The sequence below is a fragment of the Pituophis catenifer genome, unplaced genomic scaffold, assembly GCF_029215685.1.
Source record: "Pituophis catenifer annectens isolate HBS135680 unplaced genomic scaffold, rPitCat1.0.hap2 SCAF_15, whole genome shotgun sequence".
Classification (NCBI taxonomy): domain Eukaryota; kingdom Metazoa; phylum Chordata; class Lepidosauria; order Squamata; family Colubridae; genus Pituophis; species Pituophis catenifer.
This window is the reverse complement of record NW_027256895.1, coordinates 19,803-154,387: the sequence shown is the minus strand read 5'-3', so window position 1 is coordinate 154,387 and position 134,585 is coordinate 19,803. Positions and strand designations below refer to the sequence as shown.

Genomic DNA, 134,585 nt, shown 5'->3' with positions numbered 1-134,585 from the left:
TTCGGCCTGAAAGGTGAGAGGGCTGCAGTGGGGAGGGGTTGGCACTTCACTAGCTTTTTGGTTTGCTCTTTGGGGAAAAGGAGATCCTGGGGGAGGGGCAGCCTAGTTGGGCGTCTGACCTCTCAACCTGCACCGCCTGGACAGCAGGAACAGGTGGGCTAGGAGAGCTCCTGTCATTTGCAGATCCTACCTGAAGAGCCAAGGGAAAGCGGGGAGTGTGCCAGGGCAGCATCTGGGGAGGAAGGCCCCGCTCGCCCTCCTGCAGGCCAACTCAGCTCTCCCCAGAGCAACTGCCCATCCCTGGTGGGTCAGGAGGGGGCCTGGCTGTTGGCTCCAGCAGAGCTGAGCACGCTCTCCATCCCCACAGAATGGGGCGTCCCACGAGCCCTGCGGCTGCTGCAGAAGATCCTGAATGACCCCCGGAGCAAGGATGTGGTGCAGATGGCAGATGCCCTTTTTGTGCAGCGTGATCTGCCGCTGGTGCCCACCTTCATGCTGCACTTCCAACGACTTTTTCACCAGATGGTCAAGCAGGTGGACTTCTCGGAGAGCGGCCGGGCACGTGACATTGTCAATGCCTGGGTGAAGCAGCACACCAATGGTGAGCAGCAGCACCCTTGGAAAACCAGTCAAACTCTACCCTGGGTCCCCAGGCTGAAAAAGCTGGGTGGGGTGCTTGATTCAGGCCAGGACTTAAGCCAAAGGGTCTCTAAGCCTGGAAGCAGAGGTTGCCCTGCTGCCCCCTCACCCACCCCCCTTTTGACCACCTCTGCTTTCTCAGGGATGATCCAGGGCTTCCTGCAGGAGGGCACCCTGGATGCCATGACACGCCTGGTTCTGGTGAATGCCATCCACTTCAAAGGCCTCTGGCAGCTTCCCTTTCCGAAGGCTGCCACTCGCCAGCGTATCTTCCACAAGCTGGACGGCAGCACCGTTGTGGTCCCCATGATGGAGCAGATGGCTGAATTCCACTACGGTGAGGAGGCCCCTCTTTGGAGCGATGGGGGCGGGGAGTTTTGGCTCTTGGGCCGGAGGGAGCTTCTCTGAGCATGCGCAGAGCACTTCTGGTCGCCTCAGGGGTAAGGATGCGCAGGGTCTCATCCCCGCTTCTCTTTCAGGCGAATTCTCCACCCCGGAGCAGGGGGACTATGATGTCATCGAATTGCCCTACCAGGGGGAGACGCTGAGCATGCTCATTGCTAGCCCCTTCCAGCGGGACGCCCCCCTCTCGGCCCTGGTGACTGCTATCGACTCCTGCCTCATCGCAGAGTGGAAGAGCAATATGTCTGCCGTGACCCGGCTCCTCGTCTTGCCCAAGTAGGGGTCGCTCGGGACTGCCTCAAGCCACCAACCCCGCATAGGCTTTTGCCCCTCACTGACCCTTCCTTCTCTGCAGGTTTTCTCTGGAGAGCGACGTTGACCTCCGCAGGCCACTGGAGGCCCTGGGCATGACAGACATGTTTGATTGCGAGAAGGCCAACTTCAGCCGCCTCTCAGGTTGGGGTCTCCCCTCTATGCCGCCCTTGGGTCGTCATCCCCCAGGCTGGGCACTGGCTGGCTTGCAGGGAGCCTGGCGGGGCTAAGGCCCAAGCCCAGTGGGAGGAGGAGGAGGAGGAGGAGGAGATCTCTGGGAGTGCGCAGAGTGCTTTCCCTGGAGCCCATCAGCTCTGTGGAGAGGCCTGAACCCCCTGGCCAAAGCAGGCAGGCACTCTGTATCCTGCTGTGGCTTAGCTGGCACCCCTCCCCCCCTGCCGCTGGACCTGCACAAGAGAGAGGTGCTGTCCATTGTTGTGGCCTGTCAGCAAAGGACTTGGGGGGCAATCCTGCTCACCGATCTGTCCTCTCTTTGCAGTGCGGGATGCCCTCTTTGTGTCTCGGGCGCTACAGAAAGTAAAGTTTGATGTGAACGAGAGTGGTACCGAGGCCTCTTCTGCCACAGGTGGGTGCCCTGGGTCACTGCCAGGGGCTCTTCTCTGTCCAGTTCTGTTGGCAGAGAAGAAACTGCTTCTTACCAGCAAACAACCCCCCTACACACACACACACACAGACACACACACACTCTTTGAGGCTTCCTAACATGCACCCGGGTTGGTTTTGCCCCAAGTGGGTCACCCCCATGACTCCTCCTAGGGGCCTCAGGAGGAGGTGAGGAGCCAGGGGCTCCAGGCTGTGCCAGGCAGAAGGCGGCGCTGCTGCTTACTGAACCTACCAGTCAAACGTTAAGCTGTTGAATGAGGCCCCCTCCTCCCTCCCTTCCAGCTGCCATCGTCTATTCCCGGATGGCGCCCTTGGAGATCGTGCTGGACCGGCCTTTCCTTTTTGTTGTGCGGCACAACCCAACTGGTAAGGCCCACCGAGGACCCTTCCTCCCGCCAAAGACTGCTTCTGTCCCAGGGGTTGCAGGAGCCCAGGGAAAAATCAACTCGCTCCCCACTTCCACCAAATAAAGAAGGGCTTCACTTGAACCAGGACTGCCCCCAGCACCAGATGTGGCTTTGCTGCCTGTTCTGGTACAGGCCGAGGGAAACTCCTCCTTGGTTCAGTCCAACAGCCGCATGAGTTTTCCAAAATTAGCTAGAGGTGACTAAATTGGGTGGCTCACTGTTGTGAGACGCGGCTGGTTGTGCCAACTGGTTATTGTGCTAAGCCTTCACAGGATATCTTTGCTTAGCACCACTGTGATGCCAACACAACCTTGGTGTGGGTGACCCAGGTTTAAGGTGGAGCTGCTTTACAACCCAGCCAATCTGAGCCACTGGGAAGACCTTCAGGGCGGGGACCCTGTTTGGGTCTGTTCTGTTCATTCTGGTGAGGGTGGCAGCTCAGAGACGGACCCTGGAAGTAGAGTCCCCTCCCTGCCCCCCCTCCTGCCATATTGGGCCGTATTTCGCCTGGATAGCTAGCTGGAGATCCAATGGATGCGGGCAGCCAGAGTGCTACCTCCTTCCAGCCATGGTCCTGCTTCCGCTGGAGGCTGCTGGTGTGCAGGGAGCATGTTCTGGCACGTGGGGCTGTTTTAGGCCTCTCCCATTTCTGGACCCGCCCCCCCAGTGAAGGAAGAGGGCAGAGGCAGCTGCGCTTTGCCCCACCCGCTGCTGGCCTCCCATAGCATCTCTGTTCCTCCTGCAGGAACCATCCTCTTCATGGGGCAGGTGATGGAGCCCTGAGCGCCCCTCTGCCGCCGGACCTCCCTCTGAAGAGAAGGGGGGCCTTTCTTCGCCCGCCCAGGGAGCCTCCGTGCCAGCGGGATGACCCACCACCAAGCCCTTTGTGGAAGTCGCTTCTGCTGGGCCTTCTCCCTTGCCTGCCCTGCCACTCCTGGCATCGAGGGCACCAGTGCGAGAACCAGGCACCGGCAAACCAAGTTCCAGGCAGGAGCTCTGCCAGCTGCTCTCAAGGAATGAATGCCTGGATGGAGAAGGTGCCACCGTGGATGCCAGCCTTGCCCGGACACTGCCCCTTCACACTGGATCAGGGAGCCGGTCCCTCCTCCCCTTCTGGAACAAGAGCCTCTTGGGGGGAGCTGCCCCCCACCGTCTGAACTAGAGCACTTTGGGACTAAGAAGAGAAACTTAATATATGCAGATATTTTGTCTTATTTTTGCACATAAAAATACACTGCGACGGCAACTGACTCGCGTGCTTTGCAGGCCAAGCGGCCCTTTTGAGCGACGGGGCGGGAAGGCGCCGGCAGGGGGCGGGGGCGAATCCGGGCTCCGCCTCTCCCGGGTTCTTGGGCGGGGCGTCCAGGGGGCTCCCATTGACGTCACGGCAGGGCGTCTCCCGCGTCTCCTGGCAACCGTCCGGGCCCGGAAGTGCGCGCCACGAGCATGCGCGGGCGGAGGCACCTGGGCAGGTTAGGGCGGAGAGGAAGCGGCTGCCGGGCCCGCCTGGGACGCCCCGCCGCCGCCGCCGCCATGGTGAGGAGGGAGGGAGGGCGGGCGGGGGCATCGGGCGCCGCCCGGCGGGCAGGGGCGGCTCGAGGACGCCCGCGTTGGCGGGCGCGGCTCTCCGGGCCCTGCGGGCGGGCGGGCGGGCCAGAGCAAGGCCGAAACAGCGGGGCCTCTGGCGGGCATGATCCCCGGGCCTCCCCGCCCCACCCGCCGCCCCCGGGATCCGCGCCTGGGGTTGGAGCAAGGGACCGCCGAGGCCCTCAGTGGGGGCTTTTGGGGGCGGCGGCGTTTTTGTCTTCTTTCGCGGCCGTCAGGCTCAGTTCCTCCGCGCTCCCCTCCCCCACGGAGCCTCCCCCGCTGCCCGGCCTCTCTGGGCTCGCGAGGGGGAGCAGAGGGGGTTAGGGTTGGGCTCCCCGGGCCCCCCATGCGGCTCCCCCCCCGGGGCTCTCATAACGCCCTCTTTGTGCGCTTCCTGCCACCCCCCGCCCTCCCCCTCCCCCTCCCCCCCCCGCGGACGGGCGACCTTGGAGCCGGGGTGTCCCCTGCGCTGCCCAGGAGGGTTTGGGGGCGCTGACCCCCTGTGTGCCCTGCAGATGCGCTTTATGCTGCTCTTCAGCCGGCAAGGGAAGCTGCGCCTCCAGAAGTGGTACCTGGCCACCTCTGACAAGGACAAGAAGAAGGTGGTCCGGGAGCTGATGCAGGTGGTGCTGGCCCGCAAGCCCAAGATGTGCAGCTTCCTGGAATGGCGGGACCTGAAGGTGGTCTACAAAAGGTGATTCCTTTCCAGGAGGAGGAGGGGCCGGCTGGCCTGCGAGGCATCCTCCTCCTCAGGCCCTTCTCTCTGCATCCACGGGGGACCCTTTGCCGTTTGTGGGGCCTTCTGGGAGATGGTGCGAGAGGGCCTCTCCTTTGCTGCCTCTGCACACCTGGCTTCCTTTCTGCATCTCTTGGGGGGGGGGGGTTAGAGGAACAACTGGTGGAGCCCAGAAGATGGTCTGCTCCTCCAAGGCCTTGCCTGGGCTTTGAGCCAGAAACAGCCTGGTTATTTGGGGAACGGGGCGTCCCCCAGGAAGGCCTTGCTTCCCCCCAGGTGAGAAGAGCCTTGGCCAGAAGGAGCCAAGGGACTTCTACTACAGCCACATTCTGTGCTTTCTTGCTCCTTCCCTTCCCTGCTGGGGGACAGCAGAGGGCCTAGCCCTACCCACTCCTCTTTCGTTGGGGGTCTCGAGGCAGCAAGCGCTCTGTTCTGTTGGCTTGTGCCTCCCATGTCCTCCCACAGACGGCTGGGCTGAATGGGTAAGGTGGCTGCCCTTCCCCAGTCAAGTCTCTCTCTGGTCTTTAAATGCTGCTCTGGACAGACCAGCTTCTTTGCTGAGGAGAGGGTTGCTCCACCCGTTGGAGTGGGTTACATCCCAAAGACGGTAACAGATCTTGAGAGGAACGGGCCGTTGAAGGGCTCTGATTAATAAGAATGCAGGGCTTTCTTGGTGGTCCTCCATTCCCTTCCCTCCCTCCCCCCTCCTGAATGCTGTTTGATACTTCAACAGGAGAGGGAATGCTGTGGGGCAAGGGAGAAACTCACGGTCCCTCCTTCCTCTCTCTGGCCCAGGTATGCCAGCTTGTACTTCTGCTGTGCCATCGAGGGGCAGGACAATGAACTGATCACCCTGGAACTCATCCATCGATACGTGGAGCTGCTAGACAAATATTTTGGCAGTGTGAGTCAAAGGGAGTTGCTGCTTTCCTTTCTTGTGCTGATCTGGCCACTTGCTCTCACCCCCCTTGTGCTCCAGGGCTCCTGCCCCACACCTTCATGACCTCTGGAACTGTGGCTGTTGCTAGGCCTGCTAATGACAGGCTGAGTTTCCTCCAAGCCAGGAATCGGGCTGGCAGCTGGGCGGGGCACTTCTGTTTCCCCACAGATCATGAGCAAAGCCTTCCCTGCCTTCTGCCCCTCCTCCCCAGGTGTGTGAACTGGACATCATTTTCAACTTCGAAAAAGCCTACTTCATCCTGGACGAGTTCCTGATGGGGGGGGAGGTGCAGGACACCTCCAAGAAGAGCGTCTTGAAAGCCATTGAACAGGCAGACCTCTTGCAGGAGGTAGGGGCTGCGTGGAGGGGGGGGGAGGCAGACTGCTCTGCTGCACCGACTGCCAATGGCTGCAGGAGGAGGAGAAAGAGGAGAAAGAGCAGTCCCCACCCCCAGCTCCTTGGCTGCTGCATGCCATGAGTCACCACAGGCAGGCAGGCTCTGTTCTCTCGCTCCCACCATCGCAGTGGGTGTGGGTGACTCGACTGCTGTGAACAGTGGGGAGGAGAGCAGCCATGGCCCCCAGGCTCCTCTGAGACGGTGGGGTGCCTGGCTTCTGGCACCTGGAATGGCTGCCTTGCTGGCAGAAATTTCACTAGCTGGCCGAGCGTGTGCAGAGTGCCCTCTCAGAGCTGTCTTTGGGGAAGAGGGCTTTGTTTGCAGCGTGCGGAGTTCTCTAGCTTGATGCCCCCTCTCCCTTCCATCCTGCAGGAGGACGAGTCTCCTCGGAGCGTGTTGGAGGAGATGGGGCTGGCATAGCTTGGCTCCCTTCAGAATCTCAGGCCGTCTTCCCTGCCACCCTGCCTCTCCCCCCCCCCCCTCCACTGCCCCACAAGCTCTGCGGACATCGACTCGTCAGATTCCGGCAGGTGGGCAGCTGGACTCCGCAGCCCCCGACTCAGAGGCAGGATCCAGGGCAGTTTTCGTCATGGTCCCGGGTGCTGGTGGTGAAAGGCTCTTCTCGCAACCTTCTTCTTCACTCGGTTGTCTGCTCCTGCCCCCTTTCACACCCGCAGCGTCCATCTGCTGCTGCTGACCGGCCTCTGACAGACCCCATGGCGCCCAACTCCTCTCCCCCCCCTCGGGGGAGCCATATTGGGAAGCTACAAGGTCACCATAGAACAGCAGCTTCCTCGAACCCGAAGGCTGCTCTCTGGATGTTTGGGGCTGTGTGTGATTCTCTGCACTCTGCCCCTGTCGGCGCTTCTCTCTGGCGCAAGGAATGGGAGGGGATGGTCTTCCCGGGTTTTCTGGAATAAAATGTGTCTGGAAGAGTCTGGCCTGATGGTGTTTTTATGCCTAGCAGGATCCCAGCAGTAACAGCTGACCTGAAAGATGCAGGTGCTGCACACGCTCCATTCTTGATGTGTGGGGATGGAATGTGGGGGGGCCAGTGGGGAGGCGAGGGTCAGCCAGGGCACCCCTGCTGCTGGCCCTTCCAAGTGGGGAGGGGGGAGGACTGGGGCCAAGCAAGCCCCGACGGCCTGGCAGCTTGATTCCTCTTGCCAAGTGGCATCTTGCCTCGCATCAGGGCACTTGGGGAGCTGGAGGGGTGTTGCGGGCAAGGGAGATGGCAGAGCGGAAGGCTGGAGTTGCAGGGAGGGTGGTGAGGCTTCGGGCTTGGATGCCAGAGCTGCTTGGCTCCTCCAGCCCAGGAGAAGCTGCCCTTGGGCACTTTAAGCCCTTTCCTCTCCCCACAGGTGGCCCAATGTGGTTTTCATCCCTTAGTCAGCCGAGAGGCAGACCGAGAAGGGGGGAACTCTGCAGGTCCTCGCCTAGTGGCCTCCTGCTTCCAGCCGTCAGGGGCGTGAGGGCTGGGTCGGCCTGAGGAGAGGACTCCCCTTCAAACAGGTCCTGCGGTCCCTCTTGCCCTCCCTCGCCTTAACGGGTGCCGTGCGGTGCTGAAAGCCACCATCTTGCCGCTTGATGTGATGGTTACTTCCCAGAGTACCTGAGAAACACACGGAGAAAACAGGCGTGGCAGTTACTACTAGAGTATTTCAGAGTTCCTTAGTGGAACATCGTCATCTCTCTCCAACTTACATGGTGCCCGTACCACAGCTGACTTGGCAGGATATGAAGATTAAAACCCCACATTTTAGAAAGAAAAAGGTAACTCGCCATCCTGATTACAAAAACAGACCTCTGCGGTCAGGCTAGCCTAACCTTAGGGAAGGCTGAAGGGCTGGAATCGTCCAGACCTCCAGGAATGCTGCTCTGCCCCCCCCTCCCCGCGAAGGCAGGGCTCCTGGTGTTTCACGGAGGATCCCCCGGAACACAGCCTCTCTACTAGACCGGGGGAGAGGGGTACCTAGAAGCCTGTGGAAGAGCCAGCCAGCGGTCCAAAAGCTGGTCTCCCAAGATTTTATTATTTATTTATTTATTTAATTTAATTTATATACCGCCCTTCTCCCGAAGGACTCAGGGCGGTGAACAGCCATCATAAAACAATGTACAAAATAGAATTTAAAAGCAGATTAAAATAATTAAATCATAGGCCAAATTTAAAACTCTCATTTTAAAACCCCATTAAAACCAGATTAAAATCATTTATCCCATCAGAGCGGCTTGCTGGAATAACAGAGTCTTCACTGCACGACGGAAGCCACGGAGGTCGGGGATCCTTCGTATGTCCAGGGGTAATTCATTCCAGAGGGCAGGGGCCCCCACCGAGAAGGCTCTCCCCCTGGGGGTCGCCAGTCTACATTGTTTGGCTGACGGCATCCTGAGGAGTCCCTCTCTGTGTGAGCATACCGGTCGGTGGGAGGCAATCGGTGGCAGAATGCGGTCTTGTAGATAGCCAGGTCCCAGAAGACCACCGGGAGCCAGTGCAGCTCGCGCAAGAGGGGGGTTACATGGGAGCGACTCCTGAGCTGGCCAGGGGCAGCTGAACCGGCCTCTTGGCTGCCAACCTTCCTCCAGCCATTTTGAGGGGGGCTGCTTAGCAGCTGCTGAGGCTGAGCCCGTGAGCGGTCACATGGCCATCTCTCTGCGCATCCCTCTTTCATGGCCCTCCCAGTAAGGCCCCTCCTGAGGTTCCCTCCCACTGGTCCAAGTCCCTATGCTAGGGTCTCTCTCCCCACTGAGCCCCTCACCAGGTTGCTTTCTTCCTGGCTTTCTTCCTGGCAGAGCTGCCTCCACTCCCGAGTGAGATCCTGGGCAGCAGGGCAAACTGGAAGCCCCTTCCCAGGACAGCTGCTGGCCTCTCTCGCCTCTCGATGTGGCAAGCGAGGCTTCGTGGCTGGTGCCGCTTCCAGGAACCGCTGTGGAGAGCAGTGGAGGACTTTCTCTGGAAAGTGTCCTGGGCCCCAAGGCCAGCTTCTCCGCCCTGCTTGGATTTCAGGGGCTGTTGGCCAGGTGAGAGTGGGCTGACACTTGCCACTCTGCACATGCTCAGAAGCTACTTTGGGAAACTACTACGTTGCAGCACTTCCCTGAGCTAGTTCTGGTGAGGATTTGAAGTTTTCCGGATCCTGTATTGGAGGCAGAGGCCCATCTGGCCTATAGCCCACCAATTTGCAAATAATGAGAGTAACTCATAATAAAATAGTTGCTTTTATTTCTTAGCAAAACTAGTAATTCGACATGCTATTTACAACAGGGCAAATGTGTTTTATTTCAAGTACAACAAAATGGACCAGACATCAAAACAACTTCTTCTGCTTGTTTGTACAGGACTAGACATCACAAATTGAAGAAACTTGCACACTCTAAGACTGATGTCAGTGGAAAATTCTTACACGCGTGCAAAGTGCCACCTTCGCCACAGCCTCGTCAGCCTCCGGTGCTCACCCAGGTAGATCCCTCCGGCAGGCAGCTTTGGATGGTCATGAATGTTCACAAGCAGGTCTACTGAAACATGCTGAAGCCCAACCTCCCCACCCCTTGGAGGGTCCCTTGGCTCTGGGTGCAGCATACCAGCGTGGTGCTCGCGTGACTCCTCCGTGTCAACCACCTGCCCAGGAGCCGGTGACGACAGCCTGGCATCTCTGTCCCAGATTGCCAGGGGGCGTCCCTGTGAGCAACTGGGCCAGGTGGCAGCCAAAAGGAAAACGGATCACCCGCCCCTCCCCCCTCCCCCGAGCTGCCATCCCAGTTATGGCACAGGCTCTTTTCCATCACCACGATGGGAGGCAGATCCCCTCTAATAAGTGGCCGGCCTGATTCAAGGGCAGAATTGGAGGCGCAATCTCCAAGGAAGCCTCGTCTTGGGCCTCTAATCCACAGAAGGTAATGACATGCAGACCGAATCAGCAGATGCCACGGAGGCCATCTTTACCCAGCCTTATTTCCTGCCCCTCAACCAGTTTGGAAAAAATTGAGTTTCCTTTCTCTTCTAACTGGGAAAAAAGCCGATGTGCATTAGGAGAGAAAGTATAAACCACCCCAAGGACTTGGGTTAGCAGGCTTGGGCTGTGCTCCTAAGGCACTCTCTCATCACCTGGGAGTGTTTGAGGGAAAAGGGCCCCAGCTAGCTCTTTCTAGTTTTTGGGTTGTTTTGAACGTCCCTGTAGCCAATATGGAAAGTCTGCAGCATGAGACTGGCGGGAATTCGCTTCTCCTCACTGATTAGGCTGTGACAAAAAGCAGATTAGAGAAACCAGTTTGGTGTATGGTTAAGGCATCAGGCTAGATACCAGGAGATGGTGAATTCTAGTCCTGCCTTAGGCACAAGACTGCTTGGGTGACCTTGGGCCAGTCACTTTCTTGCAGCCCTAGGAAGGAGGAAATGGCAATCCACTTCTAAAAAATCTTGCCAAGAAAACTGCAGACTGACTCTGAGAATTGGACATTGGATTCTGAATGGAAAGAAAGGGAGGAGGAGGAAGCAGATACTGAGTTCTTGGGTGGCAAGTTGTTCCATCAGAACCCCTGCACCCCAAGTCCAATAATTATATTTTGGGGAAGACTGTGGACCAGAATTTGACCTAACCGGCTGCTCTCTCCTTATCTCTTGAAGACGGAATAGAACCCCGTCCCTCAAAGTTACCGTCTAGAGCTAACTGGAGTTGATCAATGCTTCATTCCACAGTTCAGCATCAGCTCCAAGCCATCCTGGACTATCTTGTAGTTCAGACTGGCTTGTTTTCCAGGGGGGTGGGGTGGGGTGGGGGAAGCAAAGGAGTCTGACTTGAGACAGGGGAGGGCAAGTGAATAGGGATTATTTAGGAGGTGGGTCTTTGTTGCCACACCCAACTCTCCCCTAATTCTTTTCTGCAACTTCTTTCTGCAAATGCTATGAAATGTGGGCTTCTCGGAGTTCTGCCAAACAGGGTGGGAGCGGTAACCAAGAGCTTCCAAGGAGTCACGATGCAACCGGCATTTTCACCTGAAGTGCTACCCTGGGAAGAAAGCGCTTGTGGCTTGTCCTGTTCTGCTCTTGCGAAGGTCTCTTGCTGCAGTTCCTTCGGGGGTCTTAAAGGGTCTGTGGGAATGGGGTCCCAAGTTGCTCAGAGAGGCTCCTTTAGACTGGATGTCGGGAAAAGGAAATTCCCCTTTTCCCCAGTGGAGGGCGGCTGTCTGAAATCAGATGAAAAGGGAGGGCGGCTGGCTGCCCCCAGGCACCGAATCTTGGGACCTTTCACCAGGTGGGGAGATTTGGTTCTCCTGAATCATGCAAGAACCCAGATTTATGTCAGAAACACTGAGTGGCCAAGTTTCTTTGGGTGGGGAAAGGGTGGGAGGAGAAGCGGCTGCCGCCACCTTCACTAGAAAACTTTGGGGTGCTTCATCAGCAGGTTCTCCAGGTAGTTCTCCAGGTCCTCATCATGGGCTTGGATGTCAAAATAGCCATCCCGTGGCACCATGGGGCCCGGCAGGGGGTGATAGTGGTGGTAGACTGGAGTTTGGAAAGTCCGGGGGTCGATGTGGTTGGAGAGCTTGGTGCTTCTGTCCTTGGCCTGGTACCGCTTGGGGACGGGGAATTCATTCCCTTTCAAGACTTCGTTCCAGGCAGCCTCCTCCTGCTTGGGGAGGTGGTGGTATGGCTGAAAGGCTATGGGGTGGGAGGCCTTGGGGATGGGGCGGGCCTCTTGGCGGGCACTGGGGTGAGAAGGGGCCTTCTTGGGTTTGAGGTGGGATGGAGCCACAAACAACTTGCCCTTGCTGCTGGGCTCAGGCTCCTCCTTTTTCTCCACGTGGTTAATTATATCAATGACATCATCAGCAGGCAAGTGCAGCTTGCTGGACAGCTCAATCAGACGGTCAATGGTGTTTGGGTCGATCTCCTCCTCCTCCTCCTCCTCCTCCTCCACCACCTCCGGGGTCTCGTTGGACCGCTTGTCTTCAGCCACGTTGTCTTCCCCATCTCCAAAGAGGAGGGAGGCCACCTTGCTTCCTTCTTCTTTGGACTCCTCCTGGGCAGCGGCCCCTCGCTGCCCTTCGTCGCCATCATCTTCTTCGCCATCCTTCAGCAAGTACTGAAGGAGCAGGTCAGAGGCCATGTCTGCCAGACGCTCTTCCTCGGCGGCAGCCCGGCGGGCCTCCTCTGCCTGCCTCCGGCTCTCGGCCAGCTCCTCATAGCGGCGCTGCAAGAGCTGGTGCTCCAGATGCTGCTGCTGCCTCAGCTTCCGGGCTCCGGTCCAGGACTCCTGGGCGGGGGGTGCCTTGCGCTTAATGTTGAACTTGAGTTGCTGGTACTCTTCCAGTTCCTTGAGCATGTCATCGGGGTGGGGTCCTTGGGGAGACTCGGTAGGGGGCATTTGATGCCTGTAGGAAGGTTCCTCTCGCTTGTCGGTGGGGCTGTAGTGTTGCAGCTCCTTCAACATGGACTTCAGGTTCTCCATCTCCGGCTGGTCAAAGATCCTTTCCTCGGCCTCCTTCCCTTGTGGTGGTTGGTCTCTGTCCTTGTTGGATGGCCAACCTGTCAGGCTCTCTGGCTGTACATCAGAGCTCCTGGCCTCACTCTGGACTCGTTCCTCATTGGCACCGGGCTTGGGGCTTAGGGATGTCTCCTTGGAGTCCTGGGGTGCAATCTGAAGTGCTTGCAGGAGGACGGCAGCAAGGGCCTTGGGATCCATATCTTGGAAGAGTTCCTCTCTGATGCCCTTCTGCTTCCCAACGTCTGGGCCCATCTCTGCCCACTCTTTGTTGGACTCTTCTGGAGCTTCACCCAACTGGCCCTCTAACCCATGAGGAAGGGGAGCAGCCAGCTTGTGATGGCACTGCACCAAGAGGCAGAGAAGAAGGATCCATGTCCCTCTGTGGAGACGCTGGGGCCAAAGCATTCTGATGCACCACTGGATGATCTGTGGGGGGAGGGGGGAGAGACAGACAAGGGGGCAAGGTCAGAGCTCGAGTGTCCCAGGAGCAATAAAAACATGTATGGCCTCCAGAGCTGTTGACAGAAAGAGCTGGCTGGGCTCTTTACTCCTGTCAGAGGTGAGATGAAATTGCCCCCCTCCCATTAGCTGTTTGGTATGGTTGGCTGGAGAAATTTTTGCCAGCTGCACAATTAAGGTGGGATGCCATCTGCACGGCACATGGGTCACAAAGTGACTAAGGGTGGGTGGATCCACTCCCTGCAGATGGGCATGCTGACCAGCACACTCTCTGGGCCCCTTTTGTCCGAAGGTGCACTGGCAAGTGTGCACCGGTGGGCACACTGGCAAGGGCTGCCCATGGCATGGCTGGGGCAGGTGGTCTCTGAGTGGATCCTCAAGAACGATCCTAGAACAGCTGCAGCTGGAGAGAGCCAGTCTTCACCTTCCCTGCGCCATGGAGAGGCATTGCTCCAAGGAAGATGATACCTCCCCCACCCACCGGGAGTCTGCACTCGCACCTCCTGCCTTCTTCTCCACAGAGCATGTTGGCAGGGAGGGGGGGGGGGAACTCCTCATTTGAAATGAATTACTGTTCTTGTTGCTTCTTGCCAACCCGTCCCAGTCACTCACCCGGCCCAATCCTCTGGGAGTGGACTTGCCTCCCCCACATAGAACGAAATCCTCTTTTCTAGAATGGGCTTCTCCTGTGCCTCACCTGGTTCCGGTGTGTGTGTGTGTGAGATGGACTCGACATGTGATGCTTCTGTCTCTGCCCCTTTCCGTGATTTTGGAAGGAGCAGCTCCTGCTTCCCTTGGCCCAATTATCACCTCCCTAGCCATCCAGCCACCCCCCACCCAGTTACTGGTGCAGATGGTCCTCTGGAGGGGGGGAAAGGATCAGCCTCCCCTCAGCAGAGCAGCAGCAGACCGCTCTGCAGTCACCCACCCACCCACCCACCGCCCCTGCTGGCAGGGAGTGCTGGGGAAGCGCAGCCTCCATTCCCTCCCCTTCAGATCCCTTCTGAGGTCCTGCTTCCTTTTGCCCGTCCGCCTCTAGGATCGACTTCGGCCTCTCGACCTCTCAGCCGCGCCCCAGATTCTTTCATGCCGATCGGATTCAGCCTCACTGAGATCTTTTTTGAACAGCCTTGGCGATTTCCGCAGTGTTTACACCAAGCGACGCCTCCCCATTCTCCTTGGAGACCCTCTGGGAGGCGACCCCTTTGCTTCGCCACTCCTCCTTCCTGCTTTTCACAAAACAACAAGGAGCCAGATCTTCCATGGGGTCCGCCTTCCCCCTTCTCCTGTGAGCCCGAGTCAGCCAGGTTTATACATTTGTATCCCTCCCGCTTGAATTCCGGAGTGACGCAAGTTTTTCCCTTGCCCCGGCCGTGTCCACCTCCTGAAGGCTCGGCGATCTGGCTTCGTCGCCAGCAGTCCGGGCTCTCCCACCCAAGGCTCCCCTTCGACGGGGAGCCCTCGCCGACCGGCTTTCTCCTGACACCAGATCGCGTGGCTCGCTCGCCTCTCGTTCCCAGCAAATTCCCCCACCCGTGGATGGGCGAGGTCGGGGGGGGGGAGGCGGTTGTCGTCCTCCCCCTCTTCTTGGGAGAGGGTACTCCCGCCCACCCACCAGCGCTCACCGACGTTTCTCTGTGGTCCGGGAGGGAGGAGCGCGTTAACGGCTCGGGTGTAGCTGCGCCGCCGGGGACTCCACCCTTTCACCGGTCCGCCCGTTCGCCGCCGCCGCCGCTTGTCTTTCTCGGGCGTCGCTCTCTGCCGGATAGCCTTTCAGCACCTTGAACAGCGGCGGGGCTGGGCTGCTGCTTTTGTACTTCCAGCCCAGCCCACGTGGGGGGCTGTATTGACGTCAATGTTCATTCATAAAATTTGAGCAGGATTGGAGAGGAGTTCCGCGCCTGCGCGAAATGGAAATAAGCCTTTCGAGTGAACGGGTGAATGGCTGCCTGTGGCTGAATGAATGAGAGCGGAGTGGATGAATGAAGAACTGGAATGGGAGCAGCAGAGAAGGAGAAAGCCGCGGGAAAGGCGAGGCGTGGATTTGGTGAATGAATGAGACACTCGGAGGAAAGGGTGGGAGGGGCACAGACCCGGGGAGGCCCGAGGAATCTCTTTCCAGATCTTTACAGGGGCTTCCCCATCGCCGAGCCAAGAAACGGAGCCGTGGTTTCTTTCCGAATCCCGTCGGCGGTTTGAAGACTGCCTTCTCAGAAAGCTGACGGCGGCCTGGGGGGAATCATCGGCGGTCATGCGCGGGCGGGGCGGAACTGGGGGACGCGCGCTGAGATACCTCTGCGTGCACTCCGTGTTCCGCGTGCCTAGCGCGGTATCGGGTGGCCACCGGAGCGCGCAGGGGATAATATCGGCGCGGTGGGTCTTTAATCTCGGCGCAGCAGTCCTCGGTGCGCCTTTTGCCAGCGCCCGAGCAGAGCCTTCTGCCTTGCCTTGACGCGCCTACCTGCCGCCGCAGAACCCTCCGGCTCACCCGTGCTTACCTTCAGCTCCGTGTCTCGCTCGCTTCACTTCTTCCTGCCCGTTCTCTCTGCCCTGCCCTCTCAGGCGTGACTCCTTTTGGATCCGTACAGGGAGGCCTTTGCGAGGTTTCAGGAGAGGGTGAGTCACCTCCCCTCCCCCTGCAGTCCTGCCGGCTCTCCCCTCCCTCTTGCGTGTCCTTGGGGGTGAAGAAAGCTGCGCTTCTTTCTGCATTTGAACTACGGTGGAGGGGTTAGCAAATCCCAGACTGTGCTCAAAGCAAACACCCGGCCGGGCTCTTTCCCGCTTCTCCCCCTCAGTTATCAGTATAGGGTGTGCTTGCGGGAGTGGGGGGGGGGGAGCCACGATGGGTTGTGTTCCTTTCTCATGGATCTGGCATGTTCCACTTGGAGCAACGTCAGCTCCTGCCAGCTATCTGTGGATATGCCAGGAGCTTCCGTGACTGAGGCTGGACATGGAATACAAAAGGCTTATTGGATGCACCTTTCGAGGGAGGAAGGCTCTCTCTGCAGCACTGGAGGTGAAGGAATCCTCCAAAGAGCCATGGTCTTCTATGGTCTGAAAAGGAAACGCCATATGGCCAGTTGGGATTAGGAAACCAGTGTTTCCAACCACCTGCAGATACAACCCCCTTCTACAGGAAAAGTCCCGCTCATGTAGCCCAATCTTCCCAGCTGGGTGCCCTGCAGCCAGAGGACAAGCTGGCTGAAGGTTATGCGGACAGAAGCCCTTCCCAGCTGGAGGACGGCTTTGAACCTCATGCCTTTAGAAAGTCCAGGAGAGAAATTCAATCACGACTCTCCCCCTTCCTTTGGCCACACAGCACTGTATATTTCCAGCCGACAAGTCCAGGCTTCAAGGAGACCCCAACCTTTAAGAGGAATTCTGACCAACTGTAACAGCTTCGAGGAGGAGGAGGAGGAGGAGGAGGAGGAGGAGGAGGAGGAGGAGGAGGAGGAGGAGGAGGAGGAAGAGGTGGTGGTTTCAGGGGGCTAGAAACAAGATCTTGGGCAGGAAGATGGAAGGAATGGAAAAGTTTTAGCCTTGAGGAAAAATGACTAAGGGGAGATATGATAACAGGCTTCAAGCACTGAAAGAATGTCACCTAGAGAAAAAAGAAGACTAATTCTGATAACTCCAGAATGCAGAACAGAGCCACGATGTAAGTGACAGGAAGGTGGATCCACTGAATCAACCGTAGAGAAAACATCCCAACAGAAAGGGCAAATTGATAGTGGCCACAAAGAAGGAGAGGGGCTGAAAAGGAGGCTTTCAGTTGAAGAGCCCGTTCCGGCTCTCCGATGCCCCACAGTGCTGCTTTCCTTTGTCCCTCTCTCCCTATGGCAGGGAGGGATCCCTGGAGCATCAGCAGAAAACATCCCAGGATTCTGCTGCAAGAACTTCTGAACGGTTTCTGCTGGGCGATCCTGAACTTGCACACACTGCAGGGCCCACCAGAGGACTCTTCCCTACCTCAACTCTGCCACTCTTCTAGAGGTAAACGCTTCTTTTGCTACATCTGGATGTCAAAAGAGCATCCAGCAGCAAGAAAAAGTTCCCAGCCAAGAAGGAACACCAACAGGAAGGTCGTGCTACTTGTGGGAAGCGAAGGAAGCAGGCAGGGGGGCCAAAACCTTCAAGCCACTGAAGGAGTCCTGAGATCTAAGGCAAGCATGGCTCCTCCCTCAAGGCAGCTCTTTTGGCCAACTCGGGTCTTTTGTGTGTCCGGCCACACCCTCCATGGTGGCAGCTCTGTGGGGGCAGTAATCCTCCCTCTTCTTCCTCACCCACCCCTCTCTGCCAGCAGTCAATATGCATGGGAGATGCAGACTAAAAGGATGGGGGACCTGCTTCAGCTCTGTGCCTCAGTCCCCTGTAAGTGCCACACAGGGAAAAAAATTCCTCCTGGTGGCCATTTCCCCATCCTTCCCCAAGTGAATGAGCTGCTCCCTCCCGGGGCTGATGCCGGATTTCCGGCCTGTCAGAGTTTAGATTGATGCCTGGAGAGTGAGTCACTCCTGCAGCAGAAGGCACTGATTGTGTGAATGAATCAAAAGGGCTGGACTCCTGCCTGGCATAAACCAGGAGCTTTTCTGTTGCACTCGAGAAACCCACCAACCCCAATGTGGAGTGAGACCCCAGCCCTGACTAAGAAAGGAGTGTGGGAGAAGGCTGGGAATTCACTGGGGTGGGCAGATGTGGGTGGGTGGGTGGGTGGGTGGTGGACATGATTGGCAGTCCTTGATGACTTGTGGCTTTCTGCTCACCATATTGCCTAATGGCCCTCGATCACCACCATGGATATGGGGAGACAATCAGGAAGGCTTCGGCATTGCTGGTCACGGTGGACCTGCAGCTTCAAACAGAACATTTTCCCAGGTGTGGAACAAGAGTGGCCTTCCCCCCCCACCAGTCTTAAGCAGGGTGGGGTGGGATTGTGAAGCAACTGCATGAAGCTGTGTGCAATTCTCTCCCCACCCCCCATTCCCTTCCTCTTTTAAAACAGGCCCAAGAAAGAGACTGGGCAGCTGAGCATTGCCCAGGACTTGCCACTTCCATTAGACATGGGCCCCATTCTCTCTGCTGCTGCGGCCAGAACTGCCTTCTGGCTCTTGGCATCACTCCTGCTTCCAAAACCAACCTGCCAGCTTGAAGGCCTCCTTTCCCTCCTGTGCCAAAGACCCCTTCCCTGCTCCCTGCTTTCATCTGCCCCCCCCCCCGGTACTTTTCACATCCATTTGTCCCCCTTCCTTCCACCTATCTTCCTCCATGCCCATCTGGCTTTGGGGTTGGGTATACTCCACTTACTGGGCCTGGCTGGGGTGTGGTCCACAAGACCAGCTGAGAAGGGGCCCAGCCTCATTTCCATCCAGTAACTCTCAATAAATAGGGCTGAGAAGGATTTGTGGAGGGCTTCTTTCAACCATCCCCATAGGCTAAATGGAGCTGCCTGAGGGGGCCTTTGTATTGGGTGTCCCTGAAGGAAGACAGGAGTTTGGGATTGGGATAAGATATGGCCCATCCCCAGCATCTGTCAGAACCTGAACAGAGCAGGGTTTGGCCTGTGGGGCTTTCTGGGCCCTTCTGAAGTTATCATCCTGTGAGACCTGCATCCATGTGGACCAGGCTCCTGACCCACAGCAGTTCTTGTGCCCCAAATCCTGGAGCTGCTGGGAGCTGGCAAGGAAGGGCTACAGTTACTTGGCCCCTCCAGATCCCTGGCCCATCTCCCCATCTCTGGCTAAGGGAAGTAATCTAATGTCCCTGGAGGACATCTGGAGGCCTCTGACTAATGACATCCTTGATATGAGCATTCCTAATTGCTGAAGGAGTAGGCAGAAATTTGTGCTGATAGCCCCCTGTCCTTCAGCAGCTGGAGCCTTACTGGGCTTGCCTGTTTCAAGAGGGCTGATGCTCGCCCCACCCCCCTTCCAGCCTGGGCACCAGATGACTGTTGCTGCTGGTGGGCCTGAGCAGTGCTACTGTACGGGGGAGGTGTGACTCACAAGGAGACTGTGGAGGAGCCAAGCAACTGGGGAGATGACAAAGTAGCAATCAGTCTTTCTTCTTAGGAGTGGCTGTGTAGCATGGGGGGGGGGAGCAGGGAAGCCAGGGCAGATGTCCAAGCTCAGGCTGGCTGCAACCATAAGTTTTCTTCCTGGGGAAAGCAGGCAGGAGAACCAATGCTCTGGTCTCCAGAGGCTGCCTTTCTGGGTATGCCTGCTTGTAGGTGTAAGCAGGGAATTGGCCTCTTCTTCCTGGTTATCTCAGGGCCAGGGGTAGCATGTCACAAGGCAGCCTGCGGGGGGGGGTTGATGAATGGCCACTAAAATCAGAAGATGGGCGAGGGAAGGCTCTTTGATAAAGTGAAGGGAATTGAGAACCACTGGAAATAAAGGAGAGGGAGGTGCGACTTGATCCTGAGGTCACCCTGTTAGCTGTAGGCTTCTGTAAGATGGGCTTTCTCTGCAGTGGTCCCTGCTCTGTGGAACATCCTCCCTTTGGAGATTAAAAATGGGGGAGGGTTTCCTGCCTGAGCAGGGGGCTGGACTAGAAGACCTCCAAGGTCCCTTCCAACTCGGTTTTCTGCCCCAACCCTGTTAGCCTTTCATAAGGCCCTAAAGCCTGAGCCTGCCCTGCTGGATGTGTCAAAGGCCCGGTTTCCTTTATTTCTAACTGGCCAAGTACATTGGCTGCTTAGTTATCATTTTGGGGGGTGTTTCCATTGTTTTTTTTTATTGTTTTAAAACGTTTTAGTGTTTTAATTGTAATATATTTCTTAAATTATCAGCTGCCCAGAGTCACTGATTGAGATGGGTGGCTATAGAAATTGAATAAATAAACAAAGACCCCAGCTGGGCTCCAGGACTCCTCAGGCCTTCATGTGCCTGGCACTTATTCAGCCAGTAGGTTTCTGCCCTGCTTTTAATCACCAACAAGAGTGCAGAAGAAGTGGGAGAGGCAGTGGAGGAGAGCCCCTGGCCCAACATCCGCCCCTAGCAAAAGACCCCTCACCCTGTTTGTGCCTGCTTGCTGCTCTCAGCCGTCTGGACTGACAGGATGGTGAGACTGAAGGGGGGGGGATGTGTGGGAAAGTGACCACAGGTGTCCCGTTGATTTTGGCAACTGTGGAGAGTGTGCTCCATCAGGGCTCTATCTCACGCACAACTCACAGCCAGGCCTGCTAGCAGTTCAACACCACTCCACCCTGGTATCTGATGTTGCCAGCACTCTCCCTGCCAAGCTCAGGATCTCACAACGGGGCCACGGGGACAATTTTCATGTCAGAGGAGGAGCTAGTGCATGCTCAGAATGGGGTGCCTTACAACATAGAGAATAATATTGCCGGTGAGGCGCTGGATCTCATCAAGAGCTTCCCAGTCCTAAAATGGCTCTTGTGTTTTCAAGGGGTAGCAAAGTCTCCTGGGCGCCCATAGCCGTTTTAATACCCATCCTTGGTTAAACGGTTCTTCTGCTTTCTGCGCGAAAAGAACGGTCGGGGACTGATTCGGACCCAGTGCCCAGCTGACAGGAACCACCACCCCACTCCTTCCCTTAGCGCGGTGACGCTCTCTCTGGGGTCATTCCCGGGGTTCGGGAACTTCCAGAAACCTACAATCTGAGCCTGCAGAAGGGCGCCCGGCTTGGCGGCTGGAACACGCAGCCGCTCCTCTTTTCAGCACCTCGGAGAGCTCCCATCCCTCCGGCCAAGGAAGGCCCGGCTTTGCTCTTCGCCGGCGGGCAGAGCCCTCAAGAGCCGGGGTCGGAGAGCGCTTTCCCCTGCCCTGGCCTTTTCTTGGGGAGCCACCCGCCTCCCTTAGCTTCTGCGAAGCGGTTTCGCTTTTGTTCATGGCTCCAATATTCCAAGGAGCCACAACCGCCAACCTCGGGAAACGGTGCAACCCAAAGAGAGCCGTAGGGAATTCCTCTAGGCAAGGAGGGGGCCAGGTTTCCCTCGGCTTGTGGAAATAGCCGCTCATTTTCTCTGCCATCGCCTGGAAGCCTTGCTCTGCTCTTCCCCGGGCTCTTCGCTGCCTTTCCATTTAACGCTAACTAAGCCGCTCCTACCTATGTAGCTTCCCAGGGTCGGCCAAGAGAGGCCAAGTGCTGCGAAGCCGAAAATATTAGAGAGGAAAGAAAGCGGCGAGCAGGTAATAGTGGTATATAAAGGTGACATTTAGACCGGATGAAGTGAGAGGGAAAAGTTGGCTCAAACCCGCCCCACCCCCCATTGCACCAGGCAGCTCTTGTTTTCCTCCTCTAGGAAGCGGTGAATCATAAACCCCCACCCCGCCTTGTGCGCCTCAGCTGTTATCCGCCGCCTGTCCTCCCGCCACTCGGGGCGGGAGGGGGAAACAAAACCCACTGCAAGGGGGGCGAGCGGCTCCAATCCCAAGAGCAAGTATGGGGCGCCCTCCCCCCGCAACGCGTTTCCAGCTCACTGCAGGTACTGGGTGGGGGCGGCGGCTGGAAGAGGAAACGGGATGAGTCACGGATAATGAAGGTTCGTAAAGGAGAAGATGTTTTTCCGGTACAGTCTTGGGCGCCTGCCCCCTTGGAGAGCGCGCGCCAGGAGGGGAGTCGTCTCTGAGAAGCGGGCAAAGAGGATCCAAAGTTTCGAAGAGCGCTCAAAAGGCCGAAGCAGGTGCCAAAGTGATGCCTTCGCTTCTCCACCCCTCCGCTGCCTTGGAAGATCATGATCCTCCCCGTACGGGCAGCCCACCCACCCCCCCACCCCCGTCCGTCAGTCCTGAGCCCAGAAATGAACGGAAATGTCGCCTCTGCCAGAAAGGACGCGCTGGGGCTTGGAGGGAGGTGGGGGGACAGTGAAGGAGGGCCGCCTCTCTGCTTTTTGCTCTGGAGGTCACAGGGCGGGTCTGGCCCTTTTCCGCCCCACCCATCCCGGTGTGTGGCTGCGTTGTAGCTGGTGGCCGCCCCCTCTCCGCCGCCGGTCATCGCATCCGTGGTCGCCTCCTCCTCCCCCTCCTCCTCCCGGATCCGCTGACGCAGTAAACGGCTGCAGAGAATGAGTCACGGAGCTCGCAGAGCGCGGCGAAGACCCGCCGTGCTAAATTTAGTGCAACAGACCAGCGGAGAGGGGCTTTAAAGGAGCGTCCAGCATAGAGATACAGCCAAGCAACTGTGGGGCGGTGGGCAGAGGGGCAAGTCCGCAACGCGTCTTCTTCAAAAGGAATCATTGAGCGGGTGGATCCGAAAGATTCTGCCAGGGCTTTGTCAGATGAGGGGGTCACTACGGGGCGACGTCCATTCCTTCGTCTGAACATGATCCTTTGGGGTTTCCAAAACACGTACAGCCAGATCAGTTAAGGGATCTACTCGTACATTGGTTAAACTGGACCAGTTTCGATCCTAGGTCGGTCCGTTGCCTGACTTGGCAGTGGGAATCTAGTTTTGTGTTCTCTGTCTTTTGAGGGGTTAGGCATACGAGCTTATTCTGCCTCCCCCTCCCTTTCCCCAATTCCCCAACATCTTCAGTCATATCAGGAAAAGTAAGGCATCACTGCCACACGTAAGTAGCAGCCTGTTTTACAACCGCATTAGCATTGAGAGCACCGGGAAATCAGCTCCGTTCTTAATACAATTTCCCAGCTCGGGAAACAGGTGGAGGGAGCGAGGAAGAGCGAGCGAGCACTTGTCGTTCTGAGCGAGTTGTCTTAAAGGCCATCCAGGCCACCAGACAGCCAGTTCCATGGTTACAGGTGGTGCAGGGTAAGGAAGAGCTTCTCTTTATTTGCCTTGAATTCCCCCTTATGGAAACAGCTGTGTGTCTATCCCCCCTCTTGGTAAGTAAGCCCTTCCACCCTGACTGGGCAGAATCCCCTCCCAATTGCATCCCTCACAATTCCTTCAAATGGGGGGGGGATGGAGTTCATCCCAGCCCTTCTTGCCCCAAACAGCCTTTCTCCCTCCCACTTCCCCACCCTGTTGACAATCTTTATGGAGGTTCCAGGAGGCATTTATCAGGGGAGGGAGAGGCTTGGGGATCGGGGTTGAGCCAGGAGCTTCTGCAGGGGCCTCCTCCTCCTCCAAGGCTGAGCACTAAGGAGGGAGGTTCACACACTTCAATCACAGGCCCTGCATTCTCCACAGTCTGGAGAGAACTTTGTGGTGGGGGAGCTAATGCAAGGAAGGCCTAAGAACAAACGCCTGAGCCCACCCCTCCCCCTGCCCCAAATTCATGTCATTTTAAAGGGAAGCCACAAAGTTTGGTCTCCTGCTGTCCTCTGGTGAGAGTTTCTGTCCAACTTCTCAAAAGTTCCTCCTGGAAGGTTCTGGAGCTCAGGAGCTACACTGCTGCATCAGCCTGACACCATGTCTTTTCATCATTACTTCTGAGGAGGGGGCAACGAGTGCTGTTAGAGATTTTACTCAATGTGGAATAACTGAGCTGAGCCCCTCCCACAGCCTCAAACGGGGCAGGGAGCAGGGAGGCAAGCTCTGGCAGCCAGTCAAGGGGTTGGTCCCAATCCTGCCAGGGCAGGACTGCCCTTATGGCCGCTGCCTGTCTCACAAGATCACCTGAGCTGTTCCCTTGCGGCATTTAATGTCCTCCCTGCCTTCTTCCCAAAGAGAAACCCAGGGGAAGAAGCCGGGACAGAGAGCTGCACTGCCAGCGAGAATTCTGGGAACAGCAGGGGAGACACCCCCCCCCCCTCTTTGAGCAAAGGAGGTGGCTCCTTCTCCCTTGGCTTGCCTAGGAGCAACACGCTCAGCCCATGAAGCACAAAGGTGATGATGGGGGGAGATCCCAGCCTTGCTCCCAGGGCCTGCAGCAGGGCCTTGTCTGCTGAAGCCCCCCAGTGAAGGCATCTTGCGCTAGTTGCGCCTTTTCTTAGACCAAGATGCCCTTCGCACAGTCACTCATGCCCTGGTTACTTCTCCCTTGGATTACTGCAACTCCCTCTACATGGGGCTGCCCTTGAGGTGCACCCGGAGGCTCCAGCTGGTCCAGAATGCGGCCGCGCGGGTGGTTATGGGAGCTCCCCATTACTCCTATGTAACATCTCTCCTACACGAGCTGTACCAGTTACCAGTGGTCCTCCGGATCCGCTTCAAGGTGCTGGTACTTACCTATAAAGCCCTACATGGCTTAGGTCCGGGGTATTTGCAGGACCATCTCCTACCCGCCTCCCACCGTCCTGTCCGCTCACACAGGGCTGCCCTCCTCAGGGTACCGTCGGCCAGACAATGTCAGCTGGCGACGTCCAGGGGTAGAGTGTTCTCTGTAGGTGCTCCTGTCCTCTTGAATGAGTTACCCACTGAGCTTCGGATGGCGCCTGACCTCCGTTCCTTCCGTCGGGACTTAAAGAGTTGGCTGTTTCAACAAATGGGTTGACCCTGATCCTTGGGTTTTATTATTTTATTGTTGTTGTTTTAACTGGGTTTTAATTACGTTATCTTTTATTATTGTATGTTTTAACCTGTGTTCGCCTCCCTGAGTCCTTAGGGAGAAGAGCGGCATATAAATTTTTGGAAATAAATAAAATAAATAAATCTTGAACAAAGGTTCAGGCTTTCAGGTTCTGCAGCTTCCCACATAAGCCTGGGAGAATTTGGGGTGCAGTGATGAAGGGGTGGAATGTCTGCAATCTCTGTTTTCGGTCAGGGAGCCAAATGTTCTGTGACCATAAAAAAGGGGGCTCTGTTTGGCCCAGCCAAGGCAGCCAGATGAGAAAGTTCAGCTGGTTTCAATGAAGCCTATCTTTGCTATCCCCTGAGTCCCTGAAGGGGCAGAAACAGAGAGCTGGCAGCCACCGTGATGCTAGGCAGCATTTATACAGCATAGCTGCTGGCTGCCTGCTTGTGAAACAAAAGGTTGCCTGCAGCATGGCATTACTCTCCGCAATTTCCTCAAGAGTTTCTTTGAAATGGGGATCAGCACACAATTCCTGTGAAGCATTTATTATGGTGCCAGAGGCAGCAAAAGCCATCCGAGCGAGCACCAGAGGGATGCAGCCGTCTGTACAGAATTATGCAAACTAGAACATCCATGAGCAGAGAGACTGACGGAGTAGGGTGGCATCTCATGGGTATAAAAAGGAGGATCTGAGTTGGGGTGGCATGATTGATTGACTGAGAGAAAAACAAAGAGGCCATTAAAGAGTTCCACTTATGGCCTTACAGTATCTTATCCTGACTCAATCCTCAGTTTTTTTGGCCAGTTATTTCAAACACAATTGGCATTTTAAAATGCTTTCTGGTTGGGATGACAGGTTAGTGCATCTTCTCCAAGCCCTGGAAGGTGATTGGGGAGAGGCTGGAGGGCTTGGCTGGCCCTCCCTCAGTTTCTCACCAGGCTGCTATGGGGAGAAAGGGGGGAGGAGGAGGAGGGTGGGGCTCCTGCAGAAAAAGCAGGTATTTTCTTTCAGGATGACTGGAGCTCAGAGGCCCCTCAGCCCCATCTTCACTTTGGGGTCATGTTGCTTTGGGGTTTATCTGGGAAGAGACCAAAAGTATGTTCAGTGCTAGCTTCCCCATTTCCTCTTCAAAAACTGCCATGGGGGCAAAATGAGGGGGACAACATTCTTAGAGGGGAGCATTTAAACTGCCTGGCTTCCAATTTTTTTGCCAACATTACTAATAAAGGGAGGAGCTTGGCCAATGCTTCGAGGAATTTGGGAAACTCTCCCTCAGTTGGGTCTCATCTTGGCAGGCTAAATTCCTCAGTTCAGGATGGGCCTCTCTTGGTCACGGAATGGTGTGTATCGCCGCTTGTTACCCTCGGTTTAACATTGGGACACAGCACATGGCAACAATAGAAGAAGTTTGAAATGTAAGGGGAAGAATGAAAAGGCCCAGAAGAGCATGGAGTTGGATGCCAATGGGGGCTGCAAGAAGACTGAGGATGAGCAAAAATTCCCCGACCAAAAGGGTTGCTACAGAAAGCAAGGATGAGAGAATGGCCGCCCCCACATGGAGAGGGGGCAGTGGAGGCCGCCAGAAACAGCAAGGAACCTCTGAGGCAGAAAAAGTGGAGGCGGTCAGGAATAAAAGTTGCACCTATTTGGAAGTGAGTGCAGGAGACTGAATAAGTAACCTACAAAACTGAATGAAAATCAAGGTGATGAAATTTGGAATACAACTAAAGTAAGGGAGTACATTGGAAGGAGTATTTCAGAGGTTAGCAAAGGAAAGAGTGGATTAATGTTACTCAAACAAACAAACAAACAGCTGGCATTCAGTATTTTTAATATTATTAATGTTAGCTTCCAGAAAAGGAATAATGAAAACGAAAACCTAAATACTGTGAGAATATTGAGAATGGTTAAGCCTGTGGTGTAACTGGAGAAATAAATGTTAAAATCAGGAGGTGGGTTGCTTATGGCTGCATGATTGTACAGGACATTTCTTGTTCTTTTACCAAAAGCAAAAGGTAACAACAGTGAACGCAAAGGAAACAGCATTTTTGGAACTGACGGAGCATGTCTGAGAATAAGCAGTTCACTAAGCGAATGTTTTGAGAACGGGCAGACAATTAAAGCCAAGGAGAGATTATTTTTCTTCTTAACATCATACATTTGTGATCTCTGTAGAAGGAGTCGCTGTGGAGAGGTTTGGGGTACGTCAATTGGGGATGCAGGTGTGCTGGAAGCATTGTATGCAGGGCGTGGAGCCACAAAAGGGCAGATTGGAACCGGTGGACTGTGGGTCACCCAGCCCAGTTCCTTGCCAGGCAGGAACAGAGGCCACCCCAGCCTCCCTTGAAACTCCCCCAGAAAGGACATCCCTTAATTCTGAGGCAGATGTTCTGCTCCAGATGTTAATGTGTTGTGGGCAGAGAACCTGAATGATCTGCCATGCTGGTTACATTGAAAAATGTGAGGAGGATGTCAGTCTATCAAAGACCAAGGCAGTTGTATTCAAACTGAATAAATAATTGTGAATCATACATAAATGAAAAACTAGCACAAAGAGTACTAGTTGACTTTGGCAGAATGCTCACTAAAGATGTCAAAGGGAAAAAATTTAAGGGTAGCAGTCCCTTTCTTTCAATCCAATCCACTTCACAGGGTCGTTGTTGCTGTGGGGAAAAAGGAGGAGGAGGAAGGAGTACTATGTTTGTTTTCTACTCTGGGCTATTTATAAAAAATAATATAGGCAGGCTACTAATAAATAAATGTAAATCCTGGTGAATAATAATAATAATAATAATAATAATAATAATAATAATTTTAAATTTATATAAATTTAAAAGCTTGCTTCTGCCCACTATTGTTAGGGTGCATCAGGAGAAGCAGGGTGGGTAGGGTAGGGTAGGGAATCCCTCCGGTGAGATCGAAAGGAAGCCGAGAGGATCCCAAAGCAACCAGCCAGAGAAGAAGAAGAGGGAAGCTGCAGCAGGCGGGGAAGCGCCTCAAAAGGAAGTTTCAAGAACAGGACAGAAATTACAAATTGGAGTGTGGATCTGGCAGAAACCAGCAGGGTCCTTGAGGAAAGAACCATCTCAACTAGACTGAGCTATATTTCCCTTTTTTCTTATGCCTTTAATTTGTTCAGGTGTTTCTTATGCCTTTTCTACACAATCCCTCAAAAGTTACTGGCTGTTTATCAAAGAGGCCACAACCCTTTCATGCTGATGAGGCATTTGGGGGTGGAGCTTCCGGCCACTGTAGGACATCCCCCCTTTTGTCCCATTTTCTGTCCTAAGGAAAGCCGAAGGACAAGCAGGCCCCAAAAGGTCTGCAAATCTAGTTCACAGGCACCCCGAGTCTGCTTCCTTTTTGTCCCCAGCCGAACTTCTAGCTCTGCAACCTGGCTGCCCCACCCCATCTCTGGAAGAGAACTGGCCCTATGGGACAGGCCCCAAATATGCCACCCCAGAGAATTAGACAGAGAGGCTGCAGCTGTGCTTGAAGGGAAACTGAATTCGCAGACAGCTCCCCCCCTCCCTTCTAAATGGCCTCTGGCTTGCTCTCCAAAGAATGAACAGGGGGGCTGGTCAGTTATGAGAGAGGGGCATGCCAATGCCCCCTCCACATCCCCAGGGATCAAAATAAGGGGCAAGGATAGGAAGAAGGCTGCTGGGGGTGGGGGGGCAGGCTGAGGCAGGGAGCGGCAAGGCCCAGGTGGGAGCAAAAGAATTTGCATTTAGAGGCTTCTCCTAATGCTGCACAAGGCTCACTTTGAACGTGAGGCTTGAGAAAACTGGGCAGGAGGCCCAGCAATAGGACGTGGCGACCTTGTGCTACCCCCCCTCTCTCTCCCTCCCTCCCTCCCTCCTCATATGGCCACATTGACTGTTGCCAGGAGCACCGACTACGTCAGCCCCGTTGCCAGGCTCCCTCACCGCAGCCATGTGGCTGTTGCCAGGGAGGGCAGCAGAAGCAGCTGTGTCCCTTGGGGGGCAGCAGAAGCAGCTGTGTCCCTTGGGGTTGCACCCTCAACCTGGATGTAGCCTTGGACCCAGATTGCTGCTCTGCTGCCCACTGTGGTGGACAAACAGCTGGCCTTGGGGCGTGCTCCAAAGGTGGGGATGCTGTCCTTTCAAGGCTGAAGATAGAGGTAAGGCTGATGTATCTGGGCCTTGTATGTAACCCAGATCAAAGGGATGACGTGTGTGTGTGTGTGTGACTTTGTGTTAGATTGGGCCATGGTACCACCTGGATGCCTTCCTAGTCCCCTGTACCTAGGGACGAACCTGGCAGTTGAGGACCCGGCCTTTGGTTTTGGGGACAGGTTGGTTTGGATCTACTAGAGCCCAGGAGTTCATGGCTTCTCTCAGGTAATCTCAGTCCTGACACCCATCACCCCCTTTCATTTTGGAGCAATAGTGATCTGGACAAGGAGGGGGTCCATCACCCCTTTCTCAAGGCCAGACTATTCCCTGAGGCTATCCACCTCTGCACAGTTTCACCATTTGGGTGGTGAGCCCCAGATGGCTCAGGATGGCCTCTGAGGGGCGCGTAGGACTTTTTCAATCACCTGGCAGGGAAGACCATCAAGGGCCTTGTCCACCACTGGCCACAAGCAAAGCCTTGGGCCCTTGGCATAACTGATCCTGAATGGTCCCTGGTCAACCCTGGGCATCTCCTTGGTCTCTGCAGGGTCTCCGGAAAAGAAGGCGCAGATGCCACTCCTAGAACAGAAGGGCAAGAGAGGAATGGACTGAGCCAGGTGTGTGCCCAGTTTCAGCCCTGCTGGGTGGCGGTAAGAGAAGCCAAGCACTTTTCCTCCTGGTCCATTGCCTCTGTGGGCTGCTGTCCACTCCAGTGGCCTTTCTTAGGGTGGCTAATTCTATTGCAAGGGCTTCTTGTTGGCGCTGTGACACAATGCTGGGCCAGCAATGTCACTCACTTTCACCCATGTCTTAACTCCACTTGACTCGCCAACAATCAGGGATTCTTCTGGCTGGTTCCCTCTCAGGAAGGGGACAGGGCACTCTCTCAGAGGCCCTCTCTGCCTTGCAGCTGGGGCCCTTGTGGCTTCCTTCCCTCCGTCTGGGAGGCGGTCCATGTCTCTTGGCAGAAGAGCCATTTCTGGTGATCCTGAAGGAGCCTGTGGGGGAGCTCCTCCATCTCCCTGCATCCACTGGTGCTGAGCAGCTGCCCCTCAGCTGCTCTTTCTTACTAGGTTGTTGATTTGGTGGCAAACCACCGTCTTCAGACGAAGCGGAAGGTCTGGAACCTTGTCAGGATTCAGACCTGGACGTGGGATGAAAACAGCTTTGTTTGAACTTCTAGGTAAGATCCCTTCTTGGAATCTGGGAAGAATGCCCCAGTCTGGCTCCTTTCAGGCCTCTCAGGATGGCTTCCAGTGCCATCCATATGGCATCATTAGGGACCTGGTCAGGATTGGAGGTGCCTCACTCAAAGGCTGGTCCCATCAGGGTGACAGGAGGGGGGGTAACTTAAAACCTGTTTGACCTCTGTATGAAGCCACTGAGTGAGGGAGTATTAGGGTAACTTGGGGTTCAACACCATCAGTGTGCTGAGGGTATCCCCAGCTCTGCCTCAGCCTGCACTGGTGGGGCCCATTCCAGAGTCTGGTTGGGAGAGAACTGGAGCAAGGAGGAGCTGCGGTTTGTCCATCGGGATGCCTGGGGGGCCCCAGGAGCAGCTCTTGATGGAGAACCCACGACTGAAGTCCTCCTACTGTGAACCATAGGTGAAAAGCTTGACCAATGCCCAGCTGTGGGCCCCTGTGGGGCAAGAGGGTTAGCCACAGGTACTCTTGGCTCCCAGGACTGTTGAAGGGTCTGCCATTAAGTGTAGGGCAGGAACCTCAGCTGGCCCCACAAGGGCTGCCGATTATCTAGCGCTGACTGATGGGGCCACCTTAACACCCATGGTCTTGGCTCCCAGGGGCAGCTCTGGGGGCTCAGCCCTTTCAGATGCCTTCTGAAGTGCCTTCATCCCCTAGAATCAGCCCTTCTGTTCAGTCTCGCTGGAAGAGCAGCTGTCTTCCACACTTGGAGGAGCACGGAGTGTATGTGTGTGGGTGTGTGTGGGTGGGGTGCAAAGTCACTGCTTTTCCGCACTGGCCCTGCAGAATGGCCTCCCACTGGATTGGGAGCTCTGGCTTCAGCGCCTCCTGGAGTGTGGAGGACAGAGGTACACTTGGGTGTCGAACGGTTTTAACTGGACTAATATTTTCACCGTGTTTGAACTCCTGTCAAGATGCCAAGGGTCCTGTGGGGCAGTGGTGGGGTATAAATGTAATAAATATGAATAGGATATGGCCAACAGCCAGGGTAGTCAGGTGGGAAGCCTCTCCACAGCACTGAGCAGAGGAAGGGAGGGAGGGAGGGAGAGAGGAAGAGAGAGAGAGAAAGAGAGAGAGAGAACATCTAGGCTGATGGGGCTTTAGTGCCCAGCACACAATTTGGGTCCCAGCCCTCTGGAGAGGCCACCCGTCCTCCCCTTCCCACGGGCTGCTCCCTAGGAAAGGGCTGTGGCTATAGGCCCTTGCACCAGAGCCAATGGGGGGGAGTCCCCTTCCTGGGACTGCCTCTCCTCTGCCGGGATGGCCTGTGTGGCCCACCTGAGAGGACAGATTGGGCTTGTCGGAAAGGCAGGGGAGACCTGTGGTGGACAAAGTGGCCTTGGGAAGGGAGGGGGGGCTCTGCCCTTCAGATGTCGGCCTCCAGCAGGTACTGCTCAGTGTAGTCCTTTGCCAGCTCCAGGCCCAGGGTCTCCTGGCAGAAGGTGGCCATCTCCAGCCACAGCTGGGGCTCCAGGAACAGCTGGCACATGACGCCGCCCCGCACGGTGGGCACCTGGAGGCGCAGGTGGTGGATCAGCTGGCTCTTGAGGTGGGCTCCATTGCGGCCAAAGGCATCGATGTTCAGGTAGTGCCAGTCTTTGCCCAGAGGGATGGAGAAGGGCTGGGTGCTCAGGGTGGCCACAGTCGGGTGGGCCTTCTGGTCGACCACCCAGCGGAGGCTCTTTTTCTGCAGGAGGCCAAGGTTGCTCCGGGTGGCCTTGAAGGGCTGCCAGTCCTGGATGATGGTCTGGTTTGGCAGGACTTCGCTCCGAAAAGCCTCCTTCAGAACGACCTCCGGCACCTCGTTCTCCAGGAGCAGCTCCGAAGGCTCGGGGCTGAAGCCCCCATGAGCCAGCATCGCAGCGTCCAAGCGGGAGAGCACCTCCTGGGCCTGGAAGCGCACCAGAAGGATCCCCTGGAAGGGGAGGAGGGTTTTTCAGGGGGGGGAAGAGCCTGGCAGGGCAGCAACCGAGCCATTGACTGCTGGGGGGCATCTCTGGTAGGCGGCCCTTCTCTGCCTGCTGGCATCCTGTCCGAGGAGACCCCTGGGGCTGGCCCTGCTTCCTTTGGCCATAGGAGGGCCTGCAGTGGGTCCCATCTAGTTCAGACACAAGGGGGGAACCCCCTTTCTCCAGGCACTTCTGGTTTGGCCAGATCCCTATTTGTTTCTGTGCCTCCAGGCAGCTTAGATATGGCATGGAGGGCTTAGAAATGGCAGGGTGTGGGGAGGAGGGAGGGGTTTTTCCTGGAAGCCAGGACTGCAGGGAAGGCAACAGGGCGGGTAGGGCTTTCTAGGCAGCCAGTGGATTGGCCCCAAGTGGATCTTGGGGGCCTTTTCCAAGAGGAATGGAAAGAAGGGGGCAACGAGAAATGGGCCGAGCCACAAGGAAGGAGCTGCTGAGGCTTCCTGGCAGGAGGGGTGACTGAGGAGCTGGGCGGCCATGGAGGTGGGCATGGCCAGCAGCTGTGGCATCCCCTCCTGTGTCTGGGAAGGGTCTTGGGCTGAGCAACTGGGCACCTCCCCTCCCTCGGACTCCAGGAGGAATCCTCTACTTCTGGGATGCTGCCAAAAGAATTTTAGGAAAATTGTGCCCATTTTGAGGAAAGTCGAAACAGAACTGTCATTGCTCCTTCAAAAGCGGATGCTGTCCCTCCACCTGATGGCCTCCCTTCCCCGCCCCCCAATGCCGAATGGCTGCCCTTGTTTCGGGATCTGTGGTCCAGAAGGAGCCATGCTGGGAATAATCCACAGTAATTCTGCCAACCTCTCCTTGGGCAGAGGTCCTTCTGCTCCAGGGGTTTCCTCCTCATCTGGGGCCCAACATAGTACCTCCTTCCCAAAGAGCTGAGGGAACCGCAGCATCAGGCGGCAGGTGTGGGTATGCATCCTGTGGGCTGAGGCCTGTGCCTTCTGGCAGTGCCCCTGGCTGGGGCTGAAGGGCTAAGTCCTTGGCCTTAGCTTGCCAGGCTTGCCCAAGATCTTGAGCCCCAGCTCAGGTTTGCGTGCCCAACAGGATGTGGCAATTGGCCTCTCTCCCGTCCGAGTCCTGTGTTCCTGGACTAGGCCTAGCTAGTCCAGGAACACAGCCCCTTAGTATACTTGGTCCTGCCCCCCACCCAGAAGAGACAGGTCGTTCCAGAGCAGGGTTCATTCACCTGTTTTGCAATGATGCGATACTTCCTCAAGTCTTTGGGGCCCAGCTTGTCATCCCGGGTCAGGCGTGACACTTTGACTTCTGGATGCTTCTCCTTCACCATGGCAGAGCAGAATCGCTGCAAGACCCCAGCCACACCTTTGCCACGCTCCCAGGGTGCCACGCGCAGTCCCTCCACTAGGGCGGTCTCACCCGCATCAATGATGTAGACAGACTGGAGCCCTATCTGGGGGCAGATTGGGGGGGGGAGCAAAGAGTTAACTTCCAAGGCGTCCAATAGATGGAGCAAGCACTGGAGGGGTCCTAGCCCCACATGAAATGTGGCCACTGAGGATCCAAACTCTACCAGCCCCTCTGCATTCCTCCAAGGAAGCCCCCCCCCAGGTTCTTTGATGGGGACCAGAGCCCCGCCTGACACCTACAGGAACAATCCAGTGAACATGAAACTACAGTGTGCTCTGAAGGAGAGCGGATGGGGTTTATCTTGAGGGTCCTTCTTCTCCAGCTTATAAAGTGGGGGGCATCCAAGCAATGCCTGGTGAGTCCCTGCCTTGGCCTGAGTATTCCTTCCCAAAGCTTCGGTGGGGGTGGGTCTCAAGTGTGGCTTATTCAGCAAAGTGAAAGATGCTTTGGAAGCATTTTCTGCTTCACAAGTGTCTTCTTCCATTTTGAAGAACACAAAAAGGGACTGCATGGCTAACCCAATCTGGCCTCTAGCCAAATGCTTTTGGGACAATGCATGTTTAGAAACTATTTGTGAAATTCAGGTTGTTCCCTCCACAACCTGACAAAAGTAATTGGACACAATATAGGTGCATAAGAATGGGCAAGGTCCATGTCTCTCCTTTTGCTTGGGGGCTATTTCCCATTTGTCAGTTGCCATTGTAAGCTTGGCTGGACTCTCCACCATGAGGGAGGTGCACCAAGAATTCTGTAAACCCCTCTTAAGAGTAATGGGCAAACCCACAATGCTGCTATAACTCGACCCCTCTTGAAAACAGAAGGATGTAGCAGTGCACCTGCTTGGAATGCTGGGGGTCCCGGGACCATCCCCTTGGAGAGACAATAATTGGGCAGCTAAAGGCCCCATTTCCTCTTTTGGAAAGGGGCCAGGTCCTTTTGTTCCAGTGACCCATGTTGCTCCCCACTAGCCTCTCCCCCACCAACCCCGCCCGTGGCAGAGGGTCTTGCTGCCCGGCTTCAGTTCCACTGGGGAAGGGGTGGGGAAGAGCATCCCAGCGAGCCATCCCAGCTTCGCACGGGCCCTTACCACCACGCCGTTCTTCTTGGCCAGCACAACGGTGCGATTCGGCTCATGGATCCAGGCATGGTAGCGACTTGGGAGGTAGTCGAGGCCTCCATAGATCCCCTTGGAGATGGCCAGGATCTCCTCAAAATCTCTTTCTGTGGCAATGGCGAACTCCAACTGCGAGTCAGCTGCACTTTCCAATTTCATGTCTCGCACAGGCAGCTGCGGCTGCAGGGACACAGACTTCCATAAATGCCCCAGGAAGGGCCATGGATGGCAATCCCCCAGTCCTCCCCGAGCAGCCCAGCCAGCCTCCAGTACGGTGCAGGGCGCATAGGCTCCCTTGGGTGGGATGGAGAATGAGGGTGGACAGGGAGAAGAAGAACTGGGGATGGCCATAAGCCCAGCAAGAGAAGGTGGTTCCATGATCCCTGCGAGTCATTTGGTCATCTCTGTCTAGCTGGTCCTTCCTGCTTCCCGTAGATTTCAGCAGAAGCCCCGCTTGGCACCCTACAACCAGGTGGGGAGGGAGACACGTTGTCACAATACAGGTTGTGCCTTGGGGAAAATGCAGCCTCGGGATCAGGATGAAGCAAGCATATCCATCCTTACATCCAGTCAGATCCAGGGAATTTGTGACAGTCAAAGCTTATTTTTTGTTAACCATGCAGCCACCATCTCAAAGGGAGAGCAAGAACCAATGGCAGGTGGGTGCCTTGTTTTCAGAGAGACCCATGGAAGCCACTGCCTGGAGACGGCTGAGCAAAATGCCAGTGTGGAACCAAGAGGCCCACCTGGTGGGCTGGAAGGAACTGCTTGACCAAAGATTGACGCAACCAAATTCCTCTCTTCCCACCCCAGAGTCAAGCAGACGCTGTCAGCCCAATGCCCTTGATGTGACCTCTGCCCTCCTATTTTGCCACCATTTTCTCCTGGTGGCAGGAGCCCCTCAGTCAAGACCGTCTTAAGACTGGAATGGAAGTTCAGCCTCACCTCCCTCAGTCCAGGTTCGGTTCCCTGGCACGTGAACTGGCCCACAAAGCTCGCCTGACAAAATCACACACACACACACACACACACACACACACACACACACACACACACACACACGGGCCTCCAACAGCCTCGTTCCTGCTGGTGAGGTGATGAGCCCTAGAAACAGAAAAGGCACCAAGGGGGAGCGCAGCTGTCACCCTTCCTTGGGAAAACCTGCAGGGCGGAGCTCGGGACCGAGGAGACCCCCGGACCAGACACGGCTCCAGCCAGCCATCCTTTCTTGGCCAAATCTTCTGCTCGGCCCTTTGCAGGGGAAAGAACCCGTGGGATTGGGGCCGGAGGGAGACGTTCCCTCTCCACGGAAAGGTCCCGGAGAGTGAACGGGAGGCGAGGAGAAAGCCAACTCGCCCCCCACTCCCCGCCGCCGAGGCCTTTCTCAGTTGGAGGAGCTGCCGGCAGCAGCCAACTTCCACTCCGGCTCCGGCGGCAGAAAGAAGGGAGCAGGACGCCAGCGCCTCACGCCAAATCCCCCAAGCAGCCCCGCAACTGTTTCCCCCGACACCCGCCGATGCCGACAGGCCGATGCAGGGAAGTATCGCCAATACCTGCGGAAGCGCAGAAGGGCAGAGAGAGGCTCGAGCCGATGGCGCACCTGCCAGGAACCTCTGGCCGTTGCGGTCTCGCGTCGGTCGGATGGCCGGGCGGTCCCTTTCCGCCTAAAGACCTTCTCGTCTCCCAGTAAGGATGGAGATAAGCTCCCCCCATCCCTCTGCCCCGCCCACGAGCGGCTCGGGAGGGCGCCTATTCCTCCCACTCTCGCGCGCTTTTACGTCAGTGTTGGGGGAGGAGAGGGCACAAGAGAAGAGCGTGGGAGGCCGGACGAGCAGATGCTTCTCTCCCCACCGGCAGGTGCCGGGCACCAGCTGCCTTCAAAACTCCAGAGCGGCGCGGGACCCCGCAACAGGGCAAGGACGCCCACCGCAGGCAGCAGGTCCCCCTCTGGCAGAGCCAGATGGCCCCTGGCTCTAGTGAGCCTAGCTGGGCTAGGGGTCCTGGGCTGTCCTCTCTCCCGGACCTGAAAGAGCCGGAAGTCATCCTAACTGGTGGCCGGGAGCCGGCGCTGGGTGCAAGAATGGAGGAAGCGAGGAGAAGTTGCTTTCTCCTAGCCCTGGAGGAGAGCAAGGGAACCCGAGTTGAGCGCCAGATTAGATAAGGTGCATCTGCACGGAGCACCCAAAGGCACCCATCTCTCTTTAAAGGTTGGGCTGGGTCAGAGCCACCTTCCAGCCCTCTATCTATCTATCTATCTATCTATCTATCTATCTATCTATCTATCTATCTATCTATCTTGCAAGCACAGAAGAGCACGGGGAATAATGGGATTAAAATAAAATATAAAGAAACCAAGGACAACGGACACAAAAACCAAGCTTAGAACTGACAATGGAGTGGTATTAAAAAAGGTGGGATAAAAATCTAGCAATACCATTGAGGGGTCAATCATCCGTAATAAAGGAGCAAGCAATCAAGGCCTCTGCCAGAGGCGGGACTCCGGTAGAGCAGCCCCGAAGGCCTCCTTGGAATGCCCCGGGTGACGTCTGTACCTACAAAGACCAGACCTGCCGAGCCAGCCAGCGACAGTTGGACTTGAAGAAGACTTTGGGCTGGGAGAAGGCCCCTGACAAGGCCGGACAGCCAAGAAAGCCACCGGTGCGTCACCAAAGGAATCAACCCGGAGTTCTCACTCGAAGCATCAACGGTCCCACTTCGAGCACAAAACGCGAAGGCCCAGCTCGAGCTCTGGAGGGGCTCCGATGCTGGGAAAGCGAGGAGGAGGAGAGAGGAAGAGGAGACCCACTTACTGTGGCGATGGGTGGAGCATAAATTGGAAGGGCTGAAAGATCAGGTTACGGACGGAGCGTCATGGAGAAAGTTGGTCCGCGTGCTGCCCAAGAGTCGATAATCACTTGGGGACACAGAAACAGTCAATACCAAAATAGCCACGCCGCGTATCCGAACGGCCCGTTGCAGCAATCCAGCCGGCGTGACCGAGGGAGGCGTGGGGAGGGGTGGCTGGGCGGGACGGTGAGGCGGGCTCCTTTGTGAAGGGCCCCCGGTAGCCTCAGCCTCGCGGTTCGGGGGGACACTGGCCTGATTCTAACCAGCACGGCTGTTTTTGAACTCCTAGATGAGCCATTCTCCTCCCGGGCATAAAGGAGTAAGTGAAAAGCCAGGGACTCCACGGACAAAGAACTCGGACGGAGACCCCGGGAGGGACGGAATCGACCCAGATTCTTTGGGGATTGAACCTGGGTGTTGATGTTCCTTGCACCGGGGAACCCTCCCCTCCCCTATCCAGGCCCAAACCACGGACTCTGCCCCATAGGTCCAAAGCTCCCTTGCAGAGCCCTAAACCACGCTGAAGGGGCAGTCCGCGCCAAGGATGCCCCGGGGTCTCGCCGCCTTCCCCGCCCCGCCGCCTACGGGAAGCCTCCCCTGGCCAAGCTCCCCGCGACTCCCGCGGAGGGCGGCTGCCGAGACCCGTCCCAGCAGCTGCGTCTGCGTCTGCACCTCCCCCGCCCCGGCCCATCTCTGGAGGCGGGGTAAGGGCTGCGGGGTAACCCGCAGTGGCTGGTTGATGTGGGTGGGGGAAGGTGGCGGGCTAGCCCGACTCCCTCCGCTCAAGGCCGGCGCTGCCCGAGCGGGAGTGCCAGGCCCACAGGTGAGGCTGCCGGAGGAGGCTCGCCACCGACCTCGTGGCGCAACGGTAGCGCGTCTGACTCCAGATCAGAAGGCTGCGTGTTCGAATCACGTCGGGGTCAATATTCTTTTACTCCGGGCTGCGCTGACACGCAGGGGCAAGACGGAGCCTCCGGGTCGGGAAATTGGCTCCGCTTGATCATGGATGCACCGCTCCCTTCCCCCAACAGCCCTGAGTTCAGCTCCATCTGGGGATCCACCCCAGGCCAGGTCTACAACACTCGAACCTCCCCACGGCGCCCCCTCCCCAGCCCTCGAAGGGGGTCTCCGCCTCCTCCTGTCCCGCTCCCGTTTTTTGCTCGGTCACTCCGTCTCTTGGTTTTGAAAATTCTGTTCCGGGATTGGTCCGTCGCCGTCCCGTCCAACAACATAACTCCTGCCCGGGTTTTGCGATATGCTTATGCCAGCTTGCACTGAACAGCCAGGCCCGCGCGGATGCTAGCCGGCGGGTGGCGCCGTGGCTTAGTTGGTTAAAGCGCCTGTCTAGTAAACAGGAGATCCTGGGTTCGAATCCCAGCGGTGCCTTTTGCGAGCCTCCCATTTTGCGGGTGGAGGCCGGAGGTGGCCCCAAGCGCCGCGGAAGGCGGCGGCGGCCCTTTCCCTCGCAGCCATCCCTAGAGGGCGGCCCTTCCCCATTGGCATAGATTCAAGCCCTGTAAGGAGACCGGGGGCCGACCAGCGCCAGCCATGAAGAGCAGGGTAGCGGGGCCGGAGGGCCGCCGAGGGCTACCTGAGGCCATTGGAACCTCGCGGTTAGCGGGTCAAAGGGAAAGACCCTCGAGGGTCCCCTCCGGCCGCCCAGGTCAAGGCCGGAAGGGTCTGCCGAGCGCCACCCACCCGCCGCGACTCCCTCCTGGCTCCCCCGAAATGGGGAGGCAACACTTAGAACGTTCAATCCTGGGGCTGGAAGGAACCTTGGAGGTCTTCTAGTCAAACCCCTACTCAGGACAGGATGTGTACCATCCGGTCAAATGGTTGTCCAGTCTATTTTTGAAAACCTCCAGTAATGGAGCACCCACCACTTTTGGAGGAAAGCCGTTCCACTGATTGTTCTGGCAGTCAGATTTTTTTCCCTTCATTCTAGGTTGGATCTCCCTTTCATAAAAAAAATATGTGGCGAGAAAGTCAATCCCTTTTTTGTGATAGCCCGTCAAATCCTGGAAGACAGTAATCCTGTCCTCCCCAATGGTTCTCTTCGATTGACACACCTGATTCCTTCAACCGTTCATCAGGATTCCTCCTCCGGACCCCTTATCATCTTTCCATGGTTTTTCTGCCCTTTTTCTAGAGTCTCAGCATTTTTTAAATATTGTGATGACCAGAACTGTATGCAGTTTTCCAAGCATGGCCTCACCAGTGCAGCAGCAGCAGCAGCAGCAGCAGCAGCAGCACCACTTCTTGGGACCATGATGCTATCCCTGCTCTGTTGATGCAGCCTAGGATTGCCCCGGCCTTTTCACAGCCGTAGCACATTGGTGGCTCCTATTTGTCCACTAGGACTCCTAGATCCCTCTCACAGTTACTGTTGTTGAGCCAGGTACTCTTGTATCTGTGCATTTGGTTTTTCTTGCCCAAGTGTAAAACCTCTTTTCTCAGTGCTGAATTGCATTTTGATAAGGCCCAGTGTTCAGGTCTGTCAAGATCCTTCTCAATCTTGAATCTATGTTTCAAAGAGTTAGTAATCCCCACCAGCTTTGTGTGGTCTACAAATTTAGTGAGTTCCCCTTCTATCCCCTCATCTAAATCATTTATGAATTTGTTGAAGAGAACTGGGCCCAAGATGGAAACTTGGGGTTCCCCGCTGCATGGTCCCTTCCATGTAGATGAGTTCCATTGAGGATTATACGTTGAGTGCATTGGTCAACCAGTTACGAATCCATCTGGTGAGGATCCTGCCTATCTCATATTGTTCTATCTACTTTGTCTAATGACTTACTGAAGTCTACTTGGATGAGGGGTAACATGCAGCTTGCCCACCCCCACCCCCCCAATTGACAAGTGGCCCCCAGTTGCAAAGCCTCCAGCCCACAGGAGGGGCATCTTGTCATTTGTGTTCTTCTTCCATAGCCTCCTTTGGTCTAAGCTCCCTATAGCCACATCTGACAACTCCATGCCCATTCTTTAACAGATTAACAGAGTTGGAAGGGATCTTATAGGTCATCTAGTCCAACCCCCCCACCCCCGCTCAAGCAGGAGTCCCTACACCATTTCTGTCAAATGGCAGTCCAATCTTTTCTTGAAAGTCTCAAGTGATGAAGCTCCCACAACCTCCAAAGGCAAGCTGTTCCATTAGTTGATTGTTCTGTCAGAAAGTTCCTCTTTTCTAGGTTGAATCTCTCCTTGGTCAGTTTCCATCCATTATTTCTTGTCTGGCCTTCAGGTGCTTTGGAAAATGACCCCCTCCTTTCTGTGGCAGCCCCTCAAATATTGGAACACTACTATTATGTCTCCCCTGGTCCTCCTCTTCACTAGACTAGCCATGCTCAGTTCCTGTAACCGTTCATGTTTTAGTCTCCAGTCCCCTAATCATCCTGGTTGCTGTCCTCTGCATTTTTTCTAGTCTCATCTTTTTTATAGTGTGGTGACCAAAACTGGATGCAGTACTCTAGATGTGGTCTTACTAAAGCTTTATAGAGTGGTATTAGTACCTCACTTTATCTTGATTGTATCCCTCTGTTAATGCAATTTAGGATTGCATTGGCTTTTTTGGCTGCCGCTGCACACTGCTGGCTCATATTTAGCTGGTTGTCCACCAAGACTCCAAGATCCCTCTCACAGTCCCTGCTCTTAAGCCTGGTTTCTCCCAGTCTATATGTGTGCTTTTGGTTTTTCTTACCCAAGTGTAGGACTTTACTTTTCTCTACATTGAATTTCATTTTGTTAGATAGGGCCCAGCGTTCAAGTCTGTCAAGATCCATCTGGATCTTGAGCCTATCTTCTAGTGTGTTAGCTATTCCTGCCAGCTTAGTATCATCTGCAAATTTGATAAGTTCACCTTCTATTCCCTAATCTAAGTCGTTTATGAAGATATTGAAGAGTACTGGGCCTAAGACGGAACCTGGTGGCACCCCACTGCTTACTTCTCTCCGTGTAGACTTAGACCCATTAATGACTATTCGTTGAGTACCGTTTCATTTGAGTATAGTTTCATTCAATGCAGAAAGCAGACGTGAGTGCCACAAAATGTAACACTCTTTATTGGGACTGGGGAGCAGAAGAGGGGACCCCTGCCTGAGCCTGCAGCAGAGACAGGCGCCCGGTTCCCTGGCCGGGGAGCGGGTCCCTAGGTGATGAAGAGCTGCTGTGAGGAGGGGAGGCCACAGTTGCCCTTGTGCTCCTCGAAGAGTTGCTGCAGTGCCTGGACATAGAGGGCATGGTAGCGGTCCACCTCCTCTGGTTTGGGGTGTGGACACAAAGGGACGAGGATCGGCTTCCCCACTGCAAATGAGAGAGAAAATATGTGTGTTTGTGTGTCTATGTGGGAGAGAAAGTGCAACAGAAGGCTGATCCTTCCCTTCCAGTGCAGGCTGTCCTCCCACAGCCTGAGGTGGTGGTGGTGGGGCGAGAGAAGATCCCAGGCTCACCCACAACTGTGATGGGGGAGGGCTGGGGCAGGAGCCCCCAGCAGCGGCTGAAAAAGAGGCTGCGCCCCACGAAAAGGCAGGGAGCAAAGCCGGCCAGCTGCTTGAAGTGAAGCTGGAGACGGCGGAGGAGGCTGCCCTCGGGGAACTGAATCTGCCGGAAAATGTCATTCTCTCCGAAGGAGAAAACGGGGACGAGGTCTGCCCTGGAAACAGAAATGGGGAGAGTCTGCACAGGGGACAGAGACGAGAGCCCCCCCCCCCAGCATGGTGTTCTGCACTTTGGGCTCTCTCAGCCTAGAGCTTGAGAAGAGCATTGCTGAAGGCTGCTGAGACCTCTTCCACTGATAGGTGAGGAAGTGGGGACCCCCCCAAAAGTACCCCCATTCGCCCATTCCAGAAGCCCATCCCTTATTCCTGCCATGGCTGTAGGGAGACCCTCACCCGTGCTGCAGTGCAAGCCGCACGAAGCCTCGCCTGCCCGAGAGATGCAGGCGCTGCTCGCCCGGGTTGCAGTCCAGGGACTCTGTGGCTCCGCCCACCACGATGACCACCGCGTGTCCAGGTCCCGCTCGGAGCAGGAAGTCCAGGGACTTCTTGCTGACTGGCACCATCCCTGGAAGGGGACAAGGAAGGTGGGAGCAGAGACCCGAGTTTGGAGTGGGGGGAAAGCCGCTTCATTGTATAACTCTAGTGCGCCTTCGCATGGTGGCTGGATTCGCCACCCTCCCTGGGCCAACCAAGTGCAAGCGGGGCACCTGGAGCCTTCTTTGCCCTCTGCCTCCCAGCTCAGGGAACTGCTGACTCCCCTCCCCTCCAAGGAGATTCCCTTAGTGCTTAGTCGGTCTTCCCAAAGACAGACATCCAAGTCAGAAGCAGAAAGGTCCAAGGTGGAGGATGGATCCTCTCTTAGCTTGAGGCTGTGTCCCAAACACTCTAAAGAGAGGGTCACTGCAGCACTCTCCACCCCCCAAATCTCCCAAGCCTCAGAATGCCAGAACGGTTGGGACCCTGGTCTCGAAGGCTTCAAGGACGTGGGCCCAGAAACCAGACTGAGGTTGCTGGGGCTGGGGAAAGAAAAGGTTTCCCACCTGAGCTCATCAGATACTCGCGATACACAGGCACGTAGAAGAGACCAGCGAGGACGGCCAGGCTGGAGGACAGGCCGGGAAAGGCCCGGGAGAAGCCACATGCCTCCGTGCAAAAGGCAGAAAAGGCTCCCGCACAGATGATGCCATGGGGGTGGGACCCCAGGACGTAATTTCTGGTGGGTGGCAGTTCGGCAGTCTTCACCAGCTGGGGAGAAGAAGCAGGGGGAGAAGAGGACCGGTGGGGCTGCCTTCTCTTTCCCACACTGGTGGCCAGCCGCCCATAGGCAGAACAGGCCTGAATGCAAGTGGCAATGGGTTCCACAGGCTAACCATCCTGCCCAAAGAGAACCTGGGCCCTAATCAGCTCCCCATTTTCCAAGACATTGAGAAGCTGGACCTGTGGCCCTTTCTCCACCCACATCTGTGCTGCTGGCTGGGGCGGGTTTTCAGCTGCGGCCTTTCCTGGTGCTCTCCAGCTCCACCAGAATGACCCTTCTTGGGTTTTTCGACACTGGCCAAGAGTATGCCGGCCCCTTAAACTGGGGCCAGTGGGAAGCAGCCCTTTTGGGGGAGCTGCATGGGGCCGTGTCCCTTCAAAGGAGACCAGCTGCTGCGCCTCCACCCCGGGCTCCTCCTACCTTGATGGGGAAATAGTTCCTGTGCAGCTCCCAGACCTTCCATCGCCTGAACTGCTCGTTACGACGGCCTCCTGGCAGGACAAGCACAACAGCCAAGAGTGGGTGGCTGCTCCTGCAAGGAGAACAGTGGGGCCCGGCTCCCCACAAGGCCTAACTCCCAATGTTGGCCTTCTGAGGGAAGGAGGCGGCTGGGGCTGCTGGATCAGCAGGGTGGGGGAGGTGTTCAGTGGCCAGATCCAGCTTCACCGGGGGGGGGGGGGGAACCTGCATGGCCAAAAATCCACACAGACCGGGCAAGAGGGCAGCGCATTTTAGAAGGCCACTGCCCAAAGACCACGGTTCTTGTCTTCCCTTGGCCCCCATCCCCCGCCCAGCTCCACAACTGCATCCCACAGGAAAGGGGACCTGGTGTCCAAGCCCAACAGCACCCCCTTGGGGAGACACAGCAAGGGCCCCCAGGGTCTTGCTGCAGGAGAATCAGGAAGATGCCTGGCAGCTTGAAGCTCAGGTGGGCAGCCCTGGGTGAGGGAAGAGAGTGGGGATCCCAGGGAAGGAAGGAAGGAAGGAAGGAAGGGGGCAGCTGGGCACCTTGCATGGGGGTGTCCAAGTCCATAATCCACCAGACGAAGTAGAGCACGCTCAGGGACCAGAAGGAGGTGAAGAGCAGGTAGATGAGAAGCAGGGTGAAGAAGAGGCCTGTGGGGAGGGGAGGCCAGGCTTCACATGGTCCCCTGTCCCCCCAGACCCGCCTGTCTCCTTCCCGGAGGCAAAACTGCGCAAGTAGGGGAGGGCTCCTTGGGCAGGCCCACAGGAAGCACAGGAACCCAGGCCCCTTTGCCCTGAGGAGCCGCCCTCTCCCCACAAAAGGAAGGTGGCTGGCCTGTGCCCACAGGCTCCCCCCCACCACGCTCCTACCGAAGAACAGGAAGGTCAGCACCCACTGCAGGACGCTGAGGGCTTCCAGCTGCTTGCGCAGGATCATCTTCTCTGGCTGACCTGTGGCAGGATACAAAATGGCCCACCAGTCCTGGAGCAGCCCCGACTCGCGGGGAGGGGGAGTATCTGAGCCAGGGTCTCAGTTGCTCCCCTGGCCGTCCAGAGTCCACCTGCTCCTTCCACCCAACTGCAGGGGAAGGGGGAGAGGACCTACTCCTGGGGGAGAGAGAGGCACCCGCCCGCCCGTCCATGTGGCTCCACGTCCTCCAGCCAGCTGCAGCTGAACTTTGGCCTCCAAGCAGGCAGGAGAGCAGGTGCTGCCAGCGGATAAGGAGGGAGGCCAAGCCACTACACAAGGCCCGCCTCCCCTACCGCCCGGGCCCTGTGGGGAGCTGGGCTGCCTGCCCCCCACACCCCCACTTGGCTCTGCTTGGACTGCCATTCAAGGAATAGGGATTGCAGCCTGGAGCCCTTCAAGGTGGGCTGGGCTCAGGTGGGGGGGGGTCAAAGGTCAGCTACCAGCAAAGCTCAGGGCTGGGCAGACACAGCTTCGGGCCCAGGTTCCCCACCCCCACCCTGCCTAGGCTGGAGACGAGGCTCCTTGCTTCTCCAATGTGGTCTGAGTTAACGATTCCCCCCCCCCCCCGCCCCATGTCCTCCTCCCATTTAATTTCTAGCACCAGAGACGGCCAAGGGCTTTATGGGGCCAAGCTTGGAGCAGATGCTGCACATGCTCAAAGGCTCCCTTGCCTCCTTTTGCACCCAAGCCAGCCAGTGGAGCCCACCCAGGACCTGAGTTTTGGGGGTCCTGCAGCAGCGGAGAGGAAGCAGCAGCCCCGGCCTTGAAGTGAAGAAGGCGGGCAAATCCCAAGGCCTCCTTCGGCTGGGCCCCTCTACTTGCCCTGCCCTGGGAAGAGAGAGCTAGCCAGCACAAGGGAGACTGCACACACACACACCCGCCTGGCCAAACCCGGTTGCTCTTTTTGCCTCATCTCATCAGACCCCGGCTGACCCTCCCTGCAGTCCCATCTCGACCCAAGGCAGCCCCACAAACGCGACCAAGAGAGAGCCCATCACTGGGAACTTCCATATACACACGCACCCCTTCTCTCTCTTGAAAGGCCCCACAATACAACTCCCCCAGACACAGGGCTCACCTGGCTTCCTTAGACTGGCCAGCCAATCAGATCCCTAGGATTCCGGATCCCAAGGAAATCCATCAGAGGGCTCCCTAGGGAGTAGCTGGGAGTTAAAAAGAAAACCTGGATGGCTGTAATTGGAATCACCGCAGCGAGCCCACCAGCCCAGGCCTGCTGCAGCTGCCCTTATCTCCAAGGACACGCGGGGCTCTGTTGTGCCCCAAAGAGTACCTCCAGCAGCTCTTGCCCTGGGGCTGGGCTGCACCCGGGGCGACACACCCCGGCTTTTGCTTTACAGGCTGGAGAGCCCTTTGCGCTTCCCTCTCTCCGAGACGCCTGGCCAGGGAGAGAGGACTTCCCCAGGGCGAAAGCAGTTGTGAAACCTGGCCAGAGGGAGGAGCGGCAGCTGAGCCCCCTACTCCCCGCCACCGGACTCCGAGGGAGCTGGCCACACTCAGCCTGGCTGTGAGATGACTTGGGGCAGCTGAATGCAGAGCTGAGCAGAACGGTGGCCAAAGCTGCTGAGAGAGACCTCTTCCGAACACCAAGCAGTGGCGGCTGCTGGACGGTGCAGCCCGGGACACCACCAGCATCTCACAAGTCAGCTGCCGCTGTCAAAGTGGGGGGGGGAGGGGGGAGAGGGTGCCACTTTGGATCGAGGCCTGCAGTAGCAGCCCGTTCTTGCTCCCCCCCCCCACTGCTGCACCCCTCCAAGATTGTCTAGGAGGGACAGGAGAGGAAAAGGGGATCCCCACTCTGCATTTGCCACCTTTCCCAGCAAGTTGGCACAGGCCTGCAGTTCTGCCCACCCATTCAGCCCAGCCGAGTGGCTTCCCCCATGGTTGCAAGGCATTCCCCAGTGGGCCAGCAACCTCCCCAGCATCTGGGAAGCCAGGGCCGTAAAGCCCCAGCCCTAAGGCCAGGCAGAAGCATGGCTTCCCCCAAGCCCCATCCACAGTGGACATCCACAGGGGGAAGCACTCCACGCCCCCCCGCCCCATTTAGTCTGGCACCCCAAACAAGCTTCAGGCTGATGTTCCCCCACACCAGACACCCACTTGAAGCCCCACACGGCCAAACACCTGGTCTCTTGGGCTGCCCCCTAAGAAATGGCCTCCTTGCACCCCAACAACCCCCTTGCTTCCTTGCTGGCCAAGGCAGATACCCCCTCCTCCCCCACTCTCTCCTTGCCTCCCAGAACAAGCAGGATCCTTTCTCCTTCAGAGGCCTGTGGGGAGCAAAGGATGTGTGCGTTTGTGTGTGTAGCTGCCATGCCTGCCATCAGAACCTCTCCCTGTGCCCCCAGTGCAGATTCTGTCCTCCCCAGAATTTTCTGCTTCACAGCAGCTTCCCTACCCCCCAGACCTGCCAGTGCCCACAGGTGCCCGTTGCAACTCTACTTTGCCCTCCATTTCTTCCCCACAGCTCGGTGCAGGCTAAGTGCTACTGCACCACCCCGCCCAGGCCTCAGCAGGGCCTCCCATAGAGGTTGCCTGCCCTCTCTGACCAAACGGGAGACGCCCCCCCCCCCTTGACCAAGGAGCCTGACTGGCGCAGCAGACTAATGCTACTGTTAAAGGTAGTATTTAGCTTGCAATTACTGCCTGCAATTACTGTGAGCTCAATTCTCACCAGGCTCAAGGTTGACTCCGCCTTCCATCCTTTCTAAGGTAGGTAAAATGAGGACCCGGTTGTGGGGGAAATAAGCTGACTTTGTATAAAATATACAAAAGTATGAAGGCTATTGCTTAACGCATTGTAAGCCGCCCTGAGTCTCCAGAGAAGGGCGGCATATAAATCAAAAAAAGAAAAGAAAGAAAAAGGGAACTGAGCTCTTTCTTGTGCTCAGCTCTGAGGAGGATTTGATGCTGGTCTCCTCCTCCTGTATTACGGGGAGCCTAGAAACAACTGGTGGTGGGGCAGGCACAGAGTGGTTTGAAGGGAAGGAGATGTCTTTCTGCAGGGCTGGGCTGCTGCCACCAAGCCAGGGTAGCAGGGCCTCCACATGAAGGCATGGAGACTGGCAGTAGATGGCGAGCCCCCCACGATCAGACCCACCGACCCGCCAGAGATGGAGAGGATGGCTAATCCTGGAAGCTGGTCTTGGCCTGGCTGCCGGCTGCCAGAGCATCTTTTACAGACCCTGGCTGCTCCTCTTTCAAAAGCCCCCTCCCCATTTTGCATGGTCTTTTTGGGAAAGCCAAGGCGCTCAGTTCGTAAAGGCAGCCTGGCTGGAAACAGTAGGCAAGAGAGCTCCGGGACTCGTTTGCCTGCCAGGTCCAGGCAACACCCACTGTCTGCATCTCAGGCGCTCCCCCACCCAGCGGGCACTCCTCCGCCTGCCAGATGCCCAAATCTGCCAAGAGCCCAGCAACTTCTGCACTGGCTGAGGGGGGGGGCCCTCCAGCACAGTAACCCTCAGTCACCCCAGCCCCACGCTCTCTTCCCCCTGGCTCTCACATGGCTCTGGATCCCCACTGGCTGCCAAGTTGCAGTTTTTGCTCTCCAGCAGCCCCGAGTGCAGGAGGTAGGAAGGCTGAAGACCTCCAGGGCCCTTGCCCCCTGCCCTGTCCCCCTGGGCTTCCTCTACCCTCCACGGCATTGAGTACTTCACTTTATTTCTTCCAAAGGAAATGTCACAGTTGGGTACCTGGCACACAGGACTGTTTGTGCAGCAGCCCAGGAGTTTGCCCTCCTCCCCACAAGAGTCTGACAGCAAAATTGCTTTTAAGGCGGGCCTTTGGCATCACCAGCCTTTGATGCCAGCTCTGCAGGGTCGAGAGTTCCACTCCCAGCCATTCTCTGGGCACCACTCTGATGCTGCCTGGCAACGAGGGAAGCTTGAACTCAACACTTCCAGAGCATCTTTGATGAAAGCTGCCCTAAAAGACGGTGCCGGCTCCTCCTGCAGCTGCGCAGTCCTTTCGCCCGGCCCAGGTGTGGCTCTGGGTGTCCCAGGCCAGCCCTTCATGCCCAGCTAGGTGAGCGTCAGGTGCTTGTCTTGGGGCAGCCCATACTTGGCCTTGTGCTCCTCAAAAAGCCAAGTCAGCTTCTCCAAGTACGTCTCATGCAGCTCATCAATGGCTTCTCGTGATGGATGGGGCATCTTGGGCACTGTAATCGGAGCTCCCACTAAAAGGTAGGGGGCAGGAAAGACATGAGAAATGGAATAAATAAAATAAACGAATGAGCCATCAGATTGCCCGCAAACAGCTCCCTTTGAGGCACCAGGGAGAAACCCCCTTTAGTAAGAAATGAGGCTGAGGGGGTGGGGGAGACCCTGGACTGCCCCTTCTTGCAGCCAAGTGAAGTCAAGCAGCCCCAATGCTCCATCCTCCCCCACCCAGTAGCCCCCTCCTCCGTCTGAGGCTCTGGGGAGGCCTGAGCTGCAGGAGTACCAGCCTCCCTTGCATAGGGAAGACCTACTGAGCTCGGTCAGCAAGAGGGCTTCAACAGCAGGCTTCATCCCATCAGCAGAACCATTATTGCTGAGAGCCTCAGCCCAGCCAGGCAAGGTCAGGGTCAAGTCCTGGGGGATATTGGAGTGCGCTACATAAGCCTGGAGTGGGCCTCACTCCCCATAGAACTAACTAGAATTAGGGCACAGGGAAGAGTGTCTGCTGGAAACTGCCAGCCGCATCAGCCCTCCCCCTTCATGTGGTCAAGTGTCTGAGCTGCCTTGTCCCACAGCATTGCAACACAGCATCTCCAGCCCCCTCCCCCGCCCCGCCTGCAAGGCCCCAACCAAAGTCCAAGGCTGTTGCCCCACTGAGGGGCTGGCTCAGAGGGGGTTGCAACACAGAGACTGGCAGCTGACTGTTGCATCACCAGAGGGAGGTCACTTTGGCTTGGATAAATGCTGGCATATCTGGGGGAAAGTGCTAGGAGACAGTTGCCCAAGATGGAGGCAGCCCTGCCCAAATGGGGGTCCTGTCATGGGCAGCCATGACCGACAAGATCCAAACGGTTCCCCGGCAACTGACCAGCCTAGCATCCCCTGGGAGCTGCAACAGACACACTCACCAACTGTATAGATGGGTCTCCGGAAGGGCAGCAGGCCGAAGTTGTATTGGAAAACGCCTCGAGCATGGAAGAGAGGCAGGGCCAGCCCCATGACCCTCTGAAGCCGTTCCTGCAGCCTGCGGATGACGGAGCCTTGCGGGTTAGAGACTTGATTGAAGAGCTCGTTCTCCCCGAAGGAGAAGACTGGCACCAGCGCTGCTCTGCAAGGAGGAGGGCAGTGCTCTGGTCAGAGGGAGGATACACCCTGCCGGTTGGAGCCACTCCTGACCATGCCCAGGTCTCCCACTCCTCACCCCAGCCTTGCAGTGCTGTCAGAGACCCCCTGCCCCTCACCCGTGTCGCAGGGCCATCTTGATGAAGCCTTTGCGACTGCGTAGCTGAAGGGTCAGAGCCCCCGGGCGAGCGTCCAGTGACTCCGGCGGGCCCCCCACGGCGATGACAGCCACCTGCCCGCCGCCTTTGTGGCCAAGGAGGTAGGAAGCACTGGTCTTCTCTGAAGAGACCAGTCCTAAAACGAAAAGAGCAGAGGGGCTCAGAGCAAGACTGCCCTGGCCACCGTCGCTGCCTCGCAGTCCCTTCGTGCCTAGATGCCCAAGAGCTCACCCCCACTCATGATGTAGTCACGGAAGAAGGGGACCTTGAACCAAAAGGGCAGCATCAGGAGGTGAGGGGTGAGCCCCGGGAATAGCTGAGAGAACCCCGTGGCTTCAGTGCAGAAGTTCCCAAAGGCACCGGCCACCAGGACGCCGTGGGGGTGGAAGCCGAAGACGTAATTGTGGGAAGGGTCCAGCTCTGCCGTCTTCACCAGCTGCCAGGGGAAAAAAAGTACAGAAAAAGTCAGGTGGAGAGGAGCGCTCAAATTACTGAAGTATAGTGGATCAGGAATGGAGGCAGTGGCCCTTCAGATAACAGACCCTGCAGTTTTCTACCCTGGGATGGCCCCTGGGGAGCTGCCGGGGCTCCCTGCATTTTTCCAAACCAAAAAAGGCTGAAAGGAAAGAGATTCCCCCAAGCAGGGAGGCTGCTAAGACTTTGACCGGGCACAATATCCAGGACTGCTTGCTTCTCCACTCTGCCCAGCTTCCCCCTCAAAGGAAGCCCTGCAGCAGCCTCCTCAGGATGCCATTCAGCTTGGCAGACAGGTGTGTGTGTGTGCGACTGGGGAGCATAGCCAACTGATGAAGCCTGAGATAAACTCTTGCTTTAAGGAAGTCTGGGAGCACAACTTTAAGCCCAATAGCCCTCAAAGAGATGAGGGGTGGACCCCAAATACTTTTGGGGAGCCCAGCTTCAACCAAAAGTTAGTTTCAAGGCTCTGTCTTCTAGGGGGGGGTGTCTCTCTCTAGGAGCGCTTGGAAGGCAACCGAAGTTCACAGAAGTATTAGCAAACTTAGTGAGCTCCGTCTTAGACACTCCCACCCACCACCCACCAAAGAAATGTTCAAAATAATGCTTGCAGTTAAAGAAACAGATCCTGATCTGCCCAAACAAACAGAAGGAAATTTTATGCCAATGAAACATTTGCGGCTAGCACTTTCATGAAGTAGTTACAGATGGTGAGAATCAATGTGAGCAAGCAGGGGATCAAGGAAATTAGTAAATAAATTGATTTAACAATCCAGCAGCACAGCTGCCTGAATTCTGACTGTTAGTTACATCTCAGGGCTACCAATTAAAAATGACACTATTTTAGAATATTTATAAGCAAAACAATATTTACAATGGCATTTACAAACCAAATTGTCACGTTTAACTGGAGACATAAGAGGAAACTTACAGCCAAAGAAAATGCAATAGATCAAAGAACAATGGTCTTCAAGGGTGGCCTAACTGTTTAAGCTACAATCCAAACTGCTTCATGGAATTCAGTAAGATTCCCAAATTATGAAATTAGTGGATCATTTCATATCAGATTTTCACCATCGCAGTCTGCCTATTATACCAAGACGTTTTAAACTCCTTTCCTGGCCAAGCCCCTTCATTGGAGGCTTTTCATGGGGGGGGGAGGGTGGTGGTGGTGCCCCACAGAGGTGGCAAGCACAGAGGCGTGTGGGTGTGATCCATCTTCCCTGCCAGGCACCCCAGCTGGGCCACCCCTGCTCCCCTCCTGTCACACCCCTCCTTCTCCAGGCCCAGCTAAGCTGTCCAGGGACGGAAGCCTCTCCCTACCCAATTGCAACCGAGAGTTTATCACTTTTAATAAAGGATTAGACTAAAAAGGGCCGACGCTTTCTGACGGGGGAGGGGGAAAAGGGATGGCATTTGCGTAAGGGGAGGCTACGGAGCAACACCGGCTTGATAATGGAGGAGAAACCGAGGTTTAGGCAGTGCCGTTAAAAGGAGGGCGACCCCGCGGCGCTTGGCTGGTTTTCCTCAAGAAGTTCCAGCGCCGCTTCGGGCCCTGCGTTCCCCCGGCCCGCAGCACTTTGTGGCCAAGGCAGTGTTGGTGGAGCCGGCGCCCCCCCCCCCCAGGAAGAAAGTGGGTGTCCCGCCAGGCCTGACCCCCACCCCCCCGCTAGTACAGGGAGCCTCCCGGTTCCTCTGCTCACCGTGATGGGGAAATAGTCCCGGAAGTATCGCCAGACAGCCCAACCGCGGACCCAGGAGGAGCGGCGCCCGCCGCGAGACGGCGTCTCCCAGTCCAGGTAGAGCCAGGCGGCGTAGCCGAGGGCCAGCAGCCAGCCGTCCCCGAGCAGCAGCACCAGGTAAAACCCCAGGCAGCACTGGGCTATGAGAGAGGTAGCGGGTGACTATCTCCTCCGCCTCGCCAGCCCCCTGCAGCTGCAGCTGCGGCATTCTGCACGTGCTCAGGAGCCCGCCGCTCCTGCTGCTCCCGCCCGCAGACAGCCCCCGCTGAACGGAAATGGCAGCGCCCTGCAGGACTGGAGCGGTCGGGCTTGGGGAAGGCAGCCCCGCGTGGAGCAAGGCAAGCCGCCGCCCCAGAGCTCGAGTGGCCGGCAAGAGCCGAGCCGGGCGCTGCACCTCCCCGCCCGCCTCGGCTTCCCTTCGCGGCTGCCCTGGTCACGACCGCCGGTCAGCGCTGCCTCTCCTGCTACCTCGGCCGCGGCCGGGACACAACCAACTTTGCCGCCGCCGCCGCCGCCCCTTGCCAAGCTGCCGCCGACGGCACCATCCCGTCCTCACCCAGCGCCAGGAAGGAGAAGACCCACTGGAGGACGGCGGCCGTTTGGAGGCGCCGCCGGAGCGGCAGGCGCAGCGGGGCGAACCGGAGCCACATGGCCAGCGCGACGGGGTCTGACGCCTACAGGTTGCCCCCGAGCGCAGCTGCAGCTTATCACGGAGAGACAAGCTCCTCCTCCGCGAGGCCCCGCCCCGCCCCGCTCGCTCGCCCGCCCGCGAGGTGGGGTGGGGGACGGTCCCCGACGGCGGCTCCGGGCTGCCTTGTCTTAGGCGAATCGCAGCCGCTCAAACGAGGCGGCGCAGGGAAGGGGGTGGGGGTTGCTGGAGTGGCCCCAAACCCACCGGAAGAGCTCCATGGGAGCCGCTGACCTTCGCACAGCCTCCAGCACGCCCCCCCCCTCCCGCACGCATGGTAGAGAGTTGGGTCTGAGCCCAGCCGCTGATATTTCTGGCTTCTCCCACCCCAGGCACGGCTGTCAGTGGCGTTTTCCTCTCCCCCACCCCCCCGGTTTTGGGGTCTTCGCTGGCGGCTCAGGTGGAGAGGCACCGACCCCCTGGCCCTTCGCCTGCAGCTTTTCTGCTGGGCCTTCTCTTCCTCAAGGGAGCTCCCCCCCCCCCCCACCGGGGAGGCCTGGATCTCACTGCTCTACCTGAGGGTGGCACTCTTCGAAGACACAAGCTGAGCTTCACACACACACACACACACACACACACACACACACACACACACATCACAAGGGGAGCAGATGTAGTTTCACCAGTCTGTGAACCACCACCATGTCGAATGTGTGCCCAATGTCTTTCACCCCTAATAGCTTACGTCACCCCTTTCCTTACACCACTCCAAATGAGCTAGCAATCCATGCTGACTGCTGGCCAGCCCAGCCTCTGCTTGGTTCCAGAGGAAAGAGCAGAGACAATCCGAGGTTCCTCTGCAGAGGCTTGTGGCTGAGTTTGAGGGCGCTCAGCTCCCGTGGAAGGAGGGGTCCTTCTTGGCCTGCAGCCAGGAGTCAGCTTTCTCTCTATACTAAATGCTGGCCTCGTTCCCTGGCCTCCCTGGATCTCTCTGCTGACCTTGGGGGCCCCTGGCAAACCCACCCACCCCCTTTGAGAGAGTTTGCTTGTGGCGAATGGGAAGGAGACCCTCTTTACCCCCCCAATAGGGAGCACCTCCAAAGAATTGGACCAGAAGCTGCAGCCCTGTGAATGGGATGGACTTGGGGTGGCGCTCCCTTGAAGGTGTGTGACATATGGACTGCTGTTCTGGGCTGGAGATTTTTCAAGGGGAAGGGGCTCAATGCTAGGCCCCCCTTACAGCATCTGATAGTTCGTGGGAAGCTGGCCAGTTGGGCCATGAGGCCAACCTGTGGCTCTTGGAGCCTGAAGCTGAGTACATCCAGAGGGGGAACTGCACAAGAGGAAGTGGCAAGTAGGCGGGCCCCATGCTTGGCAGAGGGAGGGAAGTGCATTCACCCTTTCTAAACACATAGCTGCTCCCTGCAGTTTGGGGAGAACACCACTCCTCCGCCACCCATCATGGCAGCTGCTCCTGGCTGGAGAGAATCTGCCCCATGGCAAGGGGATACCTTGGCATCTTTGAAAAGCAACAGAAATCATGGTTGCTGGGCAGAATGGCTCTCTGTTCTTTCCAGGATCAATGGCCTTGGGAGGAGTTGCTGTGGAATATGAGCCTTGGGGTAGGAAGAGGACCCAGACGGGCACTTTGGGCAACTTCTGCATTCAGGGCAATGACAGGCTCTTTCTGTATGCTCACGGAATAGTGTCCAAGGCCAGAAAGATGGGCCTGACTCTTTCCTGCCAGAAGTGTTGCAACAGATGACATGAAGATGGCCTCTGCTGTGCCAGCTGGAGCTGGGCAAGGTTTAATGGGCGCTCCCAGCCTAGGAGTGGGACTGGTGAGGGCAGAAAGAGGCCACAGACATCAGAGGGGCCTCCCTGGCTGCTCCTTCTTCACCGGTGCTGCTGCTCTCCCGAGACTCTCCCTTGTTCCTCTCTGGAGAGACTTGAAGCAACAGCAGCAGCAGTACCACGGTAGATGGCGGAAGAAGTCTTTCAGCAAAATCAGCAGAAATTGCTTGCAAAAATGTGTTATTAACTTTATTAAGGATGAACAGAATGTATATATTGATCACACTTCTATACTACAGAATACTACAGAATAGTACAAAATACAATTGTAGAAGGCTGCAGTTTAGAAAAATTATAAAGAGAAATTAATTTTAAACTAGGCCAGCTTTTAAGATCATACTCTGAAAACTTCATATCCAAGTGTCGATTTTTTAAAAATACTAAACATTTGCATTCTTTTTTATGGCAGGAACACTTCTGTGTAACTCAGACTGAACTTGTAAAAAGCTAGATCTTCAGGGAGGCAAGTGCCCCCAAAGTGGGCATTAGGAGGGGGTGTGGGGGGTGGGTGACTAGAGGACAATTGTTTGGTGGCTGCCATGTGTCCTTCTGAATGTGCTTCCTAATAGCAGCCCCCTGCCCTTTCTCTCCTGCCCAACGTTCTGCAAATACTGTAGCCTGAACCATCCATCTGGAAAGAACAGGCAGGGAACCTTTGGAAAAGGGGCAGGGGACCCCAACCTTCTCCTCTAGTCTGCATTGCCTGCCTGTCTGCCTACTGCAGGGAGGGAGAGGGGAAGGGGAAATACATCTTTGGGCAGAATGGGAGTTGCACATGGACTGCACTGTCTTCAGGGACATCCTTGCCTGTTCCCACGCTCACAGAGCCAAGAAGTCAGAGCTGATGCAAAAGGGTGGAAGCCAAAGAGTAGGGTTGGGAGTCACTGGCTGTGGCAACACCTGTGCACCATGCTACCAAAATGCAGGTGGGCTGATGGGTCAGCAGTATCAGAAAATGGCCCTAAAGCCAGCATGGAGATGGTCTTGGGAAGACAAGGACACAATTCTCCTTCTTCACAGGTAGGTGCTTGGGGCTGGATGAAGGTCACGCCCGAACTTTAATTGCTGGGAGAAGGGTTGGAGGGCAGAGTGCCAGGAGGTGAGAAGGAAAGACATGGCCAGAGGTTGCTCCCCTCCCTGGAAAACCAAGTCTGTAGGCAGTCCTGAAGTGTGAGACCAGCTGGCTTCTTCTGCACTGCCTCTGTTTATGGAGGCTCTGCCTTTCTAGAGGATGGCTGTTACTGTCAGTTTAGGCAGCGTAACTAGTATTATGAGATAAACCCAGGAGGAAAACCCAGCACACAGCACACAGAGCCTTTTAGATAAACAACTGGTTTTATCTACAGTTGGAATGTTTACAAACATATACGTGGTTAAATACCTTTGCAGCAGCATTCTGTCCATCAGCCAGACTAATCCACATTTTCCTTGCTGGTTTCAAACCAGAAAACACATGTGGATCATTAACAATATGTTGGCTTGCTCCACTATCCAAGAGCCACATATTCCTGTTGTGTTCAGTTGTTGATGCTACAAGGGAAAACAACGCTGGAGAACTGCTCCACGTTTGCTGATTAATTCTCGCTGCCTCTCTGTTCCTCCTCTGAGGACAGCAACTCTGGAGATGTTCAATAGAACCATGTGTAGCATCTCTTTGCAAAGTTAACTCTTTCAGCTGCTCTGCCAGCATCCTGGACTGTTGCAAATGCTGGTTTGTGTTCTCTTCTCCCTTTTCTCTCCAGCCATTTCTGCTCCTCCTCCAACAAATGACCAATCAAGTACACCATTGTTGCATGGACTCAAGAGTGTTCACAAGAATGTCCCATGAATTATCCAAGGAACTAAGGACCACATACACCTTGTGTGCTTCCATATATTTCATTCCCCTTTCTTCCAACTTGAGGAATGTCCACCTCATGCTCTGCAAATGTGTGGACACACACTCTCCTGGCTTCAGCTGTGTCTTATACAGCCACCTAGTCAGCAAAACTTTACTGCTCGCAGTCTCTCTCACATACATGCTTTGCAACGTCTCCTGGCACTCTTTCGCATACTGGAGACCCCTCACGTGTATTAGCTGACTGTCCTCTAGGGCAAGAATTATGCTGGCTAATGTCTTTTCGTTTCTTCTCTGGTCTCCATCATCCAGGACTGCTGGTGGATTAGTAACAATCGTCCACAACTCCTTCCTCCGTAGGTACATTTCCATGTTCACATTCCAAGAGAGGTAATTTGTCTCATTCAGCCGACTGAGTAAATGTCCTCCCATTACACTGATGGAGGCCATGCTGCCTGCTAACCATGATTTAAACCACTTACTCTGGTGCAAGCTCACACTGGGATTCTCTTCTCTCTAGTTACTCTCTAGTTACTATTCACTCTGCCCCTCTCTCTGGACTGGGCCCATAACCTGACAGAGTTTAGGCAGCGTAACTAGTATTATGAGATAAACCCAGGAGCATAAAACAGCACACAATGCCTTTTAGATAAACAGTGGTTTTACCTACAGTGAAATATTTACAAACATATATGTGGTTAAATACCTTTACAGCAGCATTCTGTCCATCAGCCAGACTAACCCACGTTTTCCTTGCTGGGTTCAAACCAGAAAACATGTATACATTAAATACTGTAACATTAGAGAAGCTGCTGTAAAAGGGGAAGGTAATGTGTATGTACCAGAAATAGACGCTACATTGTACAATGTGTTATATGTACCTGCTTTTGAGCATAATTTATTAAATATATCTATGTTAGACAGGCAGGAGTATGAAATAATATTTGCTGGGGGATTATATACAATTAAGAGAATGATAGACAGGTAAATAAACCAAAGTGAGGAAACTTTGATAAGCAGGCAGATAAACCAAAGTGAGCAAAGGGAAAGAGAAAGCAAAGGTATCCAGCCAAGTGATGGTAAACAGAATGTAATGGAGATTAATGAGAGAGTGTACAGTCAGTAGATAATAACCGTAGGAGCAGGTCCAGCTATAGTAGTAATGATGTGTGTAGCAATGAGAGCAGGAACCGAAGCAGGAGGCACATCCATAATGAAAACAGAGAGCAGCGTGCATATGTTAAAGCATACAGTGCTAGATATGAACCCCAAAGATACCATGAAATGGTGTTATAGAAGAATGTTACTGAATGTAAATGAAAATGAAAACAATGCTGCATGTATAATAATGGTGACAGGAGATCGCATTAGGAATGGAAGGAAACATGTAGACGTTGTAAACCATGTAAAAATAATGTAATGGTAGAAAAACTGTTTTGTTAAAGAGTTTGGAATATCAGCTGTACAGCTTTAACTGGGAAGAGTGTCATGGTATGAAGAGTTAATCGCTGTAAACTGATGAGAAGTTGTAAGCTGATGCAATGGAATGAGGCAGCTGATGCAATGGAATGAGGCAGCAGGGTCACTGCCACTTTAAGAAGCTGGGTCAGAAGCTGCCTATATAAGGGAAGTCATTAGAGGGCGTTTCCTTCTCATGCATTATACTTTTTGTTTTTGTAGGGTGTATCATTGCTCTCCTTTGTATCAGTAGCTGTATAAGGTATTTAACCACGTATGTTTGTAAATATTTCACTGGAGATAAAACCATTGTTATTTATCTAAAAGGCTCTATGCTGTGTTTTGCTCCTGAGTTTATCTCGTAATACTAGTTACGCTAAACTCTGACAGTTACCCACTGCTAAGGCACCACCTCTTCCTCCTCCCTCATGGATGTGCCCAGCTCTTTCCAGACTCGGCAGCCACTCTCATGTTTCCCTCAGAAGTATTTCTAAATAATAAAACTTTGTGTGTATGTGAGGATAGTTTGGAAAAATCCAGTCAAAAGTAGTATGTATATGACCCCTGATCCCCAAATGTTAGCTTCTGTGGGGTCAGGCTCAGGCTCACCTTTTCAGAGTTAGGGCAGGCCAGCTTCATGACCCTTGGCATCTGCATAAGGGGGAGGGGGAACTGGCACAGCAATTGCCAGCTGGAGCTGGGGTCTCATTGCAGAAAGGGAAGAAGAAAGCAGCCAGGAATTGCTTGTGCTCGGTGTAGCGCTCAAGGCAGGTGCAGCAATGAACTGTGTCATGAAAATATTGTTAACCAGACAACACAGCAGATTAGAGGGTGTGCGTTTGGGGGAGGGAATCTCGGTTCCACTCAATCCCAGGTGATTTGAGGTTTTGGAGCGCTGGTGTAAATTAACTTTATTCCTGGCTGAGCCAGTTGAGCACCGAGATTGAACAAAAGTTGGTTTTGCCTTGACAGGAGCCAATGCCAAAGGGCACCCCAAAAAGCAGAGGCCACGGAGGATGCTGGAGCTCAACAGAAGGTGAAAGAACATGGAGATGAGCTCCCCCACCTATGTCCCAGGGAGCACCAACCCCAATTAACCTCCAGTAGGTTAATTTTCCTTCCTAGCCAGACGTTTTTTTGACTCCTGTCCTCGGTTCCCGCTGCGGTTCAGCCTCTGCTCCCCCACCCCGGGGCTCTGGGCTGATGCACCCGGAGCGATTCTCCGACAGCTACGCGGCCAACCTCTCAGTCCGACGTGATGAAGCATGGTGGTGGTGGGGGGCGGCGGCGGCGGCAGCCAGTAGGGTCTTTCCGGAAGGGAGGGGTGCCTCGAAGTCGTCTGGGGTGGTGTTTCAAGAGGCTCCGCCTGCAGGGCCCCAAAACCCGGGAGGAATCGGGCCTTCCTTCTTCCCTGTCTGGGATTTACCGTGGGACTCTTCCAGGGGTCCCACTCCAGCGGCCCTAGTCCGGCGGGTGGGCCGGCTTCCTCGCCTCCCCCTCGCCCTGTGAGTTGATGCGGCCTCACAATGCCTCCCCCCCCCCCCCGTCGCGCTCCAGCCTCACTAGATAGCGGGCATCGGCAATCATGTCCTGGCAGCCGAGCCTGTGCCAGGAGGTGGGCGACGTGGTGGCTCGGCTCTTGGGCGGCGCGGTGCTGCTCTGCGTGGTCAGCAACGCCATCTTTCTGGTGAGGAAGGGGCACGGCCGGCCGGGTAGCGAGGGGCCCCTCCCGCTCGCCTTACTGCCTTCGCCCGCAAGAGAGAGGGGCCCAAGGAGCCTCCTTCCAACGGGGAAGGCCGCTCCCGTCTCAGCGCGCGTGCGGACAGACCCCGACTCGCCGCTCGCTCTCTTTCCAGTTCTACCTGCCCTCCAGGCGCGGTCGGGGTTCGGACGGCCGGTGCCAGGCGCAAAGGAGCGAGAGTCGCCAGTGCGCCGATAGCCGAGGTTTGGGAGCCGGGCCTTTGTAAAGGGTAACCATGCGGCTCGGGGGACGGCGGGGAGAAAAGCGGGAGGCGGGAGCTGCAGCCTTGCCGGTGGAGAGAAAGCCGCCGACAGACAGAGCCGGCAGGAGGGGCGCACTGAGCCCGCCGGCACCCTGGCCTCTCTCCCTCTCCAGAAAGCGGTCAGGCCGGCCAGCGGGCCTCGCCTGCGGAGCAGCGGAGCGAGGCCCCCTCGACGGACCGCAGGCGATCGACGGCGGGTCAGAGAAGCGGCAGCGGCCCCAACGGCTGGTTAGGCCCCGCAGCCGCCCGGCTGGAGCAGAGAAGGAAGCCGATGGTTCTCTTCGTCCCCGAACAGCAGCTTCCCAGTCGCGCTTCCCAGGCAGGGGGCAGCCTCTGGCCTTCCGCCCCCGATAAGCCGGCCCAAGCGATCGCTCCCGCCCGCCGGTTGCACAAGGCAGGCCTTGGGAAAAGCGGGTCGTTTCCGAGGCAGCGAGAGCTTACCGCTGGGCTCCCCCACGGGCAGTAAAGGCGCTACCAGCAAAGGCCGCAGTGGAACGCGTCCTTCTGTCAGCAGCGCGGGGGGGGGGGGCAGGGACGACGCGACCCCGAGACTTAACTTCCTGTCTCCCCACCAGCGCAATTTCCACCCCCCCCCCCAGAGCCAAGGCTGGGAGATTGGTTAGCGGGGAGCTTGGGTTCCTAGCCCCCAGGCAAAGACTCTGCCCCCCTCCCAACAAGTGAAAAGGTTGGCGCTTGGTCTTTAACAGCAGCAACTTGATCCTGACTAGGAGGGGGGAGACAGCTTGGCCTGGCCCCTCCCTGCAAGCCTGAAGCTAGCCTTGTACTGAAACTTGCCTTGACCTCCTGGATTGTATCTGGGGCAAAGAGCACCTCAGTGCTGGGCGCCTGGAACCCTCTCTCGCCACTCAGGTCATGCAACCTGCTAGTCCCCGAGCAAGCCCCCCCCCCCCCCCAAAGCTGTTGAACAGACATGTTTATTAGGCACTGGAAAGTATTTACAGCAAACGTGTTTTGTCGAAGGCAGCGGAAGGACCACCCTTGCTACTCCTGCAACAAGGAAACCCATCGCCCCCTTTCTCTCCAATTTCACACAGGTGGGCAGGACGAAGGGTCAGTCCTGGGTGCAGGGCAACCTTGGCCCACAGAGGTGTTCTCCTACAGGATTGAGAGGCTGGGTCGCAGGAATAGAGCCCTGGACTATTCCCTGCCACCCATAGATGGCAGGTGGTAAATTCTAGAGGGGGGGCTGTGGAGACTCAGGCACCAAGCCTTGGCCCCCATTGGTGGCTTTGGTGAGGAAAGCAGTGGCACTGGTGGTAGTGCTGGCACTACCTGGCAGCTGGGGGCTGTTGCTGCGTTCCTGTTTGAGGGGTCCGCTGGCGAGTCCCAGGCTGGGCGGAGCAGAGGACGAGGGGGAGAGCTGGGAGGCCCCCCCTTTGCCCTCTGTGGTGGGTGGTAGAGAAACCACAATGTACTTCTGGACGCTGCCTGAGATGGGGGGACTGGGGGCTGCCTGCCCACCAGAAACCAACTTCACAAGGGGTTGTGTGCTGGGCACGGTGCTGGTGACGGGCGAAGTGGAGGTGCTGGCTGGGCCACCGCTGAGAGTGAACACCTGTGAGAGCATGAAGGTCATAAAAGAGCATGTCTGTCTGTCTGCCTGCCCCCCCCACTGCCCCCGCCCTCCCCAACATACCTGCTGGGAAGTGGAGGTGCCAGAGGCGGAAGACATGACAATGAACTTGGTGGGAGGAGGCGAGGGCTGTGTTGGGGTGGCCGGCCGGGTTGAGACGAGAGTCTGCACAGGGAGGGTGATGGAGCCGGGCACCTTGATGATGCTGGGTGCCCGGGTGGCACTGCTGCCTCCCTGGGCTGCCTGGGAGAGGGTCAGTGTCGGGCGGGGCTGTGCAGGAGAGAGGAGAGGAGCCGATGATTAGCTCTGCCTCTTGCCAGGCTCACTTAGGAAAACCAGGGCAGAGGAGCAACGGGCAATCTACCTGGGTGATGGTCAGAGTGGTGCGGTTCACCTGCTGAGCCTGCACAGCTGCCTGGGCCCGTGCCTTCACCACATTGGTGCACAGCAGGGGGCCCAAGGCGCCATACTCGGCTCGGTAGGCCTCCTGGTTATCCGGAGGGGGACGCAGCTTGGCTAAGACAGGAGCACAGTGCTTCTGTGGGGTGGGAGCGAGAAAGGAAAAGATATGCAGCAAAACTCCCAAAGAAAGACCACCACCCACCCAGGCGCACATAAGTGCATCCTCTTCTCCAGAGGGCAAGCAGGCCCCCTCCAGATGAGACAACTCGGCCTCTTCCTATGGACTGCTTGTGGGAGGGTCGCCTTCCCTTACCAGAAGGAGACTCTGGACATGGTCAGCCCCAATCTTGTCAATATTGCTGACCACAGGACCTTCCAGGATGCTGCGGACACGCTCCCCCTCCACCTGCAGCCGCGGCAGGATGAGTGTCTTGATCACCTGGAGAGAAGATCAGAAGCAGAGTCTGGGCCTCTGGACAAGCTGGCCCAAGGGGACCCGCTCCTGGCTCCACCCAGGCGTCCACTCACATCAGGTCCCAGCTCCGCCAGGCCAGCGATAGATCCATACCGCGTGGTCCAGGGCGTCTTCTCGTCCACCCAGCTCTGGTGAGCAAAGGAAGGGGAAGAGGCGTGAGGAGCAGAAGGAAAGCCAGGGCTGCCAAGTGCCCTGAACCTCCCCATGCCCTCACCTTGGTGAAGGTTTTGGTGATGCGTGACTGGATGTTGTTAGTGGTGGTGCTGAAATTCTTGCAGATTTGGGCGATGAGCCGAGCGGCAAAGTCTCGCAAGGCCCAGTGGTTGTCAACATCTGGCCTGAGGCAGAGCTGGCGGCTGACGATGCAGGTCATGACTGCTGGGATGATCTCATGCAGCTGCAGCAACAAATAGGAATGCAGAGGCCCATCAATGCCAGTTTCCCTCTCCCCCCCCCCCCCCCCCCGCCCAGTGCTAGGGAAGTCTCTGCTGCTCACATATTTCTCCAAATATAGGGTTGGGTTGTCCATCAGTGCCTTGACCATTCGCATGAGGTAGATCAGAAGAGCCAGATTGTTCTGCACCACATTGACCCGCACCTGGAGGGGCAGGAAGGTGGTCACAAGGTCAGTTTCCTGGCAGATACTGCTCCATGTCCACTTTCCCCAAGCAAAGGTCTTTCATCTGGTGAAAGCCTGGCCGAGGAGCTGGCCAGGCTCAGTCTAGGGCAGTTCCAAGGTGCCATCCGGCACTGGTGGATAATCCTCCTTATGTGGTCTAAGCTGTCTGGATGCTCGATGCTGGATCGGACAGGAGATTGTGATGAATTCTGAATATGAACAGGCCTACATGTGGAAAACTCTTAAAAATATCACCAGTTACAGCAAACCACCTTCCCAGGCTGAAGAAAATCAACAACTGCCAGATGACCTGAACGTGTTTTACTGCAGGTTTGAAAGGAAACTACAGCCACCTATCTCCACAATCCCCATCCCAAACAGACCAACAACAGCCAAGCCTCCTGCAACTGATCCCATCCCATTGGGTTCACAACCCCTGGTGATCACAGAAAAAGAAGCGCAAGATCTATTTCACAGACAAAAGCCAGGAAAAGAACCAGGCCCAGACAAGATAACTCCTTCTTGCTTAAAAGTCTGTGCTGACCAATTGGCCCCCATTTTCACCCATATCTTCAATAAATCACTAGAGATGTGCCATGTTCCTTCTTGCTTCAAACGCTCCACTATCATTCCAGTGCCGAAGAAGCCCACCATCAAGGAACTGAATGACTACAGACCAGTTGCTCTAACATCTGTAGTTATGAAAACCTTTGAAAGGTTAGTCATGTCCCATCTGAAAACCATCACAGATTCGCTGTTAGACCCCCTGCAATTTGCATACCGAGCAAATAGATCGATAGATGATGCTCTTAATATGGCTCTGCACTACATCCTACAACATCTTGAACCTCCAAAGACTTATGCAAGGGTTTAATTTATTTATTTATTTATTGGTTTGATTTATATGCCGCCCTTCTCTGGAGACTCAGGGCGGCTTACAATGCATTAAGCAATAGCCTTCATACTTTTGTATATACCTGCTTAATAGGGCTTTCGCGCCCCCCCCCCCAGTGGTGTCCTTTTTTATACAAAGTCAGCTTATTGCACACGCAATCCAGGTCCTCATTTTACCTACCTCGAAAGGATGGAAGGCTGAGTCAACCTTGAGCCTGGTGAGATTTGAACTTGCAGTAATTGCAGGCAGCTGGTGCTACTTAACAGCACTTTAGTCTGCTGCACCACCAAGGCTCTTTGTAGACTTTAATTCAGCATTCAATACCATCATACCGGACATTCTTCTAATTAAATTAAATCAGCTAGCCCCCCCCCCCCCCAAGGATGTGTGCTTTCTCCACTTTTCTCTCTCTATACCAATGACTGCATCTCAAATGATCCATCTGTTAAACTACTGAAGTTTGCAGATGATACATTGATTGGTCTCATTTGAGACAACGATGAATCCGCATACAGACGGGAGATTGAACAACTAACCTTGTGGTGCAACCGGAACAATCTGGAACTGAACACACTCAAAACCATAGAAATGGTGGTAGACTTTAGGAGAAACCCTCCCATACTACCACCTCTTACAATACTAGACAACAGAGTATCAACAGTAGAGACCTTCAAATTTCTAGGTTCTATTATATCTCAAGACCTAAAATGGACACCTAACATCAAAAACGTCATCAAAAAAGCACAACAAAGAATGTTCTTTCTGTGCCAACCCGGGAAGCTCAAACTGCCCAAGGAGCTGCTGATACAGTCCCACAGAGGAATTATTGAGTCTGTCATCTGCACCTCTATAACTCTCTGGTTTGGTTCTGCAACCCAACAAGACCGACAGAGACTTCAGAGGATAATTAGAACTGCAGAAAAAATAAATTACTATCAACCTGCCTTCCGTTGAGGACCTGTATACTGCACGAGTCAAAAGGAGGGCTGTGAAAATATTTACAGACCTCTCTCATCCTGAACATAAAGTGTTTCAACTCCTACCCTCAAAACAACTCTATAGAGCACTGTGCACCAAGACAAATAGATACAAGAACAGTTTTTCCCCAAACGCCATCACTCTGCTAAACAAATTCCCTCAACACTGTCAAACTATTCACATTAGGCTGCATTACTACTGGTCTTCTCATAGTTCCTGTCGCCCATCTCCTCCCACTTGTGACTGTATGGCTGTAACTTTGTTGCTTGTATCCTTGCAATTTATATTGATATTGTTTCCTAGTATGATTTGCTTATTGTATGACTGTCACTGGGTGTGACCGTATGACTGTCACTGGGTGATGTGCCTTGTGATTCTTGATGAGTGTATCTTGTCTTTTTATGTACACTGAGAGCATATGCACCAAAGACAAAATCTTGTGTGTCCAATCACAGAATTCCCTTCCCTTCAAATATAAATTGACCCATCTTTGCTACGGTGGCTTCCCAACTAGGAGGCTCTCCACATCTGAGCCAAGGAATGTATAACCAAGCTACATCTCAGAGCCAGAATGCTGGCCCAGAGGGTGCACAGAGGGTGCCAGGCAGCACTCTTCCCAATTGCAGAGACCTCCTCGCTCTCCAACGCTTGGGGCAACGCTGTGAAGAAGAAAAACAGCTTTTTCTGCCTTGGCCAAGAATCAGCTCAGATCAGGGATTCTGCTCCAGGGTTGCTGGCTTCCGAGCATCTTCAAGCAGCCAGTTGGCAACCTTGGAATCCCCAGGTATTCAGGATCCTCCAAGAATCCACAGGAGGAAGGGGTGGTTTATTACTAAGAGCTTTACATCAGACAGAACTGTTTCCTCCTCCCGAAGTCACTCATAAGTAAGCTGGCTCTGTGCAACTCTTCTTGCCTCCAAGAAATTGGGACAGCCGCCACCCCTTAAAGCAGCTGAAGGCACAGAAGACCACAGGCAGCAAGGACACAGGACTGCCTCATCCCTCAACCACCACCTGTGGCTTGGCGCCACAGCAAAGATCTGGCAAAGGGAGCAGGAGCCCCCACCCTTTCTGCTTACCCCTTCAGAAATGAATGTGCTGAATCGGGGTAACATCTGGTACAGGCCGGGGTCTGTGGCAATGCTTTGAAGGGCTTCCTAGAGAGAGAAAAGGGGGGAGGAGGGAAGGGAGATAAGAGCCGAAGGAGGGTATTGTGGAAAAGGACATATGTGGACACCCCCCCCGCCCCAAGAGACCATTGGCAAGAAGCCTGGCCAGTTCCAGGGGAGATGATCAAATGCCACTTTTCGGGCAGACGAGGGAGATTCCACCCATGCCTATTAAAGGCCAAGGGATAGGAAGCTGGACTTGGCAGAGGGTGGTATCTGGAACCTGGCCTGGAGATGCTCTGCAGGCTGCCTCGCCTTGCAGAGGTAAACAAACAGCTGTTTTCTCCAGCATGTGAGCTACCCGAGGGTGAGGGGAGGGAGCAGCATTGCCTGCAGATGGAGTGGTCCTGGCTGCTCACCGCTCGCTTTGCTTCACAAGATCCCACACAGGCTTCGGTGATCTCCTTGTAGTACAGCTGTTGTTCCACAGAGAGCTCGTGGATGCTGCGTGGCTTCAACTTCAGGGGGGCTCCTTCCAGAAGGGGCCCCTTCTTCTCTTTGCCTGTGCAGATGGAGAGAAGGCAAAGATGGGCCCTAAATGTGCATTATTCTCGTCTCCCCTTCCTATTAGGAGGGACCGGCCAGGGGCCACTGAGAAGACGCACAGCCTTAGCCCATGAAGCATAGCCACAGGAAGCCAATGGTGCATGGCACATTATCAAGCAAAAAGCACAGTGCCTAATTGCCACCATGATAGACAAAGGTTCCTCCAGGGAGGGGAGGGGAGTGGAGGTGGAAGAAGGCTGCTGCTGACCTGTGGGAGATGCCCGCATAGAGATGCCCATCTCTATGAAAGGCTTCCTGATCAGCACTTGCCTGCCACTCCTCCACGAAGCCCCCCACCTGACACAGAAGTTTGGATGCCTGGCAAAGCCAGATTCTTTGTCAATAGTTTGCAGGCCCTGGCTGGAATGGTCAAAGGTGACCACTGGTATTTTCCTGAAGATCCAGGGAGGAAAAAAAGTACCTCACTCTGGGATGGCCAGTTCTCTGTGGGTGCCAAGCAAGGGGGCTTAATCTTTGCCCCTTACTCCCCATCCTGCCTCAGCCATGCTCAGACTGACCTTTACTATCGGCTGGGGTGGCGCTCTGTCCTTTGCCCTTGAGAGCACCCTCCTCCTCCTGGCCCGGCTTGGCTGCCTTCAAAGGCTCAGTGGCCTCAGCTTTCTGCTGCTCCTTGGGTGCTGTAAAGAGAAGAGATGGACTGGGTGTCAAGGTCAAGCAGCAATGGTTGCCAAGCCAGTTCTTTTGCTTGAGGCAGGAAGGTGCCTGCCCTGCTTTGGTTTGTCACTCACCCGGGGGTGGATTTTCTGGGATCGCCGGTTGAACTCCCTCAATGCTCAGCCAGTGTGCTATTAGAAAAAAGGGAGAAGCTTCAAAGAGAGGGAGATCTCTGCAACGCTGCCAAGAAGAGACCAAGCCAGGATTTTGCAAGCCCCTATCCTGGCTTGGTCTCTTCTTGGCAGCGTTACAGATTCAAATTGGAAGACAGGTCAGGGAAGACAAAAGTTAACAGCTTATAAACAAACGTAAAGCAGCACAAACTCCAGGATGCTTCAGTGCCTTCCGGTTTGGATGCTTCTGCATTGGCAGCTGCTCTGCTCAACAGCGTAATACAGCTGGATGCTGCATGTGCAACAGGTCCTCTGGCTGTCACCTGCCCTCTTGCTGTGGCCAAAAGAAAGGTGGGGAGGAGGAACCTCCAAGAGAGCAGAGGAGCCTGCTGCACGCCATGCTCTGACTACAGTACACCCATTGGGGCACCCTCCCCAAACGCATCCATACAGGTTGCAAGAGTGGGTGTCTGCCAGCCCATTTCCTCAAACAGGGACTTTCCCAAGAAGGCAAACAGACTGTGGCCTGTTTCCAGCTGGTTCCCTACAGGGCCGCTATGGACTCCCCCTGGGGAAAGAGAATACACAGCATACAAGTAGGCTGGCTCCCGAGGAGGGACGCTGCGCCCCATCCCCTGGCATGGGGCACCCCTCCCAAGAGACAGGCATCTCTATGCCCCCATTTGAGCTTCACGTGGCTGTTAGAAGCAAAGCAAAGCCCCTAATCAAGACTGGAAATCGGGAGACTTTCAGATCTGGGGGAGCAGGGCTGGGGGGAAACGTCTGCAGCAACCAAACCCTTGTGGCATCATGCGATGCATCAATTTGCACATGCCCCAAAGGCACTTGGTGGCTGGAGTGGGTGTTGGGGTGGTGCCGTGGGAGCCCCGAGCGCCCCCTCACCCTTGAGGCAAACGTCGAGGGGGACGCGGGGGAGGGGCGTGTTGATGATGTCGCTCAGGTCCATCTCCTTCTCTTCGTAGAAGTAGAGCTCGCGGCCTCCCCCGCTGGCGTAGCGGAACGGGATGAACTCCTGCGTGTGGAACCCGTAGAGCGGCTGGAGGAGGAGGAGGAGGAGGAAGAGCAGAGCCGGGTGAGCGAGGCGGCCCCGCGGTCGCCCTCCCCCCGCCCGACCCGCTCCCCCCCTCCCAGGGCACCTCCACGTTCTTCAGCTTCAGGGCCAGGTCGACGTCGCCCATGGTCAGCAGCTGCCGCTTGCCCATCCGCATGAACTTCAGCGCGTCCTGCGGAGAAGGAGCCGGTGGGCGCCGCACGGCGGGGGGTGGGAGCCCCGCGGAGGTGGACCCCCCGCCCCCCCTCTGCCTACCTGCGCGATCTCCTTGATGCGGTAGCTGACCTCGTCCGCCAGCAGCTGGCAGGTCTCCTCGGGCACCTGCCCGATGCCCACCGACTCGGCCACCACCTTCATCGACTCGGTGGGCAGCTGAGCGCTGCCCACCTTCGGCTTCTTCTCCTCCGCCATGGCCCGCGCCGCCACCCGCGAGCGAGGCCGGGCATTGGTCAGCCGAACGCGGCGCCCGGGTGACGTCATTAGGCGCCGCCGCCGGGCTCGGGCGGGGCATGCGCGGTGGGTCTCGGGCGGTCCGGCCTCCCCTGCGGGTCCCCCGCGAAGTCCGGCGGCGGCGGCGGCTCCATGGCGAGGCGGCGGCCGGCCCCGCTGGCCCTGCCCGGCTGCCCGTACTCGGTGTCGGTGGTGCAGGAAGGCTACTGCCGGGCGCAGGCGGACGGCTCCACCCTGGCGGACGGGACGGTGACGCTGGTGCTGGGCCCCCGCCTGACCCTGGTGGACACGGGCGGGCCGTGGGCCCGTGAGCGGCTGCTGGCCGGCCTGGCGGAGCGGGGCGTGTCCCCGGGCGACGTGGCCCACGTGGTGTGCACCCACGGCCACTCGGACCACGCTGGCAACCTCAACCTCTTCCCGCGGGCCGAGCTGATCGTGGGCACGGACGTCTGCCAGCCGGGGGGCCGCTACCTGCCGACAGGGCTACGCCAGGGCGCCCGCTACCCGATCCATGCGGGGCACCTGGAGGTGCTGCCCACTCCCGGCCACACGGGCAGCGACGTCAGCCTCTTGGTGCTGGGCACTTCCCTGGGCAGCGTGGTGGTGGCCGGAGACCTTTTCGAGCACCAGGACGACGACGGGGAGTGGGCGGCCCTGAGCGAAGACCCCGCCCGACAGGCCGAGAGTAGGGCCCGCGTCCTGGGCATCGCTGACGTCATTGTGCCCGGCCACGGGCCCCCGTTCCAGGTGTTGAGGGAGGGAGCCGGTGGCGCGAGCTGACGGCGGCGCTCAATAAAGGGTTGAATCGAGGCGAGTGGTGGATCTTTCCTGGCTAAGTGGCTGGTCCCCTGGTGGAGCCCTCCCGCCTGGCGCATTCATTGACCCCAAAAGCAGCTGGGTTTGGAGACTTCCATCAGGACAGTCACTGACGGGCACTGTACCTTTTCTGGGGCTTTTTCAGGCAGGTTCCATAGCAGGAACCAGCAACCAATAAAGCTTGGCTTGGGGCCCAGTTGAGGGGAATGAAGTTGTCTGCTGGCTCCTTGAAATGATGGTCGGGTCCAAAATGACAAGGTATGACCAGCTAAATAAAGAGTTGCAGCTTTTGGCCAGACTCGGGTTTGGATGGATAGATAGATAGATAGATAGATAGATAGATAGATAGATAGATGATAGATAGATAGATAGATAGATAGATAGATGATAGATAGATGATAGATAGATAGATAGATAGATAGATAGATGATAGATAGATAGATGATAGATAGATATTAATTAATTAATTAATTAATTAATTAATTAATTAATTAATTATATTTCTATACCGCCTTTCTCCCGTAGGACTCAAGGTGGTGTACAGTCAAGAAAAAATATAGACACACAAACATCATAAAATTGCTAATTAAAATTATTATTTAGTTTGGTCAATTAAATAAAACCCAGAATTAGATAACATTTAAAAAATCATTCACATGTTCGTACGTTTAGCCCCGCCTGTTGGAACATCAGGGTCTTGGCACGGCGGAAAGCACGGAGATCAGGGATATTCCGTATCTCCGGGGGCAGTTCATTCCAAAGGGCTGGAGCCCCCACAGAGAAGGCCCTCCCCCTGGGAGTCGCCAGTCAACATAATTTGACTGACGGTACCCTGAGTAGTCCCTCCCTGTGAGAACGAACTGGTCACATCTTCTGTTGGGGGATTGCTTCCAGGCAAATCTGGGATCCCTTTGGATAAGGTTGCATGCAGCTTGGCCAAGCGCAAAAGGATTTAAGGATAGAAGTGGCATGCAGGGAACGATCGGGAGAATAAGTTTAGCCTTAGCTCATCCATGGAGACCCTCTAGACGTGCTCTTGGAGGACAATGTCCTATTTGGTGATCTGGATGGGGCAGAGAATGCTGCCGCCGCCTCCTCCCACTAGTATATAAAATGGGAGCAAACCCCACTCCCTACTGGCAATGGTAATGAAACAACTGCAAGAAAACAGCCAAGTTCAAAGAACCCTAAGGAGCCTGCAGTGACAGTCTCTGCTGTGCCTCCAAGCTCACTGGACTCCTACTGTGGCAGAGACAGTAAGAAGAGAGCAGCGTCTCCATTGAGAACCCCCCTCCCCCAACTGATCTTCCCAGGGCAGCTGTGTTTCTCAGGGAGGTGTGCCTGGAAGTGGAGGAAGAATAGAGCTGGAAGGGACCTTGGCAGTCTTATACTCCTGCTCTTGCTCAAGCAGGAGATCTTGTACCATTTCAGACAAGTGACTGTCCAGTCTCTTCTGAAAAACCTCCAGTGATGAAGCACCCACAACTTCTGAAGGCGAGCTGTTCCTATGATTAATTGTCCTGTTGGAAATTTCTCCTTAATTCTGAGTTGCTTTTTTCCATGAGTAGTTTCCATCCATTGTTTCTTGTCCTGCTCTCTGGTACTTTGGAAAATAAATTGACCTCTTCTTTATAGCAGCTTCTCGAATACTGCTATCATGTCCCCCCTAGGCCTCCTTTTCTCTAGACTGGCCATTATCCAATTCCTGAAACCATTCTTCATATGTTTTAATCTCCAGGCCTTTAATCATCTTGGTTGCTCTTCTTTCCACTTTTCTTAAAGTCTCAACATCTTTTCTGTAATGTGACCAAAACTGGATGCAGTATTCTAGGTGCGGCCTTGCTAAGGCTTTATAAAGCGGTACTATAATACTTGATGTGATTTTGATTATATGCCTGTTCATACAACCAAGGATTGTATTAGCTTTTTTGGCTGCTGCCACACATGGCTGGCTCATGTTTAAGTGATTGTTCACTAGGACACCAAGGTCCCTCTCACAGTTACTGTTTTGAGCCAGGTTTCACTTAATCTGTACTTGCACCTTTGGTTTTTCCTGCCCAGGTGTAAAACCTTGCTTTTCTCCACATTAAATTTCATTTTGTTGGATAGGGCCCATTGTTCAAATTTGTCAAGATCTTTCTGGATCCTGAGCTTGTCTTCTGGGGTGTTGGCTATTCCTGCCAGCTTAGTGTCATCTGCAAATTTGATGAGTTCCTCTTATAGTCCCACATCTAAGTCAGATATTGAAGAATACTGGGGCTACGATGGAACCTTGTGGTACCATACTGCTTCCCTTCATGTAGATGTAGTACCATTAAGGACTATTCGTTGGGACTGGTGGATGGGCCACTGAATTCCATCCGAACCCCTCTGCAATGGAAAGTGTCTGTGGGCAACAGAACAGATATCAGACCTGCCTCAAGTTGGGCTTCTAAGTAAAAACCTTAAATCCATTTGTTGAGAAAAGTAGTTTACCCGAAGAGAAGTGAATTGCAGTAGTGTAAAGCCAGAACTGAGAGTTTGCACCAGATTTCTGCCAGTTAACTTCCCTCCCTTGGTCAGTTCCCATTGTTTATCTCTTATTGTCCAATCACATTTAAACCAGTGGTGAAATCCACTTACCTTCGCTACTGGTTTGGGAATGGGAGCACGCACACCTCTTCTGTGCATGCACAGAGGGTCAAAAACAGGATGTAATGATGTCCCGGCAGGTGGGCGGAGCCTCCCACTGCCGGTGCTACTGGTTCACGCGAACCGGATAGATCCAGCTGGATTTCACCACTGATTTAAACAAAATGTTTTGGAAACAGTCACTTTTTTTTTAATAAAAAGTTTTTATTTTTGTTTTTCATAAACATTTACATGTACAGTCATTTCCATCATTTTTCTTTTTTTATTTTATTTTATTTATTTATTATAACACAGTAAAACAATACAAGACATACAACACTTATATAAAAGACTCTTTTTACAGCTTTTTCATAGTGGTCCGTCCTTCTTTACTATTTCCACGAATTTTACTTCATCTTATTTCAAATTACTATCTGTCCCCATCATTTCATTTACAATATTTCAATCACTAAATTATATTTTACCAATTTTTCCCATTGTTTTTGACATTTCTTTAACTTCCCCTTATTTTTCTTCATTTTTCCTTTCCTCCACCCACTTATGCCATCTATACCAAATTTTATAGTATTCTGTATCTTCTTTTTCTTTGAGTTCTTTTGTCAATTTATCCATTCTGTGCATTCCAAATTTTTTTTTATCAACTCCTCCTCTGTTGACGTATTTTCTTTTTTCCAATTTTGGGCATAAACTATGCGGGCAGTTGTTAATATATATATTATTAAATATTTTATTTCCTTTGTATAATTTTCTGTAAAGATCCCTAGTAAAAAATGTCTCTGGTTCTCCTTTTATTGATTGCTGTGTTATTTTCTCTAGCCATTTTTTGACTTTGGGCCAAAATTTCTTTGCTGCTGGACAAGTCCACCAGAGATGGTAATATGTTCCATAATTATTTTTGCATTTCCAGCATACAGGGGATTTGCTCGGAATCATCTTGGCTATTCTGGCCAGTGGTAAATGCCATCTATGGAACATCTTCAACTGGTTTTCCTTGTATGCCATAGATAATGTTAGTTTCATATTCATTTGCCACATCTTTTCCCACTTCCCTAATTCTACTGTGTGATTGAAGTTCCTTGCCCACTTGATCATGGTTTCTTTAATTATTTTCTCTTCCATTTTATACCATAATAAGAATTTGTATATTTTGCTAATTAATTTCTGGTCCATCCCATGTATAATTTTATCCAATTTGTTTTGCTCCAATTGTACCTCATTCGTCTTTGTATTTTCTTTATATTTTGACCAAATTTGAATGTCCACCATTCAATATCCTTGTTCAAATCCTGTTCCAATTCTTGCTTTGCTTTTAGTTTTCCCAAATCATTTAAAATATCCCTATATCTAATTATCTTAGTCAAATCTATTATATTTGGATGTGTTAGTGTTTCAGTAGGAGAGATCCAGGTCAGTATCTTCGTATAATGTTTTTTTATTTTAATCCAAATTGATAGCAGTGCATTCCTGAGAATGTACCTTCTGAAGTATCCATGTATTTTATATTTCTCATCCCACAGGAATGCATGCCACCCTACCTGTAGATCATGACCTTCAATTTTTAATATTCTTTTACTTCTCGGCTCCATCCATTCTTTCAACCACATTAGGCATGCTGCTTGATAGTATATCTCCCATTCCGGGAGCGGTACTCCTTCTCTTTCTCTGGTATCTTGCAGAACTTTTAATCTAATTCTGGGTTTTTTCCCTTGCCATATAAATTTTGAGATCAATTTATGTAATGAATTGAAAAATATTTTGTCTAATTTTATTGGTATAAACTGGAAGAGGAATAAAATTATGGGCAAGGTATTCATTTTAATTGCTGCGACTCTTCCCATTAATGAAATTTGTAAGTTCTTCCAATTATCCAAATCTTTATTAATTTGCTGTATTAATTTATCGTAATTATCTTGTTTAATTGAAGAACCTCTGCAGTGAGCCAGATCCGTAGATATTTTATTCTTTTAGTTGTTTGAATCTTCGAATTACCTTCTAATTCTTCCTCTTGTTATTTTGTGAAGTTTTTAGTTAATAATTTGGATTTACTTTTATTTATTTTTAGTCCAGCCACTGTGCCAAATTCCTCTATTTTTTCAATTAATTTTGGGCCTGATTTTAGGGGTTCCTCCACAATGAAGACCAAGTCATCAGCAAAGGCTTGCAATTTATACTCTTCATTTTTTATCTTCAATCCTTTTATCTTTCGGTCTTCTCTAATTTTGTTTAAAAGCGGTTCCAATGATAATATGAAGAGAAGTGGGAAAGTGGGCATCCTTGTCTCACACCTTTTGTTATCTCAAATTTGTCGGTCATATCTTGTGTTTTGTATATATTTTCTCGATCATTTTTTCAAATTTAGTGCCGAATTCCATACTTTTCAATTCTTGTACCATAAATTTATTTATTTATTTATTGGTTTGATTTATATGCCGCCCTTTTCCGGAGACTCAGGGCGGCTTACAATGCGTTAAGCAATAGCCTTCATACTTTTTTATATACCTGCTTAGTAGGGTTTTCGGGGCCCCCTAAGCGGTGTTCTTTTTTATACAAAGTCAGCTTATTGCCCCCATAAACCGGGTCCTCATTTTACCTATCTCGAAAGGATGGAAGGCTGAGTCAACCTTGAGCCTGGTGAGATTTGAACTTGCAGTAATTGCAGGCAGCTGGTGTTACTTAATAGTACTTAACTTTGCTTCCAATCCAAATTATCAAAAGCTTTTTGGGCGTCAAGGAAAACCAGTGAGACTGCTCTTTTACCCTTTACCTTTACTCCAACCTTTCTTCTTCTTCTCCCCTTCTCTTCCTTCCTGTTTCTCCTCTTATTTCCTTTGTTCTTCCTCTCCTCTTTCCTACTTTCCCTTCTCTTCCCCCACTCCTCTCTTCTTCCCCTCTTCTAGCCTTCTCCTCTACTCCTCTTTCCCCTCCCTTTTCTTCCTCTCTTTTTCCTTTTCTTCTTTCTCTTCTCTCTTCTCCCTTCTCTCTCTACTCCTTCCCCTCTCTCCTTTTGTTTCCCTTTTCAGTTCAATCTAAAATGGTATTCGAGCAGCCCCAATTTCCTAATTATCTTTATTCTCATTTTAATTTTTTATTCAATTATTATTTTTATTTCATCATTTGCGTACATTTTTATATCTCACTTTTTTCCCTTTTACACCCCCCCCTTTTCTCCTTTTACTTGACATCATCTGGGTATCTATTTTTCTAATTCTTTTCTCCCATCTATTCTCTATCTATTTTATCTCTATGTTCTTATTCATTTTTCTTTTCTAACCAGTCATAAAATTTATCCCATCTCTTGAAATACATCAACTCCTCTTTATCTTTTATTCTCAATGTTAATCTATTCATTTTTGCACATTCTAAAATTTTCTTTATAATTTCTCCTTCCAACAGGATTTTATCTGCTTTCCAATTTTGTGCAAATACAATTCTAGCCACTGTTTTTATATGAATAATCAAATATGTATCTTCTTTACTATAATTCTCTGGTAAAATTCCCAATAAGAATATCTCTGGTTTTAACTCTATATGTTGCTGCAACATTCCCTCTAACCATATTTGTATTTTCACCCAATATTGTTTTGCTTCTTTACACAACCACCACATGTGATAGTATGATCCCGGCAACTGGTGACATTTCCAACAGTTAGCTGATTTATCTTTAAACATCTTAGCTAATCTTTCTGGTGGCATATGACATCTATAAAACATCTTATACAGGTTTTCTTTATAGGCTGTTTCCATTGTTAATTTATAATTTCTTTCCCAAAGTTGTCTTATCCAATTCTATGGTGTATCTAAAATTCTTTGCCCATGCTATCATTGTTTCTTTTACTTCTTCATTTTCTAGTCTAATATACAATAAATAATTATATAATTTCTTAATAATTTTCTCATCTGTTCCTGTCAATATTTCATCCAGTTCTGATTTCTCCAAGTTAAAGCCATATTGTCTACAATCTGCTTCATATCTTGATTGTATTGGCAGTCTTATGTACCAATCTATCTCAATCCTTTGACTCTCTAGTTTTTGTTTCAGCTCTCCCCGATCTGTCAAAATTTCTTTATATCTAACAATATTCCCCGTGTTCACAATATTTGGGTATGTCACCGCTTCTATTGTAGAAGGCCACATTGGAATATTCAAATAATGTTTTTCTTTCACTCTCTCCCCCACTGATAACAAACCATTTCTTATATATATAAGCTGCCCATCGCCCGGTACATTCTCCCAGGGAGGGCCTGCTCCGGGCGCCGTCAGCTAGACAATGTCGGCTGGTGACCCCCAGGGGTAGAGCTTTCTCTGTGGGCGCGCCCACCCTTTGGAATCAACCTCTCCTGGGGCTCCGGTTAGCTCCTGACCTTCGCACCTTCCGCCGCGAATTAAAAACATGGTTGTTTACATCGCCCAGCCTGGACTGAGAGGGCTTTTAGATTTGGGGTTTTTAATATAAATTATATATTATGTATTTTATATTTTTAACTGGTTGTTTTATTGTGAGCCGCCCTGAGTCCTCGGAGATAGGGCATATAAATTTTATTAAATAAAATAAATAAATAAAATAAATAATGTCTTTGGAAATATCCATGTATCCTTTTATTATTATTATTTTTTATTTATTAGATTTTTATACCGCCCCCTCTCCCGAAGGACTCGGGGCGGTGCACAGCCAAAATTAAAAAACATACAATATAAACATTAAAATACGTTTAAAACAGAATTAAATCCAAAATGGCTCCCCAATTTAAAACGCCTTACCCATGATCCTATAAATAAGATGAATTTAAAATTTAAAATTTCCACATTTAAAAAGGGGGAAGATTTAGGCCAGGCCAGCTTGATAAAATAGATAAGTCTTAAGCGCGCGGCGGAAGGTGCGCAGATCCGGGATCCTACGTATCTCCGGGCGGAGCTCGTTCCAAATCGTAGGTGCCCCCACAGAGAAGGCTCTCCCCCTAGGGGCCGACAGCTGACATTGTTTGGCCGACGGCACCTGGAGGAGCCCCTCTCTATGGGAGCGTACTGGCCGGTGGGAGGCTATTGGTGGTAGCAGACGGTCCCGTAAATAACCAGGTCCTAAGCCATGGAGCGCTTTAAAGGTGATAACCAAAACCTTGAAGCGCACTCGGAAGACCACCGGGAGCCAGTGCAGCTCGCGCAGGAGAGGTGTTACATGGGAACTCCATGTCGCTCCCATCACCACCCACGCGGCCGCACTCTGCGCCAGTTGGAGCCTCCGAGTGCACCTCAAGGGGAGCCCCATGTAGAGAGCGTTGCAGTAGTCCAGACGAGAGGTGATGAGGGCATGAGTGACTGTGCGTAACGAGTCCCGATCTAGAAAGGGACGCAACTGGCGGATCAGGCGAACCTGATGAAAAATCCTCCCGGTCACGGCCGTCACATGCTCTTCTAAAGACAGCCGTGAATCCAGGAGGACACCCAAGTTGCGAGCCCTATCCGTGGGGGCCAATGATTCGCCCCCAATAGTCAGCGATGGCACTAGCTGACTATATCGGGACGTCGGAAACCACAGCCACTCGGTCTTGGATGGGTTGAGCCTGAGCCTGTTCCTCCCCATCCAGATCCGTACGGCCTCCAGGCACTGGGACATCACTTCAAGGGCATCGTTGGGGTGGTCCGGGGTGGAGATGTACAGCTGGGTGTCATCCGCGTACTGATGGTACTTCACCCCAAAACCATGGATGATCTCGCCCAGCGGCTTTACATAAATGTTGAACAAAAGGGGCGAGAGGACCGATCCCTGCGGCACCCCACATATGAGGGGCCTCGGGGTCGACCTCTGCCCCCCTGTCAACACAGACTGCGACCGGTCAGAGAAAAAGGAGGAGAACCACCTTAGTACGGTGCCTCCCACCATACTAAGGTTTCTCGTACCATCAAAAGGCATGCCAACTCAGTTGTAAATCATGACTCTCCAATGTCAATAGTCTTGTATTCCTTAATAAAATCCATTCTTTAATCCGTGTTAAAGCTGCCGCTTGATAATACAGTTCCCAATTCGAAAGGCCAAACCCACCTCTAATTCTTGTATCTTGTAGCATTTTTATGTAAATCCTTGCTCTCTTTCCTTGCCACACACATTTCCACATTATTTTCTTCAACTCTTCAAAATATTTTTTCTCCAGTTTTATTAGTATAGTTTGAAATAAAAATATTTTTGATAATACATTCATTTTTATTAATGCTATTCTTCCCATTAGTGATAATTGCAAGTTTCTCCATTTCCCCAGGTCTATTTCAATTTGTTTTTTCAGTTTATGATAATTGTCTTCTTTGAGTGTTGCACATCTTGATGTCAGTTAGATGCTCAAATATTTCACTTTCTTCACAATTTGAATGTCCAGTTTCTCCAGCATCTTCTTTTGCTTTTCTCTCATATTTTTGACTAATATTTTTGTCTTATCTTTATTTATTTTCAGACTTGCTACTTTCCCATATTCTTCTATTTGTACTAATAGTTTTGGCGCTGTCTCTATTGGGTCTTCCATAATAAACACCAAATCATCCGCAAAGGCTTGTAGTTTGTATTCTTCTTCTTTAATTCTCATTCCTTTTATTTCCTTTTCCTGCCTCACTTTTCTATTTAAAATCTTTAATGTCAATATAAATAATAATGGAGATAAAGGGCATCTTGTCTTGTTCCTTTTCTAATATGTATTTTCTCTGTCATATCACCATTTACCATCACCTTTGCCACTTGGTCTCTACGTGTTGGCATTCTTCTCCTTGGGAGACGACCGTGAAGACTTGGCCAGAAAAATCTTCTCACAGTTCAGTTTCACTTTCCCCTGGGCCCTCTCCCTCCCATCCAGTTTCTCCCCATGGTTCACAGCAAGCTGGCAGCTGACAACAGAGCTTAAAGCTCCCCTTGGTTTCATGGAAGCTGAACCCTATGACAGTACTTTTGAGCATGTCCAGAAGGCTGTTGTAGGAAGGATAGACACAGAACCAAGATGAAACATCAAGTGCCAGAGGGAAGAGGCAAGTGCTGCCAATGGAGCCCTGGTGTTACAGCCCATTTCACAAAAAGCGAAGTCATTCTGCAGCTGCATGAGTCGCTGGTCCACTGTGCTGTGTAACCCAGCAGAAAACAGGTTATGTTTTCAGGTGGACCTTAAACCCAAGCGCCCATTAAATCTCTTTGGACTGCATGCACCTGGGAAGGCAAGGCTGTCTGGTGGGGGAGGGGTGGCTAATCTTTCCTGCTGTTCCAGTATTCTGCCCATCTGATCTTCCGGGCACCCTCTTCCTCCCCTCCCAGGCACGGGAAGCATGCAGAAGTGCTGCCTTCCACTCAACTTCCAAATGTTTGGTCTATTGTAAACTCAGCTTGAGGTTTGGCAGTAATTCACTAGCCTGGTGACTTGTGCAGTGTGCCTCACATAACCTCAGCTTGGCTTATGTGCCACAAAGCCATCCCTTTCCATTAAAGGGACTTTGTGAAGGGTCCTGGGTGGGGAAAGAGCCAGTAAGGGAGGGTGGGGGCCGTCTTCTCAGCAACTCTGCCCTTGCCAGTCAGGAAGGGTGGGGTTGGAGGGGCAGCAGTAGCAGGAAGTGAGGAGTCAGCTGCTCCTTGCGGGCTGGAAAGGAAGAGTGAGGTGGCGTCAGAACAGCTGCTTGTCCATTTTTGTCCTCTCGCTGCTGGGTGAAGTCCCTCTGCTTCAGGTAAAGTCAGGACACCAGGCTCTCAGGGTCCTCCTTCCCCCCAGCGAGGGCTTGGCTCCCATTTGGGCTGCGCTCTGCTGCCTGGATTGAGGTCTGAATTGGCTTGGGGAACAGTGGGGCAGGGGGAGCCTCAGTCCGGCACACCCACCCCCTAATCTACCCTACCCCTTTTCCTCTTTTACCCATCTTTTGGCATGGCTGAGCAAGAGAGGGGCATCTGTGCCTTGAGCAGATAGGCACATGGCCTGGCCTCTGCTGCCTCTGGGATTGGCCATCCTGGGGTGGCCAAAGCCACGTCAAATGCACCCACCTGGGCTGCCCGAGAGCTTGCAAGATGGAGTTGGGGAGGGGAGGAAGAATGCCTCTGGGGTGGGAATGGCTGAAGGCATCCCTGTGCAGAGGACTCTCTTGGCCCCACTGGCTCCCCCATCAGCTTTGCTCAGGGGTGGCAGCTTTGGGTCAGGTCCACTTGGGCAAATTGCGGTGAGAGACCTGGCTGTAGTGACAAAAGAACCCAAACAGTGGGAAAACTTAAATGTAAAATTTATGAGAAAAACTACCAACATAACTAAATGCCTTGGAAAGGAAGGACATCTATAATTCCTGATAGCAGGGGGTGGGGGAGGTCACACTTTATGGCTGGGCTGGGTTGGGTGCTGCAAAAAGGCCCCACCTTCTGGGCCTCCAGGAACTTCTGAGGCCAGTAAGTAACTGAATAGTTGCACAGGGTGGGCCCAGTGGGACACTTACTCCAACTAGTAGCTGGCTTCGACGCCCTTTTCATTAAAGAAAGTGCCTCATAAACTTTATGAGGGCGAAGGACAATCTGATTAATTACCTGGGGGTCCAGTCAGGGGTGAAATCTAAAATTTGTTACTACTGGTTCTGTGGGTGTGGCTTGGGGGGTAATGTGACTGAGTGGGTGTGGCCAACTTTTTTTTTTTTTAAACTTTTACTTTTAAAAGCATTTTTTCTACAACCTTAAGAGGTTGCAGAAAAAAATGCTTTTAGAAGCTTCTGACTATCAGGCAAGTCAGCTGGGATCGCCAGAGGCTTTTAAAGGCATATTTTTTCCTACAACCTCTTCGGCCGAAGGGGTTGCAGAAAAAAATGCAAAATGACGATCCCAGCTGAACCGTGCGATCAGAGGCTTTTTTTTTTTAACTTTTAAAAGCATTTTTTTTGGCCGAAGAGATTGTAGAAAAAATGCTTTTAAAAGTAAAACTACCAGCCTCTTGATGATCGCGTGGCTCACCTGGGCATGGGGGGGGGCAGGGATTTTTGCTACTGGTTCTCTGAACCACCCGCCGCCATTGCTACCGGATCGTGCGGTCTGGCCCAAACCGGGAGCATTTCACCCCTGGGTCCAGTGGGAGCTTTAGATCAGGCAACTCTCCTGCCCCCTCCCCCCCCATGACAGTGCAGAACCATCCAAAGCCAGTCCCTGAGCTCAGCTTCCTACTTTCCAAGCACTACTCCATTTTGCCTTGGTTGTCTCATCCAGGTTGGTAGTTTGGGAGCCTAGCCTGCAGCCCACCCATCAGCTGAGAGGCAAGTGAGGGAAGAGAGGGCCGGGCCTTTCCACCCAGCAATTCATTGCTTCACACACACACACAGCCTTACAAGAGGGAGGAGCCCAACTTTACCCCCCTTGAAGGTTCTGGGCCCTCCCCCGTCAATTGTAATTGCTGAGGGTAGGCCACACCTGGGTCAGCTGGTACTTAAGATGATGTGGGGTGGGCGTGGAAGGCGCCTTCAGTTCTCCCCTCGGCTTCACCAGCAGCTGCCATGGCTGAAGAGTCCCAGCCTGAGAGGCCTCTCCTAAGAGCCACCGAAGAGCCTTCCTCCTCCGTGCACTCCCTCCTGATGGGTAGGCTGCTCTTTCTCTCCATGCCTTGATTTTGCTGGTACTCCCCCATCTCTAGAGTGCCTAATCTCTTCCTCCTCCTCCAGTTCTAGGAAAAGTTCTCTTTGCTGCGTTGCCTGTGGCAGGAATCACCATTGGTGAGTGAAACCCTCACCCTGTCCCTGCCTTCCCACAGCCCCTTTGGCTGGCCTGTTGCCCTGTTCCAGTGGTGCCGAGTCCTTTGCTGGGCCCACTCTGAACTGGTCAGCTCCTGCAGGGGCTGGATAACCTGCTGCCTACAATTTGTGAAGCTATCAGTCCTAGTTTGCTGAGAAAACTGGCTGGTGCAACCCAAACTCTGGCTTACAAAGCACCACTGGTTTGTGCCTGGATGTGCTCCGTGAACCAGGCCCACAAGTTGTGGTGCTCAGAAGGGTCGGCTGGGCTGTCCTTCCCAAGGTGCCAGGCATGGCCCTCAGGCATTTGCCTTGGCTGGGAGTCCCTTCATCCCCTCCCTCTTAGGCCTGGAGCTCCTGGCCAGGCATAGAAGCAGCTTTGCAGGCCGTCCTTTTGCTGTTGGGCTGTGGAAATGGGTTAACTGTGAATTGGCCAATGGGGACTGTGCTGGGCTGGGCTGCTTTTTCTCCTCCTTCCACCTATACCTGCACATTGCATGTCTTCCTGGGTTGGGGTAGAGATACCTGTTGGAGCCAGGCCAGCTTGGAGTCTATATCTGGGAGGTGACTAAGGCTCCCAAGCTCTCTCTCAAATTTCAGGAAAGGGTCTTTTTTCTTCTTCTGCTTAACCCACCTGGGCTCCTCTTGACATAAGGAAGTACTGATGGCCGAGGCCAGTAGGAGGGATCTGCATTCTGGGGTATGTCATATTGAAGGAAGGTCTGAGAATCTAAGATGCTAATCTGTTGCTCCTCCATCCCCAGGAGCAGTCTATCTTGGTCAGTGTCCCCGGCAGCCTCTCCTTCCCATTTACTTGCTCATCCTGAGTGCTGTTACACTCCTGCTCCTGTTCCTTAGCTGTGTTCCCTGCGGGGATGGCACCAACCGACCAAGCACACTACTCAACTGCTTGCGGGGAGCGGGGTTCCTCTTCCTCTGCGCCTGGTTCATTGCAGGTAGGGGGAGAGGCTCCTGGAGGTGCTAGCTGGAGGTCCTAGCCCTTCCATGGTGGGGCACAGAATTGGCAGAGCTGCCTGGCTGGAGAGCTTTTTCTAGAGGTCTTGGCAGTATGTTGCACTGAAGGCTGCTCACTGGGTTCGGGCCACCTTTGATGCCACTTCTGGGGCTGACCGGAGGCAGCCTCCCCTGCCCACAGCAATAGCACCCTAGGAACAGCCGTTTGCCTCCCTCCCAGCCGTTTCTGAGCCCCAGACTAAGCAGTGGCCGGACTTTAGAGGCAGTGGACATGGGGCATCAGGGCAGGAGCCGGTAGCCCTTCCTGACCGTGTTTCTCGCTTTCCCCCCAACAGGTAATGTGTGGGTCTATTCTATCTACCCCCCAGACTACGAGGACTTTGGCCAGCCTGACTTTTGCCACCGGACTCTCTTCCTCTTTGCCTTTGGGGTCACCACCGCCATCCACGCGGCCTTGGCCGTGGCCCTGCTGCTGGCTCTCAGCATCCTCGTCGGCATCCTCATCTTGAACGCCGTGGTGTCCGGCCGCAGGCGGGGCTGCAGTGGGGGTCTGTAGCAGCCGAGGGCGGCCTTTGTTCTTAGCAGAGCTTTTTGTTAATAAACCTCGATGTTGCTAAACTGCCGCCTCCTCTATCCGCACCTGGGCCGGAGGGGTCTCGGGGGTGGGGGTGGGGGTGGGGTGTCTCGGGACAAGGCTGAACTCCACCGGCTTGCCTGGCTCGGCAGGACCGATCCTCCCTCTGGCCGACGGAGCTCTTCGCTGAGCCGGGGTGTGTGGGTGGGTGTGCGGGGGGGGGGGGGAGCGCCCCAGGGATTCGCAGCTCCCCTGCACCGCGCTTCCCCAACGGAGAAGGCTCCATCGAGCCGCCGCTCAAGCTCCCTCGGACATTAACAGCCTCCGCAATCCGAACGACCAGGCCGAGGCACGAGCAGCGCCCCCGTCAGGCGTTGGCCGGCAGGGCGCGGAAGCCGAAGGGGACCGGAAGGAGGATAAGGTGGGGCCGCCCCGCCCGCTCCCGTCGGCGTCGCGGGAATAGGCGGAGTTATCAGTGGAAAGCACCGCCCGCCCGATCTCGCGCGAATCCCGAGCTGAAGCCTCTTCGGCCAGACCTCTTTCACCGGAAGCGGGCGCCCGTGTGGCCCCTTCCGTTTCCGCAGGGGTCAGTGGGCGGCGTCGCGGCTCCGTTTCCGCCTGCGTCTGTTGTCGGCTCCGGCCGGGCATGGTGAGCTTCGGAGGGGGAGAGGGGGAGGGGAGGGGGAGGGGCGGCGGCCAGGCTGACCGAACGCTGCTTTCCCGGCAGGCGGCGGCGGCGGCGGCTGCAGCGGCGGCCCTCACACAGGGCCTGGAGCGCATCCCGGACCAGACCGGCTACCTGGTCATCTGCGACGGCGCCGTCCTGGCGGTGAGGAGCCGCGGGGGCCGGGGTGGGGCCGGGGCCGGGGCCGGGGCCGGGGCCGGGGCCGGCGGGCGCTGACCTCCCTCTCCCCGCAGTCGGCCGGCGACCTGGAGAATGACGAGCGCACGGCGGGCGCGATGGCGGAGCTGGTGAGCACGGCCTGCGCCTTCCGGCTGCCGCGCGGCCCGGAGCTGCCCTTCCGCCGCGTCTCGGGTGAGCGTCCCGGAGGGGAGGCGGGGGGGACGGGCGGGGGCGCCGTGGCTTCCACTGACCGGCGCCGTTCTCCCTCTTCCTCCCCCCCGCAGTGGTCTTTGGGGAACACTCCCTGCTGGCGACCGTCTCCGGCCAGAAGCTCTTCGTGGTGAAGCGGCTCAACAGCGTCCCGGAGCCCGTGGTCGTCTGAGCGGCGGGGAGGAGGGCGCCGTCTGCTGCTTCGCCCCCTCCCTCCCTCCCACCCACCCGTGAAGCCTGAGGCGGAGCGGGACCCCCCTCTTCCCCCCAACAAAAGCCGGAAGGAGACCTTCCCCTCACCTGCCGCCTTTCCTTCGGGCGGTTCCCTCCTGGGCCACCTCTGCCGTTTCTGTCCCTGCTTGGGGTGTGGTTCCCATCCTCCACAAATGCCTGGCATTTGGTCGAAAGATGCCAAAGCATTTCCCTGCCTGATCATCCCGGGGAGATGCTGCTTTGGTGGGGGTTGGCCTGTGGAGAAGCATCCACCGAGCTTTTTATATGCCGTTCGCTGTTCCGAGGGGGAGCAAAGCAAACTAGTTTCCACATTGTATGCTTGCTAGCTGCTTTCAGCTGCCTGAAACCAGCGAAAGATCTAGGCGACCGGTGGAGATCCAGCAGTGATTGTTAAATCCGACCACGCCTTGAGATCAGGTGAATTCATTGGAAGTAGAGGAAGAAAGAGGGATGGTGCCAGAGGACAAACCATTAAGCGTATTATTTGCCGGCCAGCCAGTGCAGTTTATTTGTAAGCACATACAGAGTTGGAGTTGCTTCTGAATGAATAAAAAATATAAATAACAAAAATTAAATAAAGTGCAACAGAAAGTGATCTTGGCCTGGGAGGATGAGGTAGGGAGAGGGCTAGAGACTGGTCCTCTCCCATTTAGGAATGCAGCAGATACTGGGAGAGATACTGGGAGCCTTCCAAGTCACATCCCATGGCCTAATCCAGGGCGAAAAAGAAAAATCGATTTGGGGAATGTCCAGTTGTTAAAAGTACCTTCTACCTGCAGGGGCTGGAGTCACTTTGCCTTTTAATGGTGACACCTACTGCTGTCCGTACCTTGCTTGGGGAGAGGGGGCGATGTAGCTGCTCCTTCCTCTTGGCTTTCAGACAAGTTCCCCCCCCTCCAGAGTGAAAACACTCCTTGCTGCTGCTCAGCTGAAGGAACATGGGGTGGGGGGGGGCAGCAGTCCCTGGAAGGCTGAACTGTGGCACAGCCAGGAAATGCTACCAGCCAGGGGTGTGGCTGGAGTCCTGTTAGGACATAAGGGGTTGAATGGACGAGGAGGGAGGGGTGTCATCCTGTGAAGTTCAGGTGTCTGGAGCAGATGCGAGATTGGGTGGTGCATATTGTGGGTTGGTTCCGAGGGTTGGCTGAAGGCAGCCAGTGCTGCCCTTTCTGGGGACCCCTCCTCTGTCATGTGACAGGCGCTAGCACCAGTACCTTGCACTCTCGTTTGGCAATTTTGTCAAGGGAAAGAGCAGCCTTTTCCGGGGGTAAATAAAGAGGGCGACCCACCGGGGAGCCTACAGGGGGAGTTATGGCCCGGCGCTCCATGACGCTTCCTGACCTATTAGAAGGGAAGGAGGGGGAGAGAGGTTAGCAGGGTTTTCCCTGAGAGTCCATCCCTTTTCCTCCCAGCTGATGTCTGCGGGGCCTAGGGTTGGGTCTCTCCAGCCACTGCCTTCCCACCCTTCCAATTAGCTTCCTCTACAGCACCCACCTCAGGAGGTGTCCCCGTGCCGGCTGCTGGTGTGAGAAGCTCTGGGAGCGCCCGAGGCTGGCCTGATGACGCCCCACCAGCTCCCGCACTGCTGGGCTCCCAGGGCTGCTTTTGCGGGAGACCGGCCGGGCCTCTGGAGGTGGGTTGGACACGCTGGCTGTGAACTGGAGTTTCAGCTTCATGTGCTGGGACAGCTGCAGTGGGGCGGGGAGGAGAAGAGAGGATAGTCGTCTTGGTTGGTCTGCAATGGTTCTTCTATGCAATGTTGAAATTGGGTGTAACCGAGATAGATCATCCACAATTGGCAAAAGGACCCTGGTTTGTTGAGCCAACTAATCCATGCTTGTCTTGTGCAGCATGGCGGGACATTTACCTCAAACAAGCCAGCACGCAGAGCCTGGAACGTGACACAGAACGTGCGGGCGCTGCCCTTGCGAGAGAATCCCAGGTTATTGAGAGGGGTGTGGCACACAATGGAGTCTTGAGGGTCTGGTGTGGCACGACATTCGTCGCAGACATTCGGCTTCTTCCCTTAGGGACCGGGGTGGGGGGTAGCAGAGCAAGAGTGGTTAAGACGGGCCCGAAGGCCCAGAATGCTCCCAAACCCAACCAGTGGGGAGGAGGCTGCAAATTGGCCAAGTGTAGAAGAGCTCCTGCTCATCCCGTCTGCCTGAAGAGGAGTCAGCCATCCCATCCTCCCAGTAACCCTCCTCTACCCCCTGCTCACCTGCAGCAGCACTTTCTGGCGTCCACACCAGGCGCACTGCCAGAAAGTCCTGCAAGTTATTGATGAGTGTGTACGTAACTACAAAGCGGCGATGCAAGACAACTGGCGACTCACATTCTGCAGTCATCACAAACCTGGGACGGGCAAGGCGGATGCTGGGCAGCCTAGGAGGGAAAGCGAGAGAACGCGTGGCAGGCTTGCCACCTTCCTTTGGTATCGGGGTGGGAGGAGCACTCTGTCCTCCAGCTTTTTTTCCCCTGAGGTAAGTGAGATGGGCGGCAAATCACACCTGGAACTTTGGCTGCCGAGGAAGACGAGAACCACCAACCCTCTGTGCCCCTTCGGGATCAACCCTCTCTCCACCTCTAAACAACATATCTCCCCACCCCCCCCCCCCCAGAAGAGGACAATGTCTACATACAGGAATGCACTAAAAACAGTGACTTATATACTTCTAACCTAGGCTTTGAATCTTCTCCAGGAAGAGTCTTCACCCTGAAAAGCTAGAATACTTCATGGTGATGACTTACCCTGGGCCTCAATAGCCTGGAAATACAAGATGGGTGATGGAGTACAGAATACAAGGAGATAACTGATGAAAATAATCCAAGGGTTTGGAGAATTCTCAAGATAACAAAATGATATTCAAAAAGCAAAAATAAAAATAACAAGATACTTTATGCAAGAAAATTTCCTGTAGAAGGTAGAAGGAATCTGGTTGCCAGATAATACAGTCAGAGACGTATCTGACTTTGTATCTGACAAGCAACAATCAAGAAATGTAGCAAAAGAATTATATTAAACTGTAGGAAGTGAAAAAACTTAAAGCGGTCTTGGATAGGATTAGAATAAAATTAGAATAGAATAGAGCTGGAAGGGACCTTGGAGGTCTTCTAGTCCACCCCCCTGCTCAAGCAGGAGAACCTATACTATTTCAGTTAAGTGACTGTCTCTAGTCTCTTCTTAAAAGCCTCCAGTGATGGAGCACCCATGATTTCTGAAGGAAGGTTCCACTCATTGAACTGTGACTATTAAGGTGAATGTGTTACCCAAGATAAACACTTTCAAATGACAAGGCTGATCCCAGGGGAAAAAATATTGAAAGAATGGTAATAAATGTTAGTAAATGTTATATAGAATAGGAAAAAAAACCCACAGTAAAATTTAGAGTTCTGTAAGATACAAAAGAGAGGCCTAGTCTTGTTCTTCCAAACTTTGTATTACAGGGCGAGCTGTCTGTCACATCTAACAGAATAAATAAAATAGCTGAACAGTGAATATTGGAAGGAGTCAACCAAGCCAAGGGGCTTCGCAGGTATTTCTGATACAGGGACATGAAGGTGGGCAAAAATGGAAAAGAACATAAGATAGAACAAGAATGTTAGAATGGAACCTGAAGTCTAATAATTTTGCTGCTAGCCTCTCCTTTTCATATTGCAGTCATGAACTATAGTGGGAAAAATGCAACTACTTATGCAGCTATTTGGATCCCATGAATGAACTAGACACAGAGAGAACTTGATGACCCGTGCGCTCCCACAGAGAGGGCCTCCTCGGGGTGCCATCAGCCAAACAGTGCAGGCTGGTGACCTCCAGGGGGAGGGTCTTCTCTGTGGGGGCACCTATCCTCTGGAATCAGCTGCCCCCAGAGATAAGGAGAATCCAAGACCTCAGTGCCTTCCGTCGTGCCCTTAAAACCTATTTTTTCAAGCAAGCCGGGCTGGTTTAAGAAGAAATTTTTAAATGTTTTAAATATTTTAATTGGTAGTGAGTTTTAATTGGGCCAAATTTATATATCTTTTAAGTGTTTTTTAATATTTGTACTGCATGTTTTTTTAATTCTGGCTGTACACCGCCCTGAGTCCTCAGGGAGAAGGGCGGTATAGAAATTCAATAATAATAAATAAATGAAGGCCAGACCGTGTCAACGTTTGTACTTACAAATCGTTGGAAGAATAAAAACTGACTCCAAAACAAGGATGGGCTTCTAAGAAAAATGACAGAATTTGAAATACTCCTATAGAATCAGGGCTACCTACTAAGGCATATTATAGGAACTCAGATATGATACGTTCTCTCTCTATACACACACACACATATGGATGTATGGTATATATAAACTCTTGAGAGCAAGCTCGGCATCTTTCAACCCTTACATTACGCTTATGCTGACAGCTGCATGACACTGAAACCTCAGCCTTCAACACAGCAGCTCCCAGCCCAGTTTTCCTGCTGGCTGTTCCATTAGAAGGGCTGCTTGCAAGGCAAGGGTTCTGCAGTGGTGAACATCAGGCTGCCCAGAGCCGCCTATAGATGAGACGTTTGGGAGAAAGTTAGTGCTATGGACACACAGCCTATCTGGATTTTAGCAAAACATTTGATACGGTTCTGCATAATGAACTCCTAAATCGGTTATGCAGGCCAGGGCTTAACTACTGGGTGGTTCAATGGATGATAGGAAGCTGGCTCAGGGACAGATCCCAGGGTGTGGTGGTGAACAGGCCACTCTCTGAACAGAGACCTGCCACAAGCAGCGGATCACAAGGCCTGTTCTGTTCAACATGTTTGTAAGTGATATAACAGAAGGATTGCTGGGTAAGCTTCGTCTTTCTGCTGATGACATAAAGGTGTGTAGTGGAGTTGATGTTCCTGGGGGTATTTGTAACATGGAAAACCAATTGGCATTGCTGGAAAATTGGTAAAAAATGTGGGGAAAGATGCAGTTCAGTGTTTCTGAAAGTAAGACCACCCACTCAGGGGGAGGGGAGAATCCTCTGGCAGGGTACAGTATTGGGTGTACAGTGTTAGACAGAACAACAGAAGGAAAGAATTTAGGGGTGCTTATAGCAGATGGCTGCAGAATGAGTAAACGATGAGTAAACGGTGTGGCCAGGCAGCTTTGAAGGCAAACAAAATTCTGGGATGCCACACTAGAGGAATCTCCAGCAGGAAAAAAGAGGCCCTAATCCCATTATATAGGACTTTGGGGCTCTTTTGCCTTTCCGAGCCAGGCAGGACATCCCTGCTAGACTGCCAAGGTGCCTTCCTCATCTCCTGTGCCAGCCAGACTCCCCTCCTGGGCACTCTAGGGCTGGCTGTGTCCTTTCCGGCTGGAAAGACGAGCTTCTCACCTGTAGTGCGTGTAGATGCTGCTCGTGAATGGGAGTTTGGGGGTCGACCACTGCAGCACCGCAATGAGAGGAACCTCCAGGCCCTGCAAGTGCCAGGGGAGAATGAGTGGCTGTCCCCCTGCGTCCCTCTCCCACTCTGTGCTGCAGATGCCCAGACAACGAGGGCTGGGGGGGGGATCTCACCTCTTTGGTGCTATCAGGGGGCTGCTCTGGTGCCTGCAGTTGGAAAAGGAAATTTTGCTCCTCCAGTGCCCGGAGGGAGCAGGGCCAAGCAGAGGTGGCCGAGGGCACCTGGCAAAAGGAGGCCATGGAGACTTCACCAGATTGGTGGCTGTGGGGAGAGGGAACAGAAGCAGTGTAAGAAAAACCTGCAACCCAGCCCCCTCCTCCCACACATGTGCATGCACACACCTGCTTTCCTGGCACACACATCAATTCTAGGCATCAGGGGAATGGAGCACTGCTTCTGCCCACAGCCCACCCCGGCTGGGAAAAGAGAAGGTTTCCATGCCAGGTTTTGCCATGCAAGAAGCTCCCTTCTGAGCTCATGGGCATGCAGATGGCACCCCTTAAGGTCCCCTTGATGCCTGGCCTCTGCCTTCCCTGAAGCAGCTTTTTCTTCTGCCTCTTCGGGGCAGCCCAAGGGTGCCCTACAGGAAGGAAACTTTGAAGGGCTCTAACAGCCAGCCATAACTTTTTGGCTGCCGTCCCTCCCCCTCCCCACGGAGCAAGTAGTATATTTATTTATTCCACCTTTATTATTTTTAGAAATAAGGTAGCAAACATATCCAACAACCCTGTAAGGGGGGCTGGGCTAAGAGAAGGGGACTGATCCAAAGTCTCTCAGCTGCCTTTCATGCCTGAGGTGGCTCCAAAACTGCCTCCAGGCTTCTCACCTGGGGATTTAAACACTAGACAAACTGGCTGTAGCTAAGGCCTTGCTGTGGCTCATCCAAATACCAGCCCTGGAAATGCAGCTCAGAAAATGGTTGGATTTGGGCTGTTCCAAAGCAAACAGCATGTTTTGAAGAGTAGGGAATGTTAGTTAAATGCTCCCTCAGTCAGACAGTCAGACACACACACACACACACACACACACACTGGCCCTCTTACCAGATATCATCAACTAGCAAGACGGAGCCGTCTGGCATCATGGGAAGGTAACTGGCATTCAAGTTGGGCAGGATCCGCAAGTCCCACACCGAGAGCTCATCCTGGGAGGCAGCATTCAGAACTGGGAAGGGAGGGGGGCCAAAGCGGGGGAGGGGGAGAGCGCATATGGGTCTCGCCTGCAGAAAAGAGGGACCTCCCCCGGGCAGGTGCAGTGGGGGACCCTCCCCTCCCTGCCGAGCAACCCACCTTTGAGCACCGTCAAGTGCTTCCCGGACACGCTGAGTTGCTGGCACTTCAGCTCCGGGGGGGGCAGCACAGTCAGCATGGTGCTCACTGTAAACCAAGGGCAGAGATGGAGGCATCAGCTCCGCACTGCCGCGGTGGGAACGCGGAAGGCCGCCCGCCGTTCAGGCTCACCTTGCGCCTTGAAGGCGCCCTGCTCTTCGCGGAAGATCTGGGAAGGGGCCCGATCCTGCAGGATGCTGAGGTAGCCGCGCTCCCGGACCTCGCCTCTCTCTTGGTCGCGTCTCCAGACGGTCGCCACGATCTGCGGAAGAACGGCCATCACCCCTGGACAACCCCGCCTGGAGGGCGCTGGCCGGGGCAGGGCAGGGCTGGGCAGGGCAAGGCGGGGGCTTACTTTGGCTTTGACGGTACTGGGCGGCAGCCTGTCCAGAGAAATCGTCAGCGGAAAGATGACTTCGTCGGTGGACACGATGGGCTCCTCGGGGGGGACCTGCAGGAGGGAGGCGAGGGTCAGAAGGGTCCTTGGGGCGCAGCGAGCCCCGCCGCCGCCCCGGTCCCGGTCTTACGGCCACAGCCATTGTTCCCGGGGCGCCGTGGCCGTGGGTCAGGAGCGCCCGGCACTCCCGGAAGACGCTTCCATTGGCGGCCGCCTCTCCGGCTCCAGCCGCGCCCTCCTCCGCCGCTTCACCAAGGAGGGCCTCGTCTCCAGCGCCGCCGCCGCCGCCGCCGCCGCCAGCTGGGCTGACGCTGGCCAGGGCCGAGAGCGAGCCTGCCAGTTCCCCCCAGGGCGGCCGGGGAGCGCCGCCGGCACCCGAGCGGCACCGCAGGACCAGCAGGAAGCGGACGGTCTCGCCCAGATAGAGGTGGTTCCTCCGGGGCAAGGCCCGGTACCGGCCTGGCTCTCCCAGAAGCACCTCGCGGGCCGGGAAAGGCACAGCCGGGAAATACATGAAGTAGTCGCACTGGGACTCCATGCCGGCGGGCGGCGGGCGAGTTCCCAGCCGGCCGGCGAGAGGCTGCTGCTGCACTGGCGGCGGCGGCTGCTGCTGGCGGAGCGCGCGGCGGCGGGGCGGGGGCGGCACGGCATGGGCGGCTGGGGTCCCCCTGGTCGGGCTCCAGCCGGGCAGGTACTGAAGGAGAGGAGGGCGAGGAGAGGCGCGCGGGAGGCGGATTCGGCCCGGGGTCTCCGGGAGAGCAAGGCGGGCAAGGAGGCGGAGGGAGGCGGCCGCAGCGCGGCGGGCGGGGCCAGGAAGCACTCGGCGTCTCCCTGCTGACTGCCCGCCCCTTCCTCGCCAGCTGCGCGGCGGGAGCCTTCCCGCAGCCTCCTCAGACCGGCTCCTTCCAGGGCGGAGCGGTTCGGAGGACTTCCTTTGCCCTGGAGCCCTTTGGCGTTGGCGACGGACAGCTGGGAGGGAGTAGCGGAGGCCCAAGGCCGACTTGGCGTGCATCCCTTCCTGGGCCGAGGATTTGGGTACAGTGGTTATGCTGTTCTTACAGTTTTTGCGTTAATTAATTAATAAATAAATAAATAAATAAATAAATAAATAAATAAATAAATAAATGAATGAATGAATGAATGAATGAATGAATGAATGAATGAATGTAGTTTCCACATATTAAATAATCAAATAGAATTGAATACGGCGGACCTTAAAAGGTTGTGATCCCGTTTGAATTTCCAATATTTCTGCCCAGCACAGCTTCCTTGCACAGTTCCTGCTGTCTAGCCTTAAGCCCGGAATTACAATGGTGGTCATTAAGCATGTCATCACATGACCATGCCCGGTTTTGCAAACTTTTTTAAAGCGCTGTGGTGGTTAAGCAAAATCCATTACACCCAAAGAACGTTTTTTTTTTGCCAGAAGCTGAAAGTAAACACTGGAAATGGACAAAAATTGCCAAAAATCGCGATCTTTGGACTGCGGGATGCTGCAAACGGCGGTAAAAGTGGGCTGCTTGCCAAGCGCCCAAAGTGCCATCGGGAACTCCGGAAACAACTCGCAGGAATCCCTTTGCGGATCTGCCCTAATGTTAACCGGGGACTACTAACAGAGTTGCTGAGTTTGAGGTTTACTTTCTCAATGACTCTAGAAGATTCTGCACATTCTGGATGGGACAAGGAACGCTGTTCGTTTTCCTGCCTGATAACTTCTCAGATATATTTAAATCATGTTATGGTAGCTCCCCCCTCTCCCCTGCCTCTTCAGGTGCTCTGGGGGGGAGGATGCGCTTTTGAAGTTAATCCCCCCCCTTTCTCTCTCACACACACACCAAGCTACTAGGGCTAGGAAGTGCCACCTGAATGAGATAAGTCATGCAGATAAGAGGAGGAGCTGGTCCATGCATTTCCTTCCTCGGGAAGAAGGTGGGTGGAGGGGTGGCAGTGAGAAAGCACCACCCAGCCCTGATCTGAAGTGGTGCCATGCAGATGGACAAGAGGAAGGTCAGGCTGAAAGTGACTGGTCCTGCCAGCAATGGGTCACTTCTCTGGCCATTGGCCTTTCTCAAAAGCAGAAATGTCCTTCTGGAGACCAGAACCTTGGTTTCTAAGGATAAAAGGTGCCTTAGGAAGACAAAACAAGTAAGGCCCAGACTACAACAATCAATGTTTTAATTGTTTATACTGATATTCTCTTTTTTGAAAGTGAGCACAGTAATTGTACAATGGAAAAAAAATCTAAACAGCATCACTGCCCAAAATGCTGGAAAGAGCTATTGTAATTTGAGAGTTCCACAGTGTGAATACTGATTGAACCAGAGGTGCCGGCCTAGCTTTTGGGTTGACTTGGCTACTGGGGCTAATAAAGAACAAAGGTGCAAATCTGAACTACTGTATAGCAACAGAAGTGATGAGCCTGAGGTTCTTGATCTCTCAGGTGACCTGAAGACGGTCCAGGTTAGGCCTGTCTCCCAAGACCGAGATGGCACTGTTCTTCTGTAGTTTCTCCAGCTGGAGAGTTGGGCGCACTCTTCTCCGCAAGAATTAGGCATGCCTAACTCAATGGTGCTCAGACCGTTTAGCATGCCATGGTGTAGTCCTGCAGTCTGCTGTGGATGATGGGTGAGAGTTGGGAGCCTGGAGGTGGGAGCTCCTAGGTTTCACAGCAGCAACCAGATTCTGCCGGGAACACCCATGGCTTGCTTCCCAGGATTATGTGGGATGACAGCTATTTCTCCACCCCGCCCTTTTGCATAGTTCAACCTTGGTTTTAAGGGGCAACAAAATCGTTTTTATTTTCACTGAGTGGCAGCCAGACTACAGAGTTTATGCAAGGGACAGCTGGGCCACAAGGCCTCCTGGGAGTAGGCAGGAGGAGTAGGAGGCCATGCACCTTTTCTTGAGGCTCTTTTGTTTAGGCTAAAAAGAGAAACAGACCTGAGGTGGATAGACCAAAACCTGTTTAATCCCTACACCCCTAACCAACCCTGATGCCCAGCAGGATTAAGCCCATAAGAAGGTCATCCTATCGTCGGTTTCTGGCCTGCTGGCCTGGCTGAGGTAAAGCTGGGTTTAGGCAAAGCTAAAGAAGCTATTGGAATGGCCTTTCTCCGGAAGCCTTTTATTTCTTGCAATTTTTTATTCTGTATGTGAAACTCTCCATAAATTAAGCCCTTCTAATTGAGTCACAAACTCTGAATGATTAATTGTTGAAACAATTATTGTTTCCTCACCTTCCTTCCCATTCTGGGTTGGTTCTGTATCTTGCTGGCTTTCTCGTCAACTTCAGTGCAGCTTCATTCTCTCCCAGTGTTTGCCAGCAATGCCTCCACAGGTCCTTGAGTTTCTGCCCCAGCTCCAACCCTGGGCTCAGGATCCCCAAATATGGCCCTGCTGCCTGGGTCCTTGAGCTGTCCGCATGGCCACCGGAGCCTCTCTGCCTGAGAAGTCTCCGGTACAGCCTCCTTTCCCCAAGCAGAGAAGGATGTGCAGAGAAGAACCAGGAAGCCCCGTGGCCGCTTCAGCTTCCCTGGCCTTCTGGGTATGAGCCCCACTGCCTCTGGGGCAAGACAGTGGCAGGGGAGAGAGGCACTCCACAGCCAGACAGCAGGAGCACTTTGGTGGGCCAAAGGGTGGAGTGAGAGCCTAACCTCTTCCCCCCAAGAATGCTGGTCTACTGGGCTTTGGAAGATGCCTTGTTAGGGTGGGAGGGGGAAAAATACTAGCGAAGGGCCAGAGATTAGCCAAGGGGGAGGGGGTCATGCTCTTCCTGGCTCAGTCATAAGAAATCCAATTATGGAAGCTCCTCTCACATGAAGCTGCTGGGTGTGCTTGATGCCAGGGAGGGTGCATTGCCCTGTTTGTCTCCGAGTCTTAAGCAATCCCAAGCTGTTTAAAAGAACTGATAGCCTTTGCCTCTCAAAACACGGGAACCTCTTCATTTCTCTGGCATTGCATATCCCTGCAGCTCTCCTAGGGCCCCTCTGTCCATTGCATCCTGCATGGATGGGAGTGTTCCACAGAGCGCCGGGGGTGGGGGGGAGGCATTTCAGTCGGATGGCTTCTGCCCAGAGCTATTGTGAGCGCCTTCCCCTCCCTGTCTGAGGTTGCCTCTCTTGTAGGGGTGGGGAAACTGCTTGGCATCAAGGAGGTCCTTGTACTGCAGTTCAGGTGTGACCATCTGCTGACACACGACCTGCAGGCCGGATGCCAGGCTGGGTTGTAGGGCATAACCCAGGATTGGCACCTGCCCAAACTGGAAGGGACGGATATGCTCATCAACAATGTGGCCTGGCTCCAGCGGTCCCCCGCCCTGTAAACAGCGCTGCGTAAACTCTGCCCGCTGCTTTCGGAGAATGGCCACTTCCGCAGCCATGCGGGCAGTGCCAAAGTGTTTCACACGTGCCCAGAAAGTGCGATTGAAGTGAGTGTAGAGATGCCAATCCAGGTAATTCCAGGCACGGAGCTGAGCTGCATCGGTGCGCCCCAGCTGGTGAACCGCCTCTGGATTGCGCAGGTTGTGCTGGAAAGCCACCACATCCTTAAAGCTCCAGCAGAGGGCATCACGCAACAGGACCAGTGACTCATCCATGTATTCTGTTAGCAGCACAAGGTGGAAAATACGATCCAGTCCCAGCAGGGCAGCGTGGATTGTGGCTAAGCCGGGGTTTGCTGGTGGATCAAGGCCAAAGTCAAACCAGAGCAGGTTGCGAGCATAGTGGCTGCCACGCTCACCAGGCCGGTAGAAGTTCTGTGGAGAAGCCAGGAACTCCGGCAGTGAGCGAGCCCGGCGGAAGGCAGGGACCACACCCCGGTAATAGGAGAAAGCCGATTCAGCCAAGGAAGCTGGATCCCGCACTATGGAGAAATAGAAACTGTCTATGGGCATCACCTTCTGGACCTGGAGGGGAACATGCAGAGGTTAGTGCTAATGCCAACCACAGGTGATGCCTACGGAAAAGATGGGCTCCTGCCTGACTCCTTGGTGGAAGTTGGAGCCCAGGCCATCAGCTAACAAAGAAACAAGATTGTTGGGGGCAAAATGCTGACTCTGTAAAACTGCTTAGAGAGGGCTGTAAAGCACTGTGAAGCGGTATATAAGTCTAAGACTTAAGTGCTATTGCTATTGCTAAACAGTGTGCACAGCCCTCTTCCTCCAGGTCGCACCCTCTCCTGGCACCCATCACCTTCCTAGGCAGCCCTTCTCACCTGCCAAATCCCACTCTGGAGGAGCCTCAGCTAGCAGCATCTTGAGAGATGTGACGCCTTACAACCCCAGCCAGAAGTGGGGCTCCCTCTTGGCTGCTGCAACAGCTCGGAAAGGCCCCTTGGAGGAAGAGCCTTCTGTGTGTGCCCCTCCTCCCACCCCCAGCCCTCCTTCCCACATCCCTCCTGAATCCAGCCTGGCTGCTTTGAACTCCTCCCACACACCTCAAGCAAGTTGAAGCGCATGTGATGGCAAAGGATGTCGAATGGCGGCCCCTCGGGGTGCCACCCTTTTACACGCCGTGCCTGGAAAAGCTTGGGATAGTTGAACTGGTAGCCGGTCGGCAGGGCGAATCGTAGCGATCTTGTGTCCCCAAAGCGGTGCAGGATGTTGACAAGGGTGCTGCTGGCGGTCTTGTGGGTCTTCAGGAAGACCAGGTGTTGCCGTGGCTGGCAGGAGAGGAGGGGGCTGACGGGCTCTTCATCCCCCACCCCCGCAGGTTCTGCTGAGGGGACCGGAGCAGGCAGGGGAGGGAGCAGCAGAGCCGAGGACACCCTGCTGGGAGAGTTTGGAAAAGGATGAGCCAGCTGACAAAGGCACCGGCTCCTTTCTGAAACAGAACCCGGTGCCTTCCTGGACAAGCCTTTCTAGCTGTCTCAGCCACAGGGTGAAGGGGGTTGGCCAGCACCTTCCCTGGGGAAGTTCTCCCTTACCCTTCTGGCCTTGGGATTCCCTGCTGCCTGGCTAGCTTCTGCCAGGTCATTTTCCATCTACTCTATCTAGCAAGCTCTGTGCACCCAGCCTCTGCCCTACTGAACTGAAGAGAGGGGGCAGGCATTACCTCTTCGGAAGGGAGATGCCCAGGAGCTGAACCGTGAAGCCAATCATCGTGCAGACGGCCAGCGCAACCCAGAGCAAGGGCAGCCGACAGCAGCCGCAGCAGCACCGCTGCCACCTGGGAAGGCTCCTCATCATTCACCTGGGGGGAGGCAGAGAGTTAACAGTGGTGGGAGAGACCCTGTGCTTGGCAGACCCGGTCCCTGGGAGCCCTACCAAGGCCTTGCATGTGCCGTCCCTCCTTCACTTCCAAGTGTTTGCACCTGGAGCCAGTCCATTGGCTCACCTGCAGGGGAGGAAGTTCCATGGCTGCCTTTTGGACCTGTCCCCATCTTGCAGGGGTCACCTGAGCAGAAGTCAAGTGCTGGGAGAAAGCAATCAACCAGTTCAGATCCTCCTGGCCTGGCCTGGCCTGACCTGCTGATCCCCTGGCTGGAACTCCCCACCCCCACCCCCGCCACACAGCTCAAGCCAAGCCAGCCAAGGTCTGAATCACGAGGTGACCTGAGGAAAGATGCCCCTGCGGTCACTCCCAGATTCTGGGGGAGGGGGAGGAGGCATAACCCCTAAGAGGTCCTTGGGGAATACTCCCCCCTCCCTGCAGCAAAACCAAACTGCCGACTGGATAATAGGTTCCCTTGCAGTCTCAAGGCCCTCTGTGTCCATTCCCCCCCCCTCCTCCCTTATTCATGCCCAGCACAAAGGCAGGTGGAACAGAATGGTAAGACTCATGCCTTGGGTGGGGGTCTCACTGAGCAGGTTGCCTAACAGGGCCCTCTGTGAGCACACCATCCATGCAGCCCTGGTGTTGGGAAAGCTGGGTTCCTTGCTTGCTTTCTCAAGGAGCAGGATGGGACATGAGGCAGGAGGGCATTGCCTTCCCAGGACAATTGGAATGCATCCGCCTTCAGGACTGTGGCTGCCCTGCACTCTCAGCAATTAGGGAGCTACATTTTCTGGCACAAGCGCTGAAGAATAAGCGAGCCAGCACTACCGTGAAGAAAGAATCAAGGCTGCAGCCACCAGCTTTCTAACCCAGCCCCGAGTGGGACTCGTTGTTGAAGCCAGAGCTTTCCCGTAACCAAACCCAGAGCCTCCAGAGCACGTGCAGAGCGCCTCTTTGGAGTAGCCTCAGCCAGCCCATCTCCGCACACCTTGTACAAGGTCTTCGCGGCAGGTTGTCCTGCCGACTCCGGAGTCCCCAATGCACGTCCGACCTCAAGCCGCTCGGAATGGGGGGGGGGTGTCTCCGTCTCAGCCCCTCCGCCCGCAGATCCTTCGGCGTCTCCAAACTTTTCCCAGTCTGCCTCACCGAGAAAGAGTCGGAGGTCTAAGTCGGATCCCTGCCCTTCCCACAGCTGCCCGGTTCACCCATTCGGGGAAGAGCGAGGGGACGGGTGAGATCAGCGCCACGGCGCCAACCGACGATGGTAATCCGGAGCGGGGGGGGGGCGTTTCCGCCGCTGGCTCTCCTCGACCCCCTTCTCTCCTCCTTTCTTCTGGCGTTCTCCCTCCGCCCCTTTTCTGTCTCAAACTTTTCTGGTCACTCGCGCTTTCTGCCCGCCCCCGCGGCTTTCCGTGGGCCTCCCGCTCCCCAATCACATTGGCCCCGCCCAGCGTGCTTCTCTTTGTCCCCCGCTCCGTAACCCCCCCCTCACCCCCCACCCCTGGCCTAAAGTACAGCGGAAGGACGGGCGAAGCCGAAGCTTGCCGCTAACAGCTTCCATCCATCCATCCGTCTGTTCGTCCGCCTGGCTCGGCTCGGCTCTTGGACTCGAAACGCGCCAGTCCCTTCAGGCGCGTTCGCAATTCCCCCCTGCTCAGCCGCCTTTCCCCGAAGCTGCGGCCTGCTCAGTCTCCTGCCCTGATCAGCTGCCCCCATAAGCCTCCTGTGAGCCCTCCGTGGGGTGGAATAAAGCCGGCATTTTGCTCCACGCGTGGAACCCGTTCTTATCACCGCCTTGCCTGTTTCAAGGCCGACTGTGGAGTCTGGAAACGGCCGCTATGGGTCGAGAGCGAGTCTGGAAGGCTGAACTCACGTTCTGCCAGCCCCACTGATTGTTTACCTCCGGAAAATGGTCCCATCTCCTTTTCCGCCCCCATCAAGCAGCAGAGATTCTTAGCCATTCCCTGCTTAAGCTTGGGTCCCGAAGAAAGCCTTGTCTTCTGGCTCTTCACATTCCTTAACTAAAGGGGATACATAGGCATTTGGGCACGTGAGAATGTAGCAGCCAGGCAGTCGGAGGGTTATGCTGCCTGGGCTGGGGGTGCAAACCCTGGAGCTTGGTGTCCTAGGGCCAAAACCCTGCAGGGGTGAAACTGAGCTGGCCATACCATATTCATTTATTTACTATGAGCAGACTCATAAATCACCACCATCTGCACAACTCTGAAATGTAGATTTTATTTATTTATTTATTTAATCTAATTTTTATACCGCCCTTCTCCCAAAGGATTCAGGGCGGTGCACAGCCAAAGATAAAACAAGCACATATATAAAATGTAAAGGCAATTTAAAAACATATTAAATAATTTGGCCCCGACATCATTAAAAAACAAAAGCAACCCATTAAAATTAATGTTTAGGCCAGCCCAGCTTGTTGGAACAGTAAAGTCTTGAGAGCACGGCGAAAGGTGCATAGGTCAGGGATCATCCATATTTGGGCAAATGGATTTTTCAGAATAAATATCTATGCCTATAAAACCAACCCCTGAACATCAGAATAGGAAACGAAAAGCCCCAAAGCCCCATTGGCATGAATGTGCCCCCAGGGCTGAGGGGCTCTTTCTTTGGTTGAAGGGAAGGGTGGTTGGGCATTCTCTCCCATTCTTCTGTGCCAAGGCCCCCCCTCAGAGCCATCCCATCCTCTTGAAGGATTTTACTGCCTGACAGCTGGAAGGTCTGGTGCAGGGAGCAGCCGTCTCTTGGCTGTCCTTTGCTGGGGGCACAGCCAGGCCTCGTTGAAGGCCCCAGCCTTCAGCCTTATTTGACTTAGACACTGCCATACTCAGTCAACTCTGGGTGGCTTGCAACATAAAAACAAAATTTATTTATTTATTTATTTATTTATTTATTTATTTATTTATTTATTTATTTATTTATTTATTATATTTCTATACCGCCTTTCTCCCGTAGGACTCAAGGCGGTGTACAGTCAAGAAAAATATAGACACACAAACATCATAAAATTGCTAATTAAAATTATTACTTAGTTTGGTCAATTAAATAAAACCCAGAATTAGATAACATTTAAAAAATCATTCACATGTTCGTACGTTTAGCCCTGCCTGTTGGAACATCAGGATCTTGAGGGCACGGCGGAAAGCACGGAGATCAGGGATATTCCGTATCTCCGGGGGCAGTTCATTCCAAAGGGTTGGAGCCCCCACAGAGAAGGCCCTCCCCCTGGGAGTCGCCAGTCAACATAATTTGACTGACGGTACCCTGAGTAGTCCCTCCCTGTGAGAACGAACTGGTCGGTGGGAGGCTATTGGTGGCAAAAGACGGTCTCGTAGGTACCCAGGTCCTAAGCCATGGAGCGCTTTAAAGGTGATAACTAACACTTTGAATCGCACCCGGAAGACCACCGGGAGCCAGTGCAGCTCGCGTAGGAGAATGACAAATATACATTCAAAAATTAACATAAAACCATAAGCAAAATGACAAATCTGGGCAACAGAACAAACTATCATACACTCAACAATGGGCTTCGTGCAATCCAGCTCAGGGCCTCAGAGAAGAGCTGTTAGGGTGGGATCTCCAGGAATACTTGGGGGAACCACATACCAGAAGGTGGGTGCCAAGACCTTCATCACTGGAGGATTTTAAGAAGAGACTGGACAGCCCACTTATCTTAAATTTTATAGGGTCTCCTGCTTGAGCAGGGGGTTAGAGTAGAAGACCTCCGAGGTCACTTCCGAGCTCTATTCTTATTGAAGACACAAAAGGCACACTTCAAGATCCTAAGAGATAGGATTGCTTAACTGAAGGAGTGTGCCTACCTGGTTAGATTGAAGCAGATGGGCCAACAGTACTGGAGACAGGCAGTCCCTCAAGTAACCAAGCCCTACTACACCATGTAGGGCTCTATAGGTCATAAACAGCATCTTGAATTGCATCTGGAAGCAAATTGGCAATCAATGCAGCTCATGAAATGGGTGGTACATGGGCATGCCAACGGGATGCCCATCAGTACCAGGGCCACTGTGTTCTGGACCACTGGATGCTTCTGAGTGGTGTTAAAGGGCTGCCCCATGGAGACTGTGCTGCAGTAGTAGAGTTGTAAAGTGATTAGAGTGTGAGGGACTGTCTGAAGGGCCGCCCAATCTATGGAGAAGCTGTGCGTGCCACCTGCCCTTTCAGCAGACTCCCATACCACACATCACTCTTGAATGGGAAATGTTAATCCACGCAACGTCAAAGCTGGAATATCCCCAGAATCAGGGGGGTCCCCAAAACCATAGCCACTCAGTTTTGAGTTGGAGACATATGAGGAGGATCTTATTTCTTGGTGATTAATTTGATTTATTTGACCACCCATTTCATAACAGTGACTCTGCGTATGACAACAAATAACTCATGGCGTTCAAGTTTAGCACAGTAAACCCAAAGGTCAACAACACCAGAGTTCACTCAGCACAGGGAAGACTTTGCCTTGAAGGAGACAGAGAAGAGCTGCTGCCGTCAATGGCCAGATAAGCAGGGCTTGAGCCTGGGCAAAGAAAATAACTTGCAAGTCCCCTCTCTGAATTCACATGAAGTGTGTGTGTGTGTGGGGGGGAGGCACATTCAGACTTGCAAGATTCTACAATAAAAGTAGCCCTGACCTCAGTCGGGTCTCTATTGTTGGCCTGGGCAAAAGATGTTAGGATTGATGGTTCTACCCCAATAACGAAATATTTGAAACGTTTCTTTTATCAAATATTTTATTTGATAATGGTTATATTATATATATATATATATATGTTTTCTGAGGTTTTTGCGGGTGTTTGTATGTAGGTCTTTGGTTATTTGGGTTTTCTCCCGCGTAAAATTGGAGGTTACACACAGCATGAATAAACGAGATGATACCTCCCGCCTACCAGCCATTTGGAAACCCGCCCTTATTGACAAACGAGTCCCTAACACAAAGAATGACACCAGACCCACACTCACGAGAGCCACACAGGATGTAACCACCATACATCCACGCAGAAAGCAGACTAAAACCCACACCGAGGATGAGGCACGACCGCGGACCAGAAGCCAGACCACAGCTGCATCATTAGCCCCTTTAAACCCCTCCAATCCATGCATGAAGCAGACTGACACCCACCATGAAGATGTGGCACAACCACGAACGCGAAGCCAAACAACAGCAATGCAGTTCACCAGCTCAAATCCCCCTGCTACTCAGACTAACCTGAATACAACCAAGCCCCCACCCAAACAGAACACACTCCCATCCAATCAGAGCACAGCCAACCCCCCATCCAATCAGAGCACAGCCAAGCCCCCAACCAATCAGAACACACCTCCACCCAATCAGAACACAGCCAAGCTCCCACCCAATCAGTTCACACCCCCACTAGCAGTTAAAAGGAAGAAACAGCTGCGATCACACATTGCTCCTAGAAGCATGAAGCCGAAAACACCAGCCTGAAGATGACGAATGAGACTTCGTCGAAACATCGCCAAGACACTTCTAATTTTATGTGGGAGAAAACCCGAAAAACCAAAGACCTACATACAAACACCCGCGAAAACCTCAGAAAACATATATATATATATTGATTTATATGCCGCCCTTCTCCAGAGACTCAGGGCAGCTTACAATGCGTTAAGCAATAGCCTTCATACTTTTGTATATTTATACAAAGTCAGCTTATTGCCCTCACAAACCGGGTCCTCATTTTACCTACCTTAGAAAGGATGGAAGGCTGAGTCAACCTTGAGCCTGGTGAGATTTGAACTTGCAGTAATTGCAGGCAGCTGATGTTAATAACAGTGCTTTAGTCTGCTGCGCCACCAGGACTCTTTTATAGTGACTTATTTTCAGTAGTCTTTGACTTTCTCAGTTATCCAGTGTGTACCCCGCAATAATTTCTTTTTTTTTTCTTGACCTTTTCTAAAATCAGCTTGAACAATGGGGATTTCCCTTTTCAAATAGGGCTCTAATCTGCATTGGATGATTTTAAACACTGTTTTTCTAGCCTGTGAAGGTTATAATGATTTGATAAGTCTCCCTTTTGGTTTGTAGACTGACTTCTTCCAACCTGATGACTACTGTGACAGTTCTCTTTTCCTGATCCTCCTTCTGTTGCTTGCTATATTTCTATACACCATCAATTCCTTTAGCCTTCTGACTTGATAATGACTGGAAGGCTTGTTTCAAGTCATCTTCTGGTATTAGAGGTTCTCAGAAATAGAGAATATCTTTTAAAGTATCTCAGATGTTCTTCAGAATTTTGGCATTCCATGGTTCCTCTGGTTGCCTGTCGATGATATAGGATATAATAAAAGGAAGAAATAATGACATTGCCATAGGTGGGCACTATAGACTACACAAACAAAGGAAATAGTTGAACATTTTACTAATCAGTTAACTAAAGTATGTAGGAAACACACCACACTAGCAACGGAGGACTTTAATTACCCTGACAACAACTGGGAGACAAACTTTGCACCTAGTGGGAGATCAAACAGGTACTTGATGAACCTGGCAGACAACTTTGTCTCCCAAAGGTAGAGAAGGGAGCTAGAGGTTCAGCTCTACTGGACTTAATTCTCACTAACAGTAGAAGTGTTGAAGTTATAGGAACCTTGGGGTGCGTGTGTGACCATGTGCTATTGGAATTCAACATAATGCAGGCACAAGCAATAGAACAAAGTCAAACTAAAGTCTTGGGACTTTAAGAGATTTCAACAGAGAGTGCTTTAAAAGATTCCATGGATGGAAATCTTAAAGGGAAAAATAACCCAAGAACCTTGGGAAACTCTAAAAAAATAGATTATAAAAGCCCAGTCTAGCACAATACTACTGAAAAAGAAACATAACAGATCCCAGAAAAAACCAGTATGGCTGCACAAAGATTTGTCTGATAAAGTGAAAGACCAAAAGAGCAAGTATAAAAAGTGGAAAGAGAAGCACATAACTAAGGCAGGATACCAGTATATAGCCCAACTCTGCAAGGATGAAGTCAGGAAAGCTAAGGTTCAGAATGAGCTATAGCTTGCAACAAATGTCAAAAATAACAAAACAAAGGGGTGGGGGGAAAATGGATCCAGGAAACTACAGATCAATCAGGCTGATATCAATACCTGGGAAGAGCCTGGAAAAGATAATCAAGCAATGGATCCGCAAACATCTAGAAACAAGCAAAATAAGCCATAATAAGCCATAATAAGCTTATATTATTAATATAAGTCAACATGTGTTTGTCAACAACAGGTCATGCCAAACAAATATTATTTCATTCTTTGATAAAGTGACTAAATTAGTGGACCAGCGAAATGCTGTAGGCATAATGTCAACTCACGAAGCTTCTCTAACCTGCTCCCGAGTTGCCATAAACAGGGGGATGGGGAACAGAATATCTTGGACTCCAGTAAAGCATTTGACAAACTAGACGACAACCTATTGTCAAGATAGCACCGAAACCTGACACCTATTATGTGGTAACTCCCAACCCAAAGTGGGGATGACCGCTACCACACCCTCTGCGTTCAGGCACTGCAGCAACTCTTTGAAGAGCACAAGAGCAACTGTGGTTTCCCCCCCTCACAGCAGCTTTTCATCACCTAGGGACCCCCTCCCAAGCCAGGGAGCCAAGGACTTGTCTCTGCTGCAGGCACAGGCAGGGGTCCGCTCTTCTGCTACCCAGTGTTACATTTTGTGGCACTCATGTCTGCTTTCTGCATTGAATGAGTACGGGGTTGTCAGAAATGGATGTAGGAAGCTTAGACCAAAGGAGGTTATGGAAGAAGAACACAGATGATAAGATGCCCCTCTGTGGGCTGGAGGCTTTGCTATCTGGGGGCCTCTTGTCAATGGGCCTCTTGTGAGCGGGGGTGGGCAAGCTGCATGTTAGCCCTCATCCAAGTAGACTTCAGTAAGGCATTTGACAAAGTAGATAGAACAATATGAGATAGGCAGGATCCTCACCAGATGGATTCGTAACTGGTTGACCAACTGCGCTCAATGTATAATCCTCAGTGGAACTACATCTACATGGAAGGGACCATGCAGTGGGGAACCCATCTTGGGCCCTTTCTCTTCAATATCTTCATAAATGAGTTAGATGAAGGGATAGAAGGGGAACTCATCAAATTTGCAGCTGGGGTGGTGGTGGATAACCAACACTTTAGAAGATAGGCTCAAGTTTCAGAAGGATCCTGACAGACTTGATCACTGGGTCCTATCCAACAAAATGCAATTCAGTGGTGAGAAAAATGGGATTTCACTTTTTACATAAACAAGAAAAAACAGAGGATGAAAGAGATTATGAAATGGGTTATCTGCCTTGCTGTGTGCTTGAAAATGTGCGCTCTGTTTGGCTTCCTTTTTGTACACTCAGCAGACTTTAAATTATAGTCTCCTTAGCAATGGTTTTGTGCTAAACAGAGAATTTGCTCAGCCAGGCACACTAACCAGTCTGTCTCCATGGTTTTTCGGCGGCTTCTGCGGACCTTGGTATTTCAATGGCTGCAGAATTCTGTGAGGCAAAGGAACAAATAATGTCTTAAAAATATGTGAGAGCCAGAATCTGGGAACAAAACATTAAATTTAAAACACCACTTCCTATTTCTTGAAGACATAGTATTTGCCTGGAGACAGCCCACGAGCACCCAGCAGGTGCCTTCTTTTTCCCCAAGTACACAAAGCAGGCCGCCTGGCATGTCTCAAGTCCTGGAATGGGCTTCCATGGCCTGCAACCTGACGGGCCAGGTTCTGCCTCTTCAGCTGATGGCCTGGGGTGGGCAGGGAGGGAGCCAGAGGGCTTAAGGGAGGGTCCCTTCCCCTCTGTCTACTCAGGCCCCCGAGCAAGTATCCAGCTTTTGAAGTGACAGTGAGTGCTCCACTGTTGTCACCCCCATAACCCAGTTAGACTTGTTAAGATTGCTTTACTCAGGCATCCTGTGTCAAAGATTCTGCAGGAAAAACGTTGAAGCTACAATGGACAGATTGTAGTTGAAAGAAAGCAAGAATTTGTGCCAAACAGAGATTTGTTGCTTCCTCTTTAATTGGAGTATTAATTATGGCAAGGCTTTATGATCTAGTTTCCATGGCCCAGCCTTTGTTCAGGGGAGGCAGCAGGGCCTCTCCTCCTCCTTCTGCCTGTCCAAAAAAACCCCCTCCCTCTGGGCAGGATCCAGCCTTCAGGTGCTGCCCCCTGCTGCCTGGAGAGGGTTGGTGCTGTGAGCGCTGTCCTTTGGATGCAGAACAAAGACAGATTTCCTAGGAGCAGGCCACTTTTCTGCCCACTGACTCCTCACCTGAGCCTTGGCTTGGCGTCTTTACCCAGGAAGCCCTGATGTTTTTCTAACCTTGGAAGTGGGGAGAGAGAAAGTTTGCTCAGCAGCCAGAGAAGATCCATCCAATTACTATATGGTGGATGATAAAAAGTGACAGCAATAATACCTCTATCTCTCTGCACCTGGTGAGTCTTCCTTCCATCAGCCATGCACTCACACACTGTCCATCCATTGCTTCTGCCATTTGATCCCCCTCCTCCCCTCTGTCTAGGCCAGCCCCTCGACCCATTTCTTTCTCACTTTCACATTTGATCCATTGCTCTCCCGCCGTTGTCCACTCAGCCTCCCAAGTACAACATTCAACTGATCTTTTTAAAAATTACTTTATTCTCCTGGCATCAGGGAGCAGAAGAGCTTTTATACACAGGTGGTCCTTCCGGAACAGCCTCTAATTCAGTGATCAACGTATGACGGGAGACTTAGAACAAGCCCTTGTAGTTACAGCCCTTGAGGTTCCCACAGTCATGCGATCACAGTTTGGGTGCTTAGCAACTGGCTTGCAATTACACAATCATGGTGTCTCGTGGCCACATCATCCCATTTTGCAACCTTCACTTCAGACAACCAAAGTCAATGGAGAAGCTGACAGGAGGTCACAAATGACAATTGGATGAATCTGGGACTTCATGGGCTTCACCTAATGACGGCAACTGGATTGCCATAGACACTGTCACTGGTGCCAGGTTTAGCAGTGGACTTGCTGGTCCCAATTACCATTGTTAAGCAAGGATGATCTTTATAGCCATTTTTGCTCATTTTGACAAGTATTCATTGCTCACAATTGTTTTTATGTTCCTCCAGCATTTATATCTTAAAATTTCTCCATTATAAACGTTCTATGAACATTCAGAAATGTATTGACTTGCTCTAGCTTTTATATCTAATACGCCATTTATATCTACTATGTAACTATTTACTCCATTTTTCTTGTCAAACACAGCTCCCTTGGTCTTTAACACATTCACTGTGGGATTTACATTCAGCTTAAATCCCCAGGATCCCTTGGGAGATCTTTGAAGACTCAGGAGGAAGAGCCTGGGGCAGAAGCCTGAGAGGGATCAAGGCTGCTCCTGCCCTCAGAAAGTAAGAAGGCTCCGCTAAGTGCAAAGAGCTCATCTGGAGCTGAGTGCTGGAGCCACTCATGATGCACTCATCTGGAGAGCATTTGGAAAAGAAGGCCGGCATAAAGTATGGGTTTAAATTACAAGAAGGTGTATGGTGGCTGTTCCCAGTTATATAACAGGGGAAGGAAGGAAGGAAGGAAGGAAGGAAGGAAGGAAGGAAGGAAGGAAGGAAGGAAGGAAGGAAGGAAGGAAGGAAGAGCCCCAGAAGGTAGTAGAGTCTTTTTCACTGACAGTGTGGAGATGGGACGGCTGTCTGCCAAGAATGCTGTACTAAGGGATTCTTGCAATAGGCTGAAGTTGGACTAGATTATCTCCAAGGTCACTTCCAACCCTGACATTCAATGATTCTGCATCCCAACCAATATACCTCTAAGGTCACTCCAAGCATTCTTTGTACATTTGTCCATAATTACCTTAAGCAGCTATCTGCATTTTCTCTGCTCCGGGTAGAACTGTTTGCTAAGACTTCCAAAGTTATTCTCCCAGAGGCTTCACTTCCATCGTGGGCCACTCTGATGGTATTCCGCAACCAACCCTCCACTCCACATCCATGAAAATCATTCCATAATTTCAGGACTTTTTTCACTTTATTGTACACCATACGTCTTTCTATGTACAATGAACTTTGTCACAGTCCTAAACTCCTGAATGACCGATAATCAAAAACCCATTTACATGTCCTCTGCTGTTATATGGCTGATCTGCACTTCCCAGGTCTTAACCACTCTCACCTCTTGTATTTTGTTAAGCATCTTCCCAGGAACAATTAGCTAATGGCTGCTCCTGTAGTTTTTGCATTCACCTGTTTACCTTTCCCTCTGCAAAGGAGAACAAAAATGGTATTCTTCCAGCCTTTGGGCACAGAAACGGCACACCTTTTACACATCTACCAGTATTAGGCAAGTAACATGGCCATTATCTAAGCAAATCACATCCAAGTTTTATTGAAAAAGTTTTCAAATACAAATTTTTTCCCCCATTTTTCTCCCCCCTCCTCCCTAACCCCCCCTCACCACCCATCCCCCCCTGTGACTTCTTCACAACAAAAACCTAATTCATAACAGATTATATAATATTTTACCATCCTCTTACTCCCTCCTCTAAATACTGACCCTTACTTACTAATAATATTATTAATATTATTACTTCCCCCTTTTACCATACATTTCAAAATGACATTCTACTATAACATTGTATAATAACTTCTAATTTAGCATAATATTATTATAACTCCCAATTTAGCAATAATCTGCCCTTTTTCTCCTCCTCCATACTTATATCTGTATATTAATACAACATTTCAAAACAACCTTCCACTTTAAAACTATATAATAAATCCTACTTTAACATTTAATCTTTTGTGTATATTAATATAATATTTCAAAGCAGCCTTCCCCATAAATCCTAATTTAACATTTATTCAACTCTATCCATTTCCTCCACTCCCCTAAATATATCACTTAAACATCCCTTTTCTTAAACTAAACAATCAGTAAACTAATCTATTTCCACCCACTTTCCTACAAAATTGCCATGCACAACAATTCTTAGTATCTTTAATCCACTGCCCACCCTGCTAAAAAAAAGTATATTCCATTATATAGAAAAAATCAATGACTTTAAATTTATAATCCATATAATATCTTCTTTGATATCTTTCCACTGGATTGTTGAGTCCATCATCCATATTAGGGTAACATAGCATCCTGGTTGCAACAGTTTGTTCAAACTCCTCAGTCATCGTCTGCCCCCATCAGTAATGAATATCCTCATATATATATATAAAAGAAGAAAACAACCACCCGAGTGACATTATAATTATATTCCATATAATTGTAATTGTGGCTTTCATCAGGATTATTAATTCCCATCATCATAATGGGTAACAACCAGATCTTCTGCGTGCCCCAGCATAGCTCTCTTGCCTTATAGCTCAAGATAAATATAATATATTTATCAATAAAAAAAAGAAATCCAGAATAGATAATTCCAATCCAACAATTTAAGGCTCTTTTCACGTCCCAAAATTACGGCATTGCAGAGGTCTGTCATTCTCCTCAGGATAATATTGACCAATACTTCGCCTCAACTATCTTTTCATATGTTCATTCATTTTTTTAAAATAACTGGCTTCACTGTTGCTTAATTTAGAAATTTTTATTTTTGTGAGACCTATTTCTTTTTTTCTTTTTGTGGGTTTGATCTCCATCCTGGTTTCCTTTCTATAAGTTGTATATCAACTGATCGGTTTTCATTCTGCTTTATGACTTGATCTTGTTGGTTTTGTTTTTGTGTCTCATATTTCTTTTTTATCAATTGTGTATCAGCTAATTGGTTTCCATACTTGTCTGTGACTTGGTGAATCATCACGTTAGAGTCCGATGCCACTTCTCTCATATTTGTAGATAATCCAGCTGAGATGTCTAAAGAATCCAAAGGCAATTTGTACACAGCAGCCTCTATAATTCGATGTTTTCCCTTTGTTTCCAACTCCTTCTATTTATCCTTTATTGTGCCTAAAGATGTTAAGTTCATTTTCAAAATTTTTTGATAAAATTCTTCCGCTTTTTCAACAGTATTTAGTTGGTATCTTTCTCCTTGATATCTCAATATTATACCAACTGGAGCATCCCACCTGAATAGAATATTTCTTTTTTTAAGCTCAGTCACCAGAAAACCAAATTTCTTCCTTTCCGATAACATCTTGGGCGGGAGCTCTTTGTAAATCCAAATCTTTCTTCCAAACAATTGCAAAGTAGAGTTGAAGGAATTTTGCACAATATTATTTCTTATTTCTTTATCTGTAAAATAAATCACCACATCTCTAGGCAATTGCCTTTGCTTTGCAATCCAGGAATTTATTCTATAAACTCTATCAATCCTACAAAATACTTCCTCAGGTTGAACCTTTAAGATCCCAGCCAGAATTTCAGAAGATATTTTCCTTAAATCATCTCTGTTATTTTCCTGCAATCCTCTCAGTCTAATCGCATATTCAGTAAAATTATATTGCATCATTAAAACTTCTCTTTCAATCCGTTGTTGTATGTTTTCTGCATTACAAGTCTTTTGATCAGCCTCCATTTTAGGTTTTTCTTCTGGGCTATTGTCTTGAGTGTTTGTCAAATCATTTTCAATTTTTTGTATTCTATTATCCAAATTGTCCTCAATTTCTTCCACTTTAGACTCTAATAAGTTAGTATTTGCATCCAACTTGATCATAAATTCTGTAAAACCATTAGCCATTTTTATAATCTTTCGATCCAAAGTATCAAACTTTAATTGCACTAATTCTTTAATTTCCTGCTTAAATTTTTCAAAGTTCTGATTCACAATCTCATCCCTTCTTACAATCTCCTCCAAAAGAAATTCAATTATATTAAAATCAGTTTTCTGAGACTGGAGATTTAGAACTTGTTCACGTAATTTATTAATGGGGGAATCCCCCCCCCACTGCTTGTTTGTCCGGCTTTGCAAGCTTTAATGCCATATTTCCACACAGACAAACTATTTTAAAAAAAAGAAAAGAGAGGCAAAGAAGAAAAAAAAACTTCTTTACAACCAAGATCAATATCAGATCTCCAGGAAGAAGAAAACACAAAAGTAGAGCTTTATCTTCAATTGTAGCCAGAAGTATTTATTCCGCTACTTTGTATCTTAATAGAAAACGGAAGGACTCTCCCTTTCAGCCCCTTCTCAAGCCTCGGCAGTCGCCATTTTTAAAAATTCTTTTTTCCTTTTCCTTCTTCAGTAACTGTTATAAAATAAATGAAATACTTGCGATTCAGGGTCACAGGTCCAGCTCATATCCTTTTTAATTGTTCTGTTAATTTTGTAGGCTTGTTCTTGTCACCTAGCTCTGCATAAGCAGAGGTCTCCCAAAGCCCGGAGCAGCGGCGAGGGAAATAGGGAGCTTCATCTGCTTCGTCCCCAAAAGTAAAAAAAAAAACTTTTGGGGCTACGCAGAGAGCTCTACCTGCCCCCGCCGGCTCTCTCTCCATTTCCACATGGAAACGGAGTTTTTTCGAGCTGCCTTTCAGTTATAAAGGCGGCTCTTTACAGGCAATGGGGCTGGCGATCCCGAGGGATCGTCTGGCGGCGGCAAGAAGCAAACCGGAAGTCCCAAGTTTTAACATTTCTCCATTTACCTTATCTACTTCGGCAGCCCTACACATTTTAGTCTTCATCTCAGTTCTGCTCTTTGACATACTGTATCACTCTCAGCCCCACAAGAATTAGGGAATGACATTCCTTTACTTTATCCCCAAATTATTATCACTTTCATTTTTAAAGCAACTTTTAATTTCCATCAAAATTGTTTTGCATTTTCTCTACATCTTTAAACCTTAACACGTTCACTGCTCTGACTGCATTCTTTGCAGCTTTCTCTTTCTAAATGCATCATACAAATTACTTTTGTATTTGTATTACTTTTTCCCACTTCATGCAGCAATCATTCTTATGTGCATTTTCCCTTAATCCATTTTATTCCATTATTTCCTCCAACATCCCTTTTCATGCCTTTCATTAATGTAACTCTACACACTTCTATGGCACTATAACATGGTTATCTTCACTCTATTCAAGCAGCATCCACATTCTCTTTTCCTGTGTCCATTTTCAGTTCATTCTTGAGAAAGATTAATACAGTGAATGTTGGGTTTCTCTTCCTGCACATTCCACTTTTTCTTTCTTTTTTTCTTTTCTCTTCTATGTCCATTTTTATGATCCACTCTTGGCCTCACCAAGAAATGCCCTCTCCCAGATTCAAATGAGTCCTCACTTTTGTATCTCTCCCTAATTCTCTCTTCCTGCTTTTCAATCCATTCTTTCTTCTGCATATACATGAACAGACTTGCTTAGGCCACTCACAGAATTTGGAGCAAGGAGAGTTTTTCCTAAGAAGAGGCTCACCTAGTAGCCCTCCTCCTCCTCCTTTTTTTTGGGGGGGGTGTCTGTAGACGTCTGTCCCCAGCAGGGGTCATGGAGCACAGGGGAGAGCGAGAGCAAGCAAGCGCTTACCAGAATTGCAGTCAGGCACAAAGGCTTCCTTCTTAAACGAAGAGGAAAATAAACGGATGATGGGAATCAACTGGGAAGTCGCAGCCAGCGTCCCTGCTCTTCCGAAGGCGATCTATCGCTCACCATACCCCCCCCTCCCTCGCCCCTCTTTGCTCTCAGGTTCTGTAGAGCCCCTCTGGCCGAGCAACGGGGAGGAGGGGCCAGCAGAGCAATGGGGAAAGCAGAGAAACAGAGGGCATTAGGGCCGCTCCCCATTCCTCTCCCATTGTCTGATACCCGGCCCGGATAGTAGGGAGGAGGCACTAGGGCCCGGCGAGCCCCACCGCGGATTGGCTTCTATTGTCTCGCAGTCGCTCCGCTCAGCGCGGGGAAACTCGCCCGTTTCCAGCGGCGCTTGGTCCTTCTCAGCGACCGACCGTGGCCGAGCGGTGCGAGCTGTGCCTCGCGTGAAAGGTCTCCCCTTTCCTTGGCCTTTGCGCCTTTCACTTCGCGGGATGGGGACGCTGCTGCTCCTCTTCGCTCTGAGCGCGCTTCTTTGTTCCGCCGCTGCCGGAGAAGCTCGCGGGGCGCGGAGCTGCGCGGAGACCCGGCAGGCGCTGGCGAGCCGCGGCTTCTCACTCGCTTCGGTCCCACCCACCCTTATCTCGGGTAAGGGCTTTCGGCCGGAGAACTTCTCGGAAGGCGCCGCGAGCAAAGTTTCCTGGGCGTCCCTGACCGATATCCTCCGGGTGGAGGGTGGGCGAGCAGCGGCGATTTGAGCGCCGGGAGACTCAGCCTGTCCCGCTGCAGGAACGGCAGGTGTTCTTTGCAAGTCTTTGGCGAAGGGAAATCCTTTCTAACCCTGCCGTTCCCATTGCTCAGCTCGGGCGGACTCTAGCCTGCGGTGTAAAGAAACTCCTGCCAGGAATGTCTCTGTCCTCTCTTGGGTCACTTGCCCTCCCACGATCATACCCACCCCCCACTACTGAAGGATCCCGGGAAGAGGAAATGAATGGGCTCACGCACCCGGCTCGTGGGGAAAACTTTTGCCCAGTGTCGAGACTGAGGGAGGGCAAGGCGCTCCCATTGCGCCAACCCTGGTTGGCTTCATCCCAGAGGCTAATCCACCTCCAGGGGGTAAGACCCTCCTCTTTAATTCCTGCAGGAGAGCACCTTCGCATCTGCCCCCAGGACTACACCTGCTGCGCTAGCGAGACGGAGGAGCGGCTCAGCGAGCAAGGGCAGGCGGACCTTCGGGCGCTGTTGGGGGAGACGGGCGCCTTCTTGATCAGCACTCTGAGCTCTCGCCAGCACCGCTTTCAGGGTAAGCGAGGGGAAGGAGCCTCCCTCTGGCCCCCTTTTCCCAGCTGGCTGCTCTCTTTCCTTTTCCCTCTCACTTCCTCGCACCCCGCCCCCAATAGAACATAGAATAATAGGATTGGAAGGAACCTTGAACCCCCTGCTCAAGCAGGAGACCCTATGCCATTCAGGACAAATGACTGCCCAGTCTGTTCTTGAAAACCTCCAGTGATGGAGCACCCAGAATTTCCTGAGGTAAGCCTTTTCACCGATTGTTCTCACTGTTAGGAAATTTCTTCTTTCTTTGAGGTTGGGTCTCTCTTTAACCTCTTTTTCCACCCGTTCCTCCTTGTCCTGCCTTCAGGTGCTTTATAGACTAAGGCAACCCTTCATTCCCTTCTCCTCAGATACAAACCGTGATGCCACCTGGGGTCGCTTCCTCACCTGACCCCACCCCAGAATTTCAGTTGGCAACCTTCACCGCTGGCATTGCCTGTTTGGCAGCCTCCCCAGTGAATGTGGGAAAGGAGAAGGCAGCAGTTCAAATTTCTTAGGGTTCCGCTTAATCTTGCTATCCTCGGTGTTTGTTCTCCCACTTCCAGACTTTTTCCAGGAGCTTCTTGCTGGAGCTGAGCGGTCCCTCCAGGCCATGTTTGCCCGTTCCTATGGGCGCCTTTATGTGCAGCATGCCCGCCTCTTCCAGGGATTATTTGTGGAGTTGCAACATCACCTTAAGGGGTCTCGGTCCAGCCTAGATGAGGCCCTGAGTGACTTCTGGTCTCAACTTTTGGAGCGAATGCTGCCTCTGCTTAACTCCCAGTATAGCTTCCCAGAAGGGTACCTGGAGTGTGTGGGGCGCCAGGTGGAAAGCCTCCATGCCTTTGGAGACAGCCCCCGCCAGCTCCGGGTGCAGGTGAGCCCTGCTCCTGACAGGACAGCCCTTCGGGCCTCAGAAGCTCCCTGTCTGCTTTGGCTTGGAGCAGAACCATTGGCGGGGTGGGAAGGGGAGCAAGCACTTACAGTGGCCTGGCAAGGAAGGCCTCAGTCAGAGAGAGCCAAAGGGGGAAGGAGTTGGGGCACCCCTTTCCCCCTTTGCCCTGGTGCCCCGTCAGCCCCATCTTCTGCCTCGTCACATGATCTCCCAGTCCGTAAACTAAGCTGTGTGAAGCATTCCTTCAGGCGCTGGAATAACCAGCATAGAAATTACCATAGGAGACATGAGCGGCCTCCTACTCTGGGCAAGCCAGCCTCTGCCACAGCCATGCCTGCCCCAGGGTTTTTATTATTGTATTTATTTATTATTGAATTTCTATACCGCCCTACTCCCGAAGGACTCAGGGCGGTGCACAGCCATGAAGTAAAACACATAAATATACAAAATTTAAAATCGAATAAAACGGATTAAATAAATTTGGCTGAATTAATACCCATTTAAAAATACCCATTTTAAAATCCATTAAAATTTAGAATTAACATTTAAAAGGGAGAAGATTTAGGCGAGGCCAGCTTGATGAAATAAAAGCGTTGGGTTGACCCTCTCACCCAACCAGGTAACCCTAGATCTTTTCAAAACAATCCTTTGCCAACAAAACAGAGAGACATGCCTTTGTAGGGATCTCTAGGGCTCCTTGAAAAATACCCCCCCCCCAAATTTGAAATGTTGCCCCTGCCCACGCTGGGGCACAGGTATGTGATGAAGCATTGACTTTCTGATATATTCCAGTTAGGGTGCAGCTGCAGTGGTGGCTAAAGGTTTGTGCGCCCTTTTGAATTGTCCACATTTTTGCATAAATATGACTTAAAATGTCATCAGTTTTTCACAGGTCCTGAAACTAGATAAAGAGAATTAATTTGTTGAATGGGCACTCTTTATTTAGTTTTAGGATGTGTGTAAAACTGATCACATTTTAGATCATATTTCTAAGGAGAAATTGACAATTCCAAAGAGTGCACAAACATTTAAGCACCTTTGTGCACCCCTTGCAACTGCATGCCTTTGACCAAAGCCTCCCGGCTAGACTCAGCCCCCTTGCTCTACCCCTGTGCTTGTACCTTGTGGATGGCCATGGCTCCTCTGATGCCTGGTGTCGGTTTCTGTTCTTCCTCAGGTGTCTCGAGCTTTCCTTGCTGCTCGGGTCTTTGTTCAGGGCCTGGCCACAGGACGAGACATCGTTGCCCAGGCAGTTAAGGTGAGTGCTTGTGCAGGTATGAACCAACCTTTAGGCGTGGCAGCATGTGGGGCTAATGCTAGAGAGCACTTGGAGACTCAGGAGAGAAGGAAGACAGCTTGTCCAAATATTCTACTTCCCTGGGGCTGCCTTGTTTGCAAGCAATGCTGCCAACCCCTTGGGTGAGGGTCCCCTCCTCCCTTGCAGCTGGAGGTGCCCAAGGTTTCCATTGTCTGCAGATGACTTAGCCCTTCCCCCAGTCCTCCCTGTCATTTCTCATCTTCCTGGCCACCTGTAATGGTGTTCACTTGTGGCCATGTTAACCGCAGTTCCACAGGAGCCATCCAGACCCTATATCCTGTGACTCCTCTCCTCCCCCACCCCTTTGGTGATAGCACATTTGGATCTGGGCCTGCAGAATGAGATGGGATTTCTGTCTGGATCAGCTCCTTTGGCTCTCTCTCCAGTGCAGGGTGAGAAGCCACAACCCTCCGTCTCCCTTTCTCCATTGATACGATGGAGTCTGAGCTGGCCTGATCCTGGCTCTCCCTTCTTCCACCCTTACACAGCTGTCTCCCACTGGAGAATGTCGACGGGCACACATGCGCCTCTCCTTCTGCCCCCTGTGCCGTGGGCTTCCGGCCCTCAAGCCTTGCCATGAATTTTGCCTCAACGTCATGAAAGGCTGCTTGGCGAGCATCACAGAGATGGACACTGAGTGGGGGCGCTTCCTGGGTGAGCATGCAGGGCAGAGAGAGGCAAATTTTGAGATGGGGGCAGTCAAGCTTCTTTTAAATGGCAAACATATGTGAATTAGAGTTTCCCGAACCAAGATCTGAGGGTTCTGGGGGTGCTGTTGGTCTTCCTCTTGTTCCTTCTGGGGACCGTGAAAAAGTCAGTCCGTGGAGACAACCACCTATTCTTAGCAGAACCTCGATGTAAGGGGCAGCGTGGGATCCCCTTAAAGCTTCCCCAGTGCATGGATGCCTAGGGCAAACAGACCCCTTTTCCTTCTTTCAAGACGCACTGATCCAACTGGCAGAACAGCTCACAGGACCCTTCAATTTTGAATTGGCAGCTGATTCCATTGCGGTGAAAATTTCAGAGGCCATAATGTACCTGCAGGAACACAATATACAGACATCGGCTAAGGTACGGATGGATGCCAAGAGAAACTCCAAATGCTGTTTTCTACATTGGTTATCTCTTTTTCAAAACATAATTTCTGCCTGTAAAATGGCTGGCAGCCTAAAATGCAGACTCTGTTACAGACAGAAATACAGTTTTGGAAAAAAGATTGAAAGAGTGTGTGAACTACTTGTTGTGGCTCCGTTACCGGAGCCTGTGTCATTGTCAGGAGAGGACTCCGAGAGTGAAGGGGAGGAGTTGGCAAGGCCTCCCTCTCCAGGACCCTCCTCTCTGGCAATGCCTTCGGTGTCCGCCGAAGGGCAAGAGATAGGGCCAGGGCCAAGCACGTTCACGCAGCCACAGATGGACAGTGATGAGGGTAATGAGTCTTGGCTGGACCCACGCCAGCGTCGCAGAGATAAGCGCGCGCAACAGAAGAAAGGGCGTTCCCGAGATTAGGCTGAGTCCCTGGACCACACCCCACAGGATATAAAAGGGAACGTGGTGGCCAGTCAAACGTTGTGACAAACAAAGCTGAAAGCTTCCACACCATTCTGCATTGCCGGACTTTTGCTTTAAGACTGGATTATCTCTGGACTTGATTGTAATTATTGAGCTGCTTTCCTTTGATGTATCAGAAGTGGGGAGAAGTTATCTCTCCTCTTTGTAAATAATAAACTCTTGGCAGGCAGCCACTAGGTTGTTGCCAAGTTCCGTTATCATAAGGAAAAGGATTTTGCCGGCTGGTTTGGTCTTGAACTCCTGAACGTCTGTTGGTGTGTGTGCGTGGGGTTGGGGACAGAACACTACCCAACCCTTTAATTTGCTTTTTCTCCTCATCTTGCCCAAATAAGACTTTGCTTCTGGGCTTAGAGAGAGAGAGACTTTCATTCTTCCTACAGTCTCGTAAGTAAATACTTGGAAGGGCCCGTCCATCCTCTGATGTTTCGTGGGTGAACCAGAAATCCCGGAGTATGAGAATGATAACCATAAAATTTCATTTTATCTGGGAGAGCCAAAATCAGTGCCTCATGCCTCATGCTAGTCTCACAGGCACCTCCAGGCTTTTGGAGTCTTTTGGCCAACCTAGGCTAACTTTGGTTAGCCGCCTTTCACAATCTCCATCTGGAGGGGACTCACAGAAGGCCTTCCTTCCTTCCTCCTCTCATGAGACCAAGTGCCTCCTTAGAAGCAAAACCTCAGCTTCTTTTATGATTAATTGGCATTAACTTAAACTAAGCCTCTCTACCTGTCATCCATGCTTTACCGCCAGGTCTTCCAGAGCTGTGGCAACCCCCATCCAACTCCTGCCCGTTCCCGACGTGACCCCCAAGAAGAAAGCAGGTACCACTTTCAAATCTACCCGCCAGAGGAGAAGCCAACCACTGCAGGGGGGACCAACTTGGACCGGCTGGTAGGTGGCAATTCAGGAGCAGGCTGACTATAGGTGGGCTTCAAAGACAAAAAATGGTAGTGCCCTTCTCCATGCCTCTTTTGGAGGGCAAAGCAAAGATTTTTCACAGACAAAATAACCCAGGCAGAATTGTGAATACCTCCGTGCAGGGTGCCTTATCTGAGGAGCAGACAGACAAGCCCCTTCACATTAGGGAAACCAAAGAACTTTAATTACTCTCTTGAATTGCTCTGGATGCTTCTGGATGTCCTTCTGGGTTGTCCAGCTACTTTCCCCTCTCCTCTTCTGACTGCTGTAGTCTCTTCCGGGGTTTGGTGAAGTGGGGCTTTGGGCCCATGGGCCATGTCTTGTCCTCCCGTCAGCTTTTGCCATCCCTGGCATGGTGCCGTGATCACCTCTGGCTTGGCACCCCCTTTCTTTACCTCCTGGTGATTTCTTGGTTCACTGTGCCACCTCTCTTTGGTCTGGTTAGCCCTTGCTAGAAGGGCTTCCTATCACAACAGGCCTGCTTCTTTGTTGCTCCATCTGGGCCATCAGGGATAGCAGCTTCTCCAGGGGAAGCTCCTGCTTAAAATGGAAGCCTTGGAAACTCCTGGGAATGCCCCACCCAAACTCTGAAAAAAAAAGGGCTAATTCCAATCTGAATGTTTTAGCAACATTTCCCAACTGCTGGGGGCCCCTTCCCCAAACTCCCAATTTCAAAATAAAGGTCAGGAAGGCGATGGAGAAATTGAGATACCTATCCTCCCTTCTGTCCTCTTGGCCTGTTATGTGTGAGCGCTCTGACCCAGCTAAGAAAGCTGTGCCAAGGGAAACTAAGCAGTGGCCAGGCCAGTGCCAAAAGGGAAGGTTCTGCTCTTTTGATACCATTTCTGCCCCGAAGCCCAGCCTTTGGCAGTCTTATCGCCTGGCCGAATGATCTGCCCGGCACTGCAGTGTGTAGAAGATGGCAGTAAAGTCTCACCCCTGTTCCTTTGTCTACTCATCATGCTTCACACAGTATGGTTCAAATGGGACGAATTACCCTGCTGGAAGGGAAGATGATTTTGGCCAATCCAAGGGGAAGCCTCCTGGGGAAAACTTTCTCACCAGGCTGCTGCCCTGTTTCCCCTCACAGGTGTTGGATTTCAAGGAAAAGCTTCGTCTCATGAGGCGCTTCTGGATCCTGCTGCCCCACACTCTCTGCAGCAGTGAAAAGACAGCAGCTGACATGACAAATGAGGACAGTTGCTGGAATGGTCAGACACGGGGCAGGTAGAGGTCCCTAAGAGGCTTGACTTGGCCAGAAGTAGGCTTTGTGCGTTGAGAGCGAGGGAGGCTGACTGTATTTAAGCTAAGAGCAGAGCAGGAAAGGGGAAATCACCCTCCTGTGCCGCTAGGCTTGCCAGGTGTCCACTATTTGAGCGGACAGTCCACTTTTTTCACATTATGTTCACTATTTTTTTTCACAAAATAGTGGACTTTTTTTTATTCAAAAGCTTTATGATGAAATGGTACGTAATCTAAAGCTGTACAGTCTAAGAGAATAAGGATAGGAGAATCGCGTTTTGTCTTTTTTTTCATAAGTTAGAATGAGACAAAGATCAAATATCCATTGAACTCGATTCTCCGAAAAAATTAATGATGAGATTAAAATAAAAATATATTATAAAATTATGTACAGTTCACATTTTTAAAATGTATTGTAGCTTGTGCCGACTGACCTAAAATGGCTTCGAGTGATGAGAGTGACAGCGGCGAGATTTTGAATTCTTTAAAACGAAAGAGAGGAGTGTGCAAATACACCAAAGACTGGGAAGCTACTTTTGCATGGATTACCAACAACGAAACCGACAGAACAAATACGACGGCCTACTGTAAATTGTGTCAGAAATCGTTCACAATTGAATATAATGGTATAAAAGCTGTCACACAGCATGCAAGCCCAAAAGATCATTTAGATAAGGAGAAAATAGCTTCCAGCAACAAGCAAATCAATTCGTTTTTCATTGTTAAAGACTCCCTGTTAAAATGTTTGTAAGAAAATATATAATTTAATTGTAATTTTTTTTTAAATTTTTGTACTACTTAATCCCCCCCCCACCCGCTTGTCCGCTATTTTTTGGAAGCAGACCTGGCAACCCTATATGTGGCTGTTCTTTTCTTAAAAGTCAGACTGCCTTGCTTGCGTGTGTGTGTATGCGCGAGAGAAGAAGAGAGATTCAGAAAAGAAGCGTGGTGTAAATGTGGGATCAGCCGCCCAGGCCTCTCAGGCCTTGTGTGTGTGTGTGTGTGTGTGTGTGTGTATGCAGACTCCATGGCTTTGCTCTGCTGAATGACTGGTCTTCCCGGATCCCCCTTTGACTGCTGCCTCCTTGCAATCAACCATCCAGGTATCTCCCAGATGTGACAGCTGATGGACTGGTTAATCAAATCAACAACCCAGAAGTGGAGGTCGACATTTCACAACCCGATCTTCTAACCCGGAGAAATGTCCTGGCTCTGCGCAGTGTGGCCTCGCGGCTGGTGGGGGCATGCCATGGGCAAGACCTCAACTTTCAGGATGCTGGTGAGGTTGCAGCTTCTTCTTCCCCTTCACTGGCACCATCCTGCCAATCTGCAGCCACGTATCTTTCTTTATTACAGCTTTTACTTATTGCCAGCCTCTCAGAAGAACTCTCAGCAGCTTGTAGGCATAAAAACACAGCACTCTGAGCACTATCATCGTGCTCAGAACGGAAGTCATGGATAAACCAACGCCGCTCCCTCTTAGGGGTGGCACCTAAGCAGAGAGTCCCTCACCCAAAGGCCCTCTGAATCCAGTAGCTTGGCAGCCTTGCTTGCGGCAGCAAGACAGGAGCTACTGAGATCACAGCAAGGCCCCAGGAAGGCTTTCTGCTGGGATCCTGCCAAACCACGCAGGGAGCAGTGATATGAAGCATCCTCTCTGAGGACAAGAGCCCTGGCAGGAAAATTCCCTTCTTGGAAGCCATGCCAGGGTTAGGGATTTAATGGGTAAGACCAGCACCTCAGACCGGGCCTGGAAACCCCTTGCGAGTCAGAAGCCACAGAAACGGCTTGTTTTCTGGCCCTGCTGCATTTCCCACACGGAACGCATTGCAGTGGTTGCCTTGCAGGGCTCCCTTTCTGCTCAGGAAGCGCGGCGAGTGAATGGGCAGGAAGCCTCTAGGAGTCCGTGAGGGAGGAGATTTGCTCCGAGGGACTCTTGAGGCTGCCACCCACAAATTGCCTCAGGAGACAGACAGACAGGCAGACAGACAGACAGACAGACAGAGTGAGAAAGCTGTGGAAAACAGCTGCCCGGTCCCTTTAATCAACCTTTCTCATCCTGCTTTTCTGTTCCAGATGACGATGGCATCAGTGGCTCAGGTGCTGGATATCACGAAGACTGGCCAGCCTTCCCAGGGTCAGGAGGTGCAGTTGCCAGAGGGGCTTCTGGGAGCTCACGGCCTTCCCCTGACTCTCGAGCCCCTCGAAGGGAGCAACCTGGGAAGGGTTCCTCCTCCCTGCAGAACCAAAGCGGGGGAAGGCTGAGCAGCGGGGCTGGGCCTTTCCCACCAGCAGCCCTATCACTGGCCCTCTTCCTGCACTTGGTCTTCCTCGGGGGCCGGTGAGAGGGGCTTGTCCCCAAGCACCAGACCTCCTTTAGGGAGGGGAAGCCCCCCTCTCCGTGTGCCCCAGGGAAACGAAAGCTGGAGGACAGGTGGGGGATGCAGTTTTGTAGGGGTGAAAAGCAGGGGCTCATAAGCCTGACTTCTTCGCTGAAGAGCATGGAGGGGAAGGGAAGGGAGCCTCATAAGTTGGTTCACCTTGTGTCCTTGGAAAAGCAAACTGTTTCCCTCCTGGTGCTTTCAGGGATGGTAAGCTTCGAAATTACCCTTGTTTGTTGTTTCCTTTTCATACCTGCAACTGTCCGGGTTTTATGACCAGGATGGGTTTTTTTTCCCACTTTCTTAAGTGGAGGGGGAATAACTGGGGGGTGCAGACCACCACCAAGTTTCCCTTTTTCATACAGTCCCCAGGACCATTTTGATCAGCAGAAGAGACTCCTGCATTTGGGCTGGTAGCAGCTGCAGGGATAAGCACAAGTGGCTGGATCTCTTCTCTCTCACACACAAACACACACATGTTCACACGCACATATACATTCTTCCTGCCTCGGTGCCACTGTCTTATGCATGCATGCTTATAATCACCCAACCCCCCCCCACACCAACAGTCCCACACCCATACACACAGACACTTTCCCAGAAAAACTTTTTGTGTGGGAGGCGGTACTGATATTAAGCCCAAACCTCTGGACTCTTTTTTTTTCTTAAATTATGGAATAAAATATTTAATTTATTGTTTTCCTTATCAACAACACCTCTTTCTCACTTATTTGTGCTCTTCTGTTTGTGCAAGTCTCAAGACTTTAAGCAGCGATTAACATTTATTTATTTAAAGATATTAAATGCTTATTTAAATTTATATGCTGCCTGACTTGCAACAGTTACAAACTTTATTGTCTGTAAACTGTCCAGAATTGCCTTATCGTGTGGCATATACCATAAACAAAACTCTGGGCAGTCACAAAAATATTAAAAACAAGAAAAAAATACAATGCACACAAATTAAGAATTTAGAAAATGGCAAGGGTGACAAAACAAAAGCAAACACAGACAAGAACAAAAAGGAAGCCACACAATCCACAATACGCTCACCTTGCCTTAGACTTGGTCAAAGACTTAAGTCTTCAAGGCCCTTAGAAACACCAGTGTGGGGGGGAGGGGGGCTTCATTCCACAGAAGGCACTGCTGCAGAGAAGAGGAGCTTCCTAGGGTCCTCATAGATGACATTGTGTAATTGAAGGAACCATAGCATACCAATATTGCTAGACTGATTCTAACAAAATTCCATATACCGTATGGCATGGAAGGAAGCCGGATTTGAGCTACATACACACATTTGGATCACCTGCATGGGTACATATTCCAGTGCAGTTAAGGCGTAAGGGCCAGAGTAGGGCACAACAATATTTGTTGGTTATAATTCAAACTACAGGTCCTACAGATTTTGGGTAAAAGTAACAGCAACGGTAGTTAACAGTGCAAATGCCAGGTTTATGGAGCATGTAGGGTGGAATAAATTAAGTACTGAAAATGAGGTTATCATTGAAACTCAGACTGAAGCTACCAATGAAATGCCAGAGATCCAGAGCGAAGGGGCAGAGAAAGACGTAGTACAGGAAGAGGTAAAGGTGGAGTGGCAATCTGTAAGTCCTGAACTCCCAAGAAGGTCGAGTAGAGTAACAAAACCACCTGATAGGTATCAGGCAACTACAGTCTATCAAGTAAATAAAGTCCCTACTACATTTAATGAGTTGACCACGTTTCCACCTGAAGACCAGAAAGTGTGCAGAGGTGCAATGACTAAAGAACTACAATGTTTGCAGAATTTGAAAGTATATGAGTCTGCAACAATTCCAAAAGGGAAAACTATACTCGGTAGTAAGTGGATATATAAATTAAAGACTGGGATAGATGGGATACCAATATATAAATCTAGGCTGGTAGCTCAAGGATTTAATCAGTCTCCTAATGATTATGATAAAGTATTCGTTCCAAGCTTAAAAGCCATTACATTAAGAGCAGCATTGGTATGGGCAGCTAAAAATAAATATATAGTTAACCATTTAGATGTAGAGACCGCATATCTGCATGCACCATTACAGCATGAAATTTATTTAAAGAAACCCTCAGGACTTGAGGAAAATGGGAAGGCTGACTGTTGGTTATTAAAGAAAAGTCTGTATGGGTTAAAACAGTCATGTTATGAATGGAACCAGCGCATTGTAAAAACATTGAAGAATATCGGATTTAAAGCAGGATTAGCAGATCCATGTTTATTTAAAATGGAAAGGGATGGTATAGTATCATTATTACTTCTTTTTACGGACGATATAGCTCTGATTACAAAGAATGAGCAAGAGGCCAACAGGATTGTTGATGAATTAAAAGCTCATGTCAGGATTAAAAATCTAGGGGAGCTACAACAATACCTAGGTGTAAGGATCGAAAAAACTAGGGGAGGATTTAAATTATCCCAAACTGATAAAATTAATAATCTATTAAAACAGTTCAGAATGGAATTGTGTAAACCATCAAAGACACCTATGGTTCAAGATTATTGCAACACTGATGTGAAAAGTCCGTTGTTTGATAAAGGGATATACCAATCATTGATTGGCAGTTTATCATACATTAGCAATTGGTCTAGACCTGATATTTCTTATAGTGTGAATCAATTAGCTAGATTCAACACGGAACCTACGGAAAGACACTGGCAAGGAGCAAAACGTATTCTTAGATATCTGAAATATACCATGCATCATGCATTATATCTACAACCATCAGAAGAATTGCATGTAACTGCTTATGTGGATGCTAGTTTCGCAACAGATGTGAATACAAGAAAATCAGCCTCAGGAATCGCTGTATTTCTGGGAAAATCTTTGATATGGTGGCGTTCAATAAGACAGCAGCATTTAAGTATGTCTACAGTGGAAGCAGAGTTTTCTTGTTTATCTTTGTTATGTACAGATTTGATCAGTATTAAGCAGCTGATGCTAGATTTAGGAATAGATATACAATATCCTATAATAGTATACGAAGATAATCAGGCAGCGATAAAAATGGTGACAAATATAGCTGTAAAGACTAGAACAAAACATACAGATCTTCGTTATCTCAATGTAAGAGAATGTATAATGAACAAGATGATAGAACTTGTATATTGTGCATCAGAAGACAACGTGGCTGATCATTTCACAAAAGCACAGGGAAGTAGGAAACATATAGATACATGGGAACAGTATGGTTTAAGATTGTAAATATATTAGTCTACCCAAAGGGGAGAAAGTTGGATGCTTCTCTTACGGTTGAATAGGTAATATATAGAAAACTATGTTCTGTAACTTTAACTGCTACAAGATGACTAATTGGCTGTGCTAAGCAGACATAAAAGAAGGCAGGAAGTTCATTCACTTCTGCTCCTGCTATTAGAAGGTTGAACTGCTGAAAGGAACTGTGTCTGTGTTACTGAAGAGAACTGGAATTGTAAGCAAACTATGTTTTTGTAGGGTGGAATAAATTAAGTAATGAGGATCTGGGTCCGAGGGAGACCACTGTGCCTCAGATAGCCGGATGTGAGTCCCTCCTAGTGAGGTGGGGTCATGGGGTTCAGATGGGCTTGTTGCTTACGTACCTGGCTCCCTGCCGCGTGGCAACAGCCCTACCTGAGCTACTCGATGTGATAGCCACGGTGGCAGTAGATACACCCAGGCTTTTAGTCATGGGTGATTTCAACTTGCCATCTGTTGGTGAAACGTCTGAGGTGGCTCAGGAGTTCATGGCTTCCATGAAGGCCATGGACCTGACCCAGTTAGTTCATGGCCCTACTCACAGGGGAGGTCACACTCTGGACCTGATTTTTGTCTCTGGCCAGTGGTTGAGTGGTCTTGTTATTGGGGATATAGACATGGAACCCTTGTCATGGACAGACCACTCACTCCTTCGCCTAGATCTTCGAACCGCTGCCCCCCGCCGCAGGGAGGCGGATCCAATTAGATGGATCCGCCCCAGGCGCCTGATGGATCCTGAGAGATTCCAGATGGAGCTTGGGCCATTTCCTGAGGTTCTAGAACATGACTCGGCCAAGGACCTAGTAGCCGCCTGGGATCGGGCGGCTGGTGGGGCCTTGGACCGAATCGTGCCTTTGCGGCCTCTGACCCGGTGCCGATCCCGTGCGGCTCCTTGGTTCACCGAGGAGCTGAGGGAAATGAAGTGCCAGAAAAGACGCCTGGAGAGCGGTTGGAGGGCCAGTCTCGCTGAATCTGATCGAACACTGGTAAGGTTGCATATTAAGACCTACCTAGTGGCGATAAAGACAGCAAAGTTTAATTACTTTTCCGCCTCTATTGTGTCATCAGGGAATCGTCCGGCCACCCTGTTTAGGGTGACCCGCTCCCTGCTCCATCCGGGAGCGCAGGAGGATCCCTTGGAAGGCAGGGCGGAGGATTTTGGACAATATCTGCATGACAAAATCGCTCAGATCCGGGGGGATTTGGACTCTGACTGGGTAGATCAGGGCAGAGTGACGAGGAATAGTCTTGAGACTGTTATCTGGGAGGAGTTTGACGCTGTGACTCCCAATGATGTGGACAGGATTTTGGGGAGACTTAGTGCGGCCACATGTTTACTGGACCCGTGTCCCTCCTGGTTGGTACTGGCTTCCCGGGAGGTTACACGAGGCGGCTCCAGGGTGTTATCAACGCTTCGCTGAGTGAGGGCCACTTCCCCGCTGCCTTGAAGGAGGCAGTGGTGAGGCCTCTCCTCAAGAAGCTGTCCCTGGATCGGCAATATTGGCCAACTACCGTCCTGTCTTCAACCTTCGCTTCATGGCGAAGGTTGTGGAGAGTGTGGTCGCGCGACAGTTCCCACAATTCCTGGAGGAAACATCTTATCTAGATCTGTTCCAGTCAGGTTTCAGGTCTGGGCACAGCACGGAAACGGCATTGGTCACGTTGGTTGATGATCTCTGGAGGGCTCGGGACAGGGGTTGCTCCTCTGTTCTGGTCCTGTTAGATTTCTCAGCGGCTTTTGATACCATCGACCATGGTATCATGCTGCACCGGCTGGAAGAGTTGGGGGTGGGAGGCACCATGTTGCGGTGGTTCTCCTCCTTTCTCTCCGACCGGTCACAGTTTGTGTTGGCAGGGGGGCAGAGGTCGACCTCGAGGCCTCTCATCTGTGGAGTGCCGCAGGGATCGGTATTCTCGCCCCTTCTGTTCAACATTTATGTAAAGCTGCTGGGCGAGATCATCCGCGGCTTCGGGGTGAGATACCACCAGTACGCTGATGACACCCAGCTGTACATCTCCACCCTGGGCCACCCCAACGATGCCCTTGAAGTGATGTCCCAGTGCCTGGAGGCTGTGCGGATCTGGATGGGGAGGAACAGGCTCAAGCTCAAGCTCAACCCTTCCAAGACTGAGTGGCTGTGGCTCCCGGCATCCCGATATAGTCAGTTGACTCCATCACTGACTATTGGGGGCGAGTCTTTGGCCCCCACAGAAAGGGCTCGCAATCTGGGAGTCCTCCTGGATATGCAGCTGTCCTTGGAGGAACATCTGACAGCTGTAACCAGGGGGACCTTTTGTCAGGTTCGCCTGATTTGCCAGTTGCGGCCCTTTCTTGATCGGGATTCCCTGCGCACAGTCCAATTTTTTTGAAGCAACAAAGCCATAGTTAAATAAATGATAAATGAGGATGTTGATCTGTTTGACAATATGAGAAGTTAGATAATTAGTAAATTTTGAATATGGGGAGGAAGCATAAAAGATTTGTAACCGACTGACACACTGTTTGCATTTGTAATGGAGGATGGATTTGTTTTATGTTTTGTTTAAAAAAATAAAAATTAAAAAAAATATTAATAAGGCGTTAATAATAAAGGTACATGATAATAACCTTAAAATCCCATTAAAAAGGTTTATTTCTTTTTTTTACTGCAAGCAGTTGGGAACACTAGAGGTGACTCATGGTATGCAACTGTATCTCTTTGGATACATTCCAGTCCTGCTCTGGAATGCCAAAGTCAGGCATAGAGCTAGAGTTGTTTACTTTGCAACCATTGGTTTACTTTGCAAACCAATTCTGGTTTGTTTTTGGCTGATTAAGCCAATACCGGTACAGTCCTCTCTTACTGTAGGATTTTTCAAAACAAAGTGCAATGAAATCTACTCTAACAGCATTTAATCACAATGCTGTGTATTTGAAAATCTTTCTAACTTGTTTAGGGTCTTTATTCATAATTAATATTTTTAACAAATACCATAGCCATCAACAGTAAGGTCGGTTCCCTGCTCTTGTTGAAAGATAACAAAAATACAACACTTTTAAAAGGAACAGTTATGTTACAAAAAAATCTACAATTTAATCAAAAGTTCATCCCCAGTGATTTGGTCGGCATCGGAATTTGGAAACCACATCGGAATGAACTTTTGGCTTTCAAGAGCAATCGCCATCTTGGGTTTTAGGCAATACCAAGACAGGGCAGGTAATCCAAGGATGTGGCTTTTGTTTGCCCACCTTTGTCCAAAGCGAGTCAGAGTTAGGAAGGGCAGGAGATTCCTCTCCAGACCATCCAAAGCAGCTTGCCCACCGCCCAGCCAAAAAGAAGGAAAAGCAGGTCTCTCCAGGCATCATGAGACTTGAGTGGTTGCAGAGTCTGGCTTGCAATTTGCTAATTTCCCCCAGTCCCCCAGCTGCATTCAAGTGTGATCTAGCAAGTGTGAGGCCAGGCAGAAGGTGGTGCTAGTCCTACAAAGGCCTGCTCGCTGAGAGCTTTAACCTTTTGGGAAAAGCAGTGGGGGAAGGAGGATGTCCTGCCTGGGTTTCCTGCCTACAGTATCACTGGCTGCTACAAAGGAATTCAGGAAAACAGATAAGTTGCCCTTGAGGAATTTGGGGTTTTTTTGGCTGGTTTCACTGAGGATTAGGCTTTTCATTTTAGAAAGATGGGGAAGGAAATAGATGGAGAGTTTGGGAGCCAAAGAGAAGGCAGCAATAGGCAGTTGGAGAAACGGTAGGAGGTTGAATTTGGCCAGCGAACCGAAAAGACACAGGAGGGATGGATAATTGCCCATTCTCCCGCTAAAGATTACAATTTTAGTGGGAAACAGTTTGGCTGAACCTTTCTGAAGTCTCTTCCCACGCCCACAGCCATCTGGTCTTTGGGAAAGGGCCTTTCCTGGCACGGCTGTGGAGCAGAATCCTCACGTGATGCTAGTGGCCTTCACCTTCCAGATATTTAAGAACAAGGTGAGAACGCATCTTTTTTAATTTCTAAACAATTCTTAATTTTAGGAATGAGTTTAATTGTGTTAATGTTGCTATAAATTACATTTAATCATTTTGAGGTGCCTCGATGGTGGTAGCAATAAATATAACTGTAACCTAAAGTTTGAAAATCACCGTAACAATAATTGTTGCACTCAATTTCACCATAAACTCACGGAAGAATAGCCTTAACAGAGCACACCTCCAACACCAGTACTTTTGATTTTTAAATCCTCAAGGCGCTTAGTTTGATAAAAATAATACCAAATGAAAATCAGAGCAACTGTTAAGTTGGGTGAATGAGGACGCAGCAAGCCAGGCAGTGAGTGACAACAGCTCTATATTGTAGGGTGAGAACCCAGCAACTGACCAGGGGAAACAGCTCCCTTTATATACCTTGCAGCTGTGGTGGTCAGCCAATCAGCTGACGGTCAGTTAATTCAAACTGCCCACCCAAATCTGCATACAGAACAGCAACACTACATGATTGAAAATAGTTCCAATTAAGAGCTGAGAGAAGTTGAAGCTTGGTCAAAGAGACGCACAATCACCCTATTCTTAAATCGTCCCAGAGTCGGGGAAAGAGCCGCTCTCCAAGGTCCTGTCCCAGACACTTTAGTTTCCGGCCACAGGGAAGTTTCAGAAAGGGCCCGTGGGGCCATCTAAGCAGCAAAAGAATCCAAAATGAAAGGTAGGAGAAGGGACAGGTGGACGGGTAGCTTTCTTTTCCCCTTCCTGTGTTGCAGCAAATGTGCCTCCCGTCGACTATTAATATTAATAATGCGTTAATAATAAAGATAGAGGATAATAACCATGAAATCTCATTGAAAAGGTTTATTTCTTTTTGCAATACCTGCTTTTACCACAGGTTGGCACAGTTTTGTATCCCATAGCATTAAAATTGAGGCCATCCTAGGCCTTTTCGTCCTGTGGTGAAAACAGGAATTGGGTTTGGGGTTTGGGGGTTGGGGCTGGGGCTGGGGCTGGGGCTAAGGCTGGGGCTGGGGCTAAGGCTGGGGCTGGGGCTGGGGCTAAGGCTGGGGCTGGGGCTGGGGCTGGGGCTGGGGCTGGGGCTGGGGCTGGGGCTGGGGCTAGGGCTCGGGCTCGGGCTCGGGTTCAGGTTCGGGTTTGGGTTTGGGTTAGGGTTAGGGTTTGTCATAGCTGCCCTATTCATACCGTTTGTCAATACCAAAGGGGCAAAGGGTGCTCGCTCCAACGCCCTGTGCGTTTACAGTATGGACGCGGGCACCGTGGAGGGACCAAAAGCAACCGCATAGCTGGAAGATTGTTTTGTTTTGAAAACCAAAACGGGGAGGACAGTGTGCTGACAACGGCCTGCCTTTGCTTTCACCCACAATTCACAGAGACCGAGAAGCGAAGGGCCAAAGTGCAGAATGGCAGCAAAAGTACCGCTACTCTACGCTCCTCTGAAAGGAACGAGCCAGTTCCGTTGGCCTTCACATGGTCGCCGGCTTCTTCCTTTCCAATCATCTCCAAGAGACATTTCCGACACGACGGACTTCCTGTCTGTTCACTGCGACCCTCCCCCAATGCCTTTGAAAAGGACCTTCCTGCCACGGCCAACTTTCGGTCCATCCTTAGTCATCCGTCCAACTTCTTTGCACAGTGACCTTTTCGGCACGGTGGGCTTCCTGTCCGTCACGATCGCCGACCCCCAGTGCCATCGACAAACGACCGTTCCATCACGGCTGACTTCCTGTCCATCTTTCTTAGTCATCCCCCTACTTCCAAATTCAAACCTTTATTGTCAACACAAAGGATGCGTACAATGAGATTGGATGAGCCTTCCTTAGCGCAGCCCCCCCCCACACAAAATACATCTCAACTCATAAGTGAAAGGAAGAAAAAACCCTAACCAAATAGATCATACTAACAGACACACAATCCTATATACATATATATGCATAACATAACATAACATTATGTTACGTTACAGCACGGAAATGGCATCAGTCGCCCTAGTAAATGATCTCTGGCGGGCCAGGGATGGAGGTTGTTCCTCCATCCTGGTCCTTCTTGACCTCTCAGCGGCTTTCGATACCATCGACCACGGTATCCTGCTGCAGCGGCTCAGGGGGATAGGGATAGGAGGCACTGTTTTACAGCGGTTCTCCTCCTACCTCTCTGGTCACTTGCAGGCTGTTTGCGCGGGGGGTCAGGGATCCTCCCAGAGGCCCCTCACTTGTGGGGCGCCTCAGGGATCGGTTCTCTCCCCTCTGCTCTGTAACATCTACATGAAACCGCTGGGTGAGATCATTCGTGGTTTTGGGGTGAGGTATCAATATGCTGACGATACCCAGCTTTACATCTCCACCCCAACCATCCTAGGGATGCCCTTTCCATGATGTCCCACTGCCTGGAAGCGGTGTGGGTTCGGATGGGGAGGAACAGACTCAGACTCAACCCTTCCAAACTGAGTGGCTGTGGATGCCGGCATCCCGGGATCTGGACGTTCCATCTTTAGCGATCGGGGGAGAGACCCTTACTCCCTCCGATAGGGTCCGCAATTTGGGGGTCCTCCTGGATTCTCGGCTGTCCTTGGATGATCCTCTGACGGCCGTAACCAGGGGGGCCTTCGCACAGGTGCGTCTCGTGCGCCAGTTGTACCCTTTTCTAGACCGGGATGCCCTCGCCACGGTCACTCACGCCCTCGTTACCTCTAGGTTGGACTACTGTAACACCCTCTACATGGGGCTGCCCTTGGGATGCGTCCGGAGGCTCCAGCTAGTCCAGAATGCAGCCGTGCGGGTAATTACGGGGGCTTCTCGATACTCCCGTGTAACACCTCTCCTGCGTGAGCCGCACTGGCTGCCGGTGGCGTTCCGGATTCGTTTCAAGGTGCTGGTGCTTACCTATAAAGCCCTTCATGGCTTAGGCCCGGGGTACTTACAGGACCATCTCCTGCCGCTCTCCCATCGTCCCGTGCGCTCTCACACAGCGGGCCTCCTCAGGGTGCCGTCGGCCAAACAATGACGGCTGACGGCCCCCAGGATTAGAGCATTCTCTGTGGGAGCCCGGACCCTCTGGAACGGATTGCCCACCGTGCTCAGGACAGCCCCCGACCTCTTTTCCTTCCATCGCGAGCTGAAGACGTGGCTCTTCCGTCAACTCAACCGATCCGTTTGGGTGTACGCTGTTATAATTTTAAACCGTTTTAATTGGGGTGCTGATTTTAATTTTATTTTGTTGTGATTTGTATCTGAAATTGTCATTTTGTAAGCCGCCTTGAGTCCCTCGGGAGAAAGGCGGCATATAAATTGCAATAATAAATAAATAAAATAAATTATATTACAGCAGCGTTGTGCTGGCCCTGCAAGTCTATAGGTACTAAATAGTTACGGTGTTCTATCGTAGACGGAAGGAGGTCATCCGTCGTCGTTCCACCTTGTTTTTCCGCAAGATCCTGAGGAAACGGAGTCTCCGTTGGGCTTTCTCGACTACCTGGAGCATATTATTTTTCCAGGCGAGATCTTCACTAAGATGGAGTCCCAGGAATTTGAAAGAGGAGACCCTCTTCTCCACACAGCCTACCACCACGATAAAGTAATATCTCGATAGCTTCAAAGCTATTGCTAAGGGACAGAAAACATCGCCCTCCTGTGGCCCAAGCAGATATAGCAGCCACAAAAAAAAAAGAAAAAAAACCCCTTTTTAATAGCATTTAAAGATTATTATTCTGTATCTTTATTATTAAAAGCCTTATTAATATTAATAGAGCAACGGGAGGCCCAGGAGCTCCATAACAGGCACAAAAGAAAGAATCCTGCTTCAAAAGCCTTAACCTGAGGTCCAAAGGTCTACAACGGCCTCCACGCTAAGGTTGACAGAAAACAGATCGTGCGGTCCAAGCAGGGATCGCAGCCACCAAAAGAAAGAAACTTTTTAAATGGAATTTTAGGGTTGTTATTCTTTATTATTAAAACTTTATTAATATCAATAGGCCATCACAGGCCTTCTTAACTCCGGTTAAGGCTTTTGAAGCGGGATTTCTTTTCCAGTTCCTGTGTTGCAGCAAAGGGACCTCCCGTTGCTTTAATAAATATTAATAAGACGTTAACAATAAAGATACAGGATAATAACCTTAAAATCCCATGAAAAAGTTTTCTTTTTGCAGCCGCAGTACCTGTTTTGGCCACAGAGGGCACAGTTTTCCGTCTCATGACTTCAAAGTTATCGCTAAGGTGCAGAAAATTGTGCCCTCGTGTGGCCAAAACAGGTACTG

The 134,585-nt window shown here is 52.2% G+C and overlaps 13 protein-coding genes and 2 non-coding genes across 19 annotated transcripts in view; 8 read left to right on the top strand and 7 right to left on the bottom strand.

Annotated features, from left to right (window-relative positions):
• SERPINE1 (serpin family E member 1) overlaps positions 1-3,622 on the top strand; it is a 4,192-nt gene extending 570 nt beyond the window's left edge. Inside the window, exons 2-9 of one of the 2 annotated variants that reach the window (XM_070954695.1) lie at positions 1-13; positions 368-601; positions 782-976; positions 1,119-1,317; positions 1,397-1,497; positions 1,853-1,939; positions 2,260-2,343; positions 3,130-3,622. The exon at positions 1-13 is cut by the window's left edge and continues 253 nt beyond it. In XM_070954695.1, the coding sequence (XP_070810796.1) occupies positions 1-13; positions 368-601; positions 782-976; positions 1,119-1,317; positions 1,397-1,497; positions 1,853-1,939; positions 2,260-2,343; positions 3,130-3,167 (951 nt within the window). In that variant the 3' untranslated portion in view covers positions 3,168-3,622. The remainder of the gene's footprint in view (positions 14-367; positions 602-781; positions 977-1,118; positions 1,318-1,396; positions 1,498-1,852; positions 1,940-2,259; positions 2,344-3,129) is intronic. The other variant, XM_070954696.1, reaches the window with a different exon arrangement.
• A 185-nt stretch (positions 3,623-3,807) lies between these two features.
• On the top strand, positions 3,808-6,979 carry AP1S1 (adaptor related protein complex 1 subunit sigma 1). The gene is made up of 5 exons (XM_070954742.1): positions 3,808-3,920; positions 4,487-4,665; positions 5,503-5,611; positions 5,859-5,996; positions 6,417-6,979. Exons 1-5 carry the CDS (start codon positions 3,831-3,833, stop codon positions 6,462-6,464), a joined length of 564 nt encoding a protein of 187 aa, XP_070810843.1. The 5' UTR covers positions 3,808-3,830; the 3' UTR covers positions 6,465-6,979.
• A 4,434-nt stretch (positions 6,980-11,413) lies between these two features.
• VGF (VGF nerve growth factor inducible) lies at positions 11,414-12,931 on the bottom strand. Its single transcript, XM_070954683.1, has one exon. The coding sequence runs from the start codon at positions 12,929-12,931 to the stop codon at positions 11,414-11,416; it is 1,518 nt and encodes a 505-aa protein (XP_070810784.1).
• Positions 12,932-31,070: 18,139 nt separating this feature from the next.
• On the bottom strand, positions 31,071-34,534 carry NAT16 (N-acetyltransferase 16 (putative)). The gene is made up of 3 exons (XM_070954701.1): positions 34,130-34,534; positions 32,861-33,085; positions 31,071-31,619 (listed from the first exon to the last, which is right to left on the bottom strand). The coding sequence occupies exons 1-3, from the start codon at positions 34,532-34,534 to the stop codon at positions 31,071-31,073; spliced, it is 1,179 nt and encodes a 392-aa protein (XP_070810802.1).
• Positions 34,535-37,854: 3,320 nt separating this feature from the next.
• Positions 37,855-37,926, top strand: TRNAW-CCA (transfer RNA tryptophan (anticodon CCA)). The gene has a single exon. It is a non-coding gene; the product is annotated as a tRNA-Trp (tRNA).
• Positions 37,927-38,315: 389 nt separating this feature from the next.
• TRNAT-AGU (transfer RNA threonine (anticodon AGU)) lies at positions 38,316-38,389 on the top strand. Its single transcript has one exon. It is a non-coding gene; the product is annotated as a tRNA-Thr (tRNA).
• A 2,619-nt stretch (positions 38,390-41,008) lies between these two features.
• MOGAT3 (monoacylglycerol O-acyltransferase 3) lies at positions 41,009-46,214 on the bottom strand. 2 transcript variants are annotated; one of them, XM_070953958.1, is made up of 8 exons: positions 45,268-46,214; positions 44,090-44,170; positions 43,763-43,870; positions 43,175-43,245; positions 42,537-42,741; positions 41,890-42,061; positions 41,449-41,651; positions 41,009-41,302 (listed from the first exon to the last, which is right to left on the bottom strand). In XM_070953958.1, exons 2-8 carry the CDS (start codon positions 44,154-44,156, stop codon positions 41,148-41,150), a joined length of 981 nt encoding a protein of 326 aa, XP_070810059.1. In that variant the 5' UTR covers positions 44,157-44,170; positions 45,268-46,214; the 3' UTR covers positions 41,009-41,147. The 2 variants fall into 2 exon arrangements, with proteins under 2 accessions (XP_070810059.1, XP_070810058.1); XM_070953957.1 differs by lacking the exon at positions 45,268-46,214 and adding an exon at positions 44,325-44,667.
• A 6-nt stretch (positions 46,215-46,220) lies between these two features.
• Positions 46,221-52,534, bottom strand: LOC139324240 (2-acylglycerol O-acyltransferase 2-B-like). The gene is made up of 6 exons (XM_070953959.1): positions 52,417-52,534; positions 51,822-52,000; positions 49,876-50,080; positions 49,606-49,780; positions 49,273-49,472; positions 46,221-48,381 (listed from the first exon to the last, which is right to left on the bottom strand). The coding sequence occupies exons 1-6, from the start codon at positions 52,508-52,510 to the stop codon at positions 48,227-48,229; spliced, it is 1,008 nt and encodes a 335-aa protein (XP_070810060.1). The 5' UTR covers positions 52,511-52,534; the 3' UTR covers positions 46,221-48,226.
• An 8,025-nt stretch (positions 52,535-60,559) lies between these two features.
• Positions 60,560-68,621, bottom strand: TAF6 (TATA-box binding protein associated factor 6). Its single transcript, XM_070954340.1, has 14 exons — positions 68,434-68,621; positions 68,264-68,350; positions 68,010-68,163; positions 67,068-67,124; positions 66,837-66,956; positions 66,132-66,274; positions 65,683-65,760; positions 62,608-62,709; positions 62,326-62,508; positions 62,165-62,239; positions 61,950-62,075; positions 61,599-61,772; positions 61,298-61,504; positions 60,560-61,216 (listed from the first exon to the last, which is right to left on the bottom strand). The coding sequence occupies exons 1-14, from the start codon at positions 68,587-68,589 to the stop codon at positions 60,836-60,838; spliced, it is 2,043 nt and encodes a 680-aa protein (XP_070810441.1). The 5' UTR covers positions 68,590-68,621; the 3' UTR covers positions 60,560-60,835.
• Positions 68,622-68,700: 79 nt separating this feature from the next.
• MBLAC1 (metallo-beta-lactamase domain containing 1) lies at positions 68,701-69,437 on the top strand. The gene has a single exon (XM_070954341.1). The coding sequence runs from the start codon at positions 68,761-68,763 to the stop codon at positions 69,406-69,408; it is 648 nt and encodes a 215-aa protein (XP_070810442.1). The 5' UTR covers positions 68,701-68,760; the 3' UTR covers positions 69,409-69,437.
• Positions 69,438-79,676: 10,239 nt separating this feature from the next.
• On the top strand, positions 79,677-83,352 carry TMEM272 (transmembrane protein 272). 3 transcript variants are annotated; one of them, XM_070954343.1, is made up of 5 exons: positions 79,677-79,762; positions 81,546-81,632; positions 81,716-81,766; positions 82,549-82,740; positions 83,095-83,352. In XM_070954343.1, the coding sequence occupies exons 2-5, from the start codon at positions 81,551-81,553 to the stop codon at positions 83,313-83,315; spliced, it is 546 nt and encodes a 181-aa protein (XP_070810444.1). In that variant the 5' UTR covers positions 79,677-79,762; positions 81,546-81,550; the 3' UTR covers positions 83,316-83,352. The 3 variants fall into 3 exon arrangements, with proteins under 3 accessions (XP_070810444.1, XP_070810445.1, XP_070810443.1); XM_070954344.1 differs by having other exon boundaries at positions 81,543-81,632; XM_070954342.1 differs by having other exon boundaries at positions 81,267-81,632.
• A 531-nt stretch (positions 83,353-83,883) lies between these two features.
• Positions 83,884-85,200, top strand: LAMTOR4 (late endosomal/lysosomal adaptor, MAPK and MTOR activator 4). The gene is made up of 4 exons (XM_070954302.1): positions 83,884-83,982; positions 84,061-84,162; positions 84,252-84,369; positions 84,462-85,200. Exons 1-4 carry the CDS (start codon positions 83,980-83,982, stop codon positions 84,557-84,559), a joined length of 321 nt encoding a protein of 106 aa, XP_070810403.1. The 5' UTR covers positions 83,884-83,979; the 3' UTR covers positions 84,560-85,200.
• Positions 85,201-85,263: 63 nt separating this feature from the next.
• Positions 85,264-92,780, bottom strand: TRAPPC14 (trafficking protein particle complex subunit 14). Its single transcript, XM_070954301.1, is given in 14 exon segments — positions 85,264-85,962; positions 86,116-86,309; positions 86,489-86,646; positions 86,843-87,006; positions 89,974-90,056; positions 90,157-90,304; positions 91,087-91,207; positions 91,333-91,419; positions 91,504-91,633; positions 91,727-91,822; positions 91,899-92,435; positions 92,437-92,556; positions 92,558-92,659; positions 92,661-92,780. Coding segments are annotated over 14 exon segments (2,214 nt in total). The 3' UTR covers positions 85,264-85,808.
• A 3,039-nt stretch (positions 92,781-95,819) lies between these two features.
• GAL3ST4 (galactose-3-O-sulfotransferase 4) lies at positions 95,820-97,952 on the bottom strand. Its single transcript, XM_070954462.1, has 3 exons — positions 97,819-97,952; positions 97,202-97,535; positions 95,820-96,671 (listed from the first exon to the last, which is right to left on the bottom strand). The coding sequence occupies exons 1-3, from the start codon at positions 97,950-97,952 to the stop codon at positions 95,820-95,822; spliced, it is 1,320 nt and encodes a 439-aa protein (XP_070810563.1).
• A 16,016-nt stretch (positions 97,953-113,968) lies between these two features.
• GPC2 (glypican 2) lies at positions 113,969-123,076 on the top strand. The gene is made up of 10 exons (XM_070954394.1): positions 113,969-114,122; positions 114,619-114,777; positions 115,355-115,665; positions 116,861-116,941; positions 117,490-117,655; positions 117,942-118,072; positions 119,322-119,462; positions 120,580-120,716; positions 121,835-122,010; positions 122,808-123,076. The coding sequence occupies exons 1-10, from the start codon at positions 113,969-113,971 to the stop codon at positions 123,074-123,076; spliced, it is 1,725 nt and encodes a 574-aa protein (XP_070810495.1).
• Positions 123,077-134,585: the final 11,509 nt, after the last annotated feature.

Bases quoted from the DNA above. Each gene is read 5' to 3' on its own strand.
- AP1S1 (XM_070954742.1), top strand. From the start codon at position 3,831: ATGCGCGGGCGGAGGCACCTGGGCAGGTTAGGGCGGAGAGGAAGCGGC. The intron at 3,921-4,486 runs GTGAGGAGGGAG...TGTGCCCTGCAG, and splicing joins CCGCCGCCGCCGCCGCCATG to ATGCGCTTTATGCTGCTCTT. The intron at 5,612-5,858 runs GTGAGTCAAAGG...CCTCCTCCCCAG, and splicing joins TAGACAAATATTTTGGCAGT to GTGTGTGAACTGGACATCAT.
- VGF (XM_070954683.1), bottom strand. From the start codon at position 12,931: ATGCTTTGGCCCCAGCGTCTCCACAGAGGGACATGGATCCTTCTTCTC.
- NAT16 (XM_070954701.1), bottom strand. From the start codon at position 34,534: ATGGAACCACCTTCTCTTGCTGGGCTTATGGCCATCCCCAGTTCTTCT. The intron at 33,086-34,129 runs GTAAGGGCCCGT...ATCTGCCCCCAG, and splicing joins CCAAGAAGAACGGCGTGGTG to ATAGGGCTCCAGTCTGTCTA. The intron at 31,620-32,860 runs GTGAATGAACCC...CTCCCCTTCCAG, and splicing joins ATCGCATCATTGCAAAACAG to GGGATCCTTCTGGTGCGCTT.
- MOGAT3 (XM_070953957.1), bottom strand. From the start codon at position 44,361: ATGGACGGGCGGGCGGGTGCCTCTCTCTCCCCCAGGA. The intron at 43,871-44,089 runs GTAGGAGCGTGG...CCCTCCCCACAG, and splicing joins GCTGACCTTCCTGTTCTTCG to GCCTCTTCTTCACCCTGCTT. The intron at 42,742-43,174 runs GTAGGAGGAGCC...TCTTCTCCCCAG, and splicing joins GGAACTATTTCCCCATCAAG to CTGGTGAAGACTGCCGAACT.
- LOC139324240 (XM_070953959.1), bottom strand. From the start codon at position 52,510: ATGTGGCTCCGGTTCGCCCCGCTGCGCCTGCCGCTCCGGCGGCGCCTC. The intron at 52,001-52,416 runs GTGAGGACGGGA...CCTCTCTCATAG, and splicing joins CTTCTCCTTCCTGGCGCTGG to CCCAGTGCTGCCTGGGGTTT. The intron at 48,382-49,272 runs GTGAGTGTGTCT...CCTACCTTTTAG, and splicing joins GAGACCCATCTATACAGTTG to TGGGAGCTCCGATTACAGTG.
- TAF6 (XM_070954340.1), bottom strand. From the start codon at position 68,589: ATGGCGGAGGAGAAGAAGCCGAAGGTGGGCAGCGCTCAGCTGCCCACC. The intron at 68,351-68,433 runs GTAGGCAGAGGG...CCTTCTCCGCAG, and splicing joins GCATCAAGGAGATCGCGCAG to GACGCGCTGAAGTTCATGCG. The intron at 62,509-62,607 runs GTGAGCAGCAGA...TTGTTGCTGCAG, and splicing joins CCCTATATTTGGAGAAATAT to CTGCATGAGATCATCCCAGC.
- MBLAC1 (XM_070954341.1), top strand. From the start codon at position 68,761: ATGGCGAGGCGGCGGCCGGCCCCGCTGGCCCTGCCCGGCTGCCCGTAC.
- TMEM272 (XM_070954343.1), top strand. From the start codon at position 81,551: ATGGCTGAAGAGTCCCAGCCTGAGAGGCCTCTCCTAAGAGCCACCGAA. The intron at 81,633-81,715 runs GTAGGCTGCTCT...CTCCTCCTCCAG, and splicing joins CGTGCACTCCCTCCTGATGG to TTCTAGGAAAAGTTCTCTTT. The intron at 81,767-82,548 runs GTGAGTGAAACC...CTCCATCCCCAG, and splicing joins TGTGGCAGGAATCACCATTG to GAGCAGTCTATCTTGGTCAG.
- LAMTOR4 (XM_070954302.1), top strand. The intron at 84,163-84,251 runs GTGAGGAGCCGC...CTCTCCCCGCAG, and splicing joins GCGACGGCGCCGTCCTGGCG to TCGGCCGGCGACCTGGAGAA. The intron at 84,370-84,461 runs GTGAGCGTCCCG...TCCCCCCCGCAG, and splicing joins GCCCTTCCGCCGCGTCTCGG to TGGTCTTTGGGGAACACTCC.
- GAL3ST4 (XM_070954462.1), bottom strand. From the start codon at position 97,952: ATGATGAGGAGCCTTCCCAGGTGGCAGCGGTGCTGCTGCGGCTGCTGT. The intron at 97,536-97,818 runs GTAATGCCTGCC...AAACTCTCCCAG, and splicing joins GGCATCTCCCTTCCGAAGAG to CAGGGTGTCCTCGGCTCTGC. The intron at 96,672-97,201 runs GTGTGTGGGAGG...GTTCCCCTCCAG, and splicing joins TGCGCTTCAACTTGCTTGAG to GTCCAGAAGGTGATGCCCAT.
- GPC2 (XM_070954394.1), top strand. From the start codon at position 113,969: ATGGGGACGCTGCTGCTCCTCTTCGCTCTGAGCGCGCTTCTTTGTTCC. The intron at 116,942-117,489 runs GTGAGTGCTTGT...ACCCTTACACAG, and splicing joins TCGTTGCCCAGGCAGTTAAG to CTGTCTCCCACTGGAGAATG. The intron at 119,463-120,579 runs GTAGGTGGCAAT...TTCCCCTCACAG, and splicing joins GGACCAACTTGGACCGGCTG to GTGTTGGATTTCAAGGAAAA.